The 141,516-nt window shown below is 49.7% G+C and overlaps 4 protein-coding genes across 4 annotated transcripts in view; 2 read left to right on the plus strand and 2 right to left on the minus strand.

Annotated features, from left to right (window-relative positions):
* Nucleotides 1–16,654: 16,654 nt before the first annotated feature.
* On the plus strand, nucleotides 16,655–27,730 carry CCNB3 (cyclin B3). Its single transcript, XM_056859610.1, has 11 exons — nucleotides 16,655–16,752; nucleotides 17,128–17,211; nucleotides 17,562–17,680; nucleotides 19,332–19,428; nucleotides 20,534–20,638; nucleotides 20,907–20,999; nucleotides 21,973–22,110; nucleotides 23,267–23,422; nucleotides 24,903–25,052; nucleotides 25,247–25,377; nucleotides 27,597–27,730. Exons 1-11 carry the CDS (start codon nucleotides 16,663–16,665, stop codon nucleotides 27,685–27,687), a joined length of 1,254 nt encoding a protein of 417 aa, XP_056715588.1. The 5' UTR covers nucleotides 16,655–16,662; the 3' UTR covers nucleotides 27,688–27,730.
* Nucleotides 27,731–32,244: 4,514 nt separating this feature from the next.
* On the minus strand, nucleotides 32,245–84,560 carry DGKK (diacylglycerol kinase kappa). The gene is made up of 29 exons (XM_056859208.1): nucleotides 84,378–84,560; nucleotides 63,800–63,910; nucleotides 63,245–63,325; nucleotides 62,954–63,058; nucleotides 62,241–62,373; nucleotides 57,966–58,072; nucleotides 57,608–57,733; nucleotides 55,732–55,834; nucleotides 52,056–52,218; nucleotides 51,513–51,621; nucleotides 49,342–49,481; nucleotides 48,499–48,580; nucleotides 48,212–48,303; nucleotides 47,249–47,348; nucleotides 46,203–46,449; nucleotides 45,585–45,686; nucleotides 44,764–44,863; nucleotides 43,302–43,409; nucleotides 41,413–41,509; nucleotides 40,454–40,561; nucleotides 39,847–39,960; nucleotides 39,077–39,211; nucleotides 38,420–38,586; nucleotides 37,478–37,598; nucleotides 36,168–36,254; nucleotides 34,925–35,044; nucleotides 34,442–34,553; nucleotides 33,150–33,280; nucleotides 32,245–32,357 (listed from the first exon to the last, which is right to left on the minus strand). The coding sequence occupies exons 1-29, from the start codon at nucleotides 84,558–84,560 to the stop codon at nucleotides 32,283–32,285; spliced, it is 3,459 nt and encodes a 1,152-aa protein (XP_056715186.1). The 3' UTR covers nucleotides 32,245–32,282.
* Nucleotides 84,561–98,495: 13,935 nt separating this feature from the next.
* Nucleotides 98,496–131,908, minus strand: SHROOM4 (shroom family member 4). Its single transcript, XM_056859792.1, has 11 exons — nucleotides 131,726–131,908; nucleotides 115,616–115,767; nucleotides 112,253–112,384; nucleotides 106,719–108,984; nucleotides 105,778–105,839; nucleotides 103,921–104,580; nucleotides 103,324–103,436; nucleotides 102,981–103,245; nucleotides 101,971–102,130; nucleotides 99,766–100,038; nucleotides 98,496–98,789 (listed from the first exon to the last, which is right to left on the minus strand). The coding sequence occupies exons 1-11, from the start codon at nucleotides 131,906–131,908 to the stop codon at nucleotides 98,520–98,522; spliced, it is 4,536 nt and encodes a 1,511-aa protein (XP_056715770.1). The 3' UTR covers nucleotides 98,496–98,519.
* An 8,262-nt stretch (nucleotides 131,909–140,170) lies between these two features.
* BMP15 (bone morphogenetic protein 15) overlaps nucleotides 140,171–141,516 on the plus strand; it is a 3,145-nt gene continuing 1,799 nt past the window's right edge. The window contains exon 1 of the mRNA XM_056859018.1: nucleotides 140,171–140,519. Within this exon, the coding sequence (XP_056714996.1) occupies nucleotides 140,171–140,519 (349 nt within the window). The remainder of the gene's footprint in view (nucleotides 140,520–141,516) is intronic.

Consider the following 141,516-nt stretch of genomic DNA (forward strand, 5'->3'; position numbering starts at 1 on the left):
TTACTGTGTGAAATGGCAAAATCACTTGCAAACGATCCTTAAAGTGCATTGAAAGTGGATTGAAAGTGCATTATTCAGGATGTGTGAAAGCGCCCTTAGTAAGGCTGATCTGAGAGAGCTGACCCGCTTTGGGATCGTTTTGTCGTGGCTACGATCATCTGCCAGGAGAGAGGATCACATCTGTCTATCTGTCTGTCTGTCGTTGCCATCAAGTCACAGCTGACTTATAGCGGCCCTGTAGGGTTTTCGAAGCAAGAGATGCTCAGAGGTGATTTGCCTTTGCCTGCTTCCGGGTCGTGCTCCTGGTTGGACTTAGGGTTGCCAACCTCCAGGTACTAGCTGGAGATCTCCGGCTATTACAGCTGATCTCCAGCCAACAGAGATCAATTCACCTGGAGAAAATGGCCGCTTTGGCAACTGGACTCTATGGCATTGAAGTCCCTCCCCTCCCCAAACCCTGCCCTCAGGCTCCGCCCCACAAAACTCCCACCGGTGGTGAAGAGGGATCTGGCAACCCTAGAGCTCTCCTGTTCAAATACTTGCCAGGGTCAAGGCTGAGAGTGTGTGACCAGCCCAAGGTCACCCAGCAAGTTTCCATGGCACAGTGGGGATTCAAACCTGGTTTTCACAGATCCTAGTCCAGCACCTTAATCACTACACCATGCTGGCTCTCTAGAAGACCACCATCCAAGAATAACTTGCCACACAGTATTTGTAGCCACCGGGCCTGCTGGTTGTTTACACTGGCCTGCCAAGGGGTAAATAGGAGGCTGTTCCCACTCCCTTGGTGCTTCCCCGCCACAAAGAAGACACCCGGCATGTAGGCTAAAGTCTCCATTTTGCAGTGGTCTTCTGAATGGACTGTGTGAGTGGATGAGGAAGAGAGAGAGAGATCTTCTCTGCCCTTTGGTGGAGGAAGGGCTGGAGATTATGTCAGGCATCACATCCGCATGAATGCTGCTTTGGCCTGGGCAGTTGATTTAGCCCAGGTGCTGCCACACTTGCCAGCCCTCAGACAGGAGCTTACCTAGGACAACGCAGGCTTCTGTAAAGTAGTTAGGCCTGTAGAAGCTATGGGGAAAGCTCCACGTTGCTCATACCCATGTATGTGCAGTTAGCCTCTCCCCACATGAGCCAATGTGACAGTTCAGATTTGGCCAATTGCTAGTGCTAGTGCTACCCTCCATTTGCCAAGTGAGGATAAAGGGGACCAATCCAGAACTGTTCCTGGAAAAGTTCCTGGAACAGTTCTCTCTGGAAATGATTTTCAGAAGAGATGAAGACAACAGTGTCACTTCTGAGCTCCTGCGGGGAATGCAAAGCTTTCCTTTTTCATTCACAGAAAACATTTAGAAAGCTGTTCTGTATGGTATCTGTTTTATTACTGTTTTACAGAGGATACCAGTGATTGTTCCAACATGTATATTCCACATGTACAGTGAACGATAGGCACATGCAATCCTCAGGCATCTTTATGTGTATTTTATCTTATTTCTACTTGGGGAGGGGGGGGGTTCCCAGCAAAGAAAAATGTACAAATGCAGCTGCCATCCATCAATAACAACGTAGATACCACAATGAGTAGCCGTGTCTGTCTGTAGCAACAGAAAAGAGCAAGAGTACAGTAGCACCTTAAAGACTAACAAGATTTTTGGCAGGGTATGAGCTTTTGTGAGTCACAGCTCACAGGTATCTAAAGAAGTGAACTGTGACTCATAAAAGCCAGAAACATAGTTAATAGTTTGTATCCCAAATACCCAGATAAAAGGCAACTGAATAGGGTGGGGAGGAATTCAGAGGAGCAGCAGGGCACTACAGACAGCGTCCTGCATCACGTGGCTGAAGCTCTTATCCTTCTAATGTGGTGCACTCAGCCATAGGGAAACCAGCTTTGGGCAGCCATGTGGTGAAGAGGTGTTCACCACCTCTCAATTGGAGATGTAGAGAGAAATTCACTTTGCTGTGTAGTCAGATACTGGGTACAACCAACTTCCCACATAGCCGCATGAACTTTACCAGCAGTGAGCCTGTGATAAACCTTTTGTCCAGCTAAATAGCAGTCCAAGGACAGCATCACAGCCCCCAAAATGTAAAACAAGGATGTCCTAAGTGGGATCCAGGCTGAAGGCTGTACAGGGAAGGAATTCCCAAGGCTCTGCAGAGAATAACAGCAGATAAGCAAAGACAAACCAGCAGCAAGGTCAGCCTTGGACTATCATGGGACGCCAGAACTAGGAGCAGTGTGGAGGGGGAGGAGAACAGGGCAAATCATGCCTCAGTCTTAATAGGAGCCTGAAGCTGCAGGTCAGATCAAAATCCTCAGTCAGTCACAGGAAGGGCACAAAGCACAGCTGCCAGGCAATTCTATGGCAAGGCAGCAAGATGTTAGTCCCCCACTTCTGGGCAGTGATGGCAAGTTTTTCAAGTTTTGTCCAAGCTTGAATTACTACATTTTTGAAATAGTTCTAAAGAAATAAACGGTGTCATCAAACATCAACAGAGCCTGGGCATTAGAAAGAAGGCAATCAAGCCAGTCGAATGCTGGCCAAAAGCATCAGCTGAGTCTAGTAAATATGGTGTTCTCCCTTTTGTTTTGAGTGTCGGGATACAAACATCCCTTTCCCCAAGGATTAAGTGACAAGATGTATTGTAAGGAGTCAGCCATGTACTTAATCTCCTGAGCTAATTTGTTAATTTACGGTTAATTAGCATGGCAGGATGCACTTGCTGTTAGCTATCAGCAGGGCATCAGCTTCGGTGCCATGAATGACGGATTCCAGAGGGGTCACTGTTGCAGCCAACTCCACCAAGAGCCTTATGGTGCCACAAAGACACATAGATATACTGTGTCAGAAGATTTCACGGCTTAAAACAAACTTCATCACCTGCATGAAGTGCTATCCATAGTTGATAAGTACAGAGCAGGGGAATTGTGCAAAACCAGCTTAGAAAAAAAAACCATTTTGCCATAAAAATACAAAAATGTTGTATTTTGCATTCAAATGCTCACTTTTTGTTGTTGGGTGAAGTCTGTAAAGCCTTGCTGGTTACAGTCCAATGTATATTTCAGTCTTGAAAGCACTGTGATCATAGTTGTGTTTGAATGTGACTCAGAACCCTGGCATTTGTATGTGAGCTACCTTTCGCTTAGGTTGATGAAGAATTCTCTATAACTCATTAACATGCACCTTGTTGGACCAGCCAAAATTGTTCCAGTAAAAGACTTGATAAAGATAATTTTAATATATTGTATTAAATATGTATATTTAATGTATATTAATATACATTAAAGTATTATAGCAGCAACTTTTATACCAAACTTCATAGGTAATGTAGCCACTCAAGAACTAAATATGTGGGCAGTCTTAGAGAATGGAGTCAGAGATGTCTCTCTGATTGGTATTTATGCCCTTTCAGTACAGTTTTTGTGGAGAGAAGGATTAACCTTTTCCATTTTGCCCAAGGAAGAGTTTTTTTGTGAAGCACAATCTTGCATGTTCTAACAAAATTAAAGAAGAATCTTGTGGCAATTTAAAGACTAACAGAACTGTATTTCAGCAATAGCTTTTGTAGACTAGAACCCACTTCTTCAGATGCTGTGAGTGGATCCCTACTATGCAGACATATCACAGCATCTAACAAGTGGGCTGGCTAGTCCATGAAAGCTTGTTCTGGAATAAAAATGTATTGGTCTTTAACATGCCACGACTCCTGTTTATTTTTCTGCAACAGATTTTGGTCACCCAAAAGTATTGGGGAGGGGCTGTGGCTCAGTGGCAGAGCATCTGCTTGGCATGCAGAGGGTCCCAGGTTCAGTCCCCGGCAACCCCAGTTAAAGGGACCAGGCAAGTAGGTGATGTGAAAGACCTCGCCTCAGACCCTGGAGAGCCGCTGCCGGTCAGAGTAGACAATGCTGACTTTGATGGACCAAGGGGCTGGTTCAGTAAAAGGAAGCTTCATGTGTTCACCCCACTGGAGTTATTCTCATATTCTAAGATCCAGTGAGGTGTAGTGTTTAAAGTGCCAAACGAGCATCTGGGAGACCCAGGTTCAAATCCCCACTCTGTGATGGAATATTGCTGGGTAATTTTGGGCCAACCACGTACTATTAGCCTAACTCACCTCACAGTGTCGTTGTGGGAAGAAAGGAAAGGAAATCAAAGCAAGCTGCTTTGGATCCCCACGGTGAAGAAAGGCATGGGGTAGTCCAGTCTCATCAGATCTCGGAAGCTAAGCAGGGTCAGTACTTGGGAGACTTCCAAGGAAGACTGCAGAGGAACCAACAGCGAACCACCTCTGCTTAATCACTTGCCTTGAAAGCCCCTTGCTATGGTTACCATGAGTCTACTGCAACTTGATGGCACTTTACACATACATAAGCAAAAATAATCTATACAAATTTCTGTTTGTTTTCTTAGACTGTTCGGAGACTACATACAACTAACATACTTCTTAATAGGTTTAGATCCCTCTCTCTATGCTCAGTATTCCATTATGAACCAAACAATACTGTGAATGCGCTGAATACTGTGAATAACGTTTGCACATTAAACTATGCTGTTGACTTCAGGAATGTCCCTTTGCTACAGCATCTAGTTGGTTTCAACAGATGCCCACCCCACCCTGTCCTCAGAGGAGTGCCCCACATGCTGGGGTTGCTCTTTGTCCATCGCAGGGATGGCTGCTTTCCGTTCGGGGCTCATGCACAGTCATGTTCCTCTCCTCTCTGTGATGCAATTGCAAGCCGTTCTGCTGATCCCAGTAAAACAGAATTGGCAAGGAGCCCTTGGCTGAGGGCCAAACATCTGGAGGGCAGCTCTTTTCTGGAGAAAGTTAAGAAAAAAAGAGAGAAGTTGTTTTTTAAGTGGGTGAAACCGATAGAAGAATGGAAGAGGTACAAGTTTCGTTTAATGGTCACCAGACTGGAAAACACCAGTGGATTTTTCCCCCATCACCAAGCATCCATCCCACTCCCAGATGGATGGCCACTTTGCCTTTGGTCTAGTAGCCTTTTCTGAGGCCTATGTGAACTTGCCAACCCCACTTTTATCCTACAACTCCCCATCCACACTGCCAAACAGAGGGGGAGGATCAATGAAGCTGGGGGCTGAGAGGGGCTGGCCTTTCCATCAGCACAGAGCCCCCTGCCCCACACTTCCAGCTGAGGCCTGAGCAGCTAGTGGGAAGCCAACCTGTTATATTGGTGTAGTAGTTAAGAGCGGTGGTTTGGAGTGGTGGACTCTGATGCGGAGAACCAGGTTTGATTCCCCACTCACCCACATAAGTGGCGGAGGCTAATCTGGTGAACTGGATTTGTTTCCCCACTCCTACACATGAAGCCAGCTGGGTGACCTTGGGCTAGCTACAGCTCTTTTAGAGCTTTCTCAGCAGCCCCACCTACTTCACAGGGTGTCTGTTGTGGGGAAGGGAAGGTGATTGTAAGCTGATTTGATTCTCCCTTAAGTGGTAGAGAAAGTCAGCATATTAAAACCAACTCTTCTTCTTCTTTGGGTTGGGTCTTCAAGTGTGGCAGGTCATGCAGAGAAAGGAAAAGGGAGGTGGGCAGTGCAGAACCCTCAGGGGGAGGTTTCGAGGCATCATACAAGAGAGGCCTTGGCAAGCTGGCTGCTAATGAGCAGGCTGAGGCACATGACCACAGTCTTGCTCTTGCGGGCCAAGTGCAAACATTAGTTTACTGTGGGGAAACTGAGCCACCGGTTTAGCACATCCAACCCAATGGAGTCCACAGTCTTTCTTCTCTTTGCCTGTGCCTACCAAGCAAACCATTCTTTCCCTCAGGTAGAGGCAAACAGCTGAGGTTAGATTTTAAAACATTTTTATTTTAAATTTGGAGGGTGGTACTCCTCTGGACGATCCTGCAAAGGACTTGGTCAATCATTACTTAACATCTGGTCTTCCTTTTGTTTGCACAGGGGCCTCGGTTAGCCTGTTTACTCAGCATTACTGCCAGCCCACCATGTTGACAGGGCAATGAATGTGTATGTGTGGGGGGGCATACTTTAATCCCTGCACAACACCTTGCCACCCTAGGGGTGGTTGTGGTTTTCCAATGGGAAGCTGTGGCCAGATGAAGACCCGCTGAACCAGATCCCTGAGGGTTTTTGAGGCCTTCAAGTCTCCTCGCTGTAGTTGCTGCCACCCATTGCAACATGATCCCTATCTCAGGGCAATGGCTCACAACACGTACAGCATGGCCTCTCAAGTGCCAGGAGGAGCTCAGCCTTTGGCCTCTTACCTGATAACTCCCTGGAGGAATCACATGTGTGTTTATTGTTGTTGTTTTTAAAAAATGTCTATTGCAGGTGATTTCTCCACATCTGCATACAGGAGTGATACTCCACATTGACGAATAGCAAATCTGTGACTCATGGCCAGAACAACAAAGTCTTTGAACAGGAGGTCTGGCAAAAGAGAAAGGTGTGTTTTTATTATGGTCTGTAAAGCAAACAAACCACAATAACAAAACGCCCAGAGTTTTTAAAATTGTAATTGTAATGTTATTTAGATTGTTTCCATTTTCAAAATCTTTTGCAGCCAGGGATATTAGAGCTTTACAAGGAGCAGTTAGCCTCCATATTCAGGGCCAACTTGATCCTCAGTGTGAAGACAGGAAAAGCCATTTTGTGTTAGCTTTTAGCTTATCATCACTATTCTCCATTTTGAATGCCTAGAAACTGCTGCCTTGTAGTTGTAGAAGCCTAGCAGAGACCATGGATAACAAGATGCACCTGTAGCCTGTTACCAGGCAGATAAGACTTTGTTATTTTCTTTGCCAGTGTGTCTTTAAGATTACTGTACTCGCATTTTAATTAATTTTGACTTTTTATTTCTTAATAAACCTTTTCATGTAAAAGGTGGTTTGAGTTATTTGACCTGACTCGGTTACGTTACAACACGGCTGGGGCTCTGGAGAGGGCAGCCAGTCGTGATCCTCGGGCACTCAGAAGCAGCTGTTGTAGGGGGCACCTTGGAGCTGGTCAGCACCCCTGCTGCTATGCCTGGCAGATAGGGCTTCTCTTTTGAGAAGTCAGGGTGGTTCTGCTATGCAATTCTTCAGGCAGTGAAGGAAGGAAGGCTGGATGCAAAAAGACTGGCTACCTTAGGACTGGCCCAGATAGCATTCTGGGTTTACTTTTCTGCACTGAGCAGGAACCTAGTAATCCAGTGGGAGGGCTGAAATGTGACCACTGTCAAGGTCAGAACTGCAAATCAATTCCTCTATGGCAGCCAGAAATATAGGATTGTCCAGGAGACAGTCTCAGTCTCCGGCACCCTCTTCCCTGTCTCAAAGTTCCCCACTCTCCAGCATACCAGAAAGCAGGTTGGGAGGCAGCTAGAGCATTGTAAGCAAAAGGCTTGTGCCAAGTCATACTGAACATGCCATGGAGCATGCCTGTCAGCCAGGTGGTGTTATGATGACCCAGAAATCATTCTTCTCTGTCACTGTTCCATCCACAGGGTCCTGTCCTGCAGAGTTTTGAAAGGCAATTCAGGATTCCAGATCTGGACCCTTGGAAGAGGATATTTTGATAGCCCATTGTGAAGCGATTGCCAGATTCTTTCCTGATAAAAATGCTCTCATCCAGCAGTTGGACACCACTGGATCTAAAGGATCATCTGCTGCCATATGAGTTGAGATCTTCTTTTGAGGCCCTACTCCAGGCGGTACCACTCTATCAGGCCTATCTCTGACCACCAAAGTTTCCCACTAGCTCAGGATGGACTTTTTTTTGACACTATCATTCTTATGAAGTGATCCTGAAAAGTTCTGTCCTTGTTTAGCAATTCTGGTGAGGAGCAGGGCTGTGTGCTTGCTTACACGGGCAATCTATACCTTGCACAAAGTCTGTCCACAGTAAAGAGGCATAGAGACTCTCCAAGCAAATGAAGAAATAAACGTGAGGAAATGGGTTATTTAAAGAAGGAGCTTGTTGTCAGTTGGTGAACTTAAAAACAACTCTGCATATGTGATCGACACGTTTCTGATGCTCTCAATGCATAGCCAATGACTATACAATGACTGTAGTCAGGAAAGAGCAGGGTATAAATCTAAATAAATAAACAGACACAAAGAACTAATAAGCCACATTATACTGGGAATCTGTAGCTGGACCACCAACCTTAGCTTTTAAAAGCAGCTGAGAGAGAGAGAACCCTTTTTATTATGATTGACCCAAATTACACTAAACAGCATGGAAACTTTCGACTTCTCCAAAACTCTTAATCATACTGGGTGTTTTTTTTTACGTGGTGGGGAGACCTGAAAAATCTCTCCACCCTTTTTCTGTTTCTGTTTTTTAAGATCCAGCCTGATAAAGAGTTCGGGAGAACTCAAAAGCTCACACCCACTTTTGTGTAATTTTAATTGATCTTAATAAAAGGTCTCACATAGCTTTCGTTTGGGGATTTTTCTTTGGACCACTGTGGCTATCTGGAATTTATGTCTGCTGAGTGAGGGAGGGCTGGATCAGAGCTCTGGCACTGGGGAAAGAGGGACTAATTCTCCCTCTTCCTCATTATTTCCCCTGATTGAAAATGCCTCTTGGGCTGCAATTAGCTCAGGTAGGGGGGAAAGATGGCATCTGTCTTTGTTCCTTACTGGTGCTATTCAAAGACTGAGGGGCTATTTTTTTATTCAAAAAATGGCACAGGAGGTAAAGAGTTAAGTCTCCTTTCCCCAGGGCTGCAGCCCCAATTTACCCCCCCCCATACCTGCTTTTTAAGGCTCAACAAATCCATTGGGGGGTTAAATCTGGCTCCCTGAGTCCTGGATTTGGCTTTGAAATACACGTGTCTACTTGGGCTTGGCAAGAGGGTGACAAATGTTTTTATAGTTTCTGAAGAAATTACCAATTCTCCATTCCTTTCTCAGAAGCTCTACCTATCTAGCTGTAGCCCTGGATAAGGAATCTTATCCAATGTGATGTAGTGGTTAAGAGCAATGGTTTGGAGTGGTGGACTCTGACCTGGAGAACCGGGTTTGATTCCCCACTCCTCCACATGAGCAGCGGAGGCTAATCTGGTGAACTGGATTTGTTTCCCCACTCCTACACATGAAGCAGTTGGGTGACCTTGGGCTAGTCACAGCTCTCTTAGAGCTCTCTCAGCCCCACCTACCTCACAGGGTGTCTGTTGTGGGGAGGGGAAGGGAAGGTGATTGTAAGTTAGTTTGATTCTTCCTTAAGTGGTAGAGAAAGTCAGCATATAAAAACCAACTCCTTCATCATCTTGATCTTGGGAGGTCAGGAGTGGGTGGGGAAACAAGGCCCGTCCACTAGAACTAGGGGTGTGGAAACAGGAGCTGGTGGGAATGTGCCGAGGTTGGAGGGCAGACTCCAAGACTCCAGGGTCCATGAGGCAGAGGGCGGCGCTTGTAATACCATAGAGGCCCTACACAAGAAAGCCTTTGCGTAGGGCTGACTGGAATGCAACGAGTGTAATCAGAAGCAGATGTCTGGCTGTTTTCTCCCCATTGGGAGGTAGCGGCCTTCGAATCAGGAGATCTGCCTATGCTGAGAGACGCAGCTGCCTATGGGGCAGGAAATTGCAGCCCCCTTTTTCTGTGTCTTCAGGGCCTTTAAGGTCAGGCATGAAACAGACATCACCCACCCACACGCCAGCCACCACTCAGTCATTTATGTCTGGCTAACTGCCATTTGGACTTTCAGAGGGCTAAGCGAAAGGCAACGATCTAAGACAAAAGCCTTTCTTTATTAACAATCAGGCCCCTTGCAGTGCAAAGGATTCCCAGTCGTTCCATCTTTCCTGCCTTCAAAATATAGCCCCACACATCCTGCCTTGAGAGGCTGACCCCTGTTGCACACTACCTCAGGAATTCCTTTCTTGGCTGGGTCTGGGCAAAACGGCACCATCGACGGGGAATAAATTAAAAACAAACAGAGGAGAGATATCCACAAGGCTGCCTCCTGGATAACAGAGATGGCGCGGCTGACTTTTCAACTAGAAATCCCAGAAACTTCAGCAGTGTGATGACAGCAGCTGCCATACCCAAGAAGTTAATTCTGTGGAGATCTTGACCACAGCTTTTCCTCCTGATGCTGGGGTTTCATCTCCATCCTTCTCTTCTCTGCTCCCCTCAGCAAGTTCCTGGTTGCTTTTACTCCCTGTTGCATCTGTGCTGCCAAATAAGCCCCAACCAGCTGCATCTTAGCTCAGATCCATCCCTTCTCCAAGACTCAAGAACTGATTGACTTTCCCCTCTGCCAAGAGAGGGGCCTTGCTCAGCATTCGACCCCTGGGAGGATCAGGAAACCAGCATTTCCAGATGTGATGACCTGGAGATTGCTGCCAACTCTGGGGGTCTATGGGGCTGCATCATTTGGAATACTGTGTGCAGTCCTGATCACTGTATCTCAAAAAGGCTATTGCAGAGCTGGAAAAAGTACAGAAGAGGGCAACCAAAATGACTGAGGGGTTGGAACACCTTTCCTATGAGGGAAGGCTAAAGAGCCTGGGATTTTTCAGTTTAGAAAAGGAGATGACTAAGTGGGGTTTATAGAGGTTTATAAAATTATGCACAGGATAGAAGAAGAGTTGGTTTTTATATGCCGACTTTCCCTACCATTTAAGGGAGACTCGAACCGGTTCCCTTCCCCTCCCCTCCCCACAACCGACACCCTGTGAAGTAGGTGAGGCTGAGAGAGAGTGACTTGCCCAAGGTCACCCAGCTGGCTTCGTGTGTAGGAGTGGGGAAACAAACCCAGTTCACCAGATTAGCCTCTGCCGCTCATGTAGAGGAGTGGGGAATCAAACCCGGTTCTCCAGATCAGACTCCACTGCTGCAAACCACTGCTCTTAACCACTGCTCCCTCTCCTAAAATACTAGAACTCAGGGGCACCCAATTAAATTGATGGGCAGTAGATGCATGACAGACAAAAGGAAATATTTCTTTATGCAATGAGTGATTAAAACATGGAATTCACTGTCGGGATGTAGCAACAGCCACAGGCGTAGACAGCTTTACAAAGGGATTAGACAGATTCATGGAGGAGAGGTCTATCAGTGGCTACTAGCTATGGTGACTAAAGGGAACCGCCACCTTCAGAGGCAGTAAACCTCTGAATACCAGAGCCAGGAGTCAACATTAGGGGACTCTGTGCCATTGTTGGACCTCCAGAGGAACTGGTTGGCCACTGTGAGACAGGATGCTGGACTAGATGGACTACTGGTCTGATCCAGCAGGGCCCTTCTTATGTTGTGAGATTTGTATTAATCACAGACAGCTGTGCATAGGCATTGGCCTGGAACGTCAGTTCTCTCTGTTTTAAGGTCTATAGGTCTCACAGCAGTGGTTGCAGAATTGGAGAGGGTGTTTACAAAATTTTTCAGGTGCCTCGGTCTGGGTTAACAGGGGCCTGAATTCTGCTCTGAGCTCTTTGGAAGCAGACATCAGAGGCCATTCCTTCGCCTCTGCAAGGATAACTCAAAACACTTCAGCTTTCTTGAGCATCCTGAGTCAGTTTGATTTTGCTACCCACTGCAGAACCAAGGAGCTAAAAAAAGAAGCCAGCCTTGGTCAGACACACAGCACACATCTGGATTGTGGGCCTTTTGCGGTTAGGCAGGCAGGCTTGCTGGGCTTCTTCTCTCCCCCCCCCCCCCACGCTTAGCCTGCAGTGCTGCTGGCCCAGCTCACCCATCTCCTGCTGCTTGCTCAATCTTTATCCCTTCGTTCTCTCCTGCTTCCCTCGTGGTAATGCTGCTGGCCTCCTGCTCATCACCCTCTCAGGTGCTGCTGCCACTTTGCTGCTACAAGCAGCTACACCGGACAGGCTGACAGTCACACAGTCTGAGCATTGTGTTTCAGCATCATCTGCCACATTGCAGGAAATCCTGGGCCAAATGACTTCAAAGCATGTATTTATTTAGTTATGGATTTTTATCCCATCCTCAATCTCTGCCAAAGCTGGACTCAGGGCAGCTAGCATCATATAAAATACATAAAACAACAATATAATACAAAATTCAATCAAATTTAAAACCAAATTTTCTAAGAATAAAACAGGTAGGCACCCATATGTCAGCTAGGGTTTCCAGGTCCCTCTTCACCATCGGTGAGAGGTTTTGGGGCGGAGCCTGTGGAGGGTGGGGTTTGGGCAGGGGAGGAACTTCAATGTCATAGAGTCCAATTGCCAGAGCAGCCTTTTTCTCCAGGTGAACTGATCTCTATCGCCTGGAGATCAGTTGTAATAGCAGGAGATCTCCAGCTAGTACCTGGAGGTTGGCAACCCTAATGTCAACACACAGGGCTGCTACTGGCCCAGGGATAGCAGCCAGGATCCCCACAGAAATCTCAATTGGCATGAAAGCCTATATTGGAAGAAGTGATCCTTCATATATGCAGGTTCCAGTTTGTGTTGTAGCCGTGTCAAACATGGCAACAACCCTATACATGTTTGGCCCTCTTTTATCATTCTGAATTAGCCTGGTCAGGAGTGAACAAGAACAGCTGCTTAATCCAAATCTGCAACATTATGATATACCAAACACATACCCCTCCCCATGCAGATGCAAGTTCTTGTATTCCTTGTGTGATTGGGCTGGCCCTGATCTCTTTTGCTTTCTGCTCCTTTTTCTTTTCTTGTTGAGAGCCAGAGTGGAGTCACGGAGAAAGTACCCTGGGCAGAAGCAGATCTAAATCTCCACTCCGCTCACTCTCTCTCTGACATTAAAGATGTGCCATGTTGGTGAAACCCAGCGGCTGGTAGTGATGAGGAGGGAAGGCCTTAGCCTTGTAGGGAAGCCGCCCCTTTGGCCCCCTCCCCACTCTGCAGCCCATAAGAGGCCAGCATCTCCTGGAAGTCGTTCAGGGGGTGTGATGCTAGTATACAACTCCAGGGCAGCAATGCACTTTAAGCAAAGCCTCTGTCTGTGCAGGTGACACAGAGAATGCATTACAGGTAGAAAACAACAGTAGGGGAAGGGCTGGGGCTCAGTGGTAGAGCATCCGCTTGGCATGCCAAAGGTCTCCTGTTCAATCCTCGGCATCTCCAGTTAAAGGGACTAGGCAAGTAGGTGATGTGAAAGACCTCTGCTTGCCGGAGACCCTGGAGACCCACTGCCGGTCTGAGTAGACAACCCTGACATTGAAGGGCCAAGGGTCTGATTCAGTATAAGGCAGCTTCATATCTTCATGTGTACATCTTTCATGGCCCTTCATCACATTGAAAATCAAGTTCTTGGGCAATCATTAAAGGCATTCAGAAGCAGCAAATGAGTAAAAGGGCAGAGTGTCTGCAGACTGTGTCAGTCTCAGGATGGTAAAGAGTTAATTATAGTTGTTATGGTGAAAATGAAAAATGAAGGGAATGCAAAGAATACTGCCTGATTGAGGCCATTCAATGCAAACATTTGCTTGATCATCAAAACAAGGTCTTTCAATATGTGAGATTGGAAAGAAATGTAAAAAACAAGACTGAAGGAAAGACACAATAAAGATAGAGAGTTTTCTCAAAGCACTTAAAACTGAGCTGTGCACAAGATCCTGTTAAACCACCTATCCATGTTTTGTGGATTGCAAACATACCTGCAACTGGTATTTACAAAGTGGGTACTTATTTGTTTCCTGAAAAGGATTACAAATCTTGTTCTGACATTCACTCAAAATGCAATAATAAGAACAGAGCATAAGAACACAGGGGTAGTCATAACGCATCAGACTAGTGGTCCATCTAGCCCAGGATCATTGTTTCTAACAGTGGTCACAGGGATGCCCACAAGAAGGGCCCACAGACAACAGCCTTCACCTCCGGAGTGCTCTCAGCATCTGACAATCAGAGGCATTCTAATTCTGCCTCTGAACCCAGAGGTGTCTTTTGGCAATCACTTGCAAATTTCCTGGATTGGTTTTGTCTTGGGAATGCTCGAGGCAAGGAAGGCCCAAACACACTTTGTCGGATTCAAGTAGGCTCAGTGTGACCACATTTTCAAACTTTTGCACTCAAGGAAAGGGGGGGGGAGGGGAGACAGGGACATTGTAGGCAGTAAGTAAACAAGCTGAATTAAATGGCCTTATGACCCAGCCCACAGGAAATATAACAGGGATACAAAATGAAACATTTTACTTTGCCAAGAACCAATAAATATGTATTCGGCTGCTATAATATTTCACAGATTTAAATACTAATGGCAAAGTTTTGTGCCACCACACCACTGTAGATGGTGCTAAACCATAGAACCGGCGGTTTAGCTCTTCACCTGTATTGTGTATGTGAAAGCAATTTGGCTGCTGTTCTGCCCACAACAGTCTGCTTTAAAAGAACTGAATCCAGAGGGATCTAAGCAGCGTTAACTATGCTCAGGACTGCAGCCTATGACGCCCTCTGGTGGAAAGACAACCTAAACAAGCGAGGCGGTACTCCTTTCGACTCGACCCATGTTCCAGATGCTGAAATGGGCAGTTTTTGAGTGACAGCCCTGCTGTCAGTGGCATTTGACCCGAAATGAATCGCACCCCTGGCAAAGTGACATGCATGTGGTGACCCTCTTCTGGTGTCAGCTTTTCTTTATCTTCAGAAAACGCATGTCACCCATTGCCAGGCCCTTTCCTCCTAAATTTAAGACTAAGAAACACGCGGGACAGTTTCCCATGCGACCTTGGGCTATTTACGCAGGGGAGGTTTTGCCGCTCTCTAGATGCCCATTTTCTCCATCCGAATTCTCAGAACTCAACAATAAGCCCCCCTGCAGAGCTTTGAGAATTCAGACGGGGGAAATGTGCATCGAGAAAGCGGCAAATCCAAGGCAAAACCTCCCGGGCATAAATGACCCCAGTTTCGCGGAAGAAATGGCACACTTCCGCCTTGTGGGTCGTTAAACGCGTGCAAATGAGTGTGGTTCAACACGCGTGTAGGATCATCCCACGAGATTGCGGGTGGTTGAAAGGCGACCTCTTTCCAGCCATGTTGCATTTGATGCTGAAGCCACTTGGCAGTTAAATCCAGCGTGCGCGGCCTTTTTCTGCGCGTGGACACGGAAGGGAAAGTGCGAATCGGCTCATTTCGCCACCTACGCGCAGGAATCCAACAACTGCCTGCAGGAAACTGGCTACCATGTAACTTCGGAAGCGCCCGATGAGAAGTTCCCCGAAAAAGCTCAGGCACTGCCCTTCTCCGTCCCTCCAAGCGTCGCAGAAAGCAACGGGACATGGGCGCGCCGTCCCTTTAAGAAAAAGTCGCATTCTGCCGCACTTCGGCCAATCCGAAGCTGCCCTTTCAAGCAGCAGCTGCCCTTCCAGCCGGGACCGCCGCCAATGGCTTCCTATTGGCTGCGAGAGACGGTTTTTAAAAATCTTTAGGCACCGCCCTTAGCAACGCATTCCTCCCAGCTCTCGGATTGGCTGCCGCGGAGCCAATCGACGGCCGCCCTCTGCCAATGTAGCAATTTTCAAATTCCCACTTTGTGCTGCTGCAGATCGAGTAAGGCGAGTGGAAGAGCCGGGCGGCGGTGGTAGGTGGCCTCGATCCTTTCGGGGAGGGTGGTCAGTCGGTACACCGGCTCGAGGGACCAAGGAGGGTAGGGGGTGGCCTCGCCTGATCCCTTGCGCCAGGAGGCTGTTTCCAGTTCCCCACCCCCGACCCTGGATCCCTTCTCCCTAGCACTGTGCAAGGCTGCCTCGCTTCCGTTGCTTGTCCCGATTCACGACCCATTGCTGCAGCAAAGTATCTCCTCCCTGTTGGTTGCCACTGCCCTCTTGCCTTACTGCTACGGAGTGGGTGCGGTAGTCGGCCTTTTTGCCTTTGGGGAAATCCACCTTCCTCCTTATTGAGTCTTGCAGCCAACGTGGTCTTTGCCTTGGCAGGGTTCTGAGTACTAGGTAGAAATCCAGCTGGTGTTTAACTGCTGGTGGGGCAGCTGGATCTATGTTCTTCAGGTATCTGGTGGTGACAATGGTGCCTTTCTCTGCATGGTTTCAGGTGTGTAGATGTGTTGGCCTGCAGTAGAAGAAAAAGATTTAAGTCTAGTAGCACCTCGAGAGCCAGCGTGGTGCCATGGTTAAGAGCGGTGGTTTGGCATGTGGAGTCTGATCTGGAGAACCGGGTTTGATTCCCCACTCCTCCACATGAGCGGCAGAGGCTAATCTGGTGAACTGGATTGATTTCCCCACTCTTGCACATGAAGCCAGCTGGGTGACCTTGGGCTAGTCACAGCTCACTCAGCCCCACCTACTTCACAGGGTGTCTGTTGAAGGGAAGGCGATTGTAAGCCAATTTGATTTTTCCTTGAGTGGTAGAGAAAGTCGGCATATAAAAACCAACTCTTCTTCTTCTTAAAGACCATGATTTCCAGGGTATATGCTTTGGAGAAGTCAAAGCTCCTTTTGTTAGGTATGTCAGGTATCTGAAGAAGGGAAGCTTTGACTCTTGAAAGCTTACACTCTGGAAATTTTGTTGGTCTTCAAGATGCTACTGGACTTGAATCTTGCTCTTTTCTCTGCCTGGGCAGCTTTCTGCCTCTCAGCTGCACCTAAATCTGTTTGTTGGGAGAATAAAGGCATACCCTGGAAGTGGTTTGGTGGGTGGCAAAGGCATTGGCTGGTTGTGCTTCCTGGTTTTGACTGACCCTTTCCACATCTGTTTCCTATATCCAGCTTTGCTTTGGTGGGCTTGAAAACAGACAGGATGCCAGCCCCACGCAATACCAAGGCAGCAGGGAGCAAGCAACCCTACACGAGCAGAGCGCCAGCTGTGGAGAATGCCCAAGCTAAGAAGGTGAATGGAACCTCTGGGGTCCCTTTTTGCCCTCTGGGTAACCAGGATTTGTATCTTCAGCCCTTCCTCCCCTGGGGCAATCTTTTGGCAAGGGCAAGCCATTCTATACTGTGGGCCAAGAGATGGGCTGAATGTGGTGTCATTGGCTTGCGGTAAGACCTTTGGAGAACAGCTACAGATGGATGATAAAAAATGAAACTCCTAGTCTGGGATGTTTCTGGGAAGCTGCTGGCAGAGCTTCTCTGGAAACTGGCGCTCCTGTGCCTGCCAGGATCTCCGGGTCTCCTGAAGGGGGTCTTGGCATTGAGGTGAAGGCCTGTCACAAATGTAGGTACTCTGAACAGATTACCCAACTTCTCTTTTTCTCCATCCTAGGAGGAAAGCTGTCAGGCGAAGAGATCTCCTTCCTCACCACAAGGTGCGCCCAAAAAGCGTTCTGCCTTTGGAGATATTACCAATGTAAGTAGGGGCCTCTGCCGTTTGGGGTGTGGTGTGGAAGTCCACATTTACACATGCTTCCAAAGCAGCTTTGAGCACATAGACAGATTACTGCTGCCTTGGTCTCTCTGACATCTTCCATTTCATTTATTAAATTTATACCCCGCCCTCCTCCAGCAACGCTTGCTTGGCTCTGCAAGGCTTTCGCCATCTTTTCAGGTGTGAATGAAGAAAAGCTGGGATGCAGAACAGCCTTTTTGAGAACTGACAGAAAGCCCCAGCTTCTGAGTAGGCATAAACTGTACAGATAGGCAAAGGCAGTAGTAGGGTCTGCTTCCTTCACTAATAACCTTGTGGTCTCTCCTTTGTAGGCTCACAAGATTCAACATGTATTAGGAAAGAAGGAGACAGCAAAGACGGCTTCCAAAAAGGCCCCGAAGGGATCGGTTGTGTTGGGCGTTGAAAAGAACAATGAGATTAACCTGAAAAAGTGAGGTCACAAGTGTGTTGGTTTGTGTTGCGCTTCCTGCTGCCAAGACTCTGCCTCTTCATCTGCTGGTGTCTCTCCTGTGGTCGTGATATTTAGTGCAAGAGAGGCGGATGGGCAGGAGCTGCTGGCGTGTGAGACCTTGCCAGACCTAGCTGTGAACCATGGCCACTGGTCTCCTGGGCTCTGGAGGACTTCCAGCTGTCAGCAAGAGGAAGAAGGCATATGTGGTTTGGATTGGTGGCTGCACGTGTCCAGCTGCCAAGCAGAAAATCCATTGCTCATGCTAATGAAGGAAGCCAAAGCTTCCCTTGCAGAAGGCCAGGGCAGTTTGCTGTTCTTCTATTTTGTATTTTGATAAACTTATGCTGACTGGCGAAGGATTAAGCTGCATTGAGGAAGGGAAGAATTTGAGAGTCCCATCTTGGATTTGTTTGTGTTCACTGTTGAATGCAGCGGTGCTCAAATGCATGTCCCACCTCAATTGCCTACAAATGTTAGGCTCCTTTGCCTTGTCTGTGATCTGCACACCAACTGTATACTTCTGTAGCACTGATTCTGGCCTCTGGGAAAAAAAGCAGGGAAAAACATCCTTCCAGAGGAGCTAGCTTCAAAGCCAGTAGCACCATAGAGACCAATAAGATTTTAGGGATATAAGCTTTTGAGAGTCGAAGCTCTCTTAATCTCCCCTGCCTCTTCCCCTGCCCCCCCCCCGCCTCTTTTAATTTTAATTTTTTAAATTAGAAAAGCATGGGGGGGGGGAACTCCTATGAAATGTTTTATTTTTTTAGAATAAGTAAATGCTTCTCAAGACAAGGTTTTTTATATTCAAGATGTTCTCAGACATTTTCATGCTATACTTTTTCAGTTTTTCCAATGAAATTTTTAGGGGAGGGACCTCTCTTCTTAAATGAAGAATGTTTTGTTTTACAAAGCCTTATACTCTTCCCAGATGTATAGCATGCAAAGGTCTGAAGACTCTCATTTTTCACAATAGAAAAATTGAGAAATGTTCAGGAGTACTGAACAAAAAACCCTCTTCTATTACAGACATATGCACAATTTTCAAGAATATTTTTGTTTTAAATAATTTTGATGATTTATATGCTGTAATGTGTTTAACGATATTAAATGAAAGAGTTCAGTATTTTCAATGCTATAAACTTTAGTTTGAATATCCAAAAAAATGCTAGTAGTTGTACCTACATGATTCTATCAGAGTTTCTGTCCAAATAATATAGTTTGTTTACTATAGAATTTATTTTCTACCTTCCATTTTTATTTTTCCAACTTCTCAGATGGCAAAAATTAAAGATACACTTGCTGTGGTAGCATAGGGTATAGCAAGTTGCAACTCTTTCTCAAGTATTTTTCTTGTCGAAATTGAAGAAGGTATTTATACTTTAAAGCCCATCAATATGCCAAATAGTGCAATTTCTCTATTGTAAAATCAGTTTTAAAATGTTTAGGTTTGATAGGAAAGTAAAAATGGCATATATTTCAATTTTCCCCAAACTTTTCTGGAGTTTTTTTGCCCTCTGGGGAAAACTCACTTGCGTACTCTAGGAAGCAAATGCTGATGGGCTGCAGTGCCCCACCAGTAGCTGATTTATCTGGATATTATCCATCCCTAACCCAGTTCTGCCTCTTCCAGATCAGTGAGCAAGGTTCCCTCTGAGGATACACCCGCTGAGAAGGTTCCAAAAGAGAAGGAGGACCTGTCACAGACTCCAGCGGATGAAGTGGCTTTGGTACAGGGAAGCAACCATTTTTGATAGTTTTGTGGCTCATGGAAGCTAAGGAGCTTGTGGGTGGGTGGGAACGGGGGAGGGATGTCAATGATAGAACTTTTGTTCTGGACAGATGGCTGTATTTGTTCTTGGCAATACTGAGTGTGTGAGAGTATACTTGTAGCATCTGTTTATCTTAATGCCCCCCTTCATGGGGGAGCCTGGCTGAGCCTTTGGAACCTGGATTTTTCTGGTTTCTAATTAGTTCCTCCTCGTTCCATCAAACCATTATCTGCAGTGTTCTCACACCTGATGGGTGACTTGAGCTGTAGTCCCTTTGAGAGAATTCTTGGGCCATGACGAAGACTTATGTGGTGAGCCTTTAACACTATTGATGCACTTCTTCCCTTAACTGAAGAGTGCCCTAATGTTTTCACACCACTTTGCCTGCATACAGAATCTGCTGGGTCCCTTGTCACTCCTGGCTCAGTCCCCGCCTTTTAGTTGGACCTCCTAGACCTGGCTGTGAGCCCAGTACAGATGGGGCAACTTCAGAGGGAATTCAGAGGATGGTGAGAAAGACTGTAGCTCAGTGGTGGTAGTTCTTCTGCATGGATCAATCCTCAGTTTCCCTGCTAAAAAAGCATCTGGGAAAGTCACAGGCCAGTGAACTGGCTCATACTAGAACAGCAAAGGCCCTGGTTCAAACTGGACTTGTAGTAATTGTATTTCAAGAGACTGTAGCAGTATAAGATAGGGTTGCCAGCTCTGGGTTGGGACATTCCTGGAGATTGTGGGGGTGGAGCCTGCAGAGGGCAGGGTTTGGGGAGGGACCTCAGCGGGGTATCAGGCCGTAGAGTCTACCTTCCAAAGCCGCCATTTTCTCCAGGTGATCTGATCTCTTGTTGCCTGGAGGTCAGTTGTAATTCCAGGAGATCTCCAGACAGCACCTGGAGACTGGCAACCCTAGTGTAAAATGAGCTTCAAAGAGAGAACTTATGAGAAAGCCAGCAAGCTGTCGATAAAACATTCACTTGTTGTTCTCTGGTTTTAGCTGATGGAGGGCAAGATGGCTTATTGAATGTTCGACCTTGATACTTTCTTGAAAAACAAAACTTCCTTCCATGTGCAGGTGAAGCCAATTGAGGACGTAGACAAAGTCCAGCGGGACGATCCTTACGCCAGCGCTGAATATGCCAAGGATATCTTCAACTACATGCGGGAGCGAGAGGTAGCTTGGGGCTGGGTGTTTTGGTGGTTGTGCCCTGGTGCCAGTGTTCAGGCTCTTTAAAAACAGGAAAGTTCCTGAAGGTATGTGGGGAATGAAGCTCCCTTTAAAATCTATTACAGATTTATACTTTGATTTCACGGGTCAGGGATAAATAAGGCCTGGAGTCTCCTGGCTGGACTTTGTGAGTAGGTCTTTCCTGTAGATGCTTTTGATAGCAGCTTGGAGGGCAGCCAGCTGCATGTTTGGCTCTTCTGTTATTTTTCCCCAGGAGAAATTCTTGATCCCGGATTACATGGAGGACCAGCCTGACATCACCAGGGACATGCGGGCCATTCTGGTAGACTGGATGGTGGAAGTGCAGGTGGGTCCCTGTTGCACATCTAAAGCAAGGCCTGTTTGCCGAGCCACGCAACAAAGCCGGAAGTGCATCCATTTGGGGCAAGGTGATCGCTTGGCTGAGCCGATATTGCAGGGTTGAGAAGAGATTCAAGTTCAGCTATACTTAGTAGAGGGGCCGTGGCTCAGCGGTAGAGCATCTGCTTGGCATGCAGAAGGTCCCAGGTTCAGTCCCCGGCATCTCCAGTTAAAGGGACCGGACAAGTAGGTGATGTGAAAGACCCCCGCCTGAGACCCTGGAGAGCTGCTGCCAGTCTGAGTAGACAATACTGACCAAGTGTTTGATTCAGTATAAGGCAGCTTCAGGTATGCTTGTGCTGTGAAAAGGGAAAGAACAAGTGAATGGAAGGGCTGTTTGAGAATGGTGCTAGCTGCCATTAGCAAGTCCTGAGTCATGATACCAGTCCCATGGCCAGCAAGAAGTAGGATAACTCCTCCCCGCCCGCCCCAAACTCTGATTCAGGGCTGGTTTCTTTGGGGAAGGAGTAGTCCAATGCCGAGTGGTGGCCCACGCATAGAGCTCCTGTCTTGGTGAGCTGGTTTGTACCAAGGCTGTCTTGAGCTGGGTTTGCGTTCTGGGAAGCTGCCTGTTACTCCGCCCAGTATTTCTGATGCTGCTGGTCAGAGGGCTAGTGTGTTGCAGTCTAAAAATGGAAGCTGAACATTGAAATCTTGTTCCTAATGGGTGTGTTGCTTCATCCAGGCTCTAGCACCTCTTTATGGTTTGTTGTTTTATGAGAGGGGCTGGAATCTAGTGGCAAAGCACATGCTTTGCGTGCAGAAGAACCCTACATTCAATTCCCAGTTAGAAGCTTCACTGGCAGGCTGGCTGTTAAGAGTCCTCTGTCCCTCTGCCTGGCTCCTCGGAGAACTGCTGCCGGCGAAAGCAGACGGAGCCCTGCGCTGACTCCCATCTTTTATCTCCTGGGCTCGTGTAGGAGAACTTCGACCTCACCCACGAGACGCTTTACCTGGCGGTCAAACTGATGGACCACTATCTGGTGAAGGTGACCAGCATGCGGGACAAGCTGCAGCTCATCGGCTCCACGGCCATCCTCATTGCCTCCAAGTTTGAGGTACGCCCAAGTGGGGCAGGACTAGGCAAGAGGGACTTGAGGGTTTCCATCCTGGTTGCTGGAGGAACATCGGGGCTGCATCTCTCTCCCAAGTTCTGTGGCTTCTGTCATGAGGCTCTGCTGTCTCGTTCTCCATTATCCATCGCTATGGACCTTGGGGCACTGTCTGCAGGCCATGAGGTGCCCCTGCCCCTGCAGTCAGTTCCTACGGTTGCCAGGTCCCCCCTCTCCTGTGGCGGGAGGCTTTTGGGGCAGAGCCTGAGGAGGTCGCACGGCCACACCAGTATCCGTGTGTCACTTTTGTTTTACACCCGAAAGGGCCGCATCACGAGGGGCCTTTTACCACTCAAACTCCCAGTTTGAGTGGCAAAGGGCCCCTCGTGATGTGGCCCTTCCGGGTGTAAACCAGAAGTGATGTGCCACTGTGTGCAGGCACTCGTGCATGTTTGCCTGCCAGCCCTCAGCTGGTCGGCAGGCAGAGGGGTGGGTTGACGGGAGTTTGCCCACCACAACTGAGAACTTGGGAACCCTATCAGTTCCATTTGGCTTTGGGATGGTGGGTCTGGCCTACTCTCGGGCAATATGTTCAGCGATCCAGTGAAGGGGCTTTTCGGAGATGCTGCATAGGGTGGAGCACGTCTGCTTCTCTCTCTCTTTTTTTTTTTTTGAAATCCCCTACAGACAGCCTTTTAGATCTGATCTACTCCCACCCTACTCCTCCGAGTTCACGAATGTGTTCTCTTTGAAAAAGCACATTTCAGAGTTCTGAGGTTTTGCCTGTAATATCAGCCTCTGAACTGTGGCCTCCTGTGTGCCTGTGTGCTCTTGGCTTCAAAAGCCCCAGATCAGAGTCTTCCTGTCCCCTTGAGGATGATGACCCTACTACATTAAAGGGGGTCGTAAGGTTATATTTCGTACAACATATATCACACCCCTTTCCCCTTGCAAACCTACATGATAGCTTACAAATAAGAATACAGTGATTCTACAGCACATAATTTCAATAGGAAAATTGCGTCACAAAAGGCTGCATTAAAATTACAGGCCTTTGAATGTGCCTTCTTTCTATTCAGGGTTTGCCCCCAGAAAAAGGTGTGCTGCCAGTAAGCCTTTCAGAGCCGTCAAACTCTCTCTGACCCCTCCCTGTTCTATGCAGGAGCGTTGTCCCCCCTGTGTGGATGACTTCCTGTACATCTGTGATGATGCTTACAAGAGGGAAGAACTCATCTCCATGGAAATGAGCATATTGCAAACACTCCACTTTGACATAAATATTCCTGTTGCGTACCGCTTCCTCCGTCGGTTTGCCAAGGTGAGTCAGTATTCGGCTGCTGCTTGGGAAATGAGGATATGTTCAGGGTCCACCGTGGAGCACAAGCGTGTGTGTATATGTGTGGGTAACACGACTTCTGAATGCTGCCTTTGCATCTCTGCAAGAGCAGCTGTGCCCTAACTGACATTCCCAGGAAGCCAGATGCTGGTGCTGGTTCACAGATCTGTGGTAGGCTCAAATCCAGCCTGAAGACAGCATCCTCTCTGCACATGAACTATCTAACGTGCGTGTATGTGGGCGAATGCTCCTTCCTCTGACTAGCAGAATGACACAAATGGAACTGGATTGTGCAGCACACTGAGCCAGGCATTACTCAAATGCTCACTAGCCTCACTCTACAACCTTGAGCTCTAGCAACTTAAAAAAAAAAGAAAGCTAAGATTTTGCACTCTGCATCTATAGACACAGCTCTGAAAATATGGACTGAAGATGGGAGAGGAATATAGCTGCCCAATCCTGCTGGGATACAAAGAGGAGTACAGAGGAGGGAAAGAGCTGGTGCCTGGTGTTTCTCCCTTACCCCACACACACCTGCCAAACTGGAAGGGGGGCCTGTGTTCTTGTAGGGCCCGTTATTGTGCATAAATTCTCAGACCCCTTAGAGATGGGGAACCACCCCCTGCTCTGCTGCATAGAGGTAGAATATTTCTAGAAATTCTGAAGCTGAGGGTGTCCCCCCGACTTTTGGAGGGGAAAACCCCAAAGGATTTTAGAAAAATTGGCAACTGAGGGCACTTATCCGCACACATGCAAAACCTCCTTATCAACCTTATTTTACAACTTTTTAAAACATCATGTGCCGTTTAGTGCTTGGCATATAAGATTGTGCTGTTTACCATATTTATGACACTTAAGTGAGAGAAGCGCTGTCGCCTTGCCCCACTATGAGGCAGGCAGTGGGCCTGGGCTAAAGCATGATTGAGCTGGTTCTGTAGACTTCTTAGAGGCATGTCTTGGACCAGCGTGGTGTAGTGGTTAAGAGCAATGATTTGGAGCGGCGGACTCTAATCTGGAGAACCGGGTTTGATTCCCCACTCCTCCACATGAGCGGCGGATGCTAATCTGGTGAACTGGTTTGGTTTCCCCACTCCTCCACACGAAGCCAGCTGGGGGACCTTGGGCTAGTCACAGCTCTCTCAGAGCTCTCTCAGCCCCACCTACCTCACAGAGTGTCTGTTGTAGGGAAGGTGATTGTAAGCCGGTTTGATTCTTCCTTAAGTGGTAAAGAAAGTTGACATACAAAAAAATCAACTTCTCATCTTTCTGCACTGGGAGTGCTGTGGTCACAGAAACAAGGGTGGAGATCAGGAACTGGTTCAAGGGAAGCTTCCTGGTGAGGGATTGTTGCCTTAGTATTACTTGGGACGTGAGAGCGTTTGGGAATACAAAGGAAAAATGCATCCAGGGGATGTTGCCTTATTTTTTTCTGCCCTCCCGCCCCCCATTTGTCCTTTTGCAGTGCGCCCACGCTACCATGGAGACTCTGACACTGGCCCGGTTCATCTGTGAACTGACCTTGCAGGAATATGACTTTGTGCAGGAGAGGGCTTCTCGGTTGGCTGCCAGTTGCCTCCTCTTGGCACTGAAGATGAAGAACCTCGATGGCTGGGTGAGCCTTACCCTCTGAATGGCTGGAGTGGGGGGAGGTTGCTGGAGCCCCTCTTGAGCAGAGCAGATGAGATGCCCAGCGTGGAGGGCTTTTCACGGTAGTGGGAACAGAGCATGCGAGGTCAGCAGCCTCCTTGCTTGGGGCCCTCTCTTTGTGAAGTTGTCCTGGAGTGGATAATTGTTGCTGTGTTACAGAATCTCATGCTGGAGTATTACAGTGGCTACGGCGTCCAAGACCTCCAGTTACTGGTTAAGAAGCTGAACTTCCTGTTGACCTATCAGCATGATGAGCGGCTCAAGGCTGTGCGCAGCAAATACTCTCATAGGTGAGGGTTCTCCTCTCCCTTTTTCTCTCCCCTTGACCTTCATAGAATCAGAGTTGGAAGGGACCATCAGGGTCATCTAGTCCAACCCCCTGCACAATGCAGGAAATTCACAACTAACCCCCACCCCCACCCCCAGTGACACCTACTCCATGCCCAGAAGATGACCAAGATGCCCTCCCTCTCATCTGCTTAAAGTCATAGAATCAGCATTGCTGACAGATGGCCATCTAGCCTCTGCTTAAAAACCTCCAGGGAAGGAGAGCTTAGTACCTCTCAAGGAAGCCTGTTCCACTGAGGAACTGCTCAAACTGTTAGGAAGAATTTTCTAATGTCTAGATGGAAACTCTTTTGATTTAATTTCAACCTGTTGGTTCTGGTCCGACCCTCTGGGGAAACAAAACAACTCGGCACCATCCTCTATGTGGCAGCCCTTCAAGTACTTGAAGATGGTTATCATATCACCTCTCGGTCTTCGCCTCTTCAGGCTAAACATACCCAGCTCCTTCAACCTTTCCTCATAAGACTTGGTCTCCAGACCTTGAGGTGTATAGTGTGTGTGCGTGCACAAAGACGCCTACTTCTAAATGTGCAGTGGTGGTGCACCATGACATGTTAACCTTGCGTGCGTGTAGCAGCATGGTGTAAGTGCTGGAGTGTTGGACTGGGGAAGGGTGACTCAAGTGCAAATCCCTGCTCTGCTGTGGCAACTTGCTGGGTGACCCTGGGCCAGTCACAGCGTAACCCATCGCATAGGGCTTGTAGTAGCAAGGATAAAAATGGAAGAAAAGGAGAAACGTGTTTTCTCCCCACTAGGGATGAAAAGGAGGGTAAATAAATAAAATTGTTCCTAAGTTGCTGATGACTGTAGCTGTTTTGAACAGGGCTAATTAATAATAAACTTAACCAAATCGGCTTTCATTGCCTTGCTTATTAAAGGACTGAAATAGCAACTAAAAGCACCCTCCCTCCCTGCCCAAATGTAAAGGCAAATGTGTGGGTGGGGGGCAAGGTGCTACTTTAAGGAAATATCTGTGAATAAAGCCCAATTGCGGGAGGCTGTGTGGGAAGGGACCGCTGGAGCTCCTTCTGCATCTACTTCCCCATCCTAATAGTATGCTCCTGTATTTTAATAGTTGAAGTGAGTGTCAATGTTGGTGTTAAAAGAAGTCCATCCCATTAAGGCAGTGGTACTCGCTCCCCAGCTGTCGGAGAGCCACATCTACAGTTCCCACCAACCAAAAGAGCCACATGACTATCACATGCCCTGTGTGCCACCCCATCAAATCTGCACATTCAGTACCTATGTTTTAGCTATTTATTTAACTACAACCTTTTTAAGTACCAGAGTACCTCTGCACATGTAGGGTTGTCTTTCCCTACACCGTTGAACCTTAGCCAGCCCTTCTGCATTTGACAAGATTCCTCTGCCTTCCCTTGAAGCTCAGCAGGTCAGGGGAGAAAGTGAGATTGCCAAAGCACCAAGGGGACAGCAAGCTGGCCATGGAGAATTACTGCCACTGGGGCAGCCGCCCACGAAAAGACTCTCCTCCTGTTAGCCAGCCTCCTGAGCGCTAAGAGAGTGCAGAGGCTGCAAAAAAGGGAGAGGAGAGACGCTGTTTTTCCATCCCTGGCACATGGGTTGCAGCTTGGGAAAGTTTTCTGATTACCTGCTCCTCCTCTGGTGGCAGCTGTTTCAAGGTGCCAACCACAAGCCCTACCAGACAATGGCCTTGCCCATTTTTCTAAAGCATAGGTGTACCCCATTAGGGGGAATGGTACTTGGAAGGGCCACAGGTGGCTCCCAAGCCACTGTCACTGTAATCTGTTGCTGGGCAGACTAGAAGCCTTTATGCTAAATGAGAGGTGTATGTAACCCAGTGGTAGAGCATCTGCTTCGTATGCAGGAGGTCACCAATTCAATCCCCAGCCTCCAGTTAAAAGCGTTGGGTAGTAAGTAATCTGGAAGACCTCAGCTCGAGACCCTGGACAGCTTCTGCCAGTCATAGCAGATGACAGCTGAACTTGATTGGTCAGCGGTATGATTCAATGTAAGGCAGCTTCTTGTGTTACAGAAAAAGGGAAAGAAAGATGGAGGAGGAAATAGAGCAAGGGCTTTAAGGACCAACAGAAGAAACGCACCTTGTGTGTTAAATCCTGCCTTGTGTTTTGGCTCCTTGCCTGCAACAACCTGCACAAGATTCTCTCTCTTTGCCTTGCAGGGTCTTCTTTGCAGTGGCCAAGATGCCACCTATGGATATGCTGAAGCTGGAGGACTCTTTGCGTGGGGCCAGCAGGAGGTCTTTGTCGTAAGCCACAGCAAAGCAGCTGGCATGTAAATACTGTGTAAATAAGAGACGGCTCTTAACCCTGAACTCTGTATATAACTTTTTTTTTAATTTGTGGGAGGGAAAAGAACTGAAAAGAAGTGTGTGTGTGTGTGTAGGAGGGGAGTAAAGTAATAGAAAAGCTTTCAATAAAATATGTTGTGATACTTCTTGTCTCCTTGCATGTCACTGCATCCACCTAAGGATACTGTTGGCGAAGCTCTCTTGGTTTTTGAAACCCCCCTCTCAGCTGTGGCCCCCAGCCCTTTGCTGAATCTTGTTTGGTTTCTCTCTTCCTCCCTTGTGCCACTGATAGCACTTGGTGGATGGGTGTAGTTCCTACCTTATGGCTGCCAACATGCCTCCCCCATAGCAGCTGGTGCCTGGTGGGAGGCAGGGAGTCTGTAGAAGTACCAAATGGGGGTGTTGCTGAGCGACAGGTGTGGTGCACAGCACAAGTGTTGTGAAATCCTAGTGGCCAGGAGAGGTGATGTGTATTTCCTTTTAAACAGGGTCCATGGTGGGCCTCAGCTGAACAAGAACAGGCCCATGCACCAAGAAAATCAGTCATCAAAGCCCAACGTAGTGTAGTGGTTAAGAGCAGTGGTTTGGAGTAGTGGACTCTGATCTGGAGAACTGGGTTTGTTTCCCCACTCCTACGCATGAAGCCAGCTGGGTGACCTCGGGCTATTCACAGCTCTCTCAGCTCCCCTTACCCCACAGGTTGTCTGTTGTGGGGAGGGGAAGGTGATTCTTTCTTAAGTGGTGGAGTCGGTATATAAAAACCAACTCCTCTTCTTCTGTCCCCACTCATGTATGTAGTTTATTTTGGCATCCATGAATTCTGAATGTAGCGATCAAAAATCAGGTTCTTTTGACAGACAGCAGGGGCAGAGAGGGGCTTGGTCATCTGCCAGAGGGCCCCCATCTGTCCCCAACCAACCACCCGTGTGGCTTTTTCATCGTAAGGGGTGCTTGGAAGAAACAAAACACTGGTAGGAGTAGTGTTTGGTCCTACTTCTAGGACCTGCATGTTGTCAACTAGCAGCAACCCACAGGTAAGCCTTTCGCTGGGCTGGGGAATGTGGCATAGGGAAAGCCTCACCTGTTGCTTTTCTGCCTGACAGGCAGCCAGTAAAAGACACAAGACTGTTGGCAGGAGCAGATCAGCTGCCTCATTTATTGAACAAGCAGTACAGGGTTTTGGGGGCCAGTTAACTCGTACCTCCCCTGCCACAAGGGGATGGGGATAAAAGGTGGCTGGGGGGGGCTGCAGGGCTTAACCGCTGCCTTCAAGCCCTGATTGGGATGGGGTGGGGAAACTGTAAGAGTGGAATATAAACCAGTTCCTTTCATGAGTAAAAGAGTCATCTCTCTCCCACCACGCTTTTAAAAATGAAATACCAATTTGTTCGGTTTTTGGTTCTGGATGTCTTTCAGGGCACCGGTATTATGCAGGGACTGGGAAACAACTTGCTGTCTCTTCCAGCCCGTTTTTGCTTCCTTCTCCTGGAAGCTGCAGCTGAAAAAGACCAGCGAAGATGCTATCTGGCCAGCCGGGGCAACAGGGGTGCATCCTGTATAGCAGTTGCCCCCATGACCCCAGCTAGCAACAATCACCCCTTCGTAGTTCCAGTTGCTCTTTGCTTCCAGGAGACCAGTTTTCCTTAAACAAAGAAGCGAGGCTAGCCTTCCCTGACTTCTGGTGGGAAGCATACTCTGCAGGGGGGAGGGGGGCAGCTGGTGGGATTTCTCTCCTCCCCTTTGGAGAGCCAGCACCGGACAAGGGAGCAAACGGCGGCTGCTGCTTTGTAACTGGGCCTGGGCCTTTGGCGAAGAGAAGTAACACTCCAGGAGGGGACTGACTGAAGGGTCAGAGGACTGCCGCTTGCAGCCCCTTCAGGGAAGTCCTGCTCCAGGATCTTCTGAGCAAGCAGCCTCCTCTCCTCCAGATTTCCTCCCGGGAGGAAATATTTATGTACACCCCTTCCCCCCACAAATTTTTCCCCTACACTCACAGTCACGATATAAATCAATCACTTCGGCACAAGAAAGTACAATGATGGCAGCCATACACCCTCCCTCCCCTGCCCCAACAGCACAGACTGGGCAGAGCTGCACCAGCTGGCAACAGGGGATCCCTCCCCCGCAAAAAAGCTGGCTGCTCTAGTTTGCTGACCACCCCCCTCAGCACACAGTCCTCGACTGCTGTAGCTACCCCAAGCTGTAGCACTAGCTCTGCCTCCTTCATGCACCAAAGAAGGCAGCATTGGCTTGGCCCAGGCACGAGCCTCATTTTAGGCTGGGCCTCTCTCTCTCCCCCCACCCACTGCTGTTTTGCTTTAGGATGTTGGGAAGGGGAGATGCTGCTTGGACTGTATGTTTGCAGCCTCAAGCTGCAGTTTTCAGAGCAACCGCAAAGGACCAGGTGTGTGAGCCCCCATGACTGGCATATATCTTCAGGCTAACGGTGGTGGCTTCGGTAATGGAGGGCCACAGGAAGGCTAGCAGCAGAGTGGCAGAGCCGAGAAGGAGGCCCGGTGCCTGCTGCAGGGAGAGGAGCCCAGTCAGGGTGCTGGGCCAGTTGCGTTCCTCAGGAGGACCAAGCCCCAGCTTCTTCGCAACGCTGCTGTGGTAGTTGCCTCCGAGGGGAGGAGAGCAGGTCCTTCCGTTTGCGGCTGTCTGGCAGAAGTGGTCCTGGTTGCCTTTTGACTCTCTTCAACGCCAATCCTGTGGAAACTGCCTGGATCTTGGCATCGGGGGACTCTTGGAGCCTAGCTCATGCAGCGGTGATTGTATCGGCACATGAGATGGGTTTGCCACAGTTAAAACAAAGCCGGCAGGCGAACAGCAATGGCCACAGTTTGACCCCCCTGAGAACAGCTCAAAGGTGCACACCTCCAAACACACACACACCCCTGTGAGCATCCCACTGTACAGGCAGGCATTGGAACCGCTGGCCCTCAGGGCGGATAAGGTTGCCTCCGCCAAGGAGCAGGGGTTGAAAAGTGCAATTGCGTGACACAGGTGAAAAATAAATTAAGCTTTATATATTAAATATTTAAATAAATATCTGTTCTCTCCAAACTAGTTACATTCTTCCCCAAGCAGCAGCAAAGGGTAATTATTTCACTTTACCAGCTTAGGAAGAAGGGGAAAGTGCTTCCCTGGCTCTCCTCCTCCAGGGGCTAGGAGCTATGCAGATGGGCATAGGCCAGGGGCAGAGGACATGGTGCCAAAGGGAGTGCCTACTCCAGGTAGGGCACAGGACTCAATCCATTCAAAATGCATACTCATGCTCAAAACCTCGGAAAGCCGAGAGCACGCTTGCGCCAGTCCCAAGCTCTAGTGTAAAGTTATTTTGCTAGTAGGAAAGAATTTTTTTGTAAATGCAGAATTTTTTGATCAGTTATTTTTCTGTTGATCTGTGATAGCTTCTGAGTAGTACAGAACACTTCCCGCTGCTGCAGAACTCAAAAGCGTGCAGCTGCTCCCACGTTGGTCAAATGAAAAATTTGGCACCTTTCCTACTTGATGTCAGCACCCACCCGCACAGCAAGTTACTGTTGCTATCATGGGGAGGGGTCATCCCCTTGTAAACAATCTTTTCCTCAGGTGGGCACTGAGGCCCCTGCCCCTTGGCACCTTCATGCCCAACAGAAGGGGGACACAAAGAGGAGGGGGAGGGAAAAGAAAGCATCAGCAGAGCCTGGAGGTGTTATCTCTGGGATGAAATTCTCACCCTACCCACTCAAGAAAGCACTCTAGGAAATTAGAAACAATGCCTCTCTTTACAGCTGCAGGGCAGCTAGAAGTTCAGCAGCAGGGACAGCTGTACCTGTTACATTTCTGGCTGGCAGCTGTTTAAGTGTCCTGGAGACTTTCAGAGGAAGAGACACCCCCCACACACCTCCAGGGAAAGCAGCCACAGCCCGCCACTGCTTTTGGTTTTACTGGACAGGCAGTGCACACTGCCATGTTCCTCTCTGCAGGTGAGATGCATCCAAGCAGAGGTCAAGGCGTTAGCTCAACGGAAAAGCCAAGAGACTTCTGGGGCATGCCCTTCTCCCCTCTAGTTATGGGGTCTTCTGGGCCATAGCTACCCAGCTGAGCTGCCTGTCAGCCTCCCACACACACACACCCCAACTTGCTTCTTGTCATCATAAAGTGTTTCACAGCACAGCCAGGCGCTAAAGATTTATGTAGTGAGCCCAGGAGCAGCTGGAAGAGCTCCTACCCCCCACCCCCACAACCAAGTACCAGGAATGGATGGAAATGAATGGCTTCACTTAAAGCAGCTCAAACACACGAACCAAAAAAGGCACAAGAAGTGCCACAGGGGCGGGGAGGGGGCAAGAGGCAAGGAGAGACATACACAGCCAAGCCACAACCTTTGGCAGACACAGAAATGTCAACTCATTTGCATGGGATGCATGGGGAAGCTGTCCTTGGGTCAGGGGTCCAGGGCCACCAGGCTCAGGCTGGGTCCAAATCAGACGTGGTGGGTTCTAGAAGCCAAGACTGACAGCCGTTGAGACACAGGGGGGGTTGGAGGGCACGGCTGCCGTGTCCTGCTGGCGTCTAAAGCTGGCCGGTAGTGTCCTTAATTCCATGGAGAATCCTCTTCACATGGCCCACTTTTGATATCCCAAGATCCTAAAAGGAGAGAACAACTTTAGTTAGGGTAGCGACAGCTGAGGGCCATTATTATCTGAGTACGGCTAAGCGGCTCTTATGTTGTGTCCTGGCTACAGATATGCCCTTGCATTGCTGTTTTCACCCTGCATTCATCACAATTTTATTCAGAGTGCACTGGAGTGAAATGTGTGTGTGGGTAAAGTGCCGTCAAGTTGCAGCTGACTTATGGCAACCCCTTTTTGGGGTTTTCATGGCAAGAGATTAACAGAGGTGGTTTGCCAGTGCCTTCCTCTGCATAGCAACCCTGGTATTCCTTGGTGGTCTCCCATCCAAATACTAACCAGGGCTGACCCTGCTTAGCTTCTGAGATCTGACGAGATCAGGCTAGCCTGGACCATCCAGGTCAGGGCACTGGAGTGAAATGCTTGCCACTAAAACACAATTAAGTGCCTGGTGTAGTTATTTCTCTAGCCGCCAGCAGGTGGAGCTTTTGTACTACTCATCTGCCAGAAAGAATACGCTGGCTAAAAAAACAATGGGAAAGGCCCAGCAAACCTAGGAGGGGTTCCCAAAAGGCCAGGGAAGTGGAGCAGCTCCTCTGATTCAAGCTCCTAGCGCTTCCTTGCGCCTGCTGCCCAATCCCTTCCTTGCTACCTGCACAGCCGGGAGGACAGATGAAGAAGAGGCACAGCCCATACTAGAAGCGCAGCTTTGGCAATGCCACGCACCCATGCAAGCACCCACAACACAAGCAGCTGCACGCGACAGCAGGGGGCACTTAGGGCATGGGAGCATGCCAGGGGAAAGTACCTTCAAGTCTCTTCTCTCCAGCAGGATCAGCTCAGGGCCCTGGATGTCGTGGCGCATAAAAATGTCTTTGTATTCCCCTAAATCAAGCGCCTCCAGCCAGGTCGACACTTCCTCAGGGCCCCATTTGTCCACTAGCAAAAAGGAAAATTAAAAGATGCGTTGATTCATCTGCGGGAAGGGCAAACCTGCTGAGCAGACGCCGGTAGGAAGACGGGACAGAGAACAGCAAAGCACAGAAGGGGCAGCTACAGAAGCAAGCACAGAGCAGAAGCAGCAAGCCTGGGGGAGTTCTGGGACACTGAGTACCTAAAGCCCCTGCAGGGTTCAGCATTTCCCAAGAGACCACAGCTGATCCCTGCACTCAACCCCTCGTCCTTCCTCTGGCTTCCACAGCTAGCCTCCCAGTTGCCCATTGTCTCCGCTGGAAGGATGGTGTTGCTAACATACCAGAGTGCTAACACAAGGACAGTTATGCAAGCTCAATTCACAAGCAGCTGCCACCTGGGTCTGTCCTCCCCAGCCAGTAGGCATCCCTTCCCCACAAAACACGCCAACAGCAAGAAAAGCTTCCAGACTGCTGCTCCAATCAAGACTTTCTGTCCAGGCACACCTTTCCCTTTGTGTAGACTCCTCCGGGGCATTGTCATCCTCGAGGGCCCCAAAACCCCAGGCTTGGACCAACTGTGCAAGCAACACAAGCGATTGCTGAGGGTGCCGGCATTGACTAAGGTATCACAAATGGGTTATGAGCTCAGAGAAGCAACCCGAGGTCTCTTGCATTGTTGCTGGGAGGCAACTGCAGGTGAATCAGGAAACAGGTCTAGCCGAGCCTCTGTCACACTGCAAGGGACCCTGGGTTGCCACTTCTGGGCCATGCGACACAGACCTTTCATAGCACTGCTACGGCTGTGTCTGTGCACACTGGCTTGGGACTTCGCCCTCCCTTCAAATCTGCATGCTTGCTCTCATTTAGTTTCACCCAAGCTGCAAACCACTTTCCTGGTCTCCCTCCACACCCGCTTTTGACTGAGCCAAGCCCAGAGCAGCCCTGATGCCCCTCTTGCTTCAACCTGCTTCTGCAAGAGGAAGTTACCCTCGAGAAATGATGAGAACAAACAAACAGGTTCTGTATTCTGCCGAACTCAAAGAATGGCTTTTGTTAGACTTATTAGTCATGGAGGGGGGGGGGGGCATTTCATGTTCTCTGTGCTGATCTGCAGATCAGCTGCCAACCTCTCGCTGCCACCAACTGCTACTCCCTACCCTCCTGGAGAGCTCCATCAGTTGTTTACCTGGTGTGAGGCTGCTGGATTTCTGCTTCTGCGGTTTCTCCTTCTCCCGCTTGGGCTTAGCCAGGTTGATGCGTAATTTCAGGCTGCCCTTGTTGCTGCTAACTGAAGTCTCCTAATAGGGTGTCCAAAAGAGAAGAGAAACACTGAACTGCTTGGAATGGGGGGGGGGGACACTGAGCCCCGCTTCTGCTCATTGTTCCTGTGCCTGGTCCCTCCTCTCGGTCAGCAATTCAAATCATACCCACCCCATCTCTGCTTTTAGTCTCCTTTCTCTGTTAATTTCCAGTTGCAAAGTTGATGAAGAGCATACCAAACAGTCCCCTACGATGCCCCCACTCTGATTTAAAAATTCCTCCCTTACCACTTCATATCAGTGGGAAGACAAGAAGCCTCCACCCTAGTCCAAGTTGCCTAACTGCCCATTAGCTACTGGGGAAAAGCAGGCATGGGATCCTGCAGTTGTGGGGGTGCGGGGGTGCCCACCTCCTCAGCAGAGTTGATGATTGGTGCCATCCAATGAATATCGGAAAGTTTCTGAAGTTCTTGGCCGACGGCTCTCAGGGCATGCCGGAGTCCTTCTTCTTGCTGGGGGGAGTCCAACTGCTGTTGGGGGAAAAAGAAGATGGAAGGATTTTATTTCCCCCATTTCCCCAAGAGCTGGGATCCCCCCCATCCCTATTCTTGATGCACCAGCAAAGACAAAACTTGAAAAGAGGACTGGATTCGGGCTCCTCTTTTGCTTGGGGGACGTGGTTTGATGAGCAGCTCCTAGCAGAGGCTGGAATGGAATTGACTTCATCTCTGCCAGTTAATTGGTGCCAGGGAGCAGGAGGCGGAGCTACTGCTTAATTCTTGAATGGGTGTAATGAGTGCTCAGCTTAAAGGAAGAGGAAAGTGGAATTGGGCATGACAGGCCCAGGTACGCCAGGTCCAGCAGAAGCTGTGCTCTCGGGTTCTGGAAAGAAGTCGTATTAACTCTGAAGGCAACTGACAGCATTTTGGGTTAGAGTTACAGTGAGAAAGAGAGAAGGATGAATGGGACCCTGGCAGACTTTCTGTTGACAGGGGGACTGCGACCTTGAGTCATGCGGGAACAACTTCTAGGAAGAGGGAGAAATCTGCTCCTGGGCCACTCCCCTTTCTTCTGGCTCTAATGATTTTAAAGCAATTCCCTGCTTATTCCTCATCTACGCACTTGTATAGCCATTTTTAATCCATGAGCACTTCCTTCACTTTGCTTCGGTAGGTAAAGGTCCCCTGTGCAAGCACCGGGTCATTCCTGACCCATGGGGTGACGTCACATCCAGACGTTTACTAGGCAGACTTTGTTTATGGGGTGGTTTGCCAGTGCCTTCCCCAGTTGTCTACACTTTACCCCCAGCAAGCTGGGTACTCATTTTACCAACCTCAGAAGGATGGAAGGCTGAGTCAACCTTGAGCCGGCTACCTGAAACCGACTTCCATCGGGATCGAACTCAGGTCGTGAGCAAAACTTGGACTGCAGTACTGCAGCTTGCCACTCTGTGCCACAGGGCTCCCTATTTATTGACAAAACTGATATTTTGTCTCTCCAGAGTACTGATTGTGGTAGGCGCTGCTTGTCCCTGGCTCCGTTTAGTCGACATGCTGTTCTTGCTCCAGAAAAGTGCGGTGATGGGGAAGCACCGGGGAGGGGGGGCACGCAGTCCATTCCTACACCCTGCTCTCCCCTTGGTCCTGCACTCACCACTTTCCCTTCCAGAAAAGCTCGGGTTTCGGTGTAAAGGGCTTTCACGCTCACCGACACTTCAACAGCTGTGCTTCTGCTCAGAACCTGAAGAGGACGGGCAAGAAAGAGAGAAAGAGGATGGGGGCACTAAGCCTGAACAAGGAATGTTCTTAGCCGGCAAGGACTGCAGGATGAGGGACGTGTAGGATGAGAGACATAAGAACATAAGAAAAGCCCTGCTGGATCAGACCAAGGTCCATCAAGTCCATCAGCCTGTTCACACAGTGGCCAACCAGGTGCCTCTAGGAAGCCCACAAACAAGACGACTGCAGCAGCATTATTCTGCCTGCGTTCCACAGCACCTAATATAATAGGCACGCTCCTCTGATCCTGGAGAGAATAAGTCTGCATCATGACTAGTATCCATTTTAACAAGTAGCCATGAATACCCCTCTCCTCCATGAACATGTCCTCTCCCCTCTTAAAGCCTCCCAAGTTGGCAGCCATCACCACATTTTGCCAGCCGGCCACTAAATCTCCAGAATGACAGGCTCCTTTTTCTCCTTGGCTTTTATTTAATATTTTTACATTATTTATATCCCCATCTTTCTCCCCAGTGGGGACCCCAAAGCCGCTCTGAGCCCGGCCTTTGGCTGGGGAGGGCGAAGTAGAAACTTAATACAATTAATTAATTAAAAGAGAACCAACGTGGTGCAGTGGTTAAGAGTGGTGGTTTGGAGTGATGGACTCTGATCTGGAGAACTGGGTTTGATTCCCCACTCCTCCACATGAGCGGCGGAGGCTAATCTGGTGAACTGGATTAGTTTCCCCACTCCTACACACGAAGCCAGCTGGGTGACCTTGAGCTAGTCACACTCTCTCAGCCTCACCTACCTCCCAGGGTGTCTGTTGTGGGGAGGAGAAGGGAAGGCAATTGTAAGCCGGTTTGATTCTTCCTTAAGTGGTAGAGGAAGTCAGCATATAAAAACCAACTCTTCTTCTTCTAAAAAAGTGGCTTACGCTGTTCTGTTCTCCTGTTTTACCCTCATAACAACCCTGCAACTTAGATTAGGCTGAGAGTATGTGACTGGCCCAAGGTCACCCAGCAAGCTTTTGTGGTAGATTGGGGATTTGCATCTGGATCTTCCAGATGCTAGTCTGACAATAACCACTACACCACACTGGAATAAATGCTTCCTCCACATGGAGACCCCCAAGATAGACACACACACAGAGGTCTACAGCCCCCAGTGAGGTCTTGTAGTTCTACAAGGTAGAGGACTAAGTCCTGCGGCTAATGAAGAAGGTCAAACCAATGCTTTCCGCACCTCAGGGCTGCTGCTGCCACCTTTGCTGGGCAAGGCCTCACTCAATGCCAGGGAGCTGCCATTCACGGCATGTGCCAACTCTTGCTCTATGGCTTTGCGTGTCTTGGCAGCCTCACGGATCCTGCAGGAGAGCAAAAGAATGGGCCTGTCAGGAACTGGAAAGGAAACCCAGTACTGTTCCCCCCCCGACCTCGCACACACACACTTTTAACCAAACACCTGACCCATCACTACAGGAAGATGGCAACTGCAGGAGAGACAGGATATCCATCCTTCTGCATCCCTGCCACAGGAGACACTGATTGGAAACCCACCAAGTTTCCAAGGCAGATCTTGATGGCCCTGATGCAGGAGCAACATTCACATGAACACATGAAGCTGCCTTATACTGAATCAGACCCTTGGTCCATCAGAGACAGTAGTCTACTCAAACCGGCAGCTGCTGTCCAGGGTCTCAGGCAGAGGTCTTTCACATCACCTACTTGCCTAGTCCCTTTAACTGGAAATGCCAGGGATTGATCCTGGGACCTTCTGCATGTCAAGCAGATGCTCTACCACTGAGCCACAGCCCCTCGACTTTCAGTGAGTCATGTAGGCTACAATCCGGCCTCTAGGATTCACGTGAACCCCATTTCCTTACTCTGGTCGTGCTCACAAACTTGGGTGTGTGGGAGGGAACTATGACATTTATTCGCCCCATTTTATAGATGGGAGGCTGAGGGGGTGAGTGCCTTGAGCCAGCTCAACCAGCAACCCCAATGCCATTCCCATGAGGATCCCTGAGGGAAGGGCCTCCTTCCTAGCAGCCCTGGTGAACAGAGCTGGCACCGCTGTGTCCCCCCCCCCCCCCAAGCACTGGCTCCTGTTTTTTGTTCTCTGGCAACAGTCAGCCCTTCTCCTCAGGGGCTGCCTTGCACCGCTGCCTTCTTGGCGCCCACCTACCTGCTAATGAGGGTTTCTGTCACTTGGGCGAGCTGCTGCATCTGGCCGAGCTCCTCCTCCATCAAGTACTCCATGGACTGCTGGGAACTGAGGCGGGGGCGGGATGTGGCCCGGTAGCCCTCACCCTTCTGCTTGTCCTCCCATGATTTGAGGGTGCTCTCAAAAGCCTGCAGGGACAAGCACCTCAGGAAGACAGCACACAAAACAAGGCCTGGGGGGGGGACAGGGAGGGGGAGCACTGGCAACGTGAAAACCCACGCACAGCTCAGAGTGGCAGATATGAAGCCATCTCCGCAGCAAACACAGAAGGCTAGGAAACAGGCCACACTGGAACAGAAAGCACTATATGCTGCACACTCTAACCAGCCGTCACAATTGACTTGTACCAGCCAAGGTGTCACTTCCCCTTTCCCATTCTTCCTTAACACTCAGTTGCCTAGGCCCTCTCTGACCTCACAGCAGCTAAGCCAATGGCAGCCAGAGAAGCTCTGGCAAGTCACCCCAATGTATTGTTGGAACAGATCCGCCGCCTACGGTTGGCCAATGCAACCAGCATGCTAATGTGGGCGGCCCCAAGCCAACTCACCTGAAAAGAAACTCCTGTGCACTAGCAGGGTGCCCACTGGGTCCTGCAGCCTCCAGCCACTCATTTCTTACCCTGTCTCTGGTCAGCATCTGAGCTCTGTTCTTGTGTAGGATTTTGATCATGCCGGGAGGCTGGATCCACGCTTCCCCATCCACCTGCACTGGGACTCCCTCGTCTCCTCGAATTGTGATCTTCACCATCCGGCACTGATGGGCAGACATAAGGAATACTGAAGGATCTCAAGAGATAGATATTGGCACTTCCTTCGCCTGTAGGAACTCTAGCCAATGGCGACCAAGTTACTCCACTTCTTCTCAACATAAATGTAGCCCTGAGGCATCAAACCAAGGGTCCATCTGGACCAGCATTCTGTTTCTTACAGTGGCCAACCATATGGCCAAGAAAGTCTACAAGCAGAGGCAGGAGTATGAGGAAGAGAAGGAGGAAGAGGAGGAGGAAGAGTTGGTTTTTATACCCTGATTTTCTCTACCTTTAAGGAATCTCAAAACTAGCTTACAATTCCCTTCCCTTCCTCTCTCTACAACAGACACCTTGTGAGGTAGGTGGGTCTGACAGAGTTCTAAGAGAACTATGACTGGCCCAAGGTCACCCAGCAGGCTTCATGTGGAGGAGTGGGGAAACCAACCACCAGATTAAAGTCCACCACTCATCTGGAGGAGTGGGGAATCAAACCTAGTCCTCCAGATTAGAGTCCACCACTCCTAACTACTACACCACGCTTAGCAACTGGTTTTCAGAGGTGTATTGCTGCTGAACATGGAAGCGTATGCCAGGTGGGCTAACTGGGCTGAGAGGCAGGCAAATGTGAGCTCAAAGTCACCTGTGCAATGCGGTGATGCTGAAGGTTGATGACCCGCGACACCGCCATCTGGATGCTGCCAAAGACCGCAACCACTTCCAGCTTCTTGTCATCAAAGGAGGGAGCTCCAAAGTTCTGAAAGGGGGAAAAATTATAAGCATCCCAAGATGTGGAAAGACTCCTTTAAGTTCTGCCTAGGTGGTCCCCCGTCTATCCTGACAGATTTCCCACCCATCAAGATTCAGCCAAAGGAGACAGGGTCATTCTCCACTGGGTGGGGCTTTAATCTTTCTCTGCCACACAAATAAGGGGGAGAATCAGAGAGCCAGTTTGGCATAATAGTTAAGAGTGTTGGACTAGGATTAGGGAGATGCAGGTTCAAATCCCTGCTCAACCACTGAATTTGCTGTCTGACCTTTGGCCAGTCACTCTTGGTCTAATCTACCTCAAAGGGTTGTTGTGAATATAAAAATGTGACAGACTAGATAGATATTAAGTCTGTGGGACAAAGTGAATGATTAAGAAAAGGGAACTATGCTTCTCTCAATCAGGGGAATGCATGGTTCAAGGGAAAAATGGTGTTGGCCAAAGACATTTCCCTGCTCCCTTTCCTGACCCTCAAACTCACATTATCCTCCTTGGTGCCTCCCCAGAAGTTGATGCCTCCTGCATAGCTGGGGATGTTGAGCACAGCAATGCCCTGCAGGCTGGGCAAGGAAATGGGCACCCCGTCACACTGGAAAGGAGAGAGGAAACTTGAGAAACCCCAGAACAAGAGCGCTTCCCTCCAGAGAGAGTGACAAAAGTCAACAGCAGATTTAACTCAGACCAGGACAGAACCCAGAGAGCTTCCTCCATTTTACAGAATCAGAATGCTAGAATTGTCCCCAGGATCACCTAGTCTGGAACTGGATCCTTGGTGCAGAAGCATTTCTTATTTAAAACAAACAAACAAACAAACAAACAAACCAATCCGTACCCCTAAATCATTCAGGGGTTGCAACATTAAGATTCACCATAATGGCACTTTTAGATTAACTCATACACACACCCCTCCAGGCGAGAGTTAAGCAAGGGCACACTTGTGGCATCGTGCTATTTTAGACAAATATTCATTTGACAGCTTGATCTCATCAGATCTCACATGAACACACGAAGCTGCCTTATACTGAATCAGACCCTTGGTCCATCAAAGTCAGTATTGTCTACTCAGACCGGCAGTGGCTCTCCAGGGTCTCAGGCAGAGGTCTTCACATCACCTACCTGCCTAGTCCCTTTAACTGGCGATGCCAGGGATTGAACCTGGGACCTTCTGCATGCCAAGCAGATGCTCTACCTCTGAGCCACTGCCCCTCCCTCTCAGAAGCTAAGCAGGGTTGGTTCTGGTTAGTATTTGAGTAGGAGACCTCCAAGGGATATCAGGGTTTTGACATGGAGGAAGGCAATGACAAACCACCCCTGAACGTCTCTTGCCTTGAAAACCCTATGTGGTCGCCATAAGTTAGCTGTGACTTGGCGGCAAAAAAAAGAAAAGATGATCAGCATCTGCCCTTAAGGCAATGCCCGCTAGGATTCGCCTACAGCTACCTCGAGCTGGACACGCTGCTCCAGGTTCTTGTAGGTCCTCTGGAGAAGCTCCTTCGTTCCCAGGACTCCATACCACATCATGTTCTTTGTGCGGCTACTGCAATAGGACAAATGGGGAGATGCTCACAGGTCATGCAGGAGCTGATCAGGGAGGGGCTGCACTAACTCCTCCCCCCACCCTGCTCATGCCACCCTTCCCCACCCCCCAATCAGATAGTACGATTATAGATCATTATTAGGGTTGCCAACTGCCAGGTAGTAGCTTGAAATCTCCTGCTAATTCAACTGATCTCCAGCCGATAGAGATCAGATCACCTGGAGAAAAATGGCCATTTTGGCAATTGAACTCTATGGCATTGAAGTCCCTCCCCTCCACAAACCCCACGCTCTTCAGGCTCCACCCCCAAAATCTCCCGCCGGTTGAGAAGAAGGACCTGGCAACCCTAATCATTATCTTATGTTGTCGCTTTTATCTTTTGCCAGTCTATAAAAACGGGCCTGTCCCAACTTAAAGTGCTCCTGGTTATCTTCTCTGCATGACGACCCATGATTTCTGTATGCTGGAGGCCCTTGAGTAGCCGCACAATCACCTCTCCTTCAGAGCAACCCAATCAGCAGTCTCCTTTATGCATTATTAGAATCTTCCAGGGCAGGCAATTAAGGATAATTAAGTGTCATTATTCGTCTCTCTCTCTCCTCCCCCCTATGTGAGGCACCTCCAGCTTTGTTTTTAGTGCGGGCTTGTTTCAGATCGTTATCTGGGCCCAACTCCGGCAACTGCTCTGGGTGCGACCGGCTTTTGATCATAATTTCCTTGATCCCAGAGATGACCACTGTGAGGCTTAATCGATGATTGTTTGCAGGGTCCTTGAACAAAGGGCACTGCTAGAAGATGAACTGCCACCAAAGTGTATTGGGAAGACGGACCGTGTAGAAGGTTTGGTCAGATCAGGCAAGCCCTCGATAAAACCCCAGGCTTTGCATTTTAAGCAGCTGCACTGGGAAGTTCCCTTGAAATGTCTGTACAGCAGAAGTCCATGATACTGTCTACTGTTGTGCTCCGCAGTGTGGAGAGGCTTTGCCAGTGTAACACAGGGGAGCTGGAAACCACTTAGCATGTATTTTTTAGATGTCCCCTCTACAAGTCAGCCCACTTCAATATTATTATTATTAATATTATTGACCCTTTGATTAGGGAAATGGGCTCTGGTGATGAGGGTGAATGGACCAAAAGGTTTCTGCTGGGAGACATCTCACCAATCACCACCCAGGTTGCAAAATATTGTGCAGTAGCAATGAAGCTACATCGCCTTAATGTACATCCTTAATCTGTGGAAATGTAAAATTGGGTGATTCCTAATTTTATTGGCCTTGGTTGTAAACATCTATTTTGTATGGTCAGTTTATGTTTTACCTGTTTTATCTGGCATACCAGCCACAAATAATATTTATTTATTTGTTTGTTTATTCTACTGTTATGCTGGACCTTGCCCCAACTGCCCTTTAAGAGTGATTCAGGCAGAGGTCTGAGAAGTCTACGTCCTCCTGGCCTGTAAGACAGGGACCTCCACTGACACCACCCAGCCTCACTTACTCCCATCCAGAAACTGTCTTGGAGGTTCTGGGTCGGTGGAAATTTAGTAGCGCTGCAGAGGAAATGGTGGTGGAGAAGGGAAGCTTCTTAATCAGATTGCAAATGCAATTTCTCTGTGTGTGAACAAATTCTCTTTCAGATGTTTTTGTAGCATCTTCCCTGATGTCACCCCCTAAGTCAAGGCACGCACACATGGGAGTTTCTGCCTTGGAAGTGGAGAAGAGCAGCATCACGTCACAATCCACGGGCTTCCCCTTTTCTGCATGTGAGAAGTGGGGGGAGATGGTGAACATACCTGCATTTTTTGGGATGCTCGTCCCTTTTGTTGTTGAATTCCAGAGAGATCTTCGCATCCAGGCCAATGCCAAAATAATTATTCATGACGCATCTTTCAGAGAATTGTCTGAAACCAGCAGACGGGGGGAGAGAAAATAGTTCAGAGATGACCAGTGGAGCAGAACCAGAAAAATGCTGTCAGAATACAAAATGCCCGTTCTGTTATTTCAAGCACCAGAGAAAGCTAGAAAATGGCTTTTGAGCATCACTTCCAAGAGGGGAGGGATTCTGACTGGCTTACAACCAAGACATGCCCACTGAATGACGCTACTCCCTGGTTTCTAAGAGACAATAAAAAGACATGAAGCATTGCTTGGTTTGTCTCGTTGCACAGTTGTTACAGAAAGTCCCAGGCATTTCAGCACAGGGTAAGTGCAGAGGTTATAGCACATGACTAGGTCCTGGGATACTTGGGCTCAAATCCCCATTCAGCTATGAAGGTCAATGAGTGCTCTTCGGTCAGAGAAATATGACAGATAAATTTCTGGGTTGTGGGATTAGGAGAAAGCTATTAGACCTCCCCCCAGCACACATGCGCGCACACACACACACACACACACACACACAGCTTCTGTTGAAGCAGTCCTGGTAGCATGTCACAGTGCTCCTGAGCAGTCACAGTGCTCCTGAGCATATTTTGCATTGGGCTGACATGTCCGTAGACCCTTGCTGGCTCTAACAGGGGCTTCCCACCCCGATACACACACACAAACACACACACACACACGTTTACATAAATCTCACAAGCCAAGAGCAACCGGTGGCAGATATTTAAAGAGCAAAAAAAGAAAGTTAAAAAGAGGGTGCTGCAGCCAAGCAAGTATCATTCTCCATAAATGCTGCTAACACACAGGGAGGGTCAGATTCCAGGGGAAGGAAAACATATTCAAGCAGTCTTGTTATTTAGCAGTCATTTGTCTGGCTTGTCCAGCATGGAGACAGCATCCGCATCCCCCAGGATCCACCACTGCCTGCCACTGAAGTACCTTGGTCTTTTCAAATGGCCAAAGTGAAAGGCAGTGACAGCCCCCTCCCCAAAGTCATGGCGCCTTGTCAGGAGCAGGCCATGAGGATAGTATGCGGTAGTGCTGGTGTGCTGCTTCCAGGTGCTGTTGTGCTATTCTGTCCAAGGCCAGTCTATGCCCCGTGTTTAGTCTTCATAGAGTCCCATAGTGTGGGAATCGCCAAGTGCTCCTTCCTGCCTGTTGGAGGGGGGGTTGCCTGGGTAACCAATTATCTCCTTTTGCTCTCCCATAGATGTGCCTTGCCTTGCCTTTGACCCTTACTAGCATCCTTTTAAATATGGCTTCTGAAACCTGTCGATTCTTCCCAATAAAACTGCTTTTGTGGATCTGCTGTCTGCTGAAGTCTGTTTATGGGTTTGCCACAGGACTAGAGTTCACACGCCTGCATACACTCACATGGCATTAGGGTCCTCAGCAAAGTGGACTGCACTGAAGCTGTCAGGTCTGTCCAGGATGATAGAGGAAGTGGTGCTGATGACCGTGTCCCGACGGGATTCTGGAACAGAAAGAGATGCCAGTTAAGCCTTCCAGCCTCCAGCCATCCCCCTGCCCTTTCACATCCCCCTGCCCTTTCACAAGCCCCTGCAGGTGGTAGCAACAGTCTGAGGGGACGGAACTGGGGAAGGGTTGTCATGGTCACACTAAAGTTTTCACTGATATTTTACATAATTGCACTCCTGCCACTCAGGGCTCAGAAAGGCACACACCAGGTTGGGCCCAGCCTGGAAATGGCCAGCCCAAGACCTGGTTAGATTTCAAAGGAAGGAACTCTTCCAGGAGGTTGCAAGCTGTTCTTGGGGTTTATTTACCTTGCCAAGAAGCGGCTCCCTAAATGCAACAGTGCCTGCAGGGCCCCATTCTGGCATCTCTGCTGGTGCAAGGAAAGGATCCAAGGAAAAAGGGAGCAAGAACATTTTGGCCACAGAACACCTCTTCCTGCTCTGCTGAAAGAGGTCCTGAGGACACAAGGTATTTGTGCAAATTAGGCAGAATCTCAAGAGATGGGCTGCTGGAACTGCATGGTGGGAGAGGAGAAATTGGGAAGGAGCTGACTTCGAGAGGAACTTATGAGACTCTTGCATCCACCTCAGGGTTCTCGTCAAAACAGCACCAAGGCAGGGAGAGTTTTCCAGTTCCTCCCACATCAGGCCTGCAAGGGGAAAAGTGGCTTCTGCCACTTTCCCCCTTGAGCCCAGAGAAACCTACAAGGTCCTTACTAAGCTTCTCTGTCTCCTTGTTGAAATCCTCATTGCTGTCCTTCTTGCTGGCAACCGTGATGCTCCTGTAGGTCTGGGTCTGCTTGTTCTGCTCGTCCACAGCTGTACAGAATGGGAAAGAACAGGGGGCATTCTCATCATCCAAAGGCTGTTTACATATATTAAAAGGGCTCAAGTAAAGACAAAGGGGCTGGCAGGTAGAATCATAGAATCATAGAGTTGGAAGGGACCACCAGGGTCATCAAGTCCAACCCCCTGCACATTGCAGGAAATTCACAACTACCTCCCTGGTAGGGCAGCTTCCAGCTCCTTCCCTGGTCCTCAGGCCCTACTACTACAGACTCCGGTCAATCATTTCTTGCGAATTCCCCTCTGCTTCCACTGCACAATTCCTGCCCCTTGCACACACAATAATCCTTAAACTGGTTTTTGACATGTTTCACATTTTGGAATCTCAGTAGAGTGGGCAACTTACTCCAACTTGCAGACTCCATTCCAAGCCCAGTATTTGCAGTTTTGCATTACAAAAGCTAGAACAACCTCCCTGCAGAACGCCCAGCTTGTAAGTGGGGCAGAGCCCATAGGCAGGGCCTCAGCTACCAGGTGTCTGCTCCTCACCTTTCTCAGCCTGCTCGATGATCTGCCGCAGGGCCTTCTTCAGGCTGTTGGCCCTCAGCATGAGCTGCTCCTTGGACTTAAAAATCCTAGGCACAGGGCTGGGACGGAATGTCACTTCCTTGTCGCTGTCTGGGATTTCGGGACTGGGCAAGGCTGCCGGCGAGGTGCCTTCAGGGACCACAATAGCCTGCGATTCATCATTCAGCTCCCGAACTAGGGAGTCTAGCTTCTCATTCAGCATTGCACACTGAAATGGGGGCAGGGGGAGAAAGGTCAGGAAGGCCCAAGAAGAAGGGCTAGGGGGGTCGCCAGTTTAAAATAAGATGTTCAGGTGTCCCCACACATGAAGGGGACCAATTCAGATTGGGACTGTGATGCACAAGGGGGGGGATGTTAAACCTGTGGAGAGCCAGCATGGTGTAGTGGACTCTAATCTGGAGAACCAGGTTTGATTCCCCACTCCTCCATATGAGCGGTGGAGGCTAATCTGGTGAACTGGATTTGTTTCCCCATTCCTCCACACTAAGCCAGCTGGGTGACCTTAAGCTAGTCACAGCTCTGTTAGAGCTCTCTCGGCCCCACCTACTTCACAGGGTGTCTATTGTGGGGAGGGGAAGGGGATTGTAAGCCGATTTGAGTCTCCCTTAAGTGGTAGAGAAAGTCAGCATATAGAAACCAACTCTTCTTCTTCTTCCCCCATGCAGTTTTCCAGACCTGAAATGGCCTTTGGGAGGCGCTAATTGACCCACTGGGGAAACCTATGTATAGCTGCCAGGGCATTAAAGTTATCTCCACAGGGCAAATAATAGTTTCCTGGGGCCATTTAAGTTTGGAAAAATGGCATTTGTGTGTGTGTGGGGGAGGCCCTGAAGCCTCCTCTCCTTGTGCATCACTGCTCTGATCTAAAGCATGCCCCTCACCTGGGGGTTGAGTTCCCAGCATGGAACTCACAAGGCCCATCTGATCGAAAAGCCTTGTGGCAGAACCGGGGAGGGCTCTAAGAAAATGCAACATTGAGCTGGGCCCTGTGAGTCGAGCACACTTGCCTTTCGAGCCATGGTGTCCGCTTCCTGCTTGCTGTCGGCTGCCCGCTCGTAGGCTCGGCCCACTTCAGCCACAAAGTCATTCACTGTCCCACAGAGGAACCTGAGAGAGGGAGGAAAGCTGAAGAAGGATCTGCAGGCAGCTCTTTCTCTACCTATCCAGTAAAGCGCCTGCTTTATTGCGCCTGCTTACCCATCCCAAAACACATGCAATATCCAGAAGCAACACTCGTTTCCCCATCTCTTTGGCCTCTGGCTGTGGAACATCTGGTTTCACTCAAATGCCACCAAGAGTGCCACCGAAATGCCGAAGTTTCTACCCATCCCAGACTTCTAGGTAGTAAAAAGGCGCTTAAATCCCGTTTAAGCAAAGCCTCATTAAAAACAATTAAACGTAGTGTATATACTCTTATTTCTTCGTGTATATTTTTATTGCTTCCCCCCTTTTTTTAAACTGATGAAAGCCATCCTCAGTGGGATCTTAACCACCCAATTCATTTGTATTTATATGCACTCTTTAATTAACTCTATTGGCTCTGAAGGTCCACAAAGGCAGAACAGCTATCCAAAGAGAGAGAAAATCCATATTTGCCTACAGAATGGTGGGCACATCCAATTTCCAACCATCTCTACACACACACACTAGTGACTTGCAGATGGCCCTACTACCTACTCCTATTTGCATCCTTAATTTGCAAAGGGATCCTTTATTGGGAACTGAAGTAAATCACTGGTTTCCTAGTTTCTGAGATGGGAAGTAGAGGCTGAGTGAGTTGTCCCCACAGTGAGCCCTCAACACTGGCAGGAGTAGAATACAGGCCTCCAAGGGCTAAGGCTGGCTATCTGGCCACTGAGCCACCCTGACTCTCTCCACAGCACAGCCTGTGTGCCGACATCTTTCCATCTTGAAGATGCTGCTGGAGTGGTTCTTCCCCCCACACCCCCAGTCAGGGCCCCATCCCTTACTTTGCTGAAGAAATCACCACGGAGTGTTTGTCGGACTCCAGGATCTTTGCCAGATGGAAGGCCACTGAGTCGGCATAGTGGGAAATCTGAGCCTGAGAGACAATGGAGGAAGCTGAGCAGAAGCCAATGTCCACCATATACTTTCCCCAAGCAGCTCTGCCCAAGGGAAGGGTCCTCAAAGAGAGGCTGCATCTCCCTGGGTCTTGACTCCCAAACCCCCTTCCCCCATATCCCTCTGCCCACACCGCTGATCTGGATACCCAGTGGCTGCCCACAATCATCCTAACCTGGATGTTGGAATCCTCATTCTCCTCTTCTTTGATGGCTGGAGGAGACTGCTTGGGGGCCTCGTAGGTCAGGACACTCCACCTGCAAAAGGAGACGCAGATTTCAGGGTTGCGTCGCACCCAGCGACCTGCCCAGTAGGACGCCCTAACTACATGTATGCGGGGAATTGTGTACAGAGCACCCTGTATATGCAACATTCAGCATATTTTTAAACTCACCAGACACCTGGAGGCCTGATTCGGCTCAGGATTGTCTCATCAGGGGAAGCAGCTTTTAAGCTTTTCATATACTGGGGGGTGGGGGGGAGTTTACTGTTTTCCAGATTAGTACGTGTGTGTGTTTTTGCAACATGGCAATCAACTCTAAGGCCATTTTTTATCGGGGAAATCCAAGTCGGGCTTTCACATGCTTTGCAGATAAGCTTTAAAAAAACTCACACAACTCCCAATGTGTTGTGCAGTTAGGGCCTGAAGGAGGCTCAGGGATTTGGATCCTGGCATGGCATAGTCAGCCCTGCCTTCTGCCATGGGAAAAGGGTGCTCTAAAATAAATGCCAGTTCCCAATTAAGGAACGCCTGGCCTTCAGCACTGAAACTGTGCTGCTCCTGCCAAGTGCCCCCCCTTCCCCATAAGAAATCTTGCTTGGGTGTAGCAAAGGAGGGGGAAGACGAAATCCAGCAGAGGTGGGCTGTGCCTCCATTGCACGTATTCTTGAAACACATCAAATCACCTTGCTGGAGTTGGGTACAGTGTCAAAATGGTGCCAACCCAGCCTAACGCTGCACGCCTGCCCACACTCGCCTGCCCCTCCGTTTCAGAGGTGGCTTCCAGGTGGTGCTCACCTGTCCAGCATTTTGGTGGTGGCTCGCTCCAGCTTCTCCAGAACTTGCATCAGCTGTGTGTCATCGTCACAGAGGCTGCCCCAGCCAAGCACCCGGGCCAGGTCATTGCCAGTCCCCAGTGGCAGGACGCCAAGCTGGCACTGTTATGAAACAAGAGGGGTAGTCAGCACGGCTAGAGCTGTGCAAAAATTCTGCCGCCCTTGGGCTGCTCAGAAATCAAACACCATGAAGGCTGAGGATCTGTCTTTCCCTTCTTTCTGCGCTTACAGAGACAAAAGAGGAGGACGGCATCCAAACGTGTCTAAAAATAAATGTTTCATATATTTCCCCATATGTTTTGACATCACTCTCTCCATCAGGGTAACAGCTATTCATTGGGGAGGGTTGTGCAAGGAAGCTTGCAAGCTCTCCTGTTTTAGCAACAGAGACTGAAAATGTACCAACACAGCCCTCAACAATAAACAGAAGTTTCCCCTGATAGAGGGAGCAATCACAAAATGCGGTGGGATATATATCAAGCATTCATTCTTAGGCACCATTGGAAGTTGTCCTCCTTTACGCTCCTCTGTCTCTCCCCCGCCCCATTTTTCCACAGTCCTTTGCACTTCATGAACCCCCTACATAAATATGAGCTATCTGTTTTTGGTTCAAAATGCACACAGCCCTGGTCGCAAGCAGTCTTATTATGTCAAAAGATTTGATTTCTGCAACCTCCACCCCAAGCCAAGGAAAAAGAGTGACAGGGCTGGCATTCAGAGAATAGATGAAGGTTTGCCTGGTTCCCGCAATGCATTCAAATCATGTGATTTATTAAGTACAGAAGGTTGCTTCCACCTGTGGGTGATTCCCCATTGAGCTTATAGCTGATGCAAATACAAAGGCTCTCACTGCAGCAATAAAGTCACTGTACGTGGGAGGGGATTCTCTGCCTCTTCCCCAATTTCTTCCCCTACCATCCCCTCCCCTGCCACTGGAATGCTTTTTGCTAGCTTTTAGAAAAAGGTAATAGGTACATCACTATGAAAGCTGGACAGCGAAGAAAGCGGATAGGAAGAAAATAGATTCCTTTGAAATGTGGTGTTGGAGGAGAGTGTTACAGATTCCGTGGACTGCCAAAAAAACAAATCAGTGGGTTATAGATCAAATCAAGCCTGAACTGACCCTAGAAGCTAAAATGACTAAACTGAGGCTATCGTATTTTGGTCACGTCATGAGACGACAAGAGTCACTGGAAAAGACAGTCATGCTAGGAAAAGTTGAGGGCAGCAGGAAAAGAGGAAGACCCAACAAGAGATGGATTGACTCAATAAAGGAAGCCACGGCCTTCAGTTTGCAAGATCTGACCAAGGCTGTCAAAGATAGGACATTTTGGAGGACTTTCATTCATAGGGTCGCCATGAGTCAGAAGCGACTTGACGGCACTTAACACACACACACACATCACTATAGCGTAATACTGCTATAGTGATACACCAAGAAGAAGAGTTGGTTTTTACATGCCGACTTTCTCTACCACTTCAGGAAGAATCAGACTGGCTTACAATCATCTTCTCTTCCCCTCGTCCCACCCTGAGAGGTAGGTGGGGCTGAGAGAGCTCTAAGAGAGCTGTGACTAGCCCACGTTCACCCAGCTGGCTTCGTGTGGGGAATCAAACCCAGTTCTCGAGATCAGAGTCCACCGCTCCAAACCACCGCTCTTAACCACTACACCACATTGGCTCTCCTACTGCCCATAAAGAAAAAAAAAGGCCAAAAAAACCCCCCCACTATTGGTGGGGAATGGAGGGCACAAGGGGAAAGGAAAGAAGAAATGGTGCCAGTTGTGGGTGGTTTACTCAATTCCTCTTTGAATATAATATTTCAAGAAAAAACTGTACCAAAGCAAGCTGGGGCGGGGGAGGGGGAGATGCAGCAAAGCTGAGGAAAACCCAGAAGATGGTTAACTGGACAACAGTGTCATGTAGAAGCTCCCAAAAAATCCTGCTGCCATGGGGGCGGGGGGGAGAAGCGTGGAGAAAAACGTCCGTGTGGAAGAAACGGAAACCAGATTTTTCTGATGCAGAATCCTGAGGCCTTCTAATCTTCCCATTGCTAGTAAAAGCAACACCATCTCCAAAGTATAGAAGGTGAGGAGGAGGAGGAGGAGGAGGGAGGAACAGAATGATTCTCACCTGCTTGTGCAGTCCCAGTGAGTCGATTTCAGACAGCACCCAGCCCACACTGCCATCACCGCCACAGACCAAGATGCGAAAAGTGGAGAACTTCTGAAAGAGGCGCAACCTGGGCAGGGAAGAGAGAAAGAAAAGAATGACTGACACAGACCCGCACACTGGATGCCTCTGTGATCACAAGGGGCGGCTGGCTGGCTCTAGCTTCTTGGTTGCTCATCTCTTATATTCTTTCTTTCTTTCAAGGTGACACATAGCAATCTCCTGGGCACAGTGCAGACAGGACGCATTGTGGTGCCGTCAGCACACAGCAGACCTCAAGATCCAAATCTGAGTGGAGAAGGTCATGCCGTGGGACTCACAATCCCCTATCTCCAAGGAACCGCTGCTCAACCCAACCTCATGTTGTTCCAAGGAGCGTGGCATCAGAGAGGCAGGTGGGCCTGAATGCCCTGGGCCATGGCGCCCAAGAGAGAGAACAGCTCCCTGCTGTCCCCAGGGCTGACAGCGTGCACGAGGTGCAGAGAGCTCAGGCGGGACACTTACCCCAGGTGTGGCCCCCCATTCATCAGGTCGAAGACTTGGGCCGGGTTGAGAAACTGCTTGAACTTGCGCAGGAATTTGACCCCCTGGTTGTCCCCACTCTTCGAGTTGATGAACGCCAGCAGGGGGCTGGAACAGGAGGAGGGGCAGGTGGCCTTCCAGAATCCTGGCATGACAGACAGACAATATGGCCAGTCAGCAGCAGAGGTGGCAAGTCCACTGCACGGCTGCTCACCTCAAAGACTGGCTCATTCTCCCCACTGGACCTTAAAGTCCTCCTGCCCTTTCCTGGCATCAAAGCTCTGGGACTCCCTCTCCAGGGAGATTCCTCCACCCCCTTCTGTTGCTATCTTCCGCCAGCAGGTGAAGATTTTTTTTTTGTTTCATTTGGTATTCCCTCAATGATCCCTCCTTCCTGACCAATGTTTTATGTTTTATATGTATTTTAACACTGTTTTTAATTCTTTTAAAAGTTGCTTTAATGAGGTACTGTTTGCAGGGTTGCCAGGTACTCCCTGGCAACTGGTGGGGGGAACTTACCAGCGTCAAACTGAGGCCTAGCCCCTACATTGTCAGTGATGTGTGGACATCATCACGTTGCTGAAAACATGGGGACGGCTCTGATATTTGGGCAAAGACTCTATGGTGGAAGCTGTTTTTACCATAGGGTTTTTGCCCAAATACCAGAGGCCGTCCCCACGTCGTTGCCGACATGACCACATCACTTCTGGTGGGTGCCGGAAGTGACGTCAACATGTTGACACCGGTGTGGGGGCTAGGCCTCAGTTCAACCCTGGTAAGACCCCCACCAGGCAGCTGAACAGCGCCGAGGGGGAGGGGGCCCAAAGCGAGGGATCCTCCATCCCCAGCAGGGGTATGGCAATCCTATATGTTTGGGAGAGGAGTTTATTTTAGTGGTTTTATAATGTATTTTATCATGTATGTTTTAACTTGTTGGCCACCTTAGTGGCCCTTGTAAGGGCTGAAAGGCGGGATATAAATTTTACAAATAAATAAATAAAACACGTGTCAGGCCAACTTTGAGAGGAGCACAACTAAAGCATTGGGGGCCACTCTACGGCATGCACCAATCTGGGACATGCATGAGGCCCCATTCAACAGAGCTGGAAAGGTGCTGCTCTCACCCCACCCTGGGTACCAATAATAGTCCAGATCACTCTCTTAAAAAATGAAAAATCTACCAGGCTGACTGGAAACTGCCCAGAGATGTGCAAATGGTCTCTTTGGCAGAGAGCAGCACCAGATGCAAGAAAACAAGATCAACCATTTGACAGGTCACAAAGGACTGGCAATCTGCAAGCACTTTAAATAAATTAGATTGGGAGCAAAACACATTCACTGAGCCAGGCTGGCACCACAAGGGTAGATCAATAGCTGGCTGGGCATCTACGCCTGCCTGGCTCAGAGCCACCTGGAGAGCAGAGGAACAAACAGTCTCCTTGGGTAAGTGCCCTTGGCCCCTCTGGCATTTTAAAGCTTTTTCAGTACCTCAGAGACCCCACCCAACATAACCCCCCCATCTTACCTCCCTCCCCCGCACAGTTCACATGACTCTGTTTCAAACCTAATAAGATCGTGGATCTCTGCAAAACCTAACCTGCGCATGCAGCCCTGATTTGGATCAGGGTCACTTGGGGGAGGGGGCTTAAACCTTCCAAGCCCTGCTATCTATGATTAATCAAAACCAAAGTCCTTGTGCTGTTACTACTATTTTAAATGGGGGGAAATGTGCTATCAAAACCGAAGAAGGGTTAAAAACCACTCCCCTGTCTGGACAGCCCCAATCCAAATCTGGGCTGCGTACACAATTTGCCTTTTACAGATGAAAAAAACAACCATTTTTATCCCCAATGAGGACCCAAAGTGGTTTACAACATCACTCTCCCATCCTCCATGTATTCCTCACAACAACCCTGTAAGGCAGGTTAGGCTGAGAGATAGTGACTGGTGCAAGGTCACCCAGCAAGCTTCCATGGCAGAGGTTTTTTTTAAGAAACTGGGTCTCCCAGATGCTTGTCCAACACTCTAACCACTACACCATGCTGTCTCTACATCTGTGATTTTCTATACATGCCCCGAAATTCAAAGCAAATTATCTCAGTGACAGGCAGCCCTTTCATGTGTTTGTTTACTTAAAACATTTGTATGCTGCCTTCCCGCCCAAACAGGTGCCACCAAGGCAGCGAACATCAAAACGTTAAAACCTTCTGACATTAAAACATAAAGACAGCATTTATTATTGTAAGTATATATAAAATATTTAAGCAATTCAATAAAACATATCAACACAAAAACACACATAACGCAACCAGGGATGAGGGCCAATAATAGTTAACCAAACAAACAAACAAACAAAAAGTCATCACCCACTGGCAGAAGACAATGATAGAGGGAGGCAGATTAATCTCTCTGGGGAGGGAATGACCAAGCTTTAATGCCAAGACCAATGAAGCCTTTTCTCAGGTTGCCACCCATCTAGCCTCAGATAGTGGCGGCACCTAAAGCAGGGTCTCCAAAGATGACCGGATTAATCTTCCATACCCTCCAAGGGCAAACTACCCACAGCCCTAAGCACAGAGAACTCCGCAAGCCGCATATTAACTGAGCGATAAGCCCAGAACTTTCTCTGAGTGGATTAGTAGGGCAAGGCTGGTCCCACTGGATATGCAGAGAGTGTTTGGCAGCTCTAAAACTCCCAGCTGCAGTCCCCCCTACCCCACAAGCACACAGGAGTCCCTCCTCTCAGGGGTGTGGGAGATGTGGTCTGAGGCTTGAAGAGGAGAAGACTGAGAGGGGTTATGATAACCATCTTCAAGTACTTGAAGGGCTGTCATATAAAGGATGGTGCTGAGTTGTTTTCTGATTCTCCAGAAGGTCGGACCAGAACCAACAGGTTGAAATTAAATCAAAAGAGTTTCCATCTAGACATTAGGAAGAATTTTCTAACAGAGCGGTTCCTCAGTGGAACAGGCTTCCTTGGGAGGTGGTAAGTGCTCCTTCCCTGGAGGTTTTTAAGTAGGCTAGATGGCCATCTGTCAGCAATGCTGATTCTATGACCTTAAGCAGTTCATGAGAGGGAGGGCATCTTCTGGGCATGGAGTAGGGGCCACAGGGTGTGTGGGGGGGAGGTAGTTGTGAAATTCCTGCATTGTGCAGGGGGTTGGACTAATGACCCTGGTGGTCCCTTCCAACACTATGATTCTATGAAATCGATCCAACGGGAGAAATTGTCCAGATCTATTCTAAGAGAACACTGCAGTTGTGGGTTGGATGGCTGCAGTTGTGAGTTGGATTCACAAGTCCAGCCTCGCTACAGTGTTTTTTGCCAGCCAAGAGAAGCTCAAGTCCACCGAACACCAAAGAACGAGGGGGAAGCTTTTCCATCACCACTGTCCAAGCTGAGCTAAGGGGCTGACTAGGAGCACACTGAAAATGCAACAGAAGCCAGAAGAGGCCAGGCACGACCAAGCCTGGAAGCTGTTCAAGAAGGGCAAGAAGATCCGCTACCTCGTGGTGGTTCAGACTGTTCAGCATATCATGTGTTTTTCAACACTGAAGGAACAGAAAACGTCATTCTACCAACGATCCGCAGGTGACCCGCCTGCCAGACAAGGCCCACGGAGGCCTGCTGGACCTCAGCCGCATATCCCAGCCTTACCGTCTGAGTCGATGCTGTTGAGGGTGGTCGGGGGGATGATGGAGACCTTGTGCTGCCCCAGGGGGCACTTCTTCCCCAGCAGCTCCTTGCACGCACTGTGGACCTGGCAAGGAGAAGGACGGCAGAAGCCGTTAAAGCGGGCAATCCCTCCCCAAAGCAAGAGGGGTCTACGGACACAGCGCTGCTACACCCGGAGAAGGAAAGGGGGAGAGAGCAGCCTGTATTGTCATACTTGCGAGGGATTTGGAAACCAGAGACCATCCTATATTTGGGGCCTAAAGCTTTGCGGGCAGGGAAAAAATTCTAGCCTGGCTTGCCTGCTTGTACTGTTGCAAGACGGTGTTTTGTGTCTTTTGTCAGGGCAGCTTTGACTGCTGTGTGGAGTGCACAGCCCTCTCCCAGGCCTCCCTCCCACTGGCAGAGCAGATAAGGTGCAGTGCAAAATAATTAAATTAAATTGAGCTTCAGCCACTCATAAGCCTGCTTGGCAAAAAGACAAGGTCAACAATTTAAATGGTTACAGCTTTGTAAATATCCTGTTTTCAGCCACAGGTTCCCAGTAGCCTGCGGACTAATTTATTTTTCCTCTCCTTGGCGGCCAGGTATCCTTAAGATTTAGATTCTTTCCCAAGCAAAGAGTTCCACACAAGCTTGCACAGTGGACTAATCCAAAACCCTTTGGGACTGAACATGTCTGTTCCTCCCACTTGGTGCATCAGCTCCCTCTCCAAACATCCATGCAGGTCTTTAACGTATCAATCAGGTGTATGCATGGCACACATCCCAGGTCAATTTCCTAATGGGCAACCCAATCCTAAGGGGAGGGGGTTCTTACGAGGCACCCAGGGATGGCGCCACTACCGCGCTGCCTTTCAAGCACCTTGCAGCAGCGTAGAGGGGAAATAACATTGATTTTTCCCCCAAGCCCCATGACATTTGCCCATAGCTCTACCCCCAGGAGCAACATCCCCCCGGACCCTGGCGCGTGCTCTCACACCAGAAAAACACTACCAGAGAGGCAGTGATGGTGCACAGGGCTCATGCTGCTGCACCGCTCCCTGTCGCCAGAGCACATCATCCTGCGCCGGCGTCCATGCCATTCTGGACGTTCCAGAGTGGCCCAGACGCTGGCACCGGGCGATTTACGCCAGCTCCTATGCATTTCTGCTGCCCCCCACTCCAGGATTGCATGGGAAATTCAGGAACCCACTGTATTATGTGATCATGCATACACCTGGTTACACCATGCACCGTACACCCTGAATTAAGCCCCTGTGCAGATGTTCAGAGCCAGGGCTGGCGCACGAGGCAGAACAGCAGCCCTTGCAACTGTGCCCCACTATACATGGAGAGAAGAGATCAGCAAAGCATCACCTTGTCCACCCCAAGGATCGTGTTTATTTCCTGTAACTACAAAAACCACACTCCCTCGGCTCCAAGCAGCCTTTCATTCTGGAAAACCTCTCCCTCCCCCTCTCCCTCTCCCCGGCTTCCCCATTCATCCCTTCCGCAGCCTTGGTGGCTTTTGCTTTTCTGTGCAAAGGGGTGGGGGAAAACATGCACTTCTAAGCCTTCTACAAAAGAACAGGAATTTCGATACTCCCAGGGTGCATACGCTAGAACAATCTCCCCCCTCCCTTCCCCTAAGCTGTTGGTCCTCCACCCCCAGATCAGCCAAGAGTTTCTACCACATGCACCAATCAAACTACTAGTAATCTGGTCCTACTTCAGAAAATCTGTCACAATGACATACCGGGATTGCTAGAGACTCTACTGAATTCCCCCTAGGTGGGTGGGTGGGTGGGTGGTTGAGGGAGGGGGCAAAGGAAGTCTTGGCAAAAAGGAATGTGAGAACAGAAGAAGGAGCGGCTCTTACGATTGCTTTGCACCAGAGACAGCGCCAGTCCTGCAGCCTCCGCACACTCCCACACGTTTTGTCACAAACGGCACATCGGGCGCTGACAGGGAGGTTCCCTTCCAGCCACTGGTGGGGCATGGCCACCTGAACGGCAAAGGATCAAAGAGCTCAGAGGGGAGGCGGGGCTCATGTGCCTGCAGATCTGGCCTCATCCTTTGCAGGAGGCACACAGATGGGCGGCACAGGATGCCACAATGCGCAGCCCCAGGCATGAGCCCTCCGCACCAAGAACTGAGTGCGGCAAGGCAACCAGACCCTAGGAGCTAAGCTGGCGGTGCAAGGGAGGGTGGTGGGAAGGAAGATTTCTCAACATTACCCCATCTTCGTCTTCAATGATGTCATTTCCTATGGAGGCCAGAGTGGTCCATTTGCAGTTGTTGGTAGCTCTCACAGCACAGCGTTTGTGGGCTTTGAACTTGCAAACTAGAAAGGGGGTGGGGAATCAAGAAGCTCATGATTAGCTAGAAGGAAGACACTGAATGTAAGACATTCTTAATAGGTCCATCTCAGCTAACATCCTGTCTCTGACAGTTGTTGCAACAGACGGATTTTGCAAAAATTGGTCTATGCCTCATTAAAGCAATGTGAGCCACAGTTTGTTGGGAACAAATGCTATGAATTAATTTTGCACAGTGTGAAAGACTTTTGTCCATTTTATAAAGCTGCCTTATACTGAATCAGACCCTTGGTCCATCAAAGTCAGTATTGTCTACTCAGACCAGCAGCGGCTCTCCAGGGTCTCAGGCAGAGGTCTTTCACATCACCTACTTGCCTAGACCCTTTAACTGGAGATGCCGGGGATTGAACCTGGGACCTTCTGCATGCCAGGTAGATGCTCTACCACTGAGCCACAGCCCCCTCCCACATCAGCTGTCACAGGGTCCCCGCACCCGTGAGAGAGGGACTCTTTCCACCTTCTGCACCTCTCTCTTTCCACCTTCTGCACCTCATGAATAACTTTCTAATTCTCTATCATGTCTCCCTTTAGCAATCTTTTTTCTGAACTGGAAACTCCTTAACCTCCCTTAAACAGAGAAGGTACTCCAGTCCATCAATCAGTCTGGGTTGTCCATTTGTACACCTTTTTTCAGCTCTAGGATATTCTTTTTTATTCACAATTGTGCACAGTGTTCCAACTGCAACTGCACCACAGATTAATAATACCAAGACGTTTTGATGCTGGCAGTTTTATTTTTACTCCCTTCCCTCATAAATCCCTGCCATGAAGTTGGTCTCTTTCAAAGTTCTGCCCAAAGAATTGATTTTTTTAAAAATTTCCACCACCATGAGTTTCTTGTCAGTTTTCACCACCAGAGCTCATTTGGGAGAGTATATAATTAGGATATTCTGCCCTAGATGTGCATCACTTTACACTTACTTATATTGGGCCTCATTTGCCGTTCTGTTACCAACTGACCCAGTTTGGAGACACCCTTTCTGAGCTCTCCATTGTCTGCTTTGCAGCAATCACACATAATTTGGGGTCATCCACAAACTTGGCTACCTTGTTGCTCACCCTTAACAATGGATCATTAATGAATAACTAAAATGGCTCCATTCATTAAACATATCTCTTGTAGCGGGGAGGGGGCTCCTTCTTACTCCTCTCCATTACAAGAACTGCCTACTGATTCCTAGCATAAGAACATAAGAAAACAAAGCTGGATCAGACCAAGGCCCATCAAGTCCAGCAGTCTGTTCACACAGTGGCCAACCAGGTGATCAGATAAGTCAATACACTCGGATTTCCAAGAACCTTTAGGTAAAGTTCCTCACTGAAGCTCTTGTTCCCTTTATTTTTTTTAAAAAAATTAAGTTATTCATCCATGAGAGGATCTGGCCTTTTACCTAATTCTGCTCAAGAACTTCAGTGAGGGACTATGCCCAAAGGTTCTTGGAAATCCAAATGTATGTCTTATCTGATCACCCTTGTATTTGTAGTGACTCTCAAAGAATTCTTAAATGATAGTGATTTTTTCCCCCAATCTCTCCTGTCTTTTAAAATTAATGAACATTAATGATAGGGGATTGGATAGATTCACGGAGGATAGGTCTATCAGTGGTTGGGTTGCCAGCTGCGGGTTGAGAAATACCTGGAGATTTTTGGGGCGGAGCCTAAGGAGGGTGGAGTTTGGAGGGGGAAGGAACTTCAATGCCATAGAGTCCAATGGCCAAAGCGGCCATTTTCTCCAGGGGAACTGATCTCTGTCGCCTGGAGATCAGTTGTAATAGCAGGATATCTCCAGCTAGTACCTGGAGTTTGGCAACCCTAATCAGTGGCTACTAGGCATAGTGACTAAAGGGAACCCCCATGTTCAGAGGCAGGAAACCTCTGCATACCAGTGCCAGGATGCAACAATGGGGAAGGCCTCGGCCTCTATGCCCTGTTGCTGGACCTCCAAAGGAACTGGCTGACCATTGTATGACAGGATGCTGGACTAGATGGACCGCTGGTCTGATCCAGCAGGGATCTTCTTATGTTCCCATGTCCTGTTGTTGTTGACTGACTAGCAAGGGATTTACAAGCCTTAGATGAGGCCAGGAGGCATCAGTGCATTTATATCTGCGCTAAGTGCCCTTTGGAGCAGCTGTCACAGTCATAAGAAGATGCTTAGCTTGGAACTTCCCAGAGCATTGTTATTGGCCATACCTTGAAGCAGTTATTTTGTGACTGATCCCTGCCCTGTGATAGCAATTCTGTGGTAGTGTTTCTATTCTATTCAGAATATTTCTATTAGAATATTCTAATAGAATATTCTAATATTCTATATTCTAATATTAGAATATTCTAATATTATTCTAATATTAGAATATTCTAATATTTCTAATAGAATATTCTATTCTATTCTATTTCTATTCAGAATACCAATTCTGTGGTATTCTTTCTAAAAAAAAAATCCCCAAAGTGCCTGTAGGTTCAATAAGGGTTGGGATCCCTGGATAGAAAGAAACGTTTTGGCCTAACATCTGAAAGACAGTACAGTAGGCGCCAGGTGAGCTTCAAGAGGAAGAACTTTCCAAAGGTGAGGTGGTACCACTGAAAAGCCCCCTCTCAAGTTGTCACCTGTAACCCACTTCATGTCTGAAGGTGGGGCCACAAAGAGTAGGGCTTGAACAGAGAGCTCAACTTATTCTCATCATTCACAACTGGATTTTCCTGCATGGAAAAGACAAACCAGTTGCAACTGATTCTTACTGCACAACGAAAGCACGCATTCAAATGACCATCTAAATCTACCCCTTCATCTCCAAAAAGCTTCTGTTGGCTGCCTGCTGAGAAAGAAGAGAAGGGAGCATGCATGCACTGTGGGTGGTTTGTCTATGTGCTCATAAAAGTTAGAGAGGGTATTTGTGTGTGTGTGTGTGTGTGTGTGTGTGTGTGTGTGTGGTTCTTCTGTATCAAAAAGTATATGTGCATGTGATGGGGAACTGTCAGTGTGCATCTACTATAAAATGCGTTAAAGCTTTTAGAACATTATAGATACAAATGTCTGAAGTGGGAGAAGAAATCAAGTGGAATACTTTAGTTCTAAATTAGGCCACTACCACCGATGACTTTAAAAGGAAATTAGTCAGGTTCATGGAGGAGAGGTTCATCAGTTGCTACTAGCCATGATGACTAAAAGGGAACCTCCACATTCAGATGCAGCTAACCTCTGAATACGTGCTAGGAGACAACATCAGGGAAGGCCTTCTATGCTCTCTTTGTTAACCTTCCAGGGCAAGTGTTTGGCCACTGCATAAAACAAGATGCAGGACTCAGTTTGACTTGTGATCCATTTGTGTATTCACACTTTGATAGCATTTTTTGTTTACTTAGAGAATAAGTGTTCTGTTTTTTATAATCAAGTATCTTCTCAAAGCAGCTAACAATTCTTATAACTACAATGAATTACTAAATTATACATTAAACAGTTTAGTGTCTCACCAAGGAAAGGTGGTTACGGGCAGATTTTTTAAAAAGTTACTTTTTGCTGGTCATTTTATGTTTGACAAAAAACCCACTAAAAGCAGGGTACATAAGAATATAAGAAAAGCCCTGCTGGATCAGACCAAGGCCCATTAAGTCCAGCAGTCTGTTCACACAGTGGCCAACCAGGTGCCTCTAGGAAGCCCCTAAACAAGACGACTGCAGCAGCACCATCCTGCCTCTGTTCCACAGCATCCAATATATTCGGAGAGAATAGGTATGCATCATGACTAGCATCCATTTTAACTAGTAGCCATGAATACCCCTCTCCTCCATGAACATGTCCACTCCCCTCTTAACCCTTCCAAGTTGGCAGCCATCACCACATCCTGGGGCAGGGAGTTCCACAATTTAACTATGCGTTGTGTGAATAAATACTTCCTTTTATCAGTTTTGAATCTCTCACCCTCCAGCTTCAGCAGATGACCCCATGTTCTAGTAGAGGTAGGGGTGTAGGGAGGGGCATAATTTCACTAGTTTGCACCACCAAGAAAAGAAGTCACTGACCAGCCTTGGCTTCCTTGCGGCAAAGGTCAGCATTTTAGCTTACCTCTTCCATTCACTTTCCTTTGCTGTCTATGAAGGGGGAAAGATTGCAAGCAAGGCAGAGGAGCCAATTACCTTCACATGAAAGACCATGAGAGGTGACCCCAGACAGCGCCTCCCGGCAGACGTTGCAAAAGGTGGGCCGGGCATGGGAGCAGGCGTACCAATTGTGCATGCCAGAAAAGTGCTCCATGTTGAACTGGGAGGCCTGTAACATCATAAAAGGAGGGGGTGTTAGCAGAGGAGAAGGTGGAAGGAAAAGATTCAGATGTACAAAAGAGAGAGGCTTTGACTTCAAGGATTTCTCTTTCTTGCCAGAACTTCCTTCAGAGGAGAACATTCACTCTGGTTGAAGGAATCTCCACACGGGCACTCTCCCATTCCCCCAACCTGACAAATACCTCTATATTCCTGGATAGCACATTTATGGGAGGGCCAATTCTCAGGACAGAATAGTGAGCAACTCCCCCACACACACACACACACCTTGCTATGTGTCAAAATGGGCTACCAGAAACTAACCCATCCACATACCTCTCTTACCTCTGAGTTTAGAAACTGAGAGGGGGGAGCTGGTGCCCTTCGAGGGACTTATTTGGCCCTCACATATCCTGCGGCAGATCCTAGGTTATGTCTTGGAGGACTGCATCAAAGGGTACAAACACAACCCCTACCGTGACAGGGCTACATTCTGAAGTAGTTCTTGTGGGTGTAAAAGTTAACTCCTTCCTGCTCCCTTCTCTTGGCACATTGCTGCATCCTCCCCAATGCATCTCTGCTTCTCCTACCTCATTGATTTCCCATTTCTGGACAGACTTCAAGGCACCAATCCAGTCTTCCATCTCCTTTCGACTCTCTGCGCAGAGGATGAGTTTTCGGAAAGGCGTAATGACCTAGAGAAGAAAGGCTGCCTTGGATGAGCCGCCAGAACTGACTGATCCGGAGAAAGGAGAATGAAGAAAGGCTTCTGGGGGAGTTGGACCAAAGCCTTTGAGCAAACAGACCGGAAGAGGGCCATTTGAAAACCTATGCGGCAGTCGGGCCCTCCCAATCCCATGGGGTACAGGAGTCAGGCCTACCGTGAAGCTGTTGTTAATATTCTTGATGCTGGTTTCTGCTACGCTGGCATCTGACAGGTCTACTTCATCAAAGATCAGAGACTGGAAAGAACAAGGGAAAAAGCAAAGCCAATGCCAGAGATGAGGCCAATGGTGCAGCAGTCCCCTTCCTCCCCACCCCGCCTGCTCTTCTATTCAACCCAAATCCAGAGTCTCACATCCTACCCAGAATCAGAACGCTACACAGATGAAGAAAACCAAGTTTTCTGGCAGCAGACCTGTATATATTTTTAGCCAATGTTTCAAGATCACCTATTTGCAAGGGATTCCTCAAAGGAGGCGACAGGCAGGAGTTCTCTTCCCTTAGCCTGATCACTGCTCCCAAAAACAGGGTGGCAAAATCCAGTAAAGGACAGGGCACTCACAGCCTTTTATAAATCACAAATTAAGAGAGAATCTGAGGAGCGGCAGCTCTCCCTACCTATGCAGCTCCAGCCAATAAGTTCTCTCTGAAAGGCAGCAAGGAACTTGGCTCCCTGGGAAAGCCACTCACCGTGCCCAAAGAACCAGCCTCACCTTAGAATCCTTGGCATAGTAGAGGGTCCGTCCTCGCAGTTTGAAGTACCGCCTCTTCCACCTCTGGAAGGAGCTTGTCTGCTTCAACAGGAGACCCTCCTTCACACTCTTCTGCGGGTAAAGGAAGAAAGGGCCCAATTCCTTGGCGTTAGAACCCATCGCCAGCCCACTAGGCCTTCAAGGAAGAGCATGCACGGCTCCAGCAGCTGCTCGGTTCTTTGATTTCTCAGCCTGTGAGCCAGGTACTGGGGGCTGTCATATCTGCACCCTGCAGTGGCAATCTGGGGCAATGTACTTCTCACCACTCCCTGCATACAGCCACAGCCTCCCACTGTTGCCTATGGACTGCAATAACTGCTGGGACGTCCCCGTCCCCCCCGCCGCCGCCTGTTACCTCTAGGCCTACCTACAGCATCAGATGCTCCGATCTGCCTTCAACCCCTGACAGCAGCAGCAGAAGCCCATGCACACAGCTACTGCTAATGTGAACACCTATTCCCCTTGTCTGCAGTAGGGGCAAAGGGCTATCTCTGGATAGCCACGCATACCTCTGCCCACCTTACAGCTGCTTGAGACTTTGGCCTTTGGAATCAGCGAGGGCAACTCCAGGATGAAAGGGGACAAAGGTGAGGGTGTTTTGTTTTTTTTAATTGCAAATGCAGAAACAGCAAACTGATAAAATGCAAGGGCAGCATTAACCAGAAAAACCTGATCCTTCCACGGCTTTGAAAGGTGGAAGGAGCTTTGAAGATCAGCCAGCCCAACCTGCTGCACCGAGGGACTTTCACCTCATCACCCACAAGCACGAGCTGCCAGGAAGGGCTGTACCACTCTCGAACGGGCTTCCAGCCACATTGGAGAAAGACAAAGAGAGCGAGAGAGCCTGAACGCAGCTTGAGTGATTCAAAGGGACGGATCAGGAAGTTCCTGGTTCAAATTCTGCCTCTGCCTTGCACAAATTCACTAGGTGACCTAAGGCAATCCACCCTTTCTAAGCATCAGCCACGGCAAATCTGCAATACAGGGATGACACCACCAGCCTACCTCATGGGGTGGTGAAAGGGTTGCCAGGTCCCTCTTCGCCATCGGCGGGGGGGGGGGGGTTGGGGGCGGAGCCTGAGGAGGGCAGAGTTTAGGGAGGGGAGGGACTTAGAGTCCAATTGCCATAGCAGCCATTTTCTCCAGGTGAACCGATCTCTATTGGCTGGAGATCAGTTGTCATAGCAGGAGATCTCCAGCTAGTACCGGGAGGTTGGCAACCCTGGGTGGTGACGAGGATTACAGTTCTGAGCTAATATATGTGAAGCCCTTGGAATCCTCGGCAGCGCTATACAAATACCAAGTGCAATTATTAATAGCAAGGTTAGAGTTAGTAATAGTATAGTGCAGAACTAAGCTCTGCCAGACTATTTTGGTTTGCACCATTGAAAGAAGGATTTTTCAGTGGCAAGCACAAGCACAAAGAAAAGGGCTTGCCCAAGAATCAGGGAACTCTGCAGGAGGTGTAATTTGGCACTTGATTCACTCCTTCCTCGGGCTTTGAACAACAGAGAGATCACAGGCGGTCCAGGGACTTGAGGAATGCTGCCGGGTTCCCATTGCTGCCTGAGGCAGGCCAAAGAGGCTTCCCTTCCCAGCAGGTACGTAAGCAACCTGCCCTGCTCCTATTTACTCAGCTCCCCGGGCTGTGTTTGCAGAGGATTAATCCTTGTTTGCCAAACACGAGCTGCTCCTTGAACTCGCTGCCACCTGGGCCTGCTAGCAGTATCCAATTGGTATTTAAATAAGATGCAAATCACAATACTATTCAAGCTCTCTTCCTCCAATTAACCAGGAAGCTAATTGTGTCAGATACCAATGAACAATAAATCCATATTTAACCCGGGTTAATTCAGCATGCTGAACAGGAAAAGAACACACAAAGCATGGCAGCGACTTGGGCTTTCCTTGGCCCGGCAGCCCCTTGCCACTCACTCAGAAAGTCATGGCATACTTTAATTCCCAAAGACGCCACTGCAGGCAGCTTTATAGAAAGACATTTTGATTTGCGCAGGATCAATCAATCAATTTATTAATACAATCGGACCAGTAAAAATGGTACAGCAGTAAACCTCAACATAAACAATATAAAAACGGATTTAAAATGATAGGACATATATGAATTTTGAAAACACTCTACATATAAGACTAAGTGAAGAGAGAAGGAAGCCCAATAAGCACAGATAACATCATTTCAGCAGAGATTTACGAAGCTTCATAATAACAGCACAATATTTGGCGACCTTATTTGCGACCTGAGGATTCTCACCGCTTAACAATTTCCTAGCCCTATCCGCCGAGTCCCGGCCTGGATATTTTATCAACAACGGAGAGATAATTTCATCACGAACATTTTCATAAAGGGGACAGAATAGTAGAATGTGTTCCACAGTATCAACCTGCCCACTGCCACACAAACAAAGCCTTTGAGACATAGGGATTTTTTTTTGTAACGACCCTCTAACAAAGCTGAGGGTAATGCTGAGCATCTGACAAGTGAGAATGCTCTCCTGTATCTGTTTGCTTCAAGGGAAAACAAGTATGTGGCTGGCACCAACAGGTATCTGGTTGTGCCTGGGGCAATAAAGGAAGGTGTTCTATTCAGAGCCAATTGTTGACCGATATCCTTGACTCTCTGTTTGACCAATGTTATAGCCTGGTTTAAACTTAGCTCTAGTATAGAATGGATGGAGAGACCTAAGTGTGCTATTTTACTTTGGACACTTGAAAGCCAGGATGAATAACTGCGCAGGATAATGGTTATTCATTTTAGAGAAGCCTGCTGAGCTCACGTTGCCTCCGGCCGGGGACTCCTTGAAAGCACAGCATTAGAGCCCTGATGGATCGGGCCAAAGGTCCATCTAGTCCAGCATCCTGTTTCTCACGGTGGTCAACCAGATGATATCAGGACACTTTCAAGCCAGGTATGACGGTAACGCCCCCCCAAACACACCCACTGTTGTACACCTGGTATAGAGTGGTATACTACCTCTGAATATGGAGGTTTCCTTTACATAGCACACACACCTCAGCTAGTGTAGTGGTTAAAGTTTTGGATCAGGGTCTGAGGCCTAGGTCTGACTTCCCACTCTGCCACGGAGCTCGCTGAGTGACCTTGGGCTACTCACTTTCTCTCAGCTTAACCTTCCTCACAGGATTCTTGTTATAAGGATAAAACAGAGGAGGGAGGACAGGGTGATAAGCTAGTTCGGAAGAAAAGCGGGGTACTAATAGCTAAATGAATAAGATATACACCCTAAAACATTGTACAGTTGTCCATGTGAACACCAGCGCAAGTTTCCTGCTGTGCATGAATGGAGACAAGCTACTGTCAACTATAGAGACTGGCTCACCCAGGACACCCCATCTGGTGCAACCCACATTTCTCCGCATTCCTTAGGATTCTGAAAATGAACGGGCACCACTGAGGTCGCAGTGCACAAGGTGGGTGCAAACCTTAACTGGAAGGCAAAACATTCTTCCCATAGGAGGACCCGTAGGGCTGACAAAGAACCTTTGGCAGGTGGGGAAAGGCAGGCTAAAAATAATAATAATCAAACTGACCACTAAGTGCCCTGGAATCCTTACATTCTCTTACCTAACCCAGGTAGAAATGATTCTAGACCTGTTTATTTTGAGTACGACCAAGCAAAAGTCCTTTGGAGGAAAACTCAAGGTAAACAGACACAAACTCTATGCTTCTCTCTCCCTCTCTTTGGCTACCCCAGCTCTCCCTTGCAGCCTGGGCACCAGCCTCAGAAGGAAGTAAATCTAGCCACCACGCTGGAGAGACAATGGAAGTGTGTGCGGGAGGCAGCCCGCCTCCTTTTGAAAGGGTTTTGTGGCTACCTATGCAGCAGCCTGGAAGGTCTGTATTTGGGGAGCATCCCATTTTCTCATTGGGTTGAGCAGGACCTCTTGTCTCCCCAAACCGTTTGCCCCCTTCGTGAGGCTATGATCATTATATGAACAACAAAGAGGAGACGGAGCTGTGAATGTACACAGCTGCACTTTCTCTGCATTGATGCCTGTACATTATGGAGATGGGGCAACTAAGGGAGAACAAATACGACCGATGGATGTTCCACAATGAAGCAGTCAGGAGGGGGACAGCCAAGAAAGGAGTCCCTAAAGTCACAGGCTAGTTCCCCCATTCCACCCCATGCTGGAAACCACCACACCTCCATCATGAATGGTATGATACACTCTTCCCTGAGAGTCACCAATATTGATCAGGGATGCAGCCAAGTACAAAAGCCAAGCTTTTGGAGAGAGGAACCGTGTACAAGGGCTTCGCTGCTCTGCAACAGCTCTTCCATGCCCGGTATGGAATGAGCCCCCCCCCCATGCGCATGTGAAAGAAACAGAAAGAGAAGGAGAGCACGCAGGGAGAACGTTCATCTCCCTCCAGTGAACTGTTGTCCAAACCTTGCCCTATAGGATCACCAGCCTCCGGCCACGCATTCCTTGTGCCCTCCTCTCTCCTCCGGCCTTCCCCGGCCATTCATTGTTCGAGGGGGACAAGCCTGCCTGCCTGCGGCTCCGCAGCGCAGAGACCGTCTCCTCAAAGGAGCCTCCCCAGCAAATGGGAGGCCGGCATGCAAAATGAGCCACGCCTGCCTTTCCTGCCGTGCAGGTAAACAATGAGGAAGTGAGTCAGGGAAGCAGCAGGTGGACAGACAAGGGATAAAAATAGAGCAGGAGATGCTGGGAGAGGAAGACCGAGTCAGGCAAGGGAGAACAGGGACATGCGCCTGGCTCCCTGCCGAGCCTGTTGCTTTTTGCCTGACTGACGGAGGGGAACAAGAACTTGGAGGCTTCGCTTCACGGCCTCTCCGAGCCCGCAGGTCAGCGTGACCTCTTTGGACGCAGCTGCAGGAGCAGCAGCCCAATGCAATCACAGTGCCCCGACCCCTCCCTTCAGGTGGGGTGGGAGAACAGGCTGCATGCAGGGCATGGGCCAAACAAAGGACTAAAGGAGCCTTCCTGGCTCATACCTGCTGGGAGAGGTGATTGCTGATGGAATTCACCCATATTCACAACACCACAGCATATGAACACATGATGCTGCCTTATACTGAATCAGACCCTTGGTCCATCAAAGTCAGTATTGACTACTCAGACCGGCAGCGGCTTTCCAGGATCTCAGGCAGAGGTCTTTCACATCACCTACTTGCCTAGTCCCTTTAACTGGAGATGCCAGGGATTGAACCTGGGACCTTCTGCATGGCAAGCAGATGTTCTACCACTGAGCCATGCCCTCTCCCCGTGTTTGCTTGGATTGGGCCAGACCACCCCAAGACCAGTGATGTCTCCCCATCACAGATGTCAACTCTCAGAACCTAGGGGAATTCCTGAGATTCGGGGGCAGAGCCTGGAGAGGGTGGAGTTTGGGGAGGGGAGGGAAATCAGCAGGGATGTGGTGCTATAGATTCTGCCCTCCGAAGCTGCCATGTCCTCCAGGGAGGGGCTGTGGCTCTGTGGTAGAGCATCTGCTTGGCATGCAGAAGCTCCCAGGTTTAATCCCTGGCATCTCCAGTTAAAGGGACTAGGCAAGTAGGTGATGTGAAAGACTTCTGCCTGAGACCCTGGAGAACTGCTGCTGGTCTGAGAAGACAATACAGACTTTGATGGACTGAGGGTCTGATTCAGTATAAGGCAGCTTCATGTGGGAACTATTCTCTGTAGTCTGAAGATCAGCTGTCATTCCATGAGTCCAGGCCCCAGCTGGATGGTGGCAACCCTAACACAGGCAGTGACCCTGTAACAAGCCCAGAAGCACCGACTGGCTGCACGGGCATCACTTTACAGTTCCAGAGGTTTTTTTTAATGGTGATAGGAACAAGACCTCCTTGTGCCCCCCCAAAGGGGGGATAGGGTTGCCAATCTCCAGGTACTAGCTGGAGATCTCCTGCTATTACAACTGATCTCCAACCAACAGAGATCAGTTCCCCTGGAGAAAACGTCAACTTTGGCTATTGGACTCTATGGTATTGAAGTCCCTCACCAAGTCCCTCCTCAGGCTCTGCCCCCAAAACCTCCTGCCGGTGGCGAAGAGGGACCTGGAAACCCTAGGGGGGATGAGAACACTAGTACCCACCAGTGGTTTGGCATGGCTGTATTGCAAGGGGGGAGGGGGGAGGAAGTTGTTGCCTGTAACAAAACAAAAAAAACCACCCTGAACTTCCCAAGGCACACTATTCCTCAAATCTCAGAGCCCCTTCACACACTACATTTTTAAAAACACACGTTGTGAAAGAGATCAAATCTGTACATGATGATCCGGTGTCATACTGATATGCTGATCAGAGGACCAGGCCTGTTACGGTACGTTAGGATTGATGGCACATAATTAATTTTTATTTATTGGGGTCACATTTGCCTCACTTTGTCAAAAAGTCAATTCCTTCAAGCAGCAAACAGTAATTAAAAATACAATAAGTAAAATTAAAACACTACAAAATTACATCACGATAATATAGCAGCAGAAACAAAAGGAAAAAAAACCTAGTGGACCAAAGTTACGCATGAAAAGAAAGGAGGAGGAAAGAGCAACTGAGCAAAAGGCTTGACTTGAGGGAATAAAAAAGGTCCTTGGCAGGACTCTTAAGGCCAAACAAGGAAGACACCAGGTGAACCCCGCACAGAGTACAATTGCCAAGATGTGGTGTCACAACTAGGGTGGCCTTAACCATCCACTGCCATTCACCTCAGTGCAAATGGCAGGGGATCCCAGAGGCAGCAGGTGATCCTTCAGATTTCATGAGAACAGACCCTCACGTGCAGACAGCCCCAAAGGACACATGTGGATCAGCAGTCTGTTTCCCTTTAATCTGGGTTTCTGCTCTTCCCATGTGCTGATCAGGTCCTCCTTCAGCCTGCTGTGCCTCACTTTCTAGAGCAGAAACTCCAGTGTCTGTCAAGGGTGGCATCTTATTGGAGTGCGCAAAAGCAGCCCCGTCTCCTTACAGGAGAGGTGCTCGGTCTTGGCTCAGACAGGATATGGAACCGCTGCCCTCTTTACCGCCAACCCGCAACTCCTCAGCTACAGCTGGCCTTTATCTGAGGCTCAGTATTAACATGTTAATGTTTGTCCCCAAACCTGATAAAGCTTCAAGGGGCAGTTTCCAACCAGTCAAGCGTGAGCATGTTGGCATGAGCATGTCTTTGGGCCCTCCTGCACAACCCCCCCCTCTCACATTAGCAGAAGCTGCTGAAGGAAATCCCAAAACAGGCCCCAAATCTTTTTCCTTTGGTGACCAAGATTAAACCAGCAGCAGCGGGAGAGTCTAGCACAGGGATGTCGCACTCAATTGTTACGAGGGCCGGATATGACATAAATGTCACTTGGTTGGGCTGGGCCATGCCTCACCAGCCCGGATCGAGAACGTGGGGGGTGGCTATCTTGGCTGGCTCATGGGCTGGATAAGAGCTCTCAAGGGGCTGAATCCGGCCCCCAGGCCTTATGTTTGATACCCCTGGTCTAGCATCTTGCTTTCAGATTGCAATGGGATTGCTTTGCATTTCTCTTTAAACCTCCCAGGTCCACAGCTGTGGTGTGGAGTAGACTAGGCAGACAGATTGATCCTTGATGTGAAAAGGAAAGACAACCAAGAATCTGGACTGATATAAGAGTGAGCAGAGCTCACAGCTCACCCCTTAGCCATGGGGCGGCGGGGGATGGACACTCAGCTTCACAACAGAAATACTACCAGAACAGACTGACGAATCAAACATTGTCTCAGTCAACAGTCCTGCCCCTTCTCCTGTGTTCAGGCGGGCTGCCTATTTTTTTCTTACCTTTTTGAAGTGCATGAGTATTATCTGAACATTCACTGCCTTATTAATAATTTGAAGGGGCATTTCTTTGGGGTTGGAGAGGGGGGAGAGAGAGAGATTTCAAGATGACATCACAGGGTTCAGCCAACCAGCACCATGCACTGCCAGCTTCTGCCCTGCTTTCAGGGCCATCTTTTCCCAGAATTCTGCCCTGGAAAAAACAAGAGCAGTTTGGACTGGATGGAATGAGGTCCCTTCCAGAACAACCCCCCTGTTCTGTCTTTACCCTGGCACAGGAAACACTGGCGCAATTTCCAGTTCTGCTCTCTGCAACTTCCGTTCCCTGTCTGCTCTTTCTCTTTCTCTGAGGCTGTTTTCAGACCAATATTGCAAAATTAAGTTAAACCTAACCGGGGTGATGGTTTTTCTATAGATGTGGACACCATAATTTTGCAGAACAGGGTCTCGTTCACTCCTACTGCCATAGCTAGCATCCCTCAGTCAAGAAAACAATGCCTTGAGCCTCCTCAAATCCCAGATGCAGGGAAGGCAGATCAGTGAGGAAGGGAATGAGTTGAGTGTCATGGATCTGTGACCTGCACAACAAGTTTCAAGGAATCAAAAGGACAGAAATCACCAGGTTTACAAAGCCTGCTTGCTGAAACATGGCAATATCAAAGCCCATCAAAATGGGGACTCTTCCAGACAGCCCCGCATGGATGCTAATAAATGGTCACTGCAGAACAAGGGAATAAAGCAAGCCATCTTCACACCTTTCCCACTATCAGAGGGGCACCTACACCTGAAGCATCTTCCCGGGTGTTCTTAAAGCTAAAACTGCTACAGGAAGCCACAGTTCATGTAAGGAGGGGAATGGAGGTCCCCTATTTTCTTATGTATTGTACTTATCAACAGGCATGGAGCTGGGGGAAGGTGCATCCGGGGCAGGGAGCGAGGGGTGTGCAGTGCGTGCTGAAGCCAGGCGCTGGGGTGGAGACAAATGTGCCGGGTACACCGCGGCCGCCCCTACAGAAACAATAAGAGAGGGACAGCAGTGGCAGGGTGGGCGGTGCGCGCAGTGGCTGGGCAGAAGGTGCGCACACCAGCGGGGCTGTGGATGGGCAGCGGCGCCCATGCCACTGTGGTGCTCCTTCTGCCCATGCCTGTGCTAGCACCCCCTCTCCTTGCACGGGGGGAAGTGCCCCTGCCAGACCGCCCCCCCCCCCAAGATCCAGCCCTGCTTATCAAAACAGCATCCCTGTGGGAAAGAAAGACACAACTACCTCTATCCTCCCATGGGGTCAAAAAGGAGTTCAGAGGAGGCCATTTCGACAACAAAAACAGCCCACAGGAAAATGAAAAGGATTCCTTCTCACCTGCATGAACTTCCATTCCAAACTGAAGATTCCTTTAACTGTTTTGGATTTTTTTTTTTTTTTAAACAAGCCTTCTTCTCTTGAGGAAAACATTCACATGACTGAGAACGTAGTTTTGGCCCTCAGAGAAGTGCCAGATCCTGCCCTAACTGATGCCCAAGTGACAGGAGCCGCCAAGAGCGGCACAACCTACAACACGCTCCCTCCGTCAGTCAGCCTCTGGTTCCGAAGTAGGACAGCAGGCAAACCAAGGAGGAAACTCTCAGTTTGCTGATCACAAGCTGCAGCGGCTGAGTCATTCATAACAGTTTCAGGCAGCGCAACACAGAGGTGGAAGGGCGTGATCTTATCGGGGAGGAACTGCTAAAAATAGCCCTCGGGTTGGCCTAGAAGTACCACCACCATTCTGGGGAGGGGAAGAGGTCATATGGTCACAGGAGAAAAGACGCTCTCCAACGAAAGGAAATTCAAGTTCCAGCAGGACCCTGCAAGGAGTGAACCGTCAACATGGCACCTTTTGGAAGATTCTAGAAAAAACTACCCTTTTAAGCCACAAGCATTGAATCATAGAGTTGGAAGGGACCATGCAGGCCACGCACCTTGTCCTCTCAAATGCTCCAGCCAGACATAAGTGTACACTTATAAGTGCTTGTAAGTGTACACATGGGAAATGTCACTTCTAGTTAGGAACTGTGTCTTGTACAAATTGCTTGGGAATGGGATCTCGTGACTTTGGTAACATGCACTTCCTTTTGAATTGGGCGTCAGTGTTTTAGAAGCAATATCATAAAAGAGATGTGGCATCCAAACATGGGAAAATATGCTTTCTGGGTTGTGGAGAGTCTATAAAGGGAGTCATTTGGTGGCACATCCCGCTAGACCCTTATAGAAGTGGGTCCCTCGTTTATCTTGCTTGACGTCCTGTTTTGAATCTCCTATTCACTCAACACACAACAAGCATATTCAGAGAGGAAGAGGCAGCAATTTCTACTTCCTTGCTGGTTTGCTGAGTACCTTTGAAGCCTTAGGCTTTCTGCTTCAATGGCTTCTCTGAACAGAGATAATCTTTCTTTTGATGATGGCTTCCCCCTCCTCCATCTGTATTCCATCCTACCCACACCTAAAGCAGACAGGGTGATGTATTCTGATCATGACACATAGTTGATCATTTTAGGCGGGTGCTTGAGATTGCCAAAATCCTGTTTCTCAGGATGCTCAGCTCCTTCCAAACCCCTCTTGGATCTCATCTCCTGCAAAATTGTTTTCATTTTATCGATTTTTGGTAAGAAGTAAGAGGGGGGGGAGAGATCCAGGAACAGTCACGTTCCACGTGTTTGCTATTCAGTGGTGACATCAAGAGCTCTCAGCCTATCCCCGATAGCTGCTTCTATTCATCTGTAACAGAACAAACAACCTATTGGTTCAGTTCGGCTCTGAAATTTCCTTGCCAATCAAAAACACCTGTGTCATTGAGATGACCTCAGAGCTGTGAATTCCAGTTCCATGACAACATCCTAACGCAGCAAGCTTTGCTGCCCTGGTCACTGCATCCCAACAAGGCATGAGGAAGGAAGGCCCGGGCACCCAGGCAAATGATGCAGTTAAGACTGCTTAGCTGGCCAAGAGGAAATTCTACCCTGACTTCAAACACGGCCTGGCGTACAAGCAAACCCATCCTCCAGAAGGTTTCCTAGGAGACTATATTTGATGCAGTCCCAGCTCCCCCCCCCCACACACACACACACAGAGTGCTGAAACAGCCCCTGATGCCCTGCCATACAGCTAGGGAAAAACTGTCGTATGTATGGGGAGAATTACCCCACCCGGTACAGCAGGGCCACAACTGAGGCTTCCGATCATTTGCCCAACCCTCTTGAAGCCAAGGAGGTTCTTTGTGGTCCATCTGCCACTGAACCTGCATCTCTGCCCAGCACAAGAAAACGAGGCATACACACTCTGTAGGAACAGTCCACCCTCATGAGTGCAAGGCCTCCAGGACGAAGAGACAAAATACCTGCAAGGGGGAGGCAGAGTCCATTCTTTGCATGCCGAAGGTTGAAGGTTCATTCTACACTCCTCCCTGGCAGAGACCCAGGAAAGCAGCTGCCAGTCAGTGCAAACAATACTCCCTGGATGAATCGGTGATCTTACACTGTATAAGGCACCTTTACGTGTTCAGACCAGAGCGAGCTGCCAAACTGCTCTGTTAGGCTTCGTTCTGGTCAAGGATATGATTTCCCTACAGCTTATTCAGTGCTCTACATATATTCAGTCTTTGCTGAGTTCAAGGCTTCTAACAAGAATTTAGGAAAGCGGCCAGGCCATTGTGGGCTTCAATGGCTTGAATGCAAACACCAATACATTTAAATAAGTGTGATGGGGATTTCCAGCCCCATCTCACATGTAACAACCTCAGGCAGTGATGAGCGCCCCCCACCCCCAGGGCCCTTGCTAACCCATCCACGGATTTGCCTTGGGAACGAGAGAGAACTGGGTAGGGTAAGCAAGAGGAAGGGCTGGCATCTCCCCACATTCCCCCATTTAAGAAACAACAATGCCGATTTGGGTTTTTGAGAGTACAGGGAAGCTGTGCTCACCGATGGCCCCTCGCATAGCAGCCAAGTGCCTAATAAGCCCTCTTTATCGCCAGCCTTGCTCCCTTCGTCTGCATAATAAACAGCTTCCTACAAGCCTTCCAGCAGCACAATAAAGCCCATTACGGAAAGGCCTGCGGCTCCCTCTAATTGCTGCACGCCACAGCAAACCTTGGGAGTAGGCGCACTGCCTCTTCAACCTCATTATTGTAAGCCACGGGAGGGAGAGGTAAGCCTTCTAACTCGGCACCAGGGTCAGATCCCGCTGCAGCTGGGAACTTTGCTGTAAACTTGGGGTGGATCACCAGCGCAGTTTTCTCTGGCTCTGCTCTGACTTCTTGGTTTCCCTGCCTGTAAGTCAGCTCAACCCGCTTCCCCATCAGGAAGCTGAATGCGGTGGGTGTGCTCTGCGCTTGGCAGAAGGTGGTTACAACACAATGTCACGCTAAACCCCAGCGCTGTTAAGAGTTCAGAACTAAGAGCAAGTAGGAAGCCTTTGTTTCCATCCGATGGAAACGTGGACCTTGGGTCTCCGCACCCCTCCGAACAGCACTCCGCTGCAACTTATGAGATCCCCAATGCAGCAGCAGAACAATAGCAGGAAATGGGCCCCCCAAACACAGCATTGAACAAAGGACGGGAAAGCAACCCCTCCACAGAGCCAGCCATCAGCTTCACCCGCTGGACTTCCAAAATTGCCGTATTGGCTTCAATCTTCAATCGGCTCTTCAGGGCCCTGCTTTCTGCATCTTTTCATGGTAGCAACAGGAAGGTGTAAAAACTGCGTAATGAGAAAACAACTTTCTCCAGCTCCAGAAGCCAAAGGTTTGGGGAAACACTCACAGCAATAAAAACTTCCATTTTTTGCTCTGTGTTGCAGAGCTGGTTACATATGGGGTGGCCTCAGAGGTTAGAGTGGGCCACGATTTCTAAGGGATGCCCGGAAGCACAGAATAGCCTCTGCTTTAACTGAAAGGTGCACTGACTTTCACAACAATTTGGATCGTGCCAGTTTGGGCTTTAAGCTTGAGACATCTGCATGCTGGCTGCAGGGTCCTGCTGCGTCTATCATACAAGCAGGGCTGCTGCTACCCAGAGCGCAGAGCCCCAGCCCCACAGAAGAAGAGCAGACAGACCCAACGCCTATTGCATCATCATCTTGCCTTAAGTAATGACACTGCCACACAGGGTGATGGATGCTCCAAATATTCAGCTGGGCCAGGAAATGTGCAGGGATGACAAGAAATATGCTGAGTTGGGCCTGGCTCTTTGGCGGCACTGCTAAGATGGTCAGCAGCTAGCGTTCATGCAACCGGCCAACCTCCTAGGTAAATACTCATCCGCTACCTGTGCCAGCCTTGGAGGACGAGAGAGGGTTTGAGCTCCAGATTCCTGTTCTGACTGGATGAGATGTAATTGTCTCTGTAGCCTTTCGCCTGCCCAGCTGCCTCTCCACACACACCCCTCCCAGTTTCCAATTGAGACAACACCTCTAATTGGGTTGCCACTTTCCATTGCGAAACCAAGACCCGATGTCGAAGGGGGGGGGGGAAGAATTCTTCTTCAGAACAAGGACACAACCTTGGAGCCCCAGGCTCATTAAGTGCAAGAAATGGGGCTATTGCCAGCTATTATTAGCCCACCTCCATTCCCCTGGCAGCTGCTCAAAAGAGGGGGAGCCCGGTTTCATAGTCTTTGTACGTTTCCTTGCCCTTTTTGCACAGCACACCTGCCCCTCTGGAGTATCTGCAAAGGGAGACAACTGCAGGATTTATTTCAGCCCCAGGGAAAAGGTGGGTGGCTGGAGTGGGCCAGCCGGCCCTGCCTGGTTTCTTTCACTTTGGTTGGAACTTCAGAATGAGCTCATCCACAAGGCTAAGATGACTTGTGTATTACCAGAGCAACTAGAAATGCCATGCTAGAAAAGTCCCCAAACCTTTAATCAGGGAAGCCAAATGGCGTTATGCAAACAAGTTGCATCTGCGTATATCGACTTAATCGGTAGGCTTTCTTTCAGTAGCTTTTAAGTACAGGATTTGATTTTGGACATCCCCCGGGGAAGAACAAGAAGAATGAAACCCACACAAAATGGCATCACGCTCACAGAGATGTGAGAAACCCCCGTAACATCACTGCCCAATATCGGTGTCCACTGGCTTCTTTGAAGAAGGAAATCTGAGTGGTGTAATGGTTAGAGTGTTGGACTAGCATCTGGGAGATCCAGGTTCGAATCCTTGCTCTGCCATAGATGCTTGCTGGCTGACCTTAGGCCAGTCACTGCCTCTCAGCCTAGCCTACCTCACAGGGTTGTGAGGATGAAATGGAGGAGATGAGAACAACGTAAGTTGCTTTGGGGCCCCACTGAAGAGAAAAGAAAAGGTCTAAATGGAGTAAATAAATAAATAAGTGCCCAGGTGTAACTCTTAAGGGCTCTTGGTGAAATTGGGGGCATTCAGCTGGTCAATCTTCATATTCCAGAAGTGAAAAGGAAAAGGTGTGCGTGTGTGTGTGTGTGTGTGGGGAGATTCTATGAACTACTATTATTCAGCCTTCCTAAAATCAGCAAGAACGTATACAGGATAACATCAGTCCAGCTTCTGCCAGAGGAGGCATTGTGCGTAACAAAACAGTGTGCCGGCTTTTATACAGACAAGTGTCAGCCCACCAAACAATAATGAGATGCTCACTTAGAACTGGCAAAGTGTAGAGATAAAACAAGAAAATTGGGAAGCCCCCCCATCCCAGCTCAACATTTAACCCACACAGTGGTCTTATGCAAGCCTCAGCTTAATGGAGGGGGGGGCATTTAAACACCACACAAGCTTCCATAGCATTACTAAAATGGTTCAGATACATTTGAAAAAGTGCCCTTGGTATATTACGCAGGGGCCATGTTTGCCTACGGCAACTCTGAAGCGGCGCTTTACAATAACCCCATTTCACAGCCTGGCTTTGTGTAGGGAAACAAGCATGTGTGGTACGGGAAAACTAGTGCTGCATTTGGCTCAATCCCGAGCCCCAGCCTCCAAGCCTGTTGCGCCCCCCCCTTTGGGTAAGTTAAGTTGCACTGTGCTCTCTCGCTCAGGCTAACCTAATTTCACGTGGCTGTTGAGAAGCTAAATCAATGCTCCGAGCTCCTGGAAGAAAGGGCAGGGCACAAGATGGAGAGGAGAATCATCGCTTCCTCCTGTCAATGGAGCCCAAATAAGTTTAGTGCAGCTGGGCCGTGGCCGCTGCCAGAGGGCCTCGCTCTGCTACAGAAGCGCTCTCCAGGGTGCTGGGAACAGCCTCTCCTTGCCCGGCACAGCCGAAGGGAAAGAAGAGCCTGTCCAGGCAATCCCTTTGGTCCTGTTCAAAGACTACGCTGAGCTCTCCTCTGCTGTGCCGCTCTAGCCGAGCAACGCTCAGTCAGTACTCTGCCTCCCATTCACAAAAAGTGCTACAAAGCCAGGTGTTCAGGGAACACCCTTGGCAAGCCTTCCTTTAGGCCTGGAAGAGGCAAGGTAAAGCCACAACTCTCTGCTCCGAAGCAGCTCGGTTAGCCTTTGGAGTGCGCGCAAAAATGCTCTGACTTGCGGCGGTCCAGGCAGATGGCAGTTGCAGGCAACCAGGCTTCTCTCGGTGCTGGAGACTGCAGTGGTGACTCATCGCCAGGCAATACACCGAGGGACGTGCAGCTGCAGAATCCACAGCCCCTTGAGAGCCTCCAGTTCACTTCTTGGGCCATGAGGGGCTCCTCAGAGCAGCTATCTAATGAGGGCAACCTAAAATATGTTTTCAGGCATTAATTCAGATGCCCAAACCAAAACCCAGAGGGTTCATATTTCATGGGTTCCTGGCTCTTCGAAGTCGGGGGCAAGGGGATGAGAACCTGAAAGGTCCAACAGAACACGTTTTTGCCTCATTCAAATATGTTCAACTCTAGGGGTGTAGAACCAAGAATATTGTACACCTATGGCTCTAGAACCAAATATGTCTCCTTTAAAAATAAAATCCAGTATCTAAGGAATAATGGTGGGGTAGGTGGGATACTGAAATAACCTGTATGTGAAGGGAAGGATAGGAAAAGATTTGTATGGGACTACAAAGGTTTCTTAGGTATGCTTCACAGAAAGGGAAATTATAAAGAGATGCCTGTAATCCAAGTACAAACCATGCACAGATTTATGCCACTGTGCTAAAAGTGCAGGGCACTTCTGTGTACGTTTATTGCTTTTTGTGCAGTCTCTTGTGTGCCATTTCCTAAGGAAGGACACAACAACCAGTGTTTGGGTGGCAGAGACTTTTCTTGATAAAGGACATACTACTTAATATTGCATCATGTTAAGCTGTATATTTTCTATTATGCAAATGGCCTTTCTTACACCAGCTTTTTGTTAATCTCTTACTCCTAATTTTGATATAGTTTGGCTCTTTGATTATACAGGGCTCCTGGCCCCTTTCTACACATTTCCTTCCGTTTTGTCTGCAGATAAGATTCTTTATACATTCCAGCATCTTTATTTTATCATATTTAAATATTAATAAATATGAAGCAATCCAGAAAACTTTTTCATGCTTAAGAATGTTCCTTAAACACACACACAAAATGAACAAACTACGGCTGGAATAGAGAATGATTTTTTTACACTGAAAGAACAGAGAGATTGCAAAATGAATGGTTTTAATTAGCTGTGGAAGCCACTGGGGAGAGAGACCCACATTCGCCCCACTGTTTTATCTGATAGAAGTGACAAGGATTAAGCTTTAAAGCCATCTTTCAAATTACCGAGGCAGGATAGTATTTGCTTGAGAATTCTTAAAAACGCACATATGGAAATGCTGATCTTTCACTAAAAAGATGCAACTTGTTAAAATCAGCCTCCAACCCAAAGAACTGGAAGACAGACAAAACATCAACTGTTTCTTAAAAGAAATTCAGGGTTGGGATGGGGAACTAGAAAGGTACAGGCTCATTAGCCCTTACATATTTCCTGATAAAGGGGGTGGACAGATATTACTAAAGCTAGAACTGTTAAACATATCAGTAAACAAGCCTTGCAGTGGAAAAAGCAACATGGATTTTCCAAGGGGAAGGCCTGCCGCACCAACCTCCAATAATTCTTTGAGAGAAGGCACTCATAAATAGATCTCAAAAGCATTAAATACCCAGACTTCCAAAAAGCTTTTAAATGAGTCCCTCACTAAAGGTTCCTTTGCTGTGACAATGGATTTCTAATTTTTTTTTTTAAGGACACAGGTATTTGGAAGACCACCACAATTCTCACAATGGAGGAAAACAAGCGCTGGAAAACTCGAATTCGTACTGGGCCCAGAACTATTTAATTTTTTGTAAGTGATCTAGAGTTATGATGGGTGAGTTAAGAAGTAGCTAAATTTTTTGAGGAGATTAACCTATCTAGGAAGGTGAACTCCAAAACTGACTGAAATCTCTCCAAACGAAGTGAATGAGCAACACACACACACCCCCGGCAAATTAACCATTCCTGATGCTGGGCAAACAGGTGCTTTGTAATTATTACTTTATTGATTTGTTTTAGTGATGAACTTTACTTATAAAAAAAAGCTCTTATGCTGAGACAGGGATCTCCATTTAAAAAATTAATAATGCTCAATGCACATAAGTAGCAAAAAAAAAGGTCCAATACATGTAGATGCTCTAGGCATTATCATCAGATTAACCGCAATTTGTGACATGCTCCATCACAATGCCGTTCCTTGGCTATCTAACAACTGTCTCAAGCCATTTCATTCCCCCTTCTAAGCAAGATCCCCACAAATCAATGCCACCCCACATTCACAAGCAGGAGCCACTGCTGAAGAATCCTCCAGGGCCAGAAAAGCCCGTTCCAATTTTCACTGCCACTTGGTGCAAATGTTTGAACACGGAGGAATTATGAAGCAGCCTTTACCCAATTTACTCCTTACAGCGCACCCCAGAAACCGGCTCTCCTTTGTTAGTCAGCCTTTTTTTTTTTTTTTTTGGGGAGACATTATGCAGAGACAGGAAGAAGGGCCCTTCTAAAGACAGATTGTCCTGCCGCGTTTTGGTTCAGGGGCCCTGCTCCTCACAGACTGTATGGAGAAAGGGAGGTCTACAAAGACCTTTCTTGACTCTTCAAGATGATCTGCTGTGGTGTTAAGAAGGACACAGGTTTGCTAAACTTTTTTGGGGAAAGAGTGCATATATCATAAAGCCAAAGGCCTCAGGTACCTCACCACAAGGCAGAGACTGATACTCTACACTAAGGAATCCTCAGGCTCGATGCAAATACAACACTTGTTTTCCAAGTGGCATCATCATGCAATTCTTAGGAGTCTGCCTTTCCTAACAAGCATACTACCAAATCTTGTTCTTTGCCATGCTAGAAGAATAAAATCCATCATGTAGAGGGAAGAAATTCTGGGGAATTAAATGGTTGGGCAGGGGAAGAAAAACTGCCTTAGCCTCACCTGGGAGCAAAACTGCCCTCCCTTTCAACTGAAGCCTGCCACTATTGGGAACAGCAAGGGGGCCACCCTGCCCTTAGTTCAGAGACTGCACACAATTTGAAACAAACCAGCACCCTATATAAAGGAGCTACTACGGATGGCTCCCAATGTGAACAGGACACCCTCAGGGAAAACGACAAGCCTAAAATGCTATTAGGAGATTAAAAGGGAGCTCAGCGTTCCAACTCCCTGTGCCTCTTCCTTGGCCAGCTTTCCTGGCATCTTTCATGGTAACTCCCTCCACCCCAAGCCACTCCTTTGCAGCATGCTTTAGCGAAGCCCAGTTTTTACATCCTCATCTGTCAAATTGCAGCAAGCTGTGCTCCCATCCACACACAGAAATGCTCAGATCTGTTTGTCCAAACTGAGCCCCCAAAGCGCACCAGTTCCTTAGCTGCTGTAGTCATCACTTCAGGGATAGAATAGGACACACCAGCTTCCCCAGAATGGAACACCCTCCTGGCTTGTCACCGTTGCATGCCCTGAAGGGTGGAATTTGACGCTCTTGTCATTGTCCACCCAACGAGCAAAAGTGCAGATGCTGGTTTTTGCACGCACAAACATCTAATCATTTGTCAATAATGCCAGCCGACTCAAGGCTGCTGTGAACAGCTGGGGATGGATTTCAGAGCACACTCATCAGCTAATTTTTGTAATAGCTCAGAATTGATTTTCCCCCTATTGTCTCCAAGAAACAATAAAACATCTTCCTCCGATTGCTTTTATTTCGATCGTATCTCTGGCTCATGCATGCTTCTTGAGCATCTTAAAACAATTCTCCGTGGCTCCTGCAGTCTTCTCTCCTATGAAGAACGTGCAGGTAAGAGTTCAGCTGCCCTGGCTAGCAAGGGATCATTCCAATCTATTTTCTTCACAAGGAATACTCACAAAATAACTCCCTTTCTGACAAAGGGAGCTTTGACTCTCGAAAGCTTATACTCCGGAAATCTTCTTGGGCTCTAAGGTGCTACTGGATTCGAACCTAGCTGTTCCACAAAACAACATTAGTTTTAGATCACAAAATCCAGGGAGGTTCTGCAGGAAAGATTCAAAAGCTCAAGCAGACAGGAATTTAACTTTCAGCACATGGATTGTGCTTGCAAACTCTCACCTTGAATTTGCCTTATGATGCATCACCACGTTTCATAAGTATCATTATATGTCAAAATCAGCCTTAGACCCAGCTCAAATGGCTACTGTTTTTTTTTTTTTTTAATTTGGAGGAAGACCTTACTGGACCGGACCCCTCCATTTAAAACTTTAACAGCAATGAAGACAACAGTAAAATCTTGAAGAAGTTTGTTGCCAGAGCGCATGGTTACAGGTTTTGTGGCGGAGTCTATTTAGTGACTCAGAATCATTTAGGGGGTAAAAAGAGCTAATGCAGACCTGCAAGTGTGATCACACAAGGCTGAGAAGTCACAGAGAAGCCACAGTGACCCGTTCGTTCCTGAGACATCAACATTTGGGAGGCTGAATTCTAAGACTTTGTTGAAGTGAGTACTTTGCTAGGAAATGGCGACCGGGGCTCCATGATCAGTCAAGTGCAGCTAAATGAATCAAACCCCAAGCAAGACTCACCGAAAGGATATGGGGAACTGCTCTATGAATCCAGAATAAGGCTATCTGCCCTTTCAGGCACACAAGCAAAGACCAACCTGTCCGAATCCATTCTTGGGTTTCTTTGCCCAAGAGAATGCCTCCAACACTGGCCAGTTCTGGATACTTGCAGAGAAACACCGGGGGGGGGGGCTGTTGAGGGATTCTCTGCACAGGAGAACATCTCAGCCCTCTTTATTAGTTGGAGTTTGTTCAGCTCGAATAGGATGAACATGGCTTATCAGCCAATATTTGCAAAGAATTTGCATTTCAGGAGATTTATTGCAGTCTCCCACAGGAGGGCCGTTCACCTGTTCTTCACATTACCCTCATCCACTAGGCAGGAAGCTCTCTGGGGCAAGTTCAAGATAGCGGCCCTGAAGCACAAGAGCAGCAATAAATAAATAAATAAATAAAACCCACCACAGGGAGAATTTTGCACATGGACAGCAGCTTCCGAGGAAAGCAGGTAGCAGGAAAATGGCCTCGCTGAGCGATTCAACACCAGCTGTCTCACAGGTACTACCATCAAGGTTCAAATCCTGGTCGATTTTGCTAAGCAGAAGAGAATGTGATCCAAGCTGGCTGATCCCCCACCCCCAGCAGGCAGCAAAGTGGCCGGAGAAGAATGCAACAGCTCTGTTCACCCCCCCCCCCCCAAAAAAAAAAAACCCTTGGACCCAGCATCCTTTCCTTTACCTTGGTCCTCATCTGGCCAGAGGTGGACACCTTGCGGATGAGCTTGTGAGAGGCGCCGTCCTGCTCCCCTTCGCTATCCGAGGACTCTTCTCCCGGCGTCAGGCGGTCCAGATCCAGGGAGGAGACCGACTCCCGGCCCTTGCGCAAGAACAGCTCCCCCGGGGGAGCCAGCTTCTCAGCCATCTTCAGCAGGAGGAAGGGCTGCCGTCCAAGGGCCACGCTCCTACAGGGGACGGAGGAGAGCCCTTGAGGCGGGCTCAGGCCGGCGGGCGGGGGGGGGGAGAGGAGGGGGCGGAGCCTCGCAGCCTCAAGAGGGAGGGGCAGGGCTGAGACCCTCCGAGGCAGCCTCCCCTCTCCAACGGATGGATCCCCCCCACGCACACACAACACCACCCCCCTCTCCCCCTGCGTAAGAGCCCTGGGCCGATGATACTGCCTGCGCGGCAGCTCCAGCGCTGCCCACTCCGGCTCCCACGGCGGGTGCGAGGGGGGGAGGAGCCGCTTTGCTCCCGGAGCCCCCCCCCCAGACCCCCCGGCCTGCTTGCTTGGAAGAGGGCTCGGGCGGAAAGGGGGCATCTCCGGCGCGCAACTGGCACTGGAGCCGGCGAACAGGTGGTTGCTGGCCGGCCTGGCGCCGCTCCGGCTCGCCGGCCCTTTCCACCACCACCCCACCCCGGGCTCCCTCCTGCCTCCACCTACCTGCCTCGCGGCCGTCCAGGAGCGCAGCGAGGCTGCCTCGCGCCGCCTCTCCGGGCTCCGTCTCCTGCAGCGCCGCGGGGGAGCGCGCGCGCCCGTCCGCCGGCCCGCGCTCGGCGCAGCGCAACGCAGCGCGGGCGAGGAGGGCGGCCCAGCAGCAGCCCAGCTGCACGTGTTGCTCCCTCCGTCCCCCTGGGGAGCCGCGAGCGCTTCGGCCGGCCGGGCGAGGAGGCGCCGCGCGCGCAGCCGCCCCCGGCAGCACTGCAGTGTCGCCTCCCCCCCCACCCAAAAAAAAACCCCCTCTTCCCCGCCCCCTCCCCAGAACTGAGTCAGTCCCTAGTGCGGCGAGGAGCGCCAGCTGCCTTCTGAGAAAGACGCCCGGCTGGTGTGTTTTTTTTAAAATCCGAATTAATGACTATTAATGGCGATGGATTGATCCGCATTAATGAATTCGGATTAGTCCGTATTCATCATCCTGCCGCCCACAAAACAATCACGTTATAGAGGTAGAAAAGAGCAAGGGTCCAGTAGCACCTTAAAGACTAACAAAAATATTTTCTGGTAGGGTAGGAGCTTTCGTGAGCTACAGCTCACGAAATATTTCTGTTAGTCTTTAAGGTGCTACTGGACTCTTGTAGCTTTGAGTGTGCCTGCCAGTGCATCTGATGAAGTGAGCCGTGGCTCACGAAAGCTCCTACCCTGCCAGAAAATATTTCTGTTAGTCTTTCAGGTGCTACTGGACTCTTGCCCTTTTCTACTACTGCAGACAGACTAACACAGCTACCCATACGTTATAGATGTGAACGTGCATGGGGGAGGGGGGGTCTGGCTCTGAGTGCGGCGTGGGGTGTGTGTGCCCCCTCTCCCTTCTTGTGGGGCCACCAGACACCACCTGAAGGCCTAAACTGAGCCCTCTCCTCAAAAGCCACTTCCCTAGGAGGAAAGGTTAAAGTGTTCAGGACTTTTGAGTTGAGAGGACGACGCCTGGGGTGGGGGTGTGTGTGAAAGAGGCCCAAATTTATGTATGGGGTGGAGAAAGGGAAGCAGAGACACATTTTTCTTCTTTCATTTCATTCCAACTAGACCCTCATAAAAAATAACGGACTGAAGGCATAGGATGTATACTTGTGGAACTCACTGTCACACGATGTAATAATGACCTCTTGCTGAAATGGCATGAAAGGGGGATTGAACTAATGCGTAGAGGAAAGGTCCTTTGGTAGCTAATAGCCATGATGGCAAAATGGAACCTCCATGCTCAGAGGCAGAGTATGCCAGAGTTCTAGTTTATTGGGAGAGTGGCACCGTTGCCTTGGCTACTCTACTTGCGGATGCTCTTGGAGCATTTGACTGGCCATTGTGGGGAAAAGGATGCTGGACTATTCCAGCAGGGTTCTGCCAATGTTCTTAAGGTAGGCTCAAGTATATATCTGAACTTCCCTCTTGCTTTTCAGCTGGGTGCTTAATGAAGGGCAGAAAATAAACACACACTCTCAGATTCTATTACCGGTACACATTACGAGACTGTAAAAGGAGCATTTGGGAATAGTAGCTATTTTCGATTAATTAATCTGGGTTTTACAAGGGGCATTGAGATCTCATATATGCATGCTAAAGATACAGCCTGAGCTGGAAAAAGACCAGATTAAATCTGCAGTTGTGTACATTCTTGCCAGTTGTACACAATGTATGGGGTCTTGGAAACAGGAATTGTAAGCAGCCAAAGTAGGATTGTTGAAAACACCAAAATGAAAATTTCTTTATCACAGAATAGCGATTTCTGTTAGGCTAAAGAGCACTTGTGAGTTTTGACCATATGGGTCACAAGCTCTGTCATAAGGCTGGAGGAGCTACAGGAGATGGACTCCAAACAAACACACTGTTATGAGCGAACTAAAGTCCCACTAAAATCAAGGGGATGGAAACTGCCCAAGGTATTTTTGGTGCCTAAAGCCCCATCCCCCTGGTGATCATAAACTGAGTAGCTGACTGTTTTGGTATCTGAGGTGGGTTAACATAACCAGGCCTCATGAGTGGTCCAACTCTGCAAATGGGCGTAAGCGTGCCTAACTATGATGGATCATGGCCAGTGATGTGTTTCATGCAAACAGTGATAGTCAGAAATAGACAGTTGTCTGAAACCTTGACTTTCTTCGATCCAAGGGAAGCACTAGTAGAAAAGATGTGTAGGTTTTGATTGTAAGTCAGAAATGGGGCTTTGATGATCTGTTTTATTTTCTCCAGCCCAGTGGCTGCTAGTCCATCACTTTGACCTTAACTATCAGCTCCTCGGTATGGGATTATTCTTCTTTTTGCCTGGGCCTTTGTCTCCTTCTAGAGTGAAGAGATTCAAGGTATTTGGCCCAGTTGAAAGATTTGCCTAATATCTGTTCCATTTCACAACTCAGCTTGAACTCAAGTGGGAAAGGGGTAGTCTTGGTTATCATCTGCCTTCATGAGGCTAATCTCCTGGCCTCTGATGTGGTTTAGGAGGATTTTAACTCCAGTCATCTTCTGTCTCTGTGCTGTTACAACCTCTTTCCATCAATCAATCAACGTTACAATCAAGAGATCAGTCAACAACAATTTAACAGCACAGTTTACATATAAATGTAAAATTAATATACCAATATTGTTTTATCTGGCTAAGGGCTGTAAATAAATTATCTATCTATATACCAATATTAAAATGCATTATCTTATTGTGCTGTAATTAATTATACATAAAGGTTATTAAACGTTTGGAATATGTGCTTTTTATGGGCAAAGTCTCAGCACAGAATTTGGTCACTTTAGAAGTGGTCTCATTGGAGTGGTCTGCAAGGAGGAGAAGTGTAGAATTTTGCAGATCTTCCTGGGAACTTGGATAGAGTAGGGGTGAGAGATGTAGAATGGATGTCCTTATAAAATGGACAAAATAATAATACTTGTTCCACTGTTTCAACTGCATTCAATTCGCAGGAACACAGGCACTGAGGGTAGGGAATATGTAAGTATCTCCCTTCCAATAATGCTGAGGGCAAACAATTAAAACCCACTAGGGTGAACGCTCTGCAGTATTTGGAGAATTCTAAAGCATAAAGATAGCTCCCTAGCACAAAGTTTTGGCTACGATTCCCCACCGCTGTATAGAGACGTGCCTGAGCTCTATCAGCTTGAAGAGCTGTAGCCCAGATTTGTTGTTTAAGTATTTCTTTAGCTCTTGAGAACCCAAGATGGCATATTGCTAAGGGGAAGAAGCCGAGAAGTTGTATTTTATTCTCAGCCACATCTACCCAACCTAAGCGGTACCTATCCTGAAGAATTAAGGGGGTTAATCCAGACAGGTTTAGCTTGAGCCAAAAACATATAGCTTGATACCAACTACAAGCTTAAAGTGACATCTGCCCCGATTCTATTCCAAGAATGGCGTTAAAGTTAGGGAAAGCTTGAGGGTGCTGCTCTGCAATGGCTCCAGGTGGGGCACCAGATCAGGTTCAAGGTGCTGGTTTTAACCTTTAAAGCCTTACATGATGGGACCATTGTACCTGGTTCACCCCCCAGAGAGCATTACGATCTGCGAATAGCAATTTACTGATGGTCCCGGGCCCTAAGGCTGTCCTCAACTAGGAGGAAAAAGCCCTGGCTCCGGCCTGGAGGAATTCTCTTTCTAATGAGGCCAGGGCCTTGTGGGACCTCAAAGAATTCCACAGAGATATTCCACCAGGTTTATAGTTGAAGGCAACAACGGTTCCACCAGAGCTGGCCTCCTTACCCCCCCCCCCAATGTTATATTATCTAGGGGGCACTGACTGTGGTTCTGAGCTTCTTTGGTTCTGTTCTCTACAGTGCGCCGCTTGTTTTACTCACTGGAACCAATTAGTTCTTTGAACTGGTTATCGCTGAAGTGGTTTAATGACTATAGATTATTGTGTTTTATTGTTGATGAAATTGTTATGTTTTATGTTGTTCGCTGCTCTAAGCCCAGCTTCGGTCGGGGATAGAGGGTGGGGGTAGAAATAAATAAATAAATGGTTCCTCCAGAGTTGATAAAAAGAATCATTGAGTGGTGGGCGCCAGTGCTGGCTGTGCTTTTTACAACTATTGACTAGACAGCACGGATCCCCACTGTTTGGGGCCTAGCCATTACCGTCCCTACATATAAAAGGGGGATAAATGTAGCCCGTTTAATTATCGCCCTGCTAGTTTGCTCGGTGTAGTGAGTAAGCTTTATACCTGGCACTGGTGCTGGAAGTTTTGGGGCTGGTTATATTGAAAGAACATCATAATTGGAGAACAAGTGGGCTTTAGGCCCCACTCACTCCCCTCTGGATCAATGCCTGATTTTATATCATCTAGCAATGAAATACAGTGCCAGGACCCATAGGATACTCTATGTGGCCTTTATAGATTACAGAATGGCTTTTGATATTATTGCCCAGGATAGTTTATGGACTGCATTAGAAGTGTCTTCAGTAGATTGCAGACTATTCATTCATATGTTGCATGAAAACAATTTATTTACTGTAATATGTAGCCAACAGGGCCACCTATCTTCCAGAGTCCCTGTCAAGAGGAGAGTGAAGCAAGGCTGTATTCTGCCTCCTCTGCTATTTAACATTTATATTAATTCAACGGTTCAAGGTCTGTCAAATCCAGGTTTTCACCTGCCAAATTTAGCTAACAGACCAATACCTGCCTTACTATATGCATATTCTACAACCTCTTTGAGAAAAGAGATCCTGAACTTTGACACAACTGCAAGGGATGGCAGAGCATGCATGTACTGCAATCCTGTATTGCAGTTTACTGAACAGCACAAAGGGGCATTGAAACACATTGAATGGTTATTTCTTACAGCAGAAGACCAAGTGATTGCTTTACTCAGTAAGAGAGGCAGATGCCGGCATGTAGTATCACAGAAGGACACAGAAAATATGGGTTGAAATCCCATCCACTCAGTGACCTTGGAGCAATTACTCTCAGCGCAACCTACCTCATAGGGATGTTGTGAAAATAAAATACGAGAGAACCACGTATCATACTCTGAGCTCCCTGGAGGAAGGGTAGGGTAAAAATGTGATAGCTACTGTGTGTATGTGTGTAAAGTGCCTTCAAGTTGCAGCCGACTTATGGCGACCCCTTTTGGGGTTTTCATGGCAAGAGACTAACAGAGGTGGTTTGCCAGTGCCTTCCTCTGCACAGCAACCCTGGTATTCCTTGGTGGTCTCCCATCCAAATACTAACGAGGGCTGACCCTGCTTAGCTTCTGAGATCTGATGAGATCAGGCTAGCCTGGGCCATCCAAGTCAGATCATCCAGATAGCTACTACTGCCTTTAAAATGCTGTTTATCCATGGACTACTGGACTATAGTAGAGCGAACAACTCAGACTCAGCTGTCCAGACTGAAATGGGAGCATTAACAGCCTACCTCATGGAACTACTATATGGATACATAAATTATTAGACATTTTATTATTAGACATTTTCTGTACTTAGGCAGGGGAGAGAATAAAGTGATCAGTGCCAACCGGGGGGGCGGGGGAGAAGAGTGGGTGAACTTGTTTAAACCTATATTATTCTGCAGCAAGAGCTCTCTAGGACAGCTTATTCTGCTGGCCACCGACCATAAGAACCCCCCGGGCAGTAAACAGAGGCAGGCAACACAGGGTTAATGCTGCTCTCAGCCAGCACCAGTTAATATACATGTGAATGGGAGCTGGGTTTGGATGGCTATTTTATTAGCTTTTGGTGTCCAGACAAGTTATTCTCCATGGCACAGGGCTGGGGAGGGGCAGGAAGGAAAGTGTGGTCTGTGGTTAGGAAGACTGGAGAGTAGTGGCGCCTGTGAGCTTCTACTAAGGAGCCAGGACCTCTTGGGCTTCCTGATAGGCAGCACCTTCTATAGAAAACATAGCATTTGCCAATTAATAGGGAGGGTGAAACCCCTCCCCCTCACACACACCATGGCCAACCCTGCTATTTTAAAAGACTCACCCTAAGCACGTGCTTTACAAAAAAAAAAAAAAAAGTAAAGCCAGGTGTGTAAAACTTCACAAGATCACGTTAAAATGGGCCCACCGAGTGGTCTTGACTTTCTGCCATGGCAACAAACTGGGCAAGAGCAGCAGGCAGCTTTGACCATCGTGGCACAATCACAAAGCCTGGTGCATCATTTTTGAGAGGGTGGGAGGAAGGGAGGGAGGTACACACTAGGCTTGTCAATCACTGTTGCTCATGTATTCAGTAGTTATAGGGAGTTTCATTGCTGGGTGGTTTCTGCAGGCACATTGAGGTGGCTGACTGGGGAAATAAATGCAAGTCATTTGTCTCACTGCTTCCCAGCTATCAAGAGTAGGACTAATCTTGTACCAGGCCTGCTTCCTTACTCCCGGGGACACCCTACCAACAAAACCAAGGATGGGATTGTATCACTGAAAACGAGAGCTGGCATCTTCCCTTTGAAATAAGCTTAGGTTGTAAGGTGCTGACCTGTAAGCTAGGTTCAGATCTGGCCTTGGACAGGAATGCACTGGGCTTTTACAGGCCAGAACCTCCCCAACACCTGCATTCTTAAGAAAACAATAGTGACTTACCTTTCAGGGCTCTTGCTTTACCAACATTATAGATGTGAAAACTCAAAATGACCTGGGTGCATGAGTTTTGAAAGACTTTCTCCTCCGACCAACGATCATCGTTCAAGCTACGCTACCTTACGTGGTCATTGTATGTGTGGGAGCTCAGTGAAGGAAGGAGAACAAATAAATGTATAACCAATAATTACAGCACTCATAAGAAGTGCAAAGGTCTGAAGCATGTGTGCCTTTTCTTCCCTCCTGCTGACAGGTTTCCAGTAAGCATGGCCGATCCCGTTTAAAAACGGTTTATGCTTCTATCTAGCCCCAAAGGGGAGTGAGAGAATACATGCAAATGTAAAACAACACTCCATAATTTAGCAGCAAGGAGGGCCGACTGGACTGGCTCTTTAGTCATTCACCATTATCCTACTTGTCTCTCTCTCCCCCTCCAGGGCTCAAAAAGCTGCACTCATCCCAGGGACGAGATTTATGGTAACTCTCAAGCTTCCCTTAACACAGCCATTAAGAGACAGACGTCCCCTCAAAACGTCAGCCATACTTGCAGTTATACAAACTTGATTATTAAATACTAATTAAATGCACCTATTTGCTAATTAGCATTACCTGCCATACCTGTAGCTTTATGTAGATAACCCGAGCAGCAAACGCCACACAGTCCTAATTCATTCTTGAGTCTGTAAGCCTGGGGGGGGGGGGAGATACTCTTGGGAGAGGCTAATTCAGGCAGAAATCATGGCATGCCAGAATTGCTCCCCGCCCGCCCCCCGCCCTAGTCCAGGTCTATCAAAATCTGGGGCTGCTTGTCAAAGATGGCTGCGTGCTTCAGAATCTCTTAAATGGGTCACCAACAACTCTTCCATTTGCAGGGGTGTAAAACCAGATCAAGTCAAGCAGGAGGGCTTTCAAAAGACTTTGGCACGGTGAGTCACGCTCCCATTGAAAGCTTCAAAGGCCCGGCCTATCGCACAATAATTGCAGCCGTCCTGGGGGTGGGGGGAGAAGGAGGTCCCCAGACTTCACCCTTCTGCTTGTTCCGTTGCTTCTGTGGTCAGGATTACTGCTGTGTTGCAGGGCCCTCTGGTGGTTGAAGCAGCAAGCAACACTCAACGGCGCAGGGCCGATCAAGCAACTTCATCCACAAGGGAACTCCACGGAACCTGTGCCTTCTCTAGTGAAGTCTATCATAGGAAAACTAAAACAGGAGTTCTGTGGCACCTTAAAGAAGAAGAAGAGTTGGTTTTTTATATGCCAACTTTCTCTACCACTTAAGGGAGAATAAAACTGGCTTACAATCCCCCTCCCCTCCCCACAACAGACACCCTGTGAGGTAGGTGGGGCTGAGAGAGCTCTAAGAGAGCTGTGACAAGCCCAAGGTCACCCAACTAGCTTCACCTGTAGGAGTAGGGAAACCAACCCGGTTCACCAGATTAGCATCTGCTGCTCATGTGGAGGAGTGGGGAATCAAACCCGGTTCTCCAGATCAGAGTCTACCGCTCCATACCACAGCTCTTAGCCACTACACCATGCTGGCTAACGGTTAGAAATATTTTATTTCACTAGCAACTTTGATGGGCTAGAATCCATTCCATCAGATGCATGTGACAGGTTTTCACAAGATACACATTACCCATATGAACAGAGTCTAAATTGTATTTGTTTTCCTTCAGGACCTCAGCTAGAAACGTCTTCCTAAGCTGCATCCACAGGGTGAGGATCCTCAATTTTGCATTCACTGCCACTGCAAATGCAGACACGTGCACAGTGGCAACAGAGCTTCCACACTGGCATTCTCTGTGCCCTTTCTCCATCAGCCACCATCTTCCCTGCTGTCCTCCAAAGGGCCTTTTGAGGGCTTAAGAAAAATCAGTAATTGTTATGTTATAGCACTACACCAACTGTGGGGTGTGTGTGTGTGTGGGGGGGGAATGAAAGTCACCAGGGGCTGACAGAAGGAAAATGGTGCTAGTGGAGGTGGGGCCTTTGGAAATGGTCACACTCCTATCCAGAAGATGTGATAATATGACGAACTGTGTTTTATCAAAGAGAGGGGCAAAAAGCAGGTTTGGGAAAGCATACTGTGGACAAGGAAGGACAACTGGAGCACAATTGCACCTCAACATCCTATGGATGCTTTAAAAAAAGAAAAAGCGCTTCAGTTTGGAAGCCAGAGAAATATTCATCTGGAAAGTAATGGGGATCTACTACATGCATCTGACAAAACAGGATCTGGTCATAAAAGGTTACGTGGGAATAAAATTGTATGAGCCTTTAAGATGCTAAAGGACTCCTGTTTCTTTTTCAACCATCTCTGTCTCCTTCTGTAGAGCACCAGCAAAGATGAAGCCAGTGTTCAGGATTAACCTCCAAGGCACAAGTGGAGAACCGTCCTCTTTGGGACAGAAAGGCCAACAGTCTGCCACAACCCAAGCCTTATGCCCGTGCCTTTGAGAACTCAGATGCAGCTGTAAGTGGCTCATTGGTAGAGCATCTGCTTGGCATGCAGAAGGTCCCAGGTTCAATCCCCGGCATCTCCAGTTCAAGGGACTAGGCAAGTAGGTGATGTGAAAGACATCAGCCTCAGACCCTGGAGAGCCGTTGCCAGTCTGAGTAGACAATACTGACTTTGATGGACCAAGGGTCTGATTCAGTAGAAGGCAGCTTCACGTGTCCTGCCCCTTCCACAGCTAAAAGAGGCTGCAGACAGTTGCTCCAGTGGAAAATCACCACACAGGACTCCAGAAGCTTATCATCATTAGCACCGTTTAATGCAAGTGACTCTGCCCCTTTCCCCTCCCTCCCTACCCACGCCTAAGGCATGAACTGCTAGAGGCGGTGCCAAAACAGAACAGTTGACTGGCAAGAGACACCTTCAGAAATGCTACTGAAAAGGCCTTGCTGTGGAAATGCTGGACAGCAACCATTGATTTCTTTAGTGTGTAGGAAGCACAAAATTACACCCAGCAATACATGCATTTAATAACATAGCAACATAGAGTTGGCACTTGGACTCTCCCTGTGTAGAGGGAAAAGCGGGCCTAGGCAAGAAGAGGCAGCCTACCCTGGCATGGCAAGATATGTGTTTGGCGGGGGGGGGACACAACCTGGGTAAGCTTGTGAGTTCTGATCACTTCATATATGAGGAGGTGAAACCCATCTCCCCTTGGCAGCCCCCAAAAGAAAGATGTGTGGGTGGATCTCAAGTACGCAGGTTTCCAAGTGACACAGAATTTTTCAAACAGCTTTCATCCCCCACCTGACGAAGAACCCTGTTGTGTGAAAATGTACACATTCTATCACCACCAGAACTTGATCACACAGAGAGAGATATTGCCTTACCTAGTCTGTATTCTGGCTCGGGGGAAGACGCCCTACAGTTGCAAGAAAGGTGGGGGACCAGCGCAGCTGTGGCAGTAAGCCCAAGACAGCTTTCCTTTCTCAGGGCTTCAGCTTACAGGAGAGGCCCGCGGCCCTTTCCCACAAAAGCACCATGCCAGCCAAAGGCGGCCAGGGCATCTGGTGGAGGAAGTGGTGCAGCGGAGGTCAGAGGAAGCCTCGGCTCACGCCCGGCTGCACCAGATGACAAACCCAAGCCCCGCTATGTAAAGGAGGGAGATAAAAAGCAGGCACACCCTACAATCGTTTCTGAACAGACCAGTGGGGAAGCCACACTGCCTTATGCCTGAGCTCAGGATAGGTCGCTTTTGGATGGCAGCAAGAGGGTGAAAGCTGGCCTCTGGGTTAGGGGACAGCAGCTTTGGGCAAGATCCACGGAGCCCCAAGGGCTGGGAAACGAGGCAATCTCCCCCAACCACTGAAAGCTTCAGCGCTGGTTTTCAGGCATGCAAGCAGCAGAGAGCATAGCTGTGAGCCAGCCAGGGAGCAGCAACAACTGCAGGCGCCAAGAGAAACCTGCAGTGCCACACAGGGGCCAAAATCCAGGGTGGGTGTCTTAAGTGCCATTGAAAATCTAACATTAAAGTTTTCTTAAAGGTCAGGCAGAAGGAAGAGGAGTTCAAGCTTCCCTTCGGGACTGTGAACACCAGGAACGGACTTCTGTGCAAAACATATAAACAGCTCGGGGTGGTGGAAAACCCAGATTAGAAGCCAAAAGACAGTGACCAGAGCCCTGAATGAGAGGGGTGGGGTGGAGAAAGCAAACAAGCTGGGCTGCCTGCCTTTGTTCGGTGCAAAGGCAGGCCTGGAAAGGGAGTGTTCAGTTGCAAAGGGAATTCTGGAATGGCTGCTTCTGGGAAACAATTAGTCGTGCTGCGCCCCCCCCCCCAACACTGCTTGATCCTATACAGATTAGAGGGACATCCCACTCTAGTAGGGCCGGGGGTGGAAGGTGTTCCAGACCTGCCTACTGCCTCGCCCTGGGCTGAAGCGGGCTGCCAACTCTGCAGTCCATGGTAGGTTCAGAACTGTGCTAGAATAAAGGAGGTCCTGGATTGTTGTTTTTAATCAAACTCACTTTCTACCTCTGGGCCAAACGCAGCTACATTTGTCTAGACAGTTTTGATGCTCGCCTGCGCAAAGTTAGTAAAAGATCTCCAGGCAGATGCGTTGAAAGCTTGGCTGAGGACACACCTGCATGGCTTCCCCATTCTAGAGGGCAAAGAGAAACTCCAGGGAAGAAAAAGATTTGCATCAGGAAAATAATCGGGGGCGGGGGGATTATTAGATCCATTTGCATCTAATCTAGGCTGAACCCCTTGCTGCCGTGCAGACAAATTGGGAGTGGGGGGAGAGAAGAAGAATATCTTACAAGTGTATGTGTAGTAGTCCTTTAACAGGGGAGGTTTTGACAACAGGACTTTTCTTTGTTGCAAACCAGAAAGCCCTTTCAGCCATTTTCAAGTGTTAAGTGCTATTTTTCCACCAAGGGGTCTCCGTTGTATCCATCAAAGCCACCTCAACAACTCAGGTTCAACTGAGAGAGCGGCCCCACGGTTACAAACTGTGGGTGGCTTTTGACTGTGCCGGCTGGGGGGGAAACTACCCTCCCCTTTCCGATTGCCTGCAGGAGAATTTGCAGCCAGAGAGCAGGCCGAGGGCAACAGAGCACCCAAGAGAGGAGCTCAGCCTTCCAACATTGTTTCAAAGACAATGGAGAGGAAGAGGATGTTGAAGTGGAATTTCTGTGGCAAGAGCCCAGCACATTCCTTTGGCCACAAGGGGTTGGGGGGGGGGGAGAGAGGACAAGTCCCCTTAACTTCTCAGACTGAAGTGAACCCAGAGCATCCCCTGCAAGGAGGCATCCATGTTAGGAAAGCTCAACTCCACCAGAAACGTGGGGAAAGGAAGGCCGGCCCCCTCTCCATCCCCATAATCCCCCTGAGACATGGCGGCTGAGTCTGCAGTCGGAACTAAGCGTGGGCAGCAAAAGGGGCCAAAAAATGTGATTTGTGCCCAGAGAGGTAGCTCGGCTCTTAAGGTACATTAAGGCACAAGGGGGCTAACACAAACAAGGCTGCACCTGGCTGGCTCCTGCTGCAGGGAGACACCCAGCAGTTTTGAGCGCCTCTAACCAAAGATCACTGTACTCCACGAGACCCATAACAGACCCCTAACCTCAAACCCAGATGGAGCTTTCTGGGATCCAGCCACACCTCCTTGGCACGGGAGAGGAGGGCACAGGCCCACAGTTGGCACAAAAGCAAAGATTTCTCATCAATAAAGCTTCATCAGCATGGTAAGGAAGTGGCTTTGTTCCTGAGGCTGGGGTTACCCAGACCCCATCTCAAGGGATCTGCAAAAGCACAAGAACCGTTCTCAATGTCACATGGGGAATGGGGGCTCCAGCCCCCCTTCCTGTTTACACGCAGTAAGAGAGATGTGTGCAGTCTCCACAGGATGGATGATATACAGAAAGTCTTTAAACCCCTACATGGAAACAAGGGAAATGAGTAACCAGCTGAGACTCTACCCTTGCTCCAGACTCTGATGGGAAAAGTTGGCTCAGCCAGGAAGAAGAGCTGGAAAGACTTTTTCTCTTCCTGATCTTAGGAGAGCTACTTTGGATCAAGGCACTATAAAAGATGGAAGAGAAAATCATGGGTTCTGCACGAGGTTTAAATTCCACAGAACTACCTGAACAGATTTCCCCCCAGGAATGGAAAAAAGCCCCTTTTAGGCCAAAGGATTGAGGGTCTTGGTTGCTGCGGGCATTATAAGCTTGGGAAGAAGGCTGGAAGGGCTAACTGCTGGCACCTGAAAGAAACGGCATCTATGCCCAGGCAGACAGGCCCTGTAATTATTCCTAATTCTTTTTCTTTTTCTAAAAAAAACCCATTAGGTAGGAAAATAAATAGAACTGGAACAGGAGAAACGGAATGCTCCGAGCGTTATCAGGCACACGAGATGAGGAAAGGGGTCCCACAGCCACGCTGTGATTATATACCGTTGCTCGCAGGCTGCCTTTCCCTTCTTGCTTGGCAATGAAGACACTACCGGAGCAGAAAGCAGCTGGTTTCCCTGGCATGGCCTACAGAAGCCTGGGAGGGAGGTGGAGGGAGCTCGAACTGCCTCGTGATCAGCATTCCAGTGTGGCTCCAGGAATCCCACCGTCCCGTCCTCGAGCAGCTGTAACACTCCATCCCAGCCACACAGCCTAAGTCCTGGCAAAGAGCACCTTGATGAGCCCTTCCTTTCCCCCACGGAAGAAGGTGATGCAGTTTTCTGACTTGGCAAAGTCTTTGGCAAAGAGGATTATCCTGAGAGAGAGAAGGCAGCAGATGGAAAACAGTCCGTGACAGGCAGGGCAGCCGGCGTCTCTTGAAGGGGGGACTCTTTTGGCACGTGGGAGGCCTTGGCTCCACCTCCCAATAAACGCCCCCCCCCCCCGGTGGCCGCCAAGCAGGGCTCCGCTAGCAGTCCCAGGGCACCCGGCGCAGGCTCTCCCGCAGGCAGCGGAGCTGCTCCTCGCCCAGCTTGATCTTGTCATCCAGCTGCCGCTGCTGGATGGCGAGCGCCGACGTCATGCGCACAAAATGCTGGTAGTCCTGTAGCTGCTCGCCGGGCAGGCAGCGCGACACGCTGGTGAAGACCACGCGCTCCCGCTGAGCGACGTGCTCCTGCAGTTCCTTGGCGTCCTCTAGCTGGGCTGTCAGCTGCCGCTTCTTCTCCAGCAGGGCCAGCTTGTAGGGAGGGGAAGGGAAGACAGGAGGGGACAGGTAAGTCATAGAATACAATCATGAGTTGGAAGGGACCACCAGGCTCATCTAGTCCAACCCCTTGCACAATGCAGGAAATTCACAACTACCTCCCCCCACACACACCCCAATGACCCCTACTCTATACCCAGAAGATGTCCAAGATGCCCACCCTCTCATCATCTGCTTGTCATAGAATCAGCATTGCTGACAAATGGCCATCTAGCCTCTGCTTAAAAACTTCCAGGAAAGGAGAGCTTACCACCTCCCAAAGAAGCCTATTCCACTGAGGAACCGCTCAAACATTTAGAAAATTCTTCCTAATGCCTAAATGGAAATTCTTTTGATTTAATTTCAACCTGTTGGTTCTGGTCCGACCCTCGGGGGCAACAGAAAACAACTCGGCACCATCCTCTATATGACAGCCCTTCAAGTACTTGAAGATGGTTATCCTGTCACCTCTCAGTCTTCTCCTCTTCAGGCTAAACATACCCAGCTCCTGTATGCAGTCAGTGTCTGTATGCAGCAGGCAGGGGAAGTGCAAGTAGCCAGAGGCAAAAGTGAGAAGCCACCTGAGAATAAGATTCTAGGGAGAACACCAAACCAACTAACCCCCCTCCCCATAGCATCAGGCATTTCAGTTCACCCTTAAACACTGGCAGATGGTTCCCGAACTCATCTCCCCCTGGGCTGCTGGGGTGACCCAAGTTCAGCATCAAAACAACAGAGTCCTGAAGCCCTCCACGCATAATCCCAAAGATTATAAATACATTTGCATAATCATTTGTTCTGATTTGGCTCGGAAGCACAGGAGGTTGGGATAAAGAGACCGTCGGGCTAACAGGATGCTCTTCCATACAAGGGGGCCAGCTGGCAGGTGTGTTTGCCTCTTGGCTTTTTACAGGCTGCCACTGAAACGCTGCCAAGCCCCAGGACTGCACCCTCCCTTCCCACTGCATACCTTTTCTTCCTCTGGGGCATCGGCACCCAGGCTGCCAAGGGCATTCTCCACCCTGGCCAGTCGCCCCGAGAGCGAGAGAAGCAGGTTGACCACTTTGTCCAGGTCTCCGATGAAGAGGCGGAACTTCTCAAATTCGTGAGGCTTGCAGACCCCCTTGACATGACTCTCCACTTCTTTGCCCAGGACGACGTTGCCGTTAATGTCATCCTGCAAGCCCCGCTGTGCCTCCTGCAGCACCGCCAGCTTCCGGCTGATGCTCTCAATCAGCTGCACCTGGGAAAGGCAGAGGTCACAGCCGGGGGGCCATTAGAAGCATGCTGGGGCAGCATCAAGGGGAAAACATGCTTCTGAACTTGTTTTAGCCATTGGCTACCAACCAACCATTAGGAGCTCCGTGGCGCAGAGTGGTAAGCTGCAGTACTGCAGTCCAAGCTCTGCTCACGACCTGAGTTCGATCCCAATGGAAGTCGGTTTCAGGTAGCTGGCTCAAGGTTGACTCAGCCTTCCATCCTTCCGAGGTATGGGTACCCAGGTTGCTGGAGGTACAGGGAAGACGACTGGGGAAGGCACTGGCAAACCACCCCGTAAACAAAGTCTGCCTAGTAAACGTCTGGATGTGACGTCACCCCATGGGTCAAGAATGACCCGGTGCTTGCACAGGGGACTACCTTTACCAACCAACCAAGTTACTCTGAGAGTTGAAGTTCTGTAATTGCTCAGGATCTCTAACAAAGTGTTCTCAATACCCTCTGGCCAAGGGACATGTCCCATGTTTTCCTGGTACTGCAGTGCATGACAATCAAGTGTTTTCAAATCAATCTGAAATTTGAAGGAACAAAGCAAGCTCTGGATACACACAAGGCTATCCTTCAGCCTGAGATGGAACATCAGATGAGGCTTGGAGTCTGGAGAAGATCGTGTAGCTATTAATATTTTAAAGACCAAAATCTGACATGTGGGAGGTGAAATGTAAGTAGGGGAAACTAATTTATGTTCACTCTTGCTGAGTACCTTTGGGGGCCTTAAAATCTCCTCTCTTCCCAACGAAAAAGCTTGATTTTTGCAATGCACAGATTGCTGTAACACCACTGGGCATCCTCTGGTTTCCCTCCCTCTCAAACTCTCATACACAAAGTCAACATAGCAAATGCCTTGGCCTTCAGAGTTAGCCAGACCCCTTAGGGACCCCCCAAGTGGGACAGATGTGGGCACTTCACACCCAGCCAGGATACCAAGCAGCAGAAGCTGCAAAAAAGGTGCCAGGAAGCAAAATACATTAGCAACACAAATGGGAGAAAGGGGGACCCCAAGAGGCTTTAATCCACCAGGCAAACTCCAGCAAGATTTAAAACAAGGTTTTCATGCACTAGAGAAGCCGGCATTCCCACCCCCATCCCCAAGGGCAGGGCTCATTCAAAAGGGCTGCGAGTACGGAGGACAGCAGCAGGAAATGGGCACGGAAGTCAACATCCCAAGAGCACCCAGCTCTCATACAGTGTAAAAAGGAGGAGGAGGAGGAAGGAGAGTTGGTTTTTATATGCTGACTTTCTCTACCCCTTAAGGAAGAATCAAACCAGCTTACAATCACCTTCCCTTCCCCTCCACACAACAGACACCCTGTGAGGTAGGTGGGGCTGAGAGAGCTCTAAGAGAACTGTGACTAGCCCAAGGTCACCCAGCTGGCTTCATGTGGAGGAGTGGGGAAACCAACATGGTTCACCAGATTAGCCTCCGTGGCTTATGTGGAGGAGTGGGGAATCAAACCTGGTTCTCCAGATTAGAGTCCACCGCTCCAAACCACCACTCTTAACCACTACACCATGCGGGCTCTCATTACCAGTTCTCATGGCTGCAACAAAACAGGCTTCCAAGAGTCCAGGGCAAAGCTTGGATACATGCCAGGAGACGGGGGAAGAAGGCAGGAAAGCAGAACTTCCAGAGCCCTGCATGCTTTTTGCTTCCCCCCATGACTAGCAGGAGTGAGCGTGACTAGCAGGAGTGAAGTAAACAAGCGAATGAGTGCACACATTGCAGATTTTTGCAGCACGAGGTCCTAGAGATGGGGCTGTAGGCCAGCAAAGTTAAGGTCTGCCTACCTTCTCCGCTGGACTCTAGTGGGAGCTTCTCCCTCCAGACCTGCTAGGACTATAGGAACTAATGATCTCTGACAGAGAACTGGTTCTCAGGGCTCTCAGGGCCTCTCACCTTCTTCCGGGCCAGATCATGGTCCGGTTCCTCCTCTTCCACACTGGCTCCTGGAAGCTCTTTCATCTTGTTCAGCAGCTCGGCCTTTCCTGATGACAGGTTGTAATAGGCTGAACAGGAGGTGCCCCCTGAGGTCGGAGAGACGGGCTGAGCCGGATGCCTGCACCAACAAAGAGCATTATGGAAACTCAACTCCAAGTGAGCACAAAGGACCGGATGACCCAAGCCTCAGCAGAGGAGAACTGTGGGTGGCAAAAGGTTGGGCCAAGCTTATGGGACACCTTCAGGAGGGGAGAGGCTGTGGCTCAGTGGTAGAGCATCTGCTTGGCATGCAGAAGGTCCCAGGTTCAATCCCCGGCATCTCCAGTTAAAGGGACTAGGCAGGTAGGTGATGTGAAAGACCTCTGCCTGAGACCCTGGAGAGCCGCTGCCAGTCAGAGTAGACAATACTGTCTTTGATGGACCAAGGGTCTGATTCAGTAGAAGGCAGCTTCATGTGTTCATGTATGTGTCAACCCTAGGCCTGTGTTTGTAGCTATGAGGAAAAACTGATGCTGTGCGCCACAAGACTCAAAGCAGGCAGGTCTTGGCTTTCTGTTTCCCCGGCAACCCCTATTCCTTGCTCCAAGAACTCCCAGCCCCAGGATGTGGTGTTGGCTGCCAACTTGGAAGGCTTTAAGAGGGGAATGGACATGTTCATGGAGGAGAGGGCTATTCATGGTTACTAGTCAAAATGGATACTAGTCATGATGTGTACCTATTCTCTCCAGGACCAGAGGAGCATGCCTATTATATTAGGTGCTGTGGAACTCAGGCAGGATGGTGCTGCTGCAGTCGTCTTGTTTGTGGGCTTCCTAGAGGCCCCTGGTTGGCCTCTGTGTGAACAGACCACTGGACTTGATGGACCTTGGTCTGATCCAGCATGGCCTTTCTTATGTTCTTATGTCCTCCAGTTTCCGACAAAATGGGTGCTTCCACCCGCACATCTCGGCTTATTAAGAAGTACCTACCTCTCGGGAAGTCCCTTGCCAGCCACCTGTGGTTGCCAGTCCTGCCCCTTCCACTCGCTGGGGGAGAAGAGGTCGCTCATCACCTCGGCTGCAGTCACCGGTCCTGAGGCGGGATTCAGCACACCAGCCAGGGAACGGTCCCTGCCTGCCACATCCCTCATCAGCTCTTCTGAGTTCAGGCGGAAGGGTGGTGCTGGGCTTGCCATGCCTGGAGGGCGGCTCTCTCCTCCAGCACGCTCTTGCGCAGACTCGTCGTCTTTGGAGCCTGTGCGGAGAGACATGGCGTTAAGTCAGCAGGAAGGACATCAGGGCAATGGCAATCCCAAGACGAGACGGGACTCACACAGACTGGAGGGGCTGGCCCGCGGCTTCTCTGGGCCTCTGCTAGACTCTGCATTCTGCTCCTTATCCCACGAGAGCTCGGGTTTTGCGTCCTCTGCTAGGGAACTTGCTGGCCTTTAACACAAAACCAACCAGGCATGGGTAAGAAACAGGCATGGGTAAGAAAAGTGGGGGGTCTTGCAGGCTCCCCTTCCCTCTGTTTGTCACTTCCAAACAGAAACTTTTGCTACAGCCACAGTATAGTTCAATAAAGTATAGATTCAATAGGGAAGCCACAGCCCTCAATTTGCAAGATCTGAGCAAGGCTGTCAAAGATAGGACATTTTGGAGAACTGTGATTCATAGGGTCGCCATGAGTCGGAAGCGACTTGACAGCACTTTACACACACACACACACACACACACACACAGAGTATGGTTCAAGCTGAACCTCCTCGAAGAGGGGCACAGTCTGCCCACGTCAAGATACATGATAACAGAATGTAAAGACACTTGGCACTGTTTTCCCCAATTCTGCCCAGCTAGCCACTCCTGGAGCCCTTTCCCCCACCCTAACCTGGGGTTAAAGCAACAGGACGCAAAAGTCCCTGGCACTTGCCTGGAAGAGTCACTCTCGCCGCTCAAGTCTGGGGTCAGCCACTCCGGAGTCCCCCGTGGCGAGCCACGGCAGTAGTAGTGCAGGCTGCCCGGCTCCTTGGGCACGGGGGATCCCCGAGGCCTGAGCTGGGCCTCCTGGGCCGCATCACCCCAGAAGTGCTCCAGGGGCAGACTCTGAGACCGCTGCCTGGCCACGTCCGCGTTGTTCTGGCTGGAGGTGCAAGAGTCTTCCGGGACAGCCGCCAGGCCACCCTCAGTGGGCAGCAGCTGGTGGTGGGAGGCACGGCGTGGGTGGTACTTCTCCCACTTTGGGGGTGGGGGTCGTGGAGGGGGCAGGCCCTTCTTTTTGGCCAGGCAAGGCAGCTCCTCCAACTTGGCCAGCGGGGCCTCCTGCCTCTGTCTCCTGGAAGCACCGCCCGACTCTCCGCAGAGATGGCTTTCGGAATACGCCCTTTCGCGCAGTGGGTGTCTGCGTGGTTCAGCGGCACCCTCCTCGTAGGCACCCTCCTCCTCCTCAGCTCGGCTGGGCCTCTCGCCATCCCAAGAGAGGCTGTGAGTGGATGAAGCCCGGCAGAAAGGAGGCCACTCGGGCTCAAAGTTTTCTGAGCGGGGCCAGAAGGGGCCGACCCTCACAAAGCCCATCTTCTGTTGTGCCAGCTCGCTGGAAGAAAGACCAGGACACAGTTGACAGAGCAGCCGCACCGCGACTCCCCGGCTAAGGCAGCCCCTGAAGTGCCAGGCTCCGTATGAGGCACACAGCGTCGAACTCCCGAATCCCCTCCTGAAGTCTGACTTCAGCTAGCGGAGTCCTCAATTAGCTCAGTTCGCTTTGGCAAAGATCTCCCCCTTCCTGAATCAAAAGCCAGCTCTGTGGAGGAAGCCAGCTCATTAGTTACAGCCGGGAGCTAAGCGAGAGACTCTGGCCCGGCCTGCAATGTGGCCGCTGTTCCTCCGTGAAGAGTTAGCGGACAACTCTGGTCACGAGGCCAGCTGAGCAAAACAGCTCAACTGTACAAAGGGACAGTTGTCAACCCACAGCAGCAACATCACAATAATGTCTGGCAAGAGTGATGAGGGGGAAAAAATCTTTTGAATGTTTGCTGTGTGGGGAGTGAGGGAGCATTTGCTCTGGCCCTTGGGCAGGCTTCAGCAGGCTCACTGGTGGATGCTCTGACCTTCTGCCCATCTGGATCCGCTGCATGTACTAACCCAAAGTCTGGCTCCGTAGCTCAGGGTCCCCCCCCCCCGCCTCAAAAATCTTCAGTTATGCTCCTTTGCGGTTTGGTATAACCATGAGAAACGCCTCCTGCGTCAAGAGGCTGCACAGATAGCTCCCCCGCCCAGCACAAACACACAGACGCACAGCTTGTCCATGTTTTGCATTCCTGGCTGTGATCATTCCAATCACACGCTATGTTCCCACCCAGCAGGAGGAGTTTGTGGGTGGCTCTCGGCATCCAAAGAACAGTCCCCATTGGCTTCAGCTTGTGCGGACACCCAGGGCTGAAGCACCAGATGCCACAAAGAAGCAGTATTCATCTACAAATCTATCTGCATCTTGACTCCCTAGCAGTGCAGCTATGGCAAACATAAAGCTCAACCGGGATGGAACGTAACGCTTTAGCTGTCCTCTGGCCTGCAAGAATCCCTCTGTGGGCTGCTGATGCTCGAAAACTCAGGCAGGCCGCACGGTCATTGGGTAACAGAAGCCAATGCTGGAAAGTACTCTGTCATGTTATGAGCGAATTCAGCAGGCAGGAGCACCCCACAAGCACCCTGCGGGCATTTGTGGCAGGCAAGGGGATTCTTTGCCACTCCAAGAGGTCCAAGATCAAGGGTTTTCTGCCTTGCCCCTTACCTCATTGACTGGCTGTTCTTTCTGTTTATCGCCGGAGGCTCCCAATCATCCAAGGGAAATTCCTGGAAAGAAGAACCTACAGGTGAGGGGATGGAACAGGAATACAGTTCTTCTCACAGGCTGCCTTTCATCCTGGGCTACAGTGATTGTGCTGGGCAGTCCAGGAGAGGCAACCCCATCCTTCCTCATCATAAGCAAAACAGCTATGTGGGGAGGGACCGTGGCTCAGTGGTAGAGCATCTGCTTGGCATGCAGAAGGTCCCAGGTTCAATCCCCAGTATCTCCAGTTCAAGGGACTAGGCAAGTAGGTGATTTGAAAGACCTCAGCCTGAGACCCTGGAGAGCCGCTGCCAGACTGAGTACACAATACTGACTTAGATGGACCAAGGGCCTGATTCAGTATAAGGCAGCTTCACGTGTGTTCATGGATACTGGCCTGGCTGATTCGCTACGTCTGATGGAACTGGGGCTTGAGTGGCCAAAAGTGAGCTGGGAGATGTGGAGCTAAGGCTAAGCCCACCACTTTGCAAGGGAGAATTTCACAGAAAAGGGGAAGTCCTGGGTAGCACCTGCTGCGCTTGCAGACAGAGGGAGGGCTACCAAATGCGCGTAACCCCCACCCCGACTCTGGGGCTCACCTGCTCATACAAAAAGGACCATCCGGTACACGTCTAAAACCAAAACAAAACCAGATACCCCAAGGCTGCTTGTAAGCCGCGTGTGATGATTAAAACCTATTTGTCCCCTTGGGAAATGTTCTGTCCTTGGCCGCAAATAGATCCCCATCCTCCATCCAATTCATCTGCTTCCCTTACGCAGGGTTAGCCCAGTAGCCTCACCTATTCTGGACAGCAGCTGTCTCTCCTCGCCCTGCTCCAAACTGAGCCAAGCAACATGCATGCAAACCATGAATGTTGCGCCCTGAATGGCACCCTTCTTACCGGTGGGTAGGTCTTCCTGCCTTGCCAGGGACCTCCATCCTCCAAGAGCTGGTGCTGAGCTGGGCAGCAGCAGTCAGTGCAGCGGGCCCAGGGGCGAGGGTGGCAGCGGTGGGTACAGTGGCTGGATGGCACGGGCATGTTCCTCTGAAGCAAGGTGGGGCATCTCTCCCCACCGCAGTAGGCACAGGCCTCTCGGGCCACACAAGCACAGGGAAGGGGCCGCCAACACTCACAGTCCCTGTGTCGGGCCATTGGCTTGTAAAACCCAGGCACCTCTGGCCGGAACTCCGGGTAGACGGGAGGAGAGGACGGAGGGCAGTAGGGATGGTCCATGGAGTGCCGCTGCTGGTCTCTGTGCTCAGAACTCACCGGCTGGAAAGAGTTTTGCTCCACTGCCCTGGGACGCAAACCTCCGGGCCGGCCATGGCGGGAGGCTGCGTGTGCAGAGGCCGGAGCCTTACTCGTCTCCTCGAAGAACTTCCGCCTGTCGGCAAAAGGCAGGAGGCCGGATTCCTCTGGAGGTTGTGAAGGTGAGCCCAGCTTCAGCCCCGGGGGGCTCTGAGAGTGCGGCTGCAATTTGTGCTCCGGAGACCACCGCCAGCGGCCTCTTCCCCCAGACGGCAACGGCAGGGCCGCCGGGGGCTTCTCCATTTCTGGCAAGGGGGCTTTCCACTTGGGCTCTGAAGGCACCCTGCTGGGGCTCTGGGGAGCCGCCTCTCCCCACAGCACGCTCAGCTCAGAGCCCCAGCGCTTGGGGCCGGCAGCAGTTCGGTGTGGCGGCCTGCTCTCTGCTGGGAGAGGTGGAGGAACAGGGGCGGAGGGGGGTGGTGGAGGAGGAGAGGGGGCGGGAGCAGTGGGGCTGTCAGGGGGCTCCTCCGCCTCTTGCACCGGCTCCTCTCCGCACAGAAGCATGGCGGAGCCTTTGGCCTTCTGGAGCTGGGCCTTGCGCCACTGGATCTCGTTGCGCAGATTGGTGGCAAAACGGTCGCTGCGCCGGCGCATCTGGGCCGAGCGGTGCTGGGCCGAGCCTCCCTTCCTCGCGGCGGGCCGGCTCCCTTCACTGTCTCGTCCCCCTTCTGTTAAAGGATCCATGGTGGGGACAGCCTTGGAGGCCGAGTCGGCATCCTCTGAAGGCGGCATCAGCAGGGACGAGGGCAATTCGACCGAGGCGCTCCTGGGCCTCTCTTGAACGGCGTGGCTGCTCCTGGGAGACAGAGGCCCTTCCCCTGATGCCGGGCGGATGTCCCGCTCCTGTGCCTGACCAGGCCGGCTCTGGCAGCCGTGGCCCTGCGTCTGCCACGACTCCTGGGTTCTGGGGCTCCTGCTCCCCACATGTAGTGGAGAAACAGTCCAGTGAGGTCCCTCCTGGCTATGGGCCACGTTCAGAGCCTGCAACTGGGCAGCCAACAGCTGCTCGGGGGCGCTGTGCCGATGAGCCAGGGGTCCTGACCAACAGTCCTTCCAAGCGACAGGAGAGACATTGCTCCGGTCGCCCAGCTCAGCCTCACGCTCCTGGCTGTCCACGCGCTGGGCAGGCTCTTCCGGAGGAGGAACCTCTCCCTCCTCGTTCAAAAGCGACTCCACGCTCTGCGCTCCTCTCTCCATGGGCAGGTGTCTCTCTGCGTGGGAGCTCAGCAGATAATACTGGTCTGTGGGGAGAGATTCTTTGGCGTGGCTCGCGGAGGCCAACTGCCCACAGGTCCCTGCGGAGTCTCTGCCACGCACACAGAGAGAGATGTCGGAGGTCCACCTGCCTTTGGGGTGCAACGAATTGGCCTGGGGCAAGGCCCCCTGCGTCTCCGTGCCGGCTGGCGAGGGGTTGCAAGCTCGCAGGCTGTCCTGCCTCACAGGGGGCTGGGGAGGGGCAAAGGCTTTGGCAGAGCTGGGAAAGTGGCTTTCCTGAGTGCAGGAGGCTGGCCTGGCGCTGAGCTGGCCGGCCAGGGACGGCAGGCCCACTGTGCCCGATGTCTCGCCGCCCTCGCTGCCCGTCTGCAGGTAGCGGGGGTCCGGCAGCTGGCCTTGCTGGGTGTATTCGGCAGAGCTGTTCTCTTCGGGTCTCAAGGCAGAGTCGGAAGTGTTAGAGCTGGCAGAGAAAGAGCTGTAGGCGGAGTCGCGCTTGTTCTGGTACATGGCCTGGTCGATGGGGGAGAGGCTGCCCTCGTAGTAGGTCTGGCTCGGCTGGTCCAGACTCTCCATGCTCCCAAGGGAGCTGCTCTTGTCGGTGCTGCAGTGGCGTGACAGCGGGTTCCACGGCAAGGACAGGTCGCTGCAAGGGAGGGGAAGAGAAGGAGGAGAGGAGACACCACAGCGGATTAGGACCACTCGGCTCAGAGGGGCTGAATCCTGTCTCGGCTGACTCAGGGCACTTTGCAGTCTAGCTCACTGCCTCCTTTCCCTCCTTTAAGGTGGTCATGTGCCAGGATGCTGCTCAGCAACACAGCCCATGTTTAACATCTCCATTTAAAAGGAGGGGCCGTGGCTCAGAGCTAGAGCATCTCCTTGGCATGCAGAAGGTCCCAGGTTCAATCTCTGGCATCTCCAGTTCAAGTGACTAGGCAAGTTGGTGATGTGAAGGACCTCTACCTGAGACCCTGGAGAGCCGCTGCCGGTCTGAGTAGACAATACTGACTTCAATGGGACCAAGGGTCTGATTCAGCATAAGGCAGCTTCGTGTGTTCATGTGACCTTTTTGGGAAAGACCCTGGAGAGCAGCTGCCTTTCAGGAGACAGCGAACTAGGATGGCTCAGTGGTCTGACCTGTTATAAGGCAGCATCGTATCGACATGCACAATTGTGCCGTTCTTGCCTCTCCTCCCTGCTCACTTCTGACAAGGCCTTTGCCACAGTTTTCGCTGTAACCAGGGCCCCAGCTGAGAAAACATTCAGACTGATTTCTGTTCTCCAGGGATAACGGGTGGCAGGAAGGGAGCTCTAAGCAGTGCTGGCGTCCAGTAATGGGGAGGCACATGAACACATGAAGCTGCCTTCTACTGAATCAGACCCTTGCTCCATCAATGTCAGTATTGTCTACTCAGGCTGGCAGCGGCTCTCCAGGGTCTCAAGTAGAGGTCTTTCACATCACCTACTTGCCTAGTCCCTTTAACTGGAGATGCCGGGGATTTAACCTGGGACCTTCTGCATGCCAAGCAGATGCTCTATCACTGAGCTACAGCCCTTCCCAGTAGGAGGAAAAGATCCCAACTTGGGATGGTCCCAAATACCATGAAGGAGCAGCTGATTGCTTCTCTGTCCTGCGGAGCCGAAAACTGAACAGCCCTTCACTGGACAGTACAACCTGCCACAAAAGGTGCACGTGGGCCACAGGGTGGTGATTCTGCTGAGATGACACCCTAGCCTCACATAAGCAAGTGATGCCAGGACTTGGCGGCTGGACAAATCACTCCCTTCAAGACTACCATGTATCAATTTACTAATAAATTCTATTTCTAACCCACCTTTCTACCATCATGGAATTTCAAGGGTGTATTATGGGGATTCTCAGGGAATCTCCTATCCGGGCACTGAACATACCTGGACCTATTTAGCTTCAGCATTGTGAATGCATGAACCCTTAAGGCTCTGACGTCTATGCTAGCTTCACAGGTAGGCTTGGATCTCACAAAATCTTCCCAGATTTCACAAGCACTTTACTTGAACATTCAGTTTTATGATTCTTATTGGCTGGCCTGCAACAGCATTTCCCAAAGAGGATGACTATAGAAAGCAGGGAGTTCACCGATCCTGATAGGGCAACCAGCTGGCATGCCCCATTCCTTTCAAGGAGATATACCTCCAGCTCCTCCCCCATGACTCTCAGAACTGCAGAATGCCTCCCGCTAGCCCAGTTGTATCCAGGCACTCCTGAGTCACGCAGGAACTCCTTAAAGGCCATGGATCAGGGTCACAAACTATTTCTTTACCAAGAGCTACCTCTGAGAGAAATAAAGAATATCCCAAGCTACTCTTTCCTACTCCCTGCACAGTACCAGGTTTTGTTCTGTCCTAGAAAGGGAACACAGACTAGGAAGAGCAACAGAAATGAAACCAACGGTTAAGCACCACAGAGAAAGAACCTACAAAATTTATACTTTAAAAAAAATACAAGCACAGAGAAGATCTTTTGCCAGATCTTCTAGGGGATGTAGCGGCCGGCAAGCTTCTGGGTACTCTGCAGCGGCTCGCAAGCTACTGGGAGCTCTTGAGCTACCTGTTGGAGACCCCTGCCCTGTATTGTGCCATCCCTAAGGCCCATGTCCCACCTGTTCCCGATAAAGCTTTATTTTGTTGTGCTCTGCAGAGGGACTCTGTCTTTCCTTTTCAAGGGGTCTTCTCCTCAAGCACCCCTTGTCGCAGTGGCTTCTGCCTCTTTTCAGAATCCAGGCAGTCAGGAGTCATCCCGGGCACCCTAAGAGCCTTTTCAGGTCAGGGAAGTGTGCATACAGCACGCCCGCCATGCCCGCCAACCAGACAGAATTGGCAGCTCCGGCTCTTTTCACTTGGGCAAGAGGTCTGGAATTCATTACCTCCTTTTCTGGCAGCCGGAGCAGCTCCCAAGCCACCTCCCTTCCTGACAGGAGATGAGAGAAAGCTCAACCCAAAACAAGCAACTGCCAAGTGGAGCCAGCTCGAGCCCGTGCCCCACACCCAGCTCACAGAGCGGGGATGGTTTCGCCCCGGGGCAAGCCAGAGCTTTGAGAAGAAACGGTGCAAACCAACCCTGCAGAAGCTCCCAGGCTAGACCCATCCATGTCATGGGGGAGCCTGAAGCACCGCAGCTGAGCCCACACCCTGCTCCTAGTTCCCAGACAAGGGCAAGGCATGCGGGAACAGCTGAGCGAGAGCACGGAAGGGGCAGGCAGCCCCCCACCTCCCCCCAGCAAGCTAGGAAATCCAGCACTGAGGCTAACCAGCAACACAGTCCAACCTGTGGCCCTTCAGGACAACCACAGAGCCACCACGTTCTGGCTTGATGTGGAATCCAGCAAAAAAGCAGCTGTCCACGATAACCAAAGGGTACAAACCCAAACAAAGAGAGGCTCAGATGGCCAGCCCACCACCTTGCCACAGTTCTGCATTTAAATGAAAGAATACACACTGGGGGGGGGTTGGTACTAGCCAGGAGTTTAAATTGAGGGAGGCAAGGTACTGGCTGGTTATTAGGAAAATATTTTTTGCAGTAAGAGTTGTTCGACAGTGGAATCGGCTGCCTTGGGAGGTGGTGAGCTCCCCCTCACTGGCAGTCTTTAAGAAGAGGCTGGACGAACACTCGTCAGGGATGCTCCAGGCTGTTCCTGCATTAAGCACGGGGATGGACTAGATGGCCTGTATGGCTCCTTCCAACTCTGTGATTCTGTGAGTTCTATGAGCTACTCTGACCATTAAAGAAATCAGACACCAAACCGTCTGAGCCTCTCGGTGCTGATTAATCCTCCCGAACATACACACCCACCTCCAGCCCCTCCTGTTGCTAAGAATACTGTACCTAGGAGGGGAAACGCCATGGGCACAACCGCCCCTCTCCGCTGCCCACTCACCTGGTGTCACATCCCGAGTGCCAGGAGAGGCTGAAGGCATCTGCAGGAAAGTGCATGGTGGCGGTCTCAGTCCGGACCTCGGACAGCTTGGCCAGGTGCCATGAGTGAGGCCTGATGACGGGCACGTTCCTCCTGCCCAGTGGCAAGAATGGAAAGGACATTACTGGGAGGAAGGCGCACTTAAAGACTCTCGCACACAGACACACACACACACACACACGGCAGGGAACGTGGAGTGCCCTGACCTACCTAGGATTCCTCCCCCCACCCCCCAAATGCTGCATACTGGGGCCCCTGGAAGAGACTAGCTCTGTGCCCCACAGCCCCAGCTCTCTTCAGTTCCTTTTCCCACCCGAGCACTCCTCGTTCCCAGGACTTGGCACCTTGCCCCTACTGTCCCACCAGCCGGAGATGTTCCCTCTCCCTGCAGGACCCAGCCTGGTTTTTCACTGCTGATGCATTTACAGAAAATGCCCCAGGAGTCTCAGTTCATGCAACAGCATGTTGCCTTCAAAGTCCGTGCAGTTGTCACTCTCTCGGTTGCTGATGAAAGCCCAAGGAAATCTCTTTCTCGGCTCAGAAGCCCAGATAAAAAGCCCCCCCCCCAAAGCACTTTTACAAAAACACTTCTTGTTTTTCTGAGATTCCAGTTGAATCTAACAGTGCCAGTTGTAGTGCCAAGAGAGATGTTGGGAGGGAATGCTGTGGCTGGAACATTCAGAATTTTTAATTTTGAAACTTGAAAGCAGCCATGGAGAGGAGGGATTTTACTCATCGTAACAAGGAAAAACCAGAGAGCCCAAGGAAAGTCCCATCAAGAGGTGACAGTGATAGGCCCTTAGCAGAACAAGGAAGCAGGGTCCTGGCGGAGCAATGATGCTTCATTACTGCCACGTGGGGCTTACAAGCCAGCCGCTCCCCAAAACTATAGAATCAGAGAGACACCAAAAGGCCGTCTACTCAGTCCAGCCGCCTGCTACAGCCACACCTATTTGCCTACAATCCCACAAGTCATCAATCCATCCAATCCAGACCACAATACGCCATCCCACTAGAGTGGCTTACAAAAAGCTTGTGCTATTACCTACAATGCTACAGTAGTGGGGGGACAACACGGAGTAGGCACTGGCCAGTCCTCACCAACGTGACCAAACTACAAAGCGCCAAGAAGGCCAAAAAACATTCCAGGCATGGAGAGCCTCCTGCAGTCTATTTTCAGATCGCGGGAGGGCAGACACAACATCCCCTTCACCACCAAATATTCCAGCACTACGCAGGTTAACACTATCAGTAGAACAAGGACAGCTTAAAAGAGAACTGGACAGGTCTGTTGAGGAGTCCTGTGGAATCCATCAGCTGAGCTGCATCAGAGGACCTGCATGCATGCACCTGCAAACTCCAGAAGTCCAAACAGCATGAGAAAGTCTGTATCTGGAATCTTGCTGAAGAGGACAGAAGAATCCCTGCAGTCCTGTGATGCTCAGGATCATTTACAGCAAAACGCACAGGAGAAAAATCTCCCCTCCTTTCCCAAAATGTAAGATGCAGTCAAGGTAGATGGCAGAGGTACGTCCACACTCACCTGTCACTGGGAAGTGGAAGAGACCTGTGGGGATTTGCTTAGAGGACAGAAAGCCCTCCAGCGCTCTGGCCTACAGACAGCTGGAAGTTGTGGGGAAGATTCAGCTTGGAGGGGCTGGAACCTGCACAATAGGGAGGGGCTCCTTACTGGCCAGGGGTTTCCTGCCCCCCCCCTACTCCCAGAGCCAGAAGCCATTCTCATTCCCTCACAGCCAGGAAGTGGTGAGGAAGTGATGTGCAGAGAGATAACACTGCACATGGAGCAGACGGCAGTCATAGCGGAGGCCAGAGACCACCCCCCAGGGGAATAGGGCTTCCTGGCTCTGCAAGCAGCAGCCATCCCGCTGAACCCGAGGCAGAAAGGAACTCCGTGTTGCCTGCTTGGGAAAGAAAAGGCCCGAGTAGTCCCCAGGGCACAGCGCTTGCTAGCCACTCTGTACTTACAGCAGGAGGCAGGCTGCTCTACAGAGGGGCAGCTGCTGACCCTCACCACTGAGGAGTCCCTGAAACGGGGAGACTCCCCTGAAGCTCTGGACTGACGGGGATTTCCAGAAGTCCGCCTAGTGGAACAACTGCAGCCGCCTCCTGGCTCAGTCTCAACACTCACCCCACGCAGGAAGCGGCTGGGACAGAGCGCAGGAAGGGTGAGATCATTGCCAACTCTGTGCTGGAAGCCATGGGACTGGGGCGAAAGGAGCCTGGGTGTGTGCTGGGGAGGGTTGGGCAGGAGAAGAGGGCAAAGCCAGGGAGACCGAGAGCATAAGGACATAAGAAAAGCCCTGCTGGATCAGACCAAGGCCCATCAACTCCAGCAGTCTGTTCACACAGTGGCCAACCAGGTGCCTCCAGGAAGCCCACAAACTCTACAGCCTGGAGTGGACTGCCCTGCAGCTATCTAGACATGCAACTCTGCCTTGCCAGCAAGGACCAACATGCATGTGTATGTGTGCACACACATGTGTGAAGGCTAACAATGCATGACCAGGATCCTCTGGCTCACTGCAGGAGGCCATACCGAAAGGCAGATTGTGACTTTTAAGTCCTATATAGAGTGGCCAAGAAAGAACTCACAGACACACAAACTTCACTGCACAGTCCTCTAGCAGGGAACCGGTGGAGGGATGTTTCCACCCCTGCCCTGAAATGTGTCTTTTTAAAAAAAAATCAGATCTTATAATCCCTGCATAATTCAGATGCATCTTTGCATTACTCTAATTATGCTCTCTGTATCTGTGAACTAGCTCAACTTTCTGTTCGCCTGAACAACGTTATGCAAAGTTCAAAAGTCTGCACACTTTCCCACAAACGGCAGTTGGTCTCATAAAAAGAAATCTACTTTGTAACTCAGACCTGACCAATTATTACATGTTGCAGAATCACAGTATCGGCACTCCTAAATTATTAAATTATTGTTAACACCAGTTTGCTCGAGATGGTGTTTGCACTCGGGTGGATGGAGGAAGGGGAGATGCTTCCGTGCTCTTCAATACAAGTTTTGGTCTGCAAATCTTAATTCCTGCCACACGGTGGCAGACGCAATTCAGCCAAAGGGTTCCAGTATCCGATAAGGGAGTTGGAAAAGCTGGACAGGCAAGGCATGGAGGGGAGCCGAAAAGACCGTCTTTTTCTTGTGGCATCACAGGAAAATCAAGGACCGCCAAGCAAGCACGTCTGCCCCTTCAGTGCCCAGCAGATCTGATGCAGGAGGAGGACAGGACAGGGCTAGGTAAAGCCTGGTCAGCCAGCTCTTGACCCAACTCCTGGCTACCTGGCGCCTCTCACCTCCTGATGATCATCTTGAGCGTGCGGTAGGAGCCCTTGATGAGGATCAGAGCCTCCTGCCGAGAGCCGTACAGCGGGGTCCCGTTGATGTTCACCAGCTCATCCCCAGGGCGCATCTTCTGCGACAAGGCTGCCTTCCCGCCATCCTCCACCTGAACCAAAAGAACAAGAAGAGGAAGAGCTGGTTTTTATGTGCCACTTTTCTCTACCCTTAAGGAGTCTCAAACCGGCTTCCCTTCCTCTCCCCACAACAGACACCTTGTGAGGTAGGTGAGACTAGGAGAGTTCAGAGAGAACTGTGACTGGCCAAAGATCACCCAGCTGGCTTCATGGGTAGGTGTGGGGAAACCAACCCGGTTCACCAGATTAGAGTCCACCGCTCATGGGGAGGAGTGGGGACTCAAGCCCGGTTCTCCAGATTAGAGTCCACCACTCTTAACCACTACACCACCAAGTGTCATTCGTTTAGAGACTTATACCTCACTTTTCTCCCTAATGGAGACCCAAAGCGGCTTACAACTCCACTCTCCCATCACCCATATTATCCCAACAACCACCCTGTGAGGTAGGCAAGACTGAAAGTACTGGCCCAAGGTCAACCACTGAGCTTCCACGACTGTGGGGATTCCAACCGAGATCCTAGCCCGTCACTCTAACCACACCACCAGCCATGCTGGCTTGTGAGAGCAAGCAGACAGGCCAGGCTCCCACGCAGGGCCTTGCCAACATGCACCCAGGCGCTCCCCAATTGGCCCGACAAGCAGCAGCCCCCTGCCACAGGGGCTGAAGAGAAGGACATGGAGAGAGACTATCCAGCCTCCTCTTACAAACTTAGCGGCATTCTTCCCGAGCAGGTCATGCTTCAAGCAACAAGTCCTTAGTCCACACTCTCTGAAAAGTGCTGCCCAGCCTCCCCCCCCCACGCACACAAAGTGATGCAGAAATGAATACCAGCTGGAAACTGCTTAGTTTAGCATTAAAGAGAACAAACAAGCCAACTCTCCCCGCCACACACAATTCTCCTATGCTCTACTGGCAGCGACTGCGAGAAGAGCTTTAACGGAAATTCACAATACAGAAAGCACCCACCAAACGCCATCCCATATCGCAGGGCGGTCCCCCACCCAGGCGATTTCACTGACAAATGCACCCCTCTCTCTCCTGCAGCTGGGATCTAACACCTTTATTTAGAAAATCCATATACCACCTCTCCAGAGAAACCGTTTGTGGCTGGTGACAATATAAAACATAAAAAAACAGGAAAAAAACATTCAAATCAAGAAACTATTAAAGCCTCAACCAGAGCATTAAAACAGCATGTGGTTGGTAATATAAAACATGATAAAATAATTAAAAAAAAAAAAACAGGGGCAAAAACCATTCAAATCAACAAACTATTAAAACCTTAGCCAGAGCATAAAAACAGCATGAAACCGTTATCAGCCTAGAATGATCCTCATCAAAACAGTCCTCAGGCTAACGAAAGACCTTATCCAGGGATATGTTTCTGGCTGGGTTTCTCTACCTCTCTGTTCATACCCTCACTTACTTGCAGCTGATCCATACAGGAGAGATGGGGTGCTTTCCCCAAAACAACCCCTACCGCAACCACTATCAACCCCAGCTCACCTCCCGATTTAGGGGCTAAGGAACTCCCCCTCCCACAACCCTCCATCCAAGAGAAAGTATCCCCCTCTGCTTTGGAGCCTTCCATCCTCTCGACCTTACCCAGCGAGAAATGGCCCCCTTTTCTCATGCATACCCCCTTGACAAGGGAACAAGAGAAAGGGACATAGCAAAGAAGGGAGGTCCCTGGGCTGATCCCTGGGGAAAGCTGGCTGCTCAGCCCCAACGGGCAGGATAAAGCACAATCTAAAGAACCAGCAGTGCTAAAGTTTCTGGCTGCCCGCCGGCTACTATCTATCCTCACCTCCTGGCTGCAGAGCAGCGACCCCAAGGAGACGGTCCTGCCAGCAGCGGCTCCAGGACCAAGATGGGACCGCAGCACCGGGCACAGCAGAGGCTTTGGGCTGGGCCACCCTTCTCCGTCACAGTCACATGAAACACAAAGGGGGCTCCCTCAGCTGCTTCCCCCGTGGCCTGGCAAACACAAGGGCCCATTGTGCTGCCAAAATGCCAGTGGGACTGTCCAGAACCCACAAAGCTCTTGCATTGCTGCTCGCCAGAGGAGTCCACGCTCAAGCCATGCCCAGAGGCGCAGGCCAAGACCATTCTGGCTAGCAGAAGAATGGATGATAGGCAGGCAGGAAGGAAGAAATGTTGTTTAACATGCACGCACACACACACAGCAAGTGGAGGCCTCACCACTAACTCATCTGCCTTGACACGTGGTCAGGCATACCCTAAAAACATAGGATACGAGACCCTGTGTCAAAGCCCCTCTGTGCTACTAGGCTTAGCTCTCAAATCCTGTCCTCAGACTTGCAGAGACAGGCCAATATCTGCCACTTCTAACACAGCAGGTCCTTGCTACAACCCACAGACAAAGGGCACAAAAGAAATGCCAGCTTGTCTTCATCTGCAGGCAGCCTGTGTTTTTCATGCCAGTGAGGAACTAGCTTGACCATCCCACGAGGCCCTGAAAGTTTGGCCCAGCCACAAGCCCCAAGGTACTCAAGTTAACACAGATCCAATTAGGATACTCCAAGGCTGTGAAATCTGTGGACCAATTACTGCTGCTGAGACCTTCTGAATACACGCACAATGCAGACCAGCTTAACACAACTGAGAAGAGCCTTTCTAAACGAACCCAAAACCCAACAACAGGAGCAACCTTAGAAAAAGAGTTGTTAAGCAGCTGCATGAATTGCCTCTCAGAGCCAATCCTGGGATGTGTAAAAGTCAAGAAACTTTCTCAAAGCAATGGATGTAGGCAAGATGCCAGTCTAGGCTGTGACAAGATTTCAAACCCAGATTGGCTCCAATCTCTTCTGGACGAGAGAGCAGGATTTAATAAACAAAGTAGTTGAGCGGCAGGGCATAGTAATGTGAGCTTTGTCCAAACAGAGAGGAGGAGGAGGAGAACCTGCCCTCTCCCACAGAACGGAACCACCCACAGATCCCAGACAAAGAACAAACTCTCCTGTACAAAGTCTGGGAATCCCCATCATGGAAAAGGTATGCCAAGTCAGGGATGGGAAGATTAAAAATTCTGGGAGGAACTGAGATGCAAGTGTTTGATTTCGATGGCGCATGGCTCAAACAAAAGAAAGCAATGTTCAAGATGCAGCACCACCTCAGGGCTCTTAGCCACATGTGGCAGCAAGGACATTTTCAGTCACTGAAGGGCTTCTCAAACTTCCACTATGGGATTCCTTTAACAAACAAACAAACAGGATTCTCTCGTTCTAAATCTGCATTTCCCTCCACTTGCACAATCCTTTGCTAGGTCACCACAACTGTGGACGCTGAGAGGCTGCAAAAGGTGCCCCCTGAAGGACAGGTCACTCCACCTCTTCAAGCACTACTATCCCTTGGGAAGAGCTAAAATACTTGATTCACATTACAAAATTCCCCTCCACCACCACCAAGAAACCCCACTCTGCTCCTCTTAAGATCACAATCTTAACTGATGACAAACTCAAAAGGACAGGATGAGAGAAATTTTTAAACAAATGTATATGGAAGACACTCTGCCACTCCGAATTAATTTAAATTCAAAACATCTTGAGAGCGGCCAGGGCTAGAGGCTTACTAATGCTAAGGAATACCTAGCATTAAATGAACAAATGAACTCCAGCAGCCAAGGACTCGTGTCCTCAATTGTAATTTTTTTAAACCCCCGAGGTATGTTAATCACATACAGATACATATGCTGGGGCTATGAGTACAGAATCTGTCATTTATGCCTGCTATCGCAATTTGCAGTGGAGTTGGTGGTGCTTCTTAACCAAACTACTTTTATTGTGCATCTGAGCCCATTAGAGCTGTTGCTTGCTGGAAGCACACGCAGCACTCAGCTTGATGCAGTGAAAAGTCCAGTTTCAGGTTTTGAACCAAGCTTCAATAGTTGGGCAGACCAATCTTGCAAATAAGGTAAAGTGACTAGTCCACAATAGCTTACCCTCCTATTGAGGTATGGAATGAAAAGTTCCAAATGAGATTACAGAAACAAACTCTTCTTCGCCATCCAAACTGCTGGGAAACCAGCAACTTCCCACTTTCTGAAAATTCCAATTCCCCTGTAATTATTTTTAAACAGTCATGATATAATGGCAAAATAATATGCCATAAGTTAGCCATGGCCTCAGCGGAATGCAGAATGCTTCATTCGAATTCTGATGGGGACCCAACTCTGCTTCACTAGCAAGAAGTCTAATCACAGCTCGAGAGAACTCAATTGCAGAAAAGAGAAAAAGGAAAAGGAAGCATGTCTCAGCATTTCCAGCTTTCCTTTTCCATGATCCCACCTCCCCATTTAGCCACTGCTGGTTCCCCCCATGCCCCTGGTCTCCCTACACGTCTGCTGCGACTCCAAACACACGGAGCACAGCTAATGTACAAAATCAGCACATTCTCTCCAAATGCCGGGAGGGGCTGAGCTCAGATCTGAAAGAAAACAAACAACGCTCTGCTCTAAACTCTGGGTCTGCGTCCCGCGCATCTCAGCCGCATTTCGGAAATAGAGTCCAGATGGGGACGGCCAGCACACAGTCGGAGGGCCTGGCACACACTCAGAGCAAGAAGAGAGGCTCTCATTCCTCAAATCCCAGCTGGAAGCAACAGGGAGCTTGGAGTTTGCTGGGGAGGAGCAAACAGCAGGCCTGGACTCCAAGAATGCTGGACGTGGAGGCTATACGCATGTCTCTGAAGTCCCAGTTATGCAAGCTCATGCCAGAGGTTTTCAAACTGCCTCCCAGGAACTACAGGATTCTTTGGAGGTTTATCAAAAGTTTCCGTACTAAATCCTGAGCTCTTCTCCCATCCATGCACATCTACAATAGGAAAGCCGGCTGCATGAATCCCTGCATTTGCAGGGCAACTTTTCCAATTTCCCTGAGCCTCAGTATCCTGCTGACTGAGTCCAAGATACCTCTCCTCCTGTAGGTACCAAAATGGGAGGGGGGGTCCCGCACATGGTGCAAATGGCCCAGGAACAGTGGGGTGTGAGAGGCAAAGAACAGAGAGGCCAGAGCACTTGACAGTCTAGGTGTAGGGGGCCAAAAGCCCTTTCATTCATCTGCGGCACCAGGCCCAGGCAAGACTCTGCAATGGGGGCATGGTGTCTAGACGCTCCACCTATCTGGGGAATCTGGGAATCACGTAGCGCAATTACTAATTAGATGCAGTGCCAAGAACATCAATTATAAAGTGGTCCCTACCCTCTCTAAAACAAGAGACATGGAACAGCCTGGTTCCAAAAACGAAGAATGAGGAAGAATGGGACATGCTGGTACTCAAAACAGCCAGGCAGTCCCACTGAGTGTGCTAGGCAAGTAGAGGATGAACACCTAGCTTTATGTGAAAGGGAGTCATGAAGCAGCAAACCATGGGGGGGGGGGAGGGACATTTTAAACCACTCCACAGTCCTGCCCCCACACTTATATCTAAACTAGAGCAGCTTGAGAAGCCAATTTTGTAAATTACATATTGAGATGCCTCTAGCCCCATATTTCTATAGGCCAGCTGTACTTTCATCTCCACGAGGAAACATGCAAGGGGGCAGAGAGTCATCAATTGGCTTCTTGGTCAACGACAACTCTCAAGACCACCCACCCACAATATTAGATATATTTAGATATTATATTAGATAATATTAGATATATTTAACGGATATATGATACCGTGTAGCTTATATGGAATGGTAAATAGAGATTATTAGCGGATTGAAGATTAAGTGAATAAATAGAAATGACAAATACTACTGGTATAGTTTTAAGATTAAGCAGCATATTGTAAGAGAGTTGAATAGGCCGTTGTTCCTTTGTTTTTATTATTATTATTTCTGTAAGTTTGTAATGATAAATTTAAAATGATGCCCTTGGAAGGTGGAGTATATTGTATGTATGGGAATGATTGAGTTTGTTAAGCGTGGTTTTGTTTTTTGGAAAAAATAAAAATGAAATTATATTTTAAAAAAAGACCACCCACCCACATGGCTCCGGTGAAACCCAAAAGCTGCAGCAAAAGCAGGGCTGCATGTACCTCCCCCCGCACATCTTAATAGCAGAAGCACAACAAAACACATCAAAACCCAGGAAGGCTAAGACAATAACTTCCAACCTCTGCCAGCCCCGTCCAAGAGAGGGAGATAAGGACACTTTTCTTAGCCTTCAGGTAGCCATGAGGAAGGGAACAGAGTTGGAAGCATTAGAAATGAAGCCTTCTGAAACACCGGCTACCGGGGATTCAGCCAACTGGTGCCTACAGGCAGGGCCAGATGAGCTCCAGGGCCTGAATTCCAAGCTCAGAATGAAAGATCCAAATTTGCATTTAATTAACATCTTTAAACAATGGCTGCAAAATCTGGAATTTCACATGGCCTGGAACTGTGAAGGGTGAGTAGGAAGAGATCGGAGGCTGGGAGGATATTCGTGAAACAAGGAAGAGGACTGTGAAATCCTTTCTAGGAAGAGCTCACTGAGACAAAGATTCATCAGCATTGTCCGGCTCTTCCTCCTGCTATGCCACACTAGCCTGCAAGAAGATAAGCAGACACGTGCCCCTCCCCACAGGAAACAGCTGGCCTGTGGCTGGCTGGAACTCACAGACCCCCTGCTGTGGGTGGAAGTGCTGTCTCCTCCCCGCTTTCTGGGCTACAATGCTGCTTGACAGCAGCTGCTCTTCACACCAGAGGTGAGATGCAATTGGAGGCGGCTGCACAGACACAGCCTCCAAAGTCTTCCAATGTGGCACCGAATCGAAGCAAGAGGACCTTGTTCGTTTACGATTGGCTCCCTCCAAACCAGAAGACCAAACCATCATGGGGACCCCCAAACTCATCAGTGGTCAGGTATTCATACCCTGTATCAGACTACTGTAACAATGCAGTATGTGGGGCTGCATTTGAAGAATGTTTAGAAACTGCAGGTAGACAGTTCTGTCAGAGCTGGTTACATGGGTCATAGAGTCATAGAGTTGGAAGGGACCACCAGGGTCATCTAGTCCTACCCCCTGCACAATGCAGGAAATTCACAACTACCTCCCCCCCACACCCCCAGTGACCCCTACTCCATGCCCAGAAGATGGCCAAGGTGCCCTCCCTCTCGTGAACTGCCTAAGGTCATAGAATCAGCATTGCTGACAGATGGCCATCTAGCCTCTGCTTAAAAACCTCCAGGGAAGGACAGCTCACCACCTCCCGAGGAAGCCTGTTCCACTGAGAAACTGCTCTAACTCTAACAGTTCTTCCTAATGTCTAGACGGAAACTCTTTTGATTTAATTTCAACCCGCTGGTTCTGGCCCGACCTTCTGGAGCAACAGAAAACAACTCAGCACCATCCTCCATATGACAGCCCTTCAAGTACCTGAAGATGGTTATCATATCACAGTCTTCTCCTCTTTAGGCTAAACATACCCAGCTCCTTCAACCTTTCCTCATAGGACTTGGTCTCCAGACCCCTCATCATGCCAGGTCTCATCATACCAGAGTTGCACCATCTGTACTGGCTTCTAAGTAGTTTCTGGGCCCAATTCAGGTGCCAGTCATGACCTCTGAAGCCTTAAAATGTGAGTCCAGAGTGCTTCAAGGGCTATTTTCCTGTATGAACGTACACAGAATTTGAGATCGTCCTCAGAGCCCCGTTGCATGTGCCTTCTCAGCCAGATGTGAGCTGAGCAAGGCCTTTTCAAGAGTGGCACCCAACGGATGGAACTCCATGGCCAGAGTAGGAACTGAAAACTGCAGTATTTGCAGCAGTGAGAACTAGTCTAGTTCCTTCTCTTACATGTTATGGATTGTAAAATATTTGTTTCTAGCTTCTGCTGCTGCTGCTTTGTACTGGGTTTGGTTGTGTTTATGTGCGTTTGATGGTTTGACTGTATACTGTGGGTTTTAGATAATTTGTGAGCTGTTCTTCAGGGAAAGCACAGACAGCAGGTCTTCTGGCCAATACTGACACACAAGACGGGGGCGGGGAGAGAAAGGAAGCAGCATTCTGGATCCTGTGTCGGTTAGGCAGGGTTCTCTGACTACCAAAATGGGTAGGGCCAGGCCTGCCAATTTGGAGAAAGGAGGAGCCCTAAGTCTTCTGGCCCAACACCAGGCCCCAGCTTCCAGGAGGGAGTGAGAAGGAAAGAGGGCTAGGCCTGAGTGCAGAAAAAAAAGGGAGTTCACGGGCTGACGGCTAATTATGGCACAAAGAGGCCCTTGTTCTTGATTGGGCAGCTGGTGACTTTGCCACAGAAGAGCAAGGAAGATGCTAGCTGTCCTCACCATCCCACCCTGTCAAGGAAAAGCAAGGAGGAACTCCTTTTTCATCACCACTGAGAGGGACCCAGGCACTCCCCCCCCCCAAAAAAGCGCATGCCCTACCCTGCATCTCTTGGATATATATGAAAGTTACTCAAGTTTGCATCAGCTGTATGATTAACCCAACACTGACCAGCAAGTTGCAGAAAGAGTGGACGTCCTCTGGCAAGCAAAACAAGAAGGACCTGGGCACAGGGAAACGTGGACAGGAAGCTATGGGGAGAAGGAGGGAATTCTGTTCGCATCTTGGAGCCTGAAGATGTTAGTAATGACTTTTCCAAAACATACCAATCTTTGGACAAACAGTTTAGGCTTAAAAGGAAAACAGCACACAAACAACTCCAGGTATTTAGGAGATCTAGATTTGGTGCCTGATCTTAGACACCCTCCTGGCTCTTCCTCCAAGAAGCTCGGGGCTGTTCTCCATTTTATCCCCACACCAACTCTGTGAAGTCAGTCAGGCTGAATGTGCAGCTAGTCCAAGGCCACCTAGGGATCTTCACAGCACAACGGAGACTTGAACCTGGGTCTTTGAAATCCGAGTCCAACTAACTGCTATATCCCATTGCCTCTCCTATTAATGAATGATGGAGGAGAAGGAGGAGGAGATCACGATGACAAGTTGGATTTTATATTCCGACTTTCTTTACCACTTAAGGGAGAATCAAACCAGCTTACAATCATTGGTTCTTGTAGGTTATCCGGGCTGTGTGACCGTGGTCTTGTTTTTTTTTTTTTTTAACCTACAAGAACCAATGAACTCTGACCGTGAAAGCCTTCAACAATATTTTCAGCTTACAATCACCTTCCCTCCCCCTCCCCACAACAGACACCCTGTGAGGTAGATGGGGCTGAGAGTGTGTGACTAGCCCAAGGTCACCCATCTGTCTTCATGTGTAGGAGTGGGGAATCAAACCCGATTCTCCAGATCAGAGTCCACTGCTCCAAACCACCGCTCTTAACCACTACACCATGAAGCAAGCCAAGCTCAGAGCAAATATCCAGCCAGCGACTGGGAGTTACATGCTGAAGACCAACCCCACCTGGCACATCAGTCCACACTCCGATCTTCATTTCTTAAGAGAGACGTTCCAGGGCTACAGTTCAGCTCCCATTCAGCTCTGTTCACTTCCAGATGTGCTTCACATAACTTTCAAATGGCATCCAGGCCCTCTTCCATTCAGATGTTTTGCACCTTTGTGGCTTCCATACAGCAGCCCTGTTTCGGAGAGCGTCCTCATGACCATCATCCTCTTCTCTTCTTTTGTCCTGCTGCCATGTTCCCCCCACCCACCCACTTTGCTATGATCTTTTCTACACCTGGTTTGGCGAGATCTATTCAGAAGATCACAGTCAAAGCACCCTTATAAGGAGTACAGAAGGGAAGATGCACCATTTTGGCACTCCTGCCCACATCAGCACCATTTCCCTTGCCTCAATGCCCTGTAACTGCCATCCCCCGTCCACACACACACACACATACACCAACCAAAGAAATTTTTCAGGCTTAAAAAAATAACGACTTAAAACAATGTAAAACCTCCCTCCCTGCACCACCAGAGGATTTGGGGCTGGGCAGGTTAACCCGCCCAGCCCCAAATCCTCTGGTGGTGCAGGGAGGGAGGTGAGACAGGGAACTTAGGCAAGGAAACAGCAAGGATAGGGTTGCCAGGTCCCTCTTCACCACCTGTGGGAGGTTTTTGGGGCAGGACTGAGGAGGGTGGGGTTTAGGGAGAGACTTCAATGCCATAGAGCCCAATTGCCAAAGTGGCCATTTTCTCCAGGTGAACTGATCTCTATCGGCTGGAGATCAGTTGTAATAGCAGGAAATCTCCAGCTAGTACCTAGAGGGTGGCAATCCTAAGCAAGGAAAACAATCACGTGGATGTTCTGTTGCTGCTGCGAAGACCTCTGAATCTGCAGTGGTAATTAAGAGCCGCATGGAAAATTGTTGCTGCGTCGAAAAAGCCACAGCTGTCTCACTTGCGCAGTGACAATGCAAGGAACATGGAAAAGCTTAGCTGTGTGGAAGAGGCCACACAGCAAACAGCAGAAGCCACTTCTCACAACTACATCAGCAGCCATGGGGGCAGAGGGGTGCCTAGGCTGACTTACGCAAAAAGCAGATCCCCTTCTTGGCATGCCTTTCACAAGCCACCCTCTGTGTTGCCGCTCCTAAGTACAATCTGGGAGGTGGGTACAGAAGCATAAGAACATAAGAAAGGCCATGCTGGATCAGACCAAGGTCCATCAAGTCCAGCAGTTTGTTCACACGGTGTCCAACCAGGTGCCTCTAGGAAGCCCACAAACAAGACAACTGCAGCAGCACCATCCTGCCTGTGTTCCACAGCACCTAATATAATAGGCATGCTCCTCCGATCCTGGAGCAAATAGTTATGCATTGTAACTAGTATCCATTTTTACTAGTAACCATGTTTTACTAGTAGCCATCTCATGATGAGTTGGCACAAGCAAGGTCTTGCCTTCAGACCCTGAAGCGGTTGTGATATGTAGGCCTCCACAGATGCCGCAAGACGATGCATCGCAAAAGCCATCCTCCACACACCTGGAATCATCTCCTTTCCTCTCCTCCCGCAGGGACCAATCCAGTCCTGGCACCAAGAAGGCATTCCACCCAGGGGAGTGGCCTTGCTTCAAGCCCAAGAACCAAGTGCCAAGGCTGGCAGCGCAGGAACAAGGGCAGTTAATGATTCACTGCCTGCTGGCCCTGGCTGAGCGGCACCCAGACGACTCTCCTGGCACACAGCCACCCACTTCAGCCCATCCAGAAAGTGGGTTGGTGGTAAATACAGATGGTTAGTGCCACCCCAGGGAGGAAAGCTTTGCTGACCCGAGTTTATTTCACACACAGATTCATGTAACAACATGAAAGAGCATGCAATGGTGGGGTTGTGGGACCTCCATAAACTGGGGCATGGCGCAGCAGCAGCATCCCCCAAGAGTTCTGCACTCTTTCCAGCTACTTCCACACGCTCCCCTGTCCATCAGTTGGTTCCACAATGAGTGTGGGGGGGGGATTGTGCTAGCACCTCCAGTAGGTTCAGGCTAGTACTGCATCACATATACACCCAGGCAGCCCTTCTGCCCCCCTGCCATCAAGCAGTCAGTGAGAAAGAGTGTATTGGGAGGAGGTCCATCCATAACTGGGAGAAGTGGGTAAGAGAAAGTGTGTTACGCATTGTTTCACTGTTTGGGGTACTATTGCAGTTTGAAGAAGAAGAAGAGTTGGTTTTTATATGCCGGCTTTCTCTCCCACTTGAGGAAGAATCAAACTGGCTTACAATCTCCCTCCCTTCCCCTCCCCACAACAGACACCTTGTGAGGTAGGTGGGACTGAGAGAGTGTGACTAGCCCAAGGTCACCCAGCTGGCTTCATGTGCAGGAGTGGGAAAACAAATCCAGTTCACCAGATTAGCGTCTGCTGCTCATGTGAAGGTATGGGGGAATCAAACCCGGTTCTCCAGATCAGAGTCCACCACTCCAAACCACCGCTCTCAACCACTATACCACACTGGCTCTCTACACCACACCGGCTCTACTATTGCAAGTAGAAGCGTCACGTTTTTTGAATCTGGAAGTACACTGAAAAACATACATATGTGCATTCTTCCTTTTAAAGAGAAGGACGGAACATTTCAGTGATCATTTCCCAAGGCTTATTCTCACAACCATTAATGGTTAGTTCTCTCCCTTACATACTTTGACATTGCTCCCTTGATAACTGATCTGAAGATAGAAAGCTACAGTATACTGAGTCCATGGCTGTTTGTTCCAACTTGCAGCGGCTCTCCCTCGGAAACATAAAGGTCTTTTTCTGCCCTGCCATGCAAGATACTTTTAAACTGGGGAGATTAGGGATTGAACCTTGAATTCTGCGCATACAAAGAAGGCGCTCTGCCACCAAGCTACATGCATACAGCCACTTCAAATCAAATACCACAACTGTCTTCTGGAATCCTTAGACAGCCTTTTACAATGTGCAAAAATGGCCCAGGAAGAAGGCCTTGAACTACAGAGGGAGCTTTTGCAGCAGGGTGGGGGGGAATCCAAATCCATCATCCCAGGAGGAGGAGGAAGAAGAGGAGGAAGAAGAGTTGGTTTTTATATGCTGACCTTCTCTACCACTCAAGGGAGAATCAAACCGGCTTACAATCACCTTCCCTCCCCCTGTCAGACACCCTGCGAGGTAGGTGAGGCTGAGAGAGTGTGACTAGCCCAAGGTCACCCAGCTGGCTTCATGTGTAGGAGCGGGGAAACAAATCCAGATTAGCCTCCTCCATTCATAAGGAGGAGTGGGGAATCAAACCCGGTTCTCCAGATCACAGTCCACTGCTCCAAAACCACCGCTCTTAACCACTACACCATGCTGGCTCTCACACAAGACAGGACAGGTCACCCCTTAGTCAAAAAGCTGGATAGAAATGCCTGGGCTTACAAGAGACAGGGGCGGCCTGCTCCACAGGGCCCCACTGTGGTTTTTCAGCTACTGAACCAGACAATGCAGGAAAGCAAGGCACCAGGGTGAACTGCGAAGAGGGGGCAAAGAACAGCAGAAAGCGCCAGATTGTTAAGTTTGGCAGACGCAAGGAAGAGTCCCGCAGGAATTGCAGGCCCTTCCCCATTTACTCTCAGCAAGACCTCTTGGTGCATTTAGAAGTCCACACAGTATCACAACACTTGGTTAGTAGTTTCTCCTATTGGTCAGGAAGGAGTTTCTGTGGAGATTTAAAACAAATACAGACTGGGTAAACCAACACTTCAGGAAATGTTTTAAGGGGGGGAAGGAGAGAAAGGGTGAAGTGCAGCACAAAGCCTCTTTCACGAGAACCAAATCTGAACCGGAGAAGCAGCAGGCCTGAAACCAAGTTTGGGGCAAGCAAAGCAGGCAAAGAAGACGCCACAAATCAAAAGCTGCATGGCAGCTTCAGGGGCCAGGGGATCAGGGGCCATCAACGCCAGGCTCAAGATGCCAATGCAAGGGCATGGTATGCGCCAGCAAGGCTACCTTCTCTCTGTCCCCACTGCCAAACAGGGGCTGGCAGAAACTCATCTGTGCCATTTCCAGGCAACCATAATGCATTCCCACCCCTAAAACTGGGAATATGCTTCTCCAAGAGATGGTAACAGCTGAGCTTCATGAAGCCAGAGGAGGAAGAAAAGTACAGGAGAAATGGACATCCATGACCCAGATCTACCCCATGTAAAAGCCTCCTCCCTTCATATGCAAGTATACACGCAAGTAGCAGTCTGGCAACTTTCATTCCCTCCTGCACAATCTTTTTTTAGGGTAAAAACACGTAGGGGCTCAATACCTTTTTGCTACTCAAAACGATGCTTTGTCGAACTTTGACCTCCACCAGTTAAAAGGGGGATGGGGTGAATCCCAGGGCCTCTTGTTCAGTCAGGGAATTCTTCAATACCACCAGTCAAGCTGAGAAGTTTACTTAATTAAATAATTTATATCCCGCCTTATTTCCTTGGACTTGAGGCAACTAACCGTACAACTACACGTTGCAGAAACCCCAAAAGTCAATTCGCATGTAAAAATAATGCACAGATTTTTAAAATCACACATCTAAACCTGTTGGAACAATTCACCCTCCCACAAATACCCTCTGAAATAGAACTGCATTGCATGCTTTCCTACATGTAGCCACCAAAAGGTACCCTCTGTGCTAATTCCAGTAGACCGTTCTGGAGAACTGGACCTGCCATCGAGAAAGCCCACGACCTAGCTGCTGCTCTACAGACAGTCCTGCTGTATGCATGTTGCTTGCCCTTGGACACAGGATGCTGTGCCCCCCACAGAAGCCATCAGACACCCCAGTACCAATCAACCAGAAGCTGATGCCATGGTGGGAAGCAGCAGCTTCACACAGGAAGGCAGGAGGGGATATTTAACAGAGGCTGCCTGTTGTTCAAACCCGCCAGTCCCATCTGCAACCCGCCACGGACTGCAGCGCAAAACCAGCCGGCTCTTGACCTCCATACCCCTCTCAACATTCTTGCTGGCAGTTTCTACCTTCTGATCCCACCAGAGCTGAGCCAGCCTTCTTTCCCCAAACCACAGATGGGTTTGATTTTAATTGCCAAGTTGCATTAGGAGCACAACTCCTTTTGGCAGCCGAGCAAGCCAAGCCCCAAAGGGCATCTCTAGCAGAGGCTGGCACGGGAAGGGATGCATCAACCACCTTAGGGGGAAAAAATATGGCATCAACTCTCACCCTGGCACCAAGGAAGGGGGGCTTTTGCTTATGAGGAAGTACGGCTTGCCAACTTTCAGGCAGGGCAACTGCTAAGTTTCATTTTCTACTCCCGTTTCAATTAATGGAGGACATGGACTCAGGGCCAGCACATGGTTCTTCCCAGTTTTATCTGGGGCACCACCACATAGTGGTCTCAGGTCTGAAGATGCTGGGAGCACCCTTGCCCTGCCAGACAGCCACCACCAGCTAGGGTGGGCAAAGCCAAGCTAAAGGGATGGATGGTGCGACTCAGTAGTTTCAGTCCACAGCTCAAACACAAAGCACAAACGACTCCAGCCCTCCATAGATGCTCAAGAGGTGCAGTAGCCCCAGCTGGATGGCTACCTCTACAGCTGGCAAAGACACACTGGCCCAGACAAGGGCTGATAGATGCGGGGGGGGGGGGTAATCTTTGTGGGAAGTCGATCCTCCTCCCAGCAAGCGCCTCCCCCACCCCATCCCACTAGTCTGCAACACGGTTGCCACCTCCCCGGGGCGTTTTGCAAAGAGGAGGCAGGAAGCAGTCACAGTGTGCGAAAACGCATGGGAGGATCTGCCTTGGATTTGCCGCTCTCGAAATGCACATCTTCCCCAGCCAAATTCTCAAAACTCAACAGTAAGCCCCCATGCAGAGTGTTGAGAATTCAGATGGGGAAAATATGCATCTAGAGAGTGGCAAATCCAAAGCGGAACCTCCCATGCGTTCCCCCCCCCCAAAAAAAAAAACACAGACACACCGACAATCCGGGCTAGGCCGAACTCAGACCAGAAACTTCCCCCGGGACAACGAAACTCCGGGAGGGCAAGCAAGGGCCATTTACGCAAGGGAGCTATTGGGCGAAAACACATGGTGACTTTATCCTCCTTTAATCCCTGTTTCAGCCAGGATTCAGCCAAGATCGAACGCGTGCGTTTCACCTAATGTGCGTTCGATCCTGGCTGAAACAGGGATTAAAGGAGGATAAAGCAACCCTGCGTTTTTGCCCTTTGACTTAGATTTGCCGCTCTCTGGGTGCACATTTTCCCCATCCAAATTCTCAACACTCAACAATGAGCCCCCATGCGGAGTTTTGAGGATTCGGATGGGGAAAACGCGCATCCAGAGCGCGGCAAAGCCAAGGCAAAGGGCGAAAACGCACGGTCGCTGTATCCTCCTTTAATCCCTGTTTTAGCCAGGATCGAACTCACACTAGGCAAAAGGCACGCGTTCGATCCAGGCTGACACAGGGCTTAAAGGAGGATCAAGCGACCGTGCGTAAAGTCTCCCGGGCATCACCGGCCTTCCAATGGCGCCCACGGAAGAGAGCGCGCGGCGGGGGGGGGGGCGACGCGGCGGCAGAGCCCCGCGCAGCCTGGGGCTGGCTGCCCCGCGTGGCGCCGGGGAGCGCGGCGGCCCGGCCGGGGCCTCTCACCTTGGAGACGATGAGGGGCTCGCCGTGCTCCAGCCCCCCGCGCAGGGTGAAGCCCCAGGGCGCGCCGCCGCCCAGCTGCACGTGCACGTACTGGAAGGAGACCAGCAGCCGGCTGGCCGTCGGGCTCTCCCCCCGACGCCGCGCCGCCGCCGCCGCCGCCTCCTCCCCCGCCGGCCGCGCCATGGCACCATCCCCGCGCGCGACCGGCCGGACTGCCGCTCGGCATCAATGGGACGGGGGCTGGGGGCGGGAGGCGGGTTGTTGGGTGGGTGGAGCCGGCTGGCGGGGCCGGCCTTTACCTCCGAGTAAACGCCCGCCGCAGCCTGTTAAGCGCTCTTCCAAGTTCCCCCATGACGTCGTCCGACCCTGGCGAAACAGAGGGGTTTTTCCGAATGGCAGCTCTCGTCTGCATCACTTGCAGTCCGGAGTAAGAGGACGCGATTCGGTCACGTTGGCACGCCCTTTCGCCGTCGTAAGGCCGTTTATGCACGGGAGGTTTCGCCTTGGATTTGCCGCTCTCTAAATGCGCGTTGACTCAGTAAAGGAAGCCGCAGCCTTCAATTTGCAAGATCTGAGCAAGGCTGTCAAAGATAGGACATTTTGGAGGACTTTCATTCATAGGGTCGCCAGGAGTCGGAAGCGACTTGACGGCACTTAACACACACACACAAATGCACGTTTCCCCCGTCTGAATTCTCAGAACGCTGCACGTGTAATGCCCAGATATAAGGGCTGGTTTAGAACACTATGTATTCATACGCCCGCACATGGAAGCTTTGGGAAGTTATGCTATTTAGAGTGAAGTCGACACAATGTGCATTGGTGCTTTTGTGTATCAATCTGCTTGTCAGCAGCCATGGGCCTGCCCCGTGTGAATGCATAAATGATACTGACTTCCCTTTGTTTCTCGGGTGAGTCACTCCGCACATCTTACTTGTGGGTTATTTCACCCCCAGGTCCGTGTTTAGCTAAATAAAGAACTGTTGCTCTTTTTAACCTCCTCCTAGTTGTCTTCATTGGACTCTATACGACAACCAGGGCACTTCATACGGGGGCTCATTTTGCAGCTTTGAGAATTCTGATGGGGAAAATGTGCATTTAGGGTGTGGCAAAAACTCCCATGCATACATGGCAAATGCAAAAGGGGCTTGGAGTAGTTTCTAGCGGGCAAGCAATTCGAATCTAAACACCAGGGAGCTGCAGCTACTCCGGATTAATGACCTGAGGCAACTTGTGCCTTGGAGAAACTTACTTATGAGACGTGGTTGGAAAATGTGGGGTGGGGGAGCCCTGGCTCCTTCTCAGGGGCAAGGCCGCTGGGCCGCAGTTACAGCAGAGCACGCACCCTGCACATGCTCAGACGCTTCTCAGCCCCAGTGTATAGACTTAACGCATTCCAGAAAGGTAACCGTGTGAGTCCGTTGCCGCCGGTGACGCCTTAAAGACTAACAAATGTATTCTGACAGATGCCTTCCTGAGTGACAACTTGTTTACTTGGAAGTAAGTCCCATTGTCCTCCAGGAGATGTACTCCCTTGTGTAGGTGTGAGGATTGCAGCCGTATTTTTCATTTTATTCATTTATTTTTGTTGTTACCTCATGCTTCCCAGGTCTAGGCATGGCCTCAAAAACAGGTTCAGCTACTGCCGAATCCTGGCTCACAAACCGCTTCAGGTAAACCTGGACCTCTGATTCTTGCCGAGTGTTCCAAAGCCAAGCTGTCCAAATAACCATCCTGCGCACCGACATAAAATGCATCCACATGTGCTGAAAAAGTGGGAATAGGCACTTTTCTGACTTGGAAATGGGAGGATTAATTCTACAATTTATTGAGGCACTTATTAGCTGGAAAGGTGGGTTTAAACTGTCAGACAAGGACAGGGGAGATCCGAGTTCAAATCCCCACTCAGCCATGAAGTTCCCCGCGTAATTTACTTAATGGAATTGTTACAAGGTCAGAATGGGGAGGGGGGCAATCACGTACACCACCCCTTCTTGGAGGAAGGGCAAGCTATAAATGTAATGACGGATAGGCCACACACCCATTTATAGAATGCTGAAGGCAAGTTACACCTCAGAAAACACACACACACACCATACAGTAGCATAAGGGAAAATAACATTTTAGGGGGTTAAGAACTGGTTTTAAAGGCTCTTTTAAGCACCCTCCTGGCCACTTTGTCCACATAGATGTACAGTGGGTATTGGAACTATGAGGTAGAAAAGAAAGACTGCGAGGGGCCAGGCGTGGGGAGAGGGTGTTGCCTGGATGAGGCAGGGGTCAAATGTCCTGGGTTTCCTCCTGGCGAATCCCAAGCTGTGTTTGTTTAGGAGCTGTGAGGAAGAGAAGCGACCTTCTACCCACACATGCACACAGCTCCCCCTCCCTGTGCATTTGAATCTCAATCTGTATACTCAGAATTAAGCTGCATGCATCAGACCGAGAGAGGCCGTATCGACCACCTCCCCACCAACACCAGACATGATCGCTCCCCTTCCTGCACTCCCTTGAGGACTCAGCACCTCCGCAGCAGCTCAGGGGGGTGGGAGGTGGAGGCAGGAACCACCATGCAGAGTATGTCCATGGCATGTGCTTCATGTTGGCTCACCCAGCTCCTGCCCAGGCATGGAGTGGGAAATCAAAATGGCCCTAGTGCAACCCAGGCTGAACGGCCCCTGCAGCACTAAGCAGAGCTACTTACTGGCTTGGCTCTGTTTGCTCTTGGGCTGCCAGTCGTTCTCTAGGGAGGCTAGGGTTGCCAACGTCCAGGTGCTAGCTGGAGATCTCCCGCTATTGCAACAGATCTCCAGCAGATAGAGATCAGTTCACCTGAAGAAAATGGCCGCTTTGGCAATTGGACTCTATGGCATTGAAGTCCCTCCCCTTTCCAAACCCTGCCCTCCTCAGGCTCCGCCCCAAATACCTCCCGCTGATGGCAAAGAGGGACCTGGCAACCCTAAGGGAGGCAGCGGCCCACCGGGAACTTTCTTTGTGAGTTAAATGGCCAGTCTGGCCCTGCACTTGGGCCCCTCTTCAGTCTTTATGAACTGGAAGAGCCCTAATGAGAAAGTGAAGGGAGAAGGAACCAAATGAGTGGAATCTCAAAGAGGAATCTGGTAAAGACAACATCCCAAGTATCCGGGAGTTTTCAGGACTCTGGGGCTGTTTTTCAGGCACGCTGTGAATCGAGCAAAAGACCTGGACTTTCACAGGGAATCAAAAAGAGCAATTTGGTGATCTTTGGCCCTGGGATGAGAAGCCCCACAGCTCTGCCCGCGCCCAGCCGAAATTTGGACATAGGAGCAATTGAGCCACCTCCAAACACACAGGCACTGCTAGCCAACGTGTGTTGCTGCCTAAGGTACATGATTGTTCTCCGAATAACTCCCACTAGCTGCCCCCAACCCTCCCAGCACAAAGGCCAGACAATCATTAACACGACCCTGGGAAACAATAACCATCTTTTATTACTTAGCTGGAAGGCCAGGTTTGGGGGGGTGTCCCTTTTGGTCATGAGGTTCTTTTCTGTCCTTGGTTGGCCTTTGCTAGAAGCTATTTGACTTGGCTGTGAAGGCCAGAGAAGGGAGCTGGATTTGAATTAGAGACCAGCCCCGGAGCCTGGTTTTAATGCCAAAAGCTCACTCAGCACTTGGAAACAAAGCTGCTGCTGCTGCGTCCTGCTTACAATGGCATTCAGGTTGAAACGTGGGGCCCTGCTAGGGCACAGCGGTGCTCCAAGAGACTCCGCTCTGCAGCAGGTTCCTTTGCATGTTGATCTCTTGTTACAAACTCTGAGCTGTTGCACTTTTCAGCCAGAGGAAGACAAAGGCTGTACTTCATTGCAGGATGCAACGTCCCCTACTGGATGCAGCTGCATGTACTCACATAGCAGTCACTACCACCTCTGTTCATGCATCAAGATGCACTTGCCATGAAAAGCTCCATCTGCAATAAATAGGCTTCATGATGCTGCGAACTCCCCCCCCCCATATTTTTATTTTTGGCACTGCACCGGGTTGCTGTCACTGCTCTTTCCAAATTATAGGAGATAAATTCTGTACCTTCCAAAGTAGTGGTAGGGATCCTTTTCCCAAATGCAAGTAGCAGCTGCACAAAGTGCTGCAAGGTATGACACCTTTGCATACTTGCCACCTTGAATGCCAGCAAAGCTGCCTTCTGAGGAGCCATGGTGCAATGGTAGAACATCTGCTTGGCATGCAGAAGGTCCCAGGTTCAATTCCCAGCATCTCCAGTTTAAAAAACAAATCAGGCGGTAGGTAATGTGAAAGACCCTGCCTGAGTCCCTAGAGAGCCACTGCCAGTCGGACTAGACAGTACTGACGCTGATGGACCAATGGCCTGATTCAGTATAAGGAAGCTTCATGTGTTCACACAGAGCAACCTCAGGAGGATCAGCAAGCACAGAAGCCTGACATTCCAGCAGTATGGTCCTAAGCAGAGTTACAGCCTTCTAAATCCATTTACTTCAGTGGGCTTAGAAGTTTGTAATTGGTGTAACTGTGCTAAGGCCTGCACTATAGGTCAACTATGCATTGAAAAGTGGTTCAGTGGAAACTACTATATTGCCAGAGAGCAGTGTGTATGTGTATAAAAAATTCCAAGGATTATAAATCCAGGAAAATGTAAAAAGCACCACTCTCCAAACACTGGCCCAGGACTAGTCTGTGGCTCAGGACAGCAGCTCATCTGGAGGCAGGTGCCCATCTATTTTGCTCAGTTGTACTCCTTTCCACCTATAGCACTTCTCCTGCCATTTCATAGCTCCTAGCCCAAAGGCCATCCAGGTTCAGAACAGTAGTCTAGTAGCACCTTAAGGGGGTTACCGCGCTTGTATTCCCAGCGATGTATTAAGAGTTTGAAAATGTTATAAAAAATACTGTTCACACTTTCTATGTATTCCCACCGATGTATTAAGAGTTTGAAAACGTTATAAAAAATACTGTTCGCACTTTGTTTGGCCCCTTTAGCTGTGAAGACGTCTTCCAACCATTTATAAGCTGTGGTATCCAAAAACCCTTTTAAAGCGATGTTTTTTACAACATTTTCAAACTCTTAATACATCGCTGGGAATACAAAGTGCGGTAACCCCCAAGGACTAACAATATTTATCCCAGCATGAGTGTCCATGAGTCAGAGCTCACTCCATCAGATGCAACGTGCAACCGTTAGGGCTACAGCTGCCAACAACTTGGAGAAAAGGTGCCCTGCCCCTTTAACAGACGCGTAACAGGGATGTTGTTTACCAGGTGATGTTATTTACCTCCCTGCCATGAAAAAGTTTTAACTGCCCATTCCCACACATTATGTTAAAGGAGCAAGACAATTCTTCTCCAAGTTCTTGGCAACTCTACTTGGAAGCCCACAAGAAAGGGAGATGGGAAATACTCTCTCTGCAACTTTTCCCAGAGTTCACCTTCTGTGCAAGTGCTTAAATATTGTGTGTGTGTGTCAGAGTCTAACTATCTCCTGAAACGCTTTCTAAATTACCTGCCCTTAGCTACCCTGTTTCGTCTCTTCCCTCTGCCCTCAACCATTCTGCCGGGGCTTGCCCTCATTCAACAACCGTCTGCTCCTTGTCTCAAAACTCACCCACCTCATTGCACAACAGCCCCTGTTCTTTTGCCAAGAGCTTTCCCAGCGCCTGGAAAAGGGAGTGTCTCAGACGACTCCCCCTTGGATCCCTATTTATAGCTGTCAAGTGCCTCCAGGTGGGAGCTGCTTACTTGGAAAGTTTAAGACTGGTGCTGCAACGAACACATCTGCTGGCTGGGGGAGGGGGGGAGTCCCATTTCTCAGGCTTCTGGGCTGGTGGCAGGTTTCATGTGGCAGTGGAAGGAGACATGGATCAGTCTCCAGGCTGTGCAAGTTTTTAGGGTCCTTTCCCAGGTGAGGAGAGCACAGCCTTGTGTGTAAGTTATCAGGACCAAATCAGGGAGAAGTTTGTAGAGCAAGGATAGGAACTGACATGCAAGAAGATATTCCTCACTTCAACCTCCATCTTGATTTATAATGAAGTTTTCTATCATTCAGTGCCCAAAGCATTCACACACCCCATCTGAGTCAATCATTAATATTTCCTTTTACAGATGAGGGGCTGAGCAGAAGCACAGAGTCCCTTGGTGGGAGACATAAACAAAAGTCCACTGCAGGTCACAGCTTAAACCTGTATCCAGTTAAATAGTCTGACTCTCAAGCATATTGCTCTGTTGAGGGAAATGCATGCAAATCCATCCTCCCTTGCTCAGAAGAAGCCCACAGGGAGGTGCAACAAACACACACAGCTGAGCATAACCACTCCACAGGCCCTGCAGCCAACCCCCCACCCAACCGGCAAGCCCCAGAAGATCTTCGGGCTGCTTGCCCCTTCCTCACTCTGGAGCCCACAAACCCACCCCGCTCCAGCCAGAGGCAGCCTCCTTGGAGAGAGCCTCCTTCAGTGTTGGCCTACTGGAGCCAGCCCAGCTCCCTTGTCTGTCTCCCAAAGCAGGGCTGGTGGTGGTGGTAGGACTAGAGAGGGTGGGGTGGGAAAACAAACAGCGGGTGGCATTTGCGCCTTTCAAACAAGTCCAAGTAAGGCACATTTTGTAATATGTGTAATGTGTTATATAGGAGCCCCTTGGCACAGAGTGTTAAGCTGCAGTACTGCAGTCCAAGCTCTGCTCACGACCTGAGTTCAATCCCGACGGAAGTCGGTTTCAGGTAGCCGGCTCAAGGTTGACTCAGCCTTCCATCCTTCCGAGGTTGGTAAAATGAGTACCCAGCTTGCTGGGGGTAAAGGGAAGATGACTGGGGAAGGCACTGGCAAACCACCCCGCAAACAAAGTCTGCCTAGGAAACGTTGGGATGTGACGTCACCCCATGGAAGCTTGCTGGGGGTAAAGGGAAGATGACTGGGGAAGACACTGGCAAACCACCCCGTAAACAAAGTCTGCCTAGTAAACGTCGGCATGTGATGTCACCCCATGGGTCAGGAATGACCTGGTGCTTGCACAGGGGACCTTTACCGTTACCTTTTAATGTGTTATGTAGTATAGGATGTATTGTCTTATTTTGTATAATGTATGTTGTGTATGTGTAATTTTAAAATATCCCCCACCCCACCCCCCCAAAAAAAGAGAGAGAGAGACGTCCTCCTCCTCTGCGCTGTCGCAGAGTCAGGAATCAACACAGCAGCCTCAACTGGTGTAGCAGACGCGGTTCGCGAATACCAGCCGCCCACCGCTACACCATCCACTAGAGGACAGCACGAAGCTGTAAATAGCTGTTCAGTGTGGCACTATAAGCTACCTTTGCTCTGGCTATTCTAAACAGACACACCACTTTCCAAATGCAACAGCTGGGATTTATTTCAAAGGGGGGGGGAATCACAGGGGGCCATATTCAGAGGTGGTACTTTTCCGGAGGAAAACGACAGGGGAGGAAGGGTTGAAGAGCCCCTCCCTTCCACTGTGCCCTCCTCCTCCATCCAAAAAGTAGCAAGAGTACCTGTGTTTGGGAGACTGAGATGGAGGAGTCTTTTGTTATGATCAGTAGGGTTGCCAGGTCCCTCTTCGCCACCGGTGGGAGGTTTTGGGGGCGGAGCCTGAGGAGGGCGGGGTTTGGGAGAGGGACTGGGATGCCATAGAGTCCAATTGCCAACGCGGCCATTTTCTCCAGGGGGACCGATCTCTATCGGCTGGAGATCAGTTGTAATAGCAGGAGATCTCCTGCTAGTACCTGGAGGTTAGATCAAAAATGCAGTGGTATTAAATAGACAAGCTGTGTAAAAAAATAATACCAAGCTCGAGAATTTCAATGAAAACTTATATTCTAAATAGTGAATAAGTGCAAGGTGTTTAAACAAACATACAAGCACCACAACAAATCCGTTCACCTTTTGGATGCTGTAAGCTTTCTGGTTGCTTTTGCTGCAGCAGACTGCTAGAGAGACCCCTCCTGAACCTGCATTTTGGGGTCCTGCTGGACAGTGGCCTCCTAGGAAAGAGTAATGAGCAGTCCTGTGGTGGATGGAGCAGAGGTGCCCTGTATCCTCACTCCTTGTCTGCTCCCTCCTCCTACCCCTTTAAATCCCAATTGAGGGTGTGCCTTTAAAATGGAGAGGGCAGCCCAATTCCTCTCCCACCCTGACAAGGCCTAGAGCAGTAAGGGCCTCTGGTTCAATTAGCTCGCAAGGGCTAAGGCTTCACTGGGCCTGATGTGAGTTTGTTTTGTTGGCCGTCCTGGAAGGGGTTGCTGCTTGTGGCGCCTCTTAGACAAGGTTGTGGGGATGTAACTTGAGTTCTAGGCTCCCGCTGCATGGGTCTGTAGCGTGAGGCTAGGCGTGGGGCCCTGGCTTCCTTTCGGGAGGGCAGGGTCGTTTGCTCGGTCCTGTGGGGCCTCGTCGTTCCTGCCCCCGTGAGCCTTGGCCCCTAGCAGAGCGCTGCCATGGCCGGCCTGGCTGCCCTAGGTTCTTGGGGAGCTTTGTTTCTCTTGACAATGCTGTTTCCCCTAGAGCATGGCTTGGGGATGAGTCAGGGGGGACCCGCTTCTGCGGGGGCTCTCGCCGGGGCCACCTCCCTGCCACTCATCCAGGTGCTTCGGGGCCATGCCCCACCCAAGACCAGGCCCCAGGGCCGAAACAGGCGTCTAGCCAGGGGGCAGCCGCTGCGCTACATGCTGAACTTGTATCGGAGCGTGGCCGACAGGCACGGTCGCCCGCGCAGGAACCGGCAGCTGGCCACCAATACCATCCGCCTGGTCAGGCCCTTTGCCAAGGCCCGCCAACCTGGGGCAGGTGAGTCGGGAGGGGCTGAAGTAGGGTTGCCAGTTCCGGGTTGGGAAATACTTGGAGATTTGGGCGGTGGAGCCTGAAGAGGGCAGGGTTTGGTCAGGGGGGGAGAGTCCACCTTCCAAAGCAGCCGTTTTCTCCAGGTGGCCTGATGTCTGTCGCTTGGAGATCAGTTGTAACCGTGGGAGATCTCAAGCCAACACCTGGAGGTTAGCAACCCTAGGCTGAGGGCTGTGTATAGGCAAGAGCTGTGGGAGAGGGGATTTGTCCTCTAGCATGACGGTTCCTAGTTCCATGGCTGAATTGCAAAATTTGATCTGTTGCTTTGGAAGCTCAGAGGTTTGACAAAGCCTCGGAAGTCAACCAGCATGACTACCAATTTTGATGTAGAACTGGCCTTTAAGAGCTGATAAGAAAGGGTGCCTTGTTAATTAATTTAGATACTTGTACCCTGCTTTTTTTTCCCATAGTGGAGACCCAAAGTGGTTCATGGCATCATATCCCCCCCCCCCCGCTCCCTCTCCACCTTTCCTCTCGTGTAGTTTGGCTTGGCCAGGGTGCTGTGCCTTTTGCCACTTGACACTGGGAAGATGGCAGCTCTGTTTGAAGGTTGCTATCTTTGTGGAAGGGTGTTGGGCCAGAGCTGCCAGATTTGTTCATGCCCGTGAGCTGGTTTTCTTTCTCCAGCTGGAAACCCACAGGGTTCTTTCTCTGTCTTCTGCTGTCTAGAAGTTCACAGGCTGCAGCTGTGGCTATTCAGTGCTACCTGCAGAGAGAAATTGGCAGGTGGCAGCTGCTTATCTCATGGTCTGTAGCTTACTGTGATAACGCAAGGCGTCCAAAGGGGGGGAGAACCAGGTACAGGAGGAGACAACTGTATGTCACCTAGAGTTTTGGGCTAGGCCTGGGGAGACCTAGATCAGATCTTCTCTTTCCATGACACTCCTTGGGTGACCTTGGACAAGTTTTCTCTAGTCTAATCTACCTCACAAGATTGTTGAAA

Source organism: Euleptes europaea, chromosome 13 (genome assembly GCF_029931775.1).
Source record: "Euleptes europaea isolate rEulEur1 chromosome 13, rEulEur1.hap1, whole genome shotgun sequence".
Classification (NCBI taxonomy): domain Eukaryota; kingdom Metazoa; phylum Chordata; class Lepidosauria; order Squamata; family Sphaerodactylidae; genus Euleptes; species Euleptes europaea.

What these genes read in the sequence shown, in the direction of transcription:
- CCNB3 (XM_056859610.1), top strand. Translation starts at nt 16,663, where the DNA reads ATGCCAGCCCCACGCAATACCAAGGCAGCAGGGAGCAAGCAACCCTAC. An exon ending in AGAATGCCCAAGCTAAGAAG is followed by an intron (nt 16,753 to 17,127) that starts GTGAATGGAACC and finishes TCTCCATCCTAG; the next exon opens with GAGGAAAGCTGTCAGGCGAA. An exon ending in TCCTCCGTCGGTTTGCCAAG is followed by an intron (nt 23,423 to 24,902) that starts GTGAGTCAGTAT and finishes GTCCTTTTGCAG; the next exon opens with TGCGCCCACGCTACCATGGA.
- DGKK (XM_056859208.1), bottom strand. Translation starts at nt 84,560, where the DNA reads ATGGCTGAGAAGCTGGCTCCCCCGGGGGAGCTGTTCTTGCGCAAGGGC. An exon ending in AGATGCTGACCAGAGACAGG is followed by an intron (nt 38,587 to 39,076) that starts GTAAGAAATGAG and finishes TTGTCCCTGCAG; the next exon opens with GCTTTTGAGAGCACCCTCAA. An exon ending in TCATCAACTCTGCTGAGGAG is followed by an intron (nt 34,554 to 34,924) that starts GTGGGCACCCCC and finishes ACACCCTATTAG; the next exon opens with GAGACTTCAGTTAGCAGCAA.
- SHROOM4 (XM_056859792.1), bottom strand. Translation starts at nt 131,908, where the DNA reads ATGGCGCGGCCGGCGGGGGAGGAGGCGGCGGCGGCGGCGGCGCGGCGT. An exon ending in AGCCCCTCATCGTCTCCAAG is followed by an intron (nt 115,768 to 131,725) that starts GTGAGAGGCCCC and finishes CTTTTGGTTCAG; the next exon opens with GTGGAGGATGGCGGGAAGGC. An exon ending in ATGATCTGGCCCGGAAGAAG is followed by an intron (nt 100,039 to 101,970) that starts GTGAGAGGCCCT and finishes TGCCTTTCCCAG; the next exon opens with GTGCAGCTGATTGAGAGCAT.